Source organism: Catharus ustulatus, chromosome 15 (assembly GCF_009819885.2).
Source record: "Catharus ustulatus isolate bCatUst1 chromosome 15, bCatUst1.pri.v2, whole genome shotgun sequence".
In the NCBI taxonomy this organism is placed as follows: domain Eukaryota; kingdom Metazoa; phylum Chordata; class Aves; order Passeriformes; family Turdidae; genus Catharus; species Catharus ustulatus.
In genome coordinates, this window is record NC_046235.1 from 2,270,523 (window position 1) to 2,407,363 (window position 136,841).

Below are 136,841 nucleotides of genomic sequence, written 5' to 3' on the forward strand. Positions count from 1 at the left end.
TTCCTCTCTGCTGTGTTCTTTCATCTCTACACTCAAGGAACAAACTTCCTGCTCATTTCCAGTCGATGCCAGGCTGACACAGTGATCTTTCACCTCATCTTCTGCAAGGAAACCACAGTCTTCAGGTCCCATCGTTTCAGGGGAGAGAATTCACAGCTCTCTGAAAACCAGGCCAAATCCCTAGGTACTTTGACATTAGTGCAAACAGAATTCACTAAGCACAAACAACAAAGGACAATCTGTTCTTCAGGGATGAAACCATCATGGCCAAGCACAACAATCCTTCCTGAATGGTGAATAAATACAGAGCAACCACAGCACCCAAACACTCTTCATATGATGCCTCATTTGCAACCTGGATGATGAATGGAAATTTCTGTCTTCATGCTGCAGGCGGGCCAGTCAGAAAAACACAGCAAAAATGTCCAGCCCCAGGGGCATTACCCCCTTGAAATGCCTCTGTGTACCCAGATCCACAGGATAAAGACAACAAAGTCATTTTATCTGTGTCGTTTCCTCTGGGAAGACACTCCCGACTCCCAACATATCCACTCTGAGAAATGTTTTAGGGTCACTTTTGCATCCGTGCTTCTGGTATTTATTTGTGCTGTGTCTGGACAAAGAAGATAGAAAGGAGAGGAGGCAGTGTGCTCTGCTGATCCAGTAAAGGAATCATAGAACTTTTCAAACTGGGAGGCATCCATAAGGATCATCAAGTCCAACTCCAAATCCAGGTACACTTGGTCAATCCAAAATGAAGAATCCATGACCAAAGACATATAAAGGTACAACTATCCTTCAGACTCATACTTCGGGAACAGCAACTTACCTGAAGCATCCCGGGCTCCTTCTTCAGAAAACATTTACTTTCAAGGGAGTGAACTGGTTCTGGAGCATTTCTTTTAATGTTATCAGAGACTTGGGAGGAAGATGAATAGGGGAAAATGACCCACATTCAGCAAAAAACACTAAATCACTGTGCAGAGCACAATGCACTTCATGCACTTTTATCACATGTGAAACAGGAGAGATCCGGCAAATCTAAGGACATTCTCACAACGTCAAACTCAGTTTAGAAGACTGGAAAATCCATCCCTCATACTGATGGTCAACAGCTACGAACTCTGCAACCTGACAGATGCAAAAATTCAGCACTTTACATTTTATCTACTGTTACCAACACATTGCCAATGCAAAAGAAGAATCTTTTTGGTAAAATACGAGAAGAAAACTGGAAGATCCCATTCCACAATATCAAAATACCAAGTCTGGAGACTTGCTGATTATGGACAGAAATTTTCCCATTCCCTATCAAGACCAGAGCAGAGATGTAAACAAGGAGAGTTTTACAGAAGGCTGACAAAGCAAGACTGATATTTGGAAATGCTGCTGTTTCACCAACATTGTATTTTCAAAAGCAAGTGCTCTGAGTTGTGTTTGGTAGATATCCTCACATCTGGCAGGAAGAGTAAGAATACCAAGGATACACAGGACTGCAGAAGGACCTCAGAGGATCCCAGGCCAGCAACCTCAAGGGGCAGAGGGGAATTCTCAAGGTTTTCCAGTGGAATCCTCTATCCCAAGCTCTGGGAAATTAATCTCCAGCTCAGCAGCTGGAGCTTTCTTCCCCAGTCATTGTGCTTATGCTACACAGCATCTTCATTTCCTAGTAAAGAAACTTCTCCACTCAAATTCACTCTCCGCATGACAGAAGACCCAAGCAATACTCCATGCCACTAGGAGAATTGCAGCTACAGCAGCCAAACTGCAGCACAACAGCTTGGCTCAGCAATAAAACCCACTCTGAGTTCGATCCAGGCTTTCACACATCCCCATCTTCCCCCACAACTGGCAGAAAGAAATTAAGAAGGGATAAAAAAATCACAAATGTCCAGCAGAATGTCTCCATGAAATTCACTCTGAATGTTCCATGCTTTTTCAGCAATCTCAGATGGAACTGATGTTTTTGCACCACAGAACTACACATGAGAGATGTTAAAAACTCTATGATCAGAGTGAAAGCTCTGATCCTGGTCCAGGGTAATTTGGTCTTGAGAGAACCACACCAAATGCTGAAGCACAAGCACATTCACAATATCAGTTTTGGGGGAGAATGTGGCAGTAGAATTTCTAAGATAATATCAGAGCTCGGCTGCTCTGGAAGGTTTGCTGTGCTTGTGCAGGTATAAGCGCTGAACATGACAAGGGGACACCCCATTTCTACTGAGGCTGATCCTGCAAGGCACAGGTTGAAGAAATGTGGCACACACACATTATATCCTCCTCCCCATCACATCCTCCTGCAAATGCCACTTGAGAAGGAGAAAGGAGCCATCATCTCAAAACCAAGACATGAGGAAGCTGCTCCAGACGTGCACCCCTACACAGGAACTCCAGCGAGCTGAAGTCCTGCCCTCCAACAATGCCTTTCTCAAAAGAAGAGGAAAGTGCTTCATCAAACAATATTCAGCATTGAATTTTCTCTGACCAACACATTTTGCACAGTAATGATGCATCAGCACACATTACGTCCTTTGGAGGGAGATCTTCGTCACCTCAAAACATTTATGGCCATTTCAATACCACACAGCACCTCAAGGTCCACAAAGACTCCAACTCCAGAACCTGAGAGCCTTGCAATGGATCCCATGCAGAAGCACCCTGTGCCCCTGCTGCCTCACAGTTTTCTCCAGGTATCCCTGATTCATCACAGGTATCCTTCATGAATTCTCAAGACAAACACGTCATCACTCATTCCTGTCTTAAGACACAGCCCATGACCTTCCCAATGAATCCCACCTTCCTTAGGTAACTCATCCCTCTGCTCAATGTCACATAAAAAAAATAAATCAATGCCTTCCTCTGCCACTGCCAAAATCACTTCAATAAACATGCTACAGTTTCCTACCTTTACGGGAATAAAAAGATGCAAGGAAAAAGATTATAGTAGAAGCCAGTACTGCCTTTCCTACTTTCTTAATGAGTCTGATGATAGAACCAAAATGCAGAGTTGTTGGTCGCACAAGGAACCAAGTATTTCAAGTTCCAAGTGTAAATCTGTGTTATTTCTCTTACAAGGAAAATGAAAGAGGAGAGGTTTTAATAAAAATCCAGAACTAATACCAACATCGTCAGAAGTCAGCAAAGCCATTAAGTCAATACAAAGTGATCGGGGGACTGTTTCCAACACAACGTATTTTGTATTCCTACACTAAACTCACACTGAAACATTACACACAATGAGGAGGGTTGCCTGGAAAGCAGCAGCTCGGGGCACCTCTCACTGAAACTGGCACTGATTTCATCCTAGGGCACAACTCCTGCCCAACGCAGTTACACTCAGCTGTGCATGGTGAGTGCTCTGGGATGCCATGATACTTTATTTCTGCTTCCACATAACAACAAATTGCGAAATCCGGGAAGGACACAGCTGTACAGAGCAAAGTCCCTTTAACAGTCTTACACACCCACCGCCCACAGACTGCGGGGGCGCAGCCTTATTACGAGCAAGAAACACCCAGGGGGTGGGAGAGAATGAGCCTAGGACGAAATAGGCGGCGAAGGTGGAGAGAGATGAGCAAGGCAGTGTCACTGACCGTGTGGAGGAGAGCGGAGGGCTCCGGCTGCGTGTCCTTGGGCGCGGCGCCGGGCGGCGGCGGAGGGAAGTTGGGGCTGAAAACCATGAGGTCGCTCTTGGCCGCGCCGTCCGCCACGCACAGGCTGCGGCTGTGGCGCTGCGAGTACGACCAGCTGCCCACTTCGCTGGCGCACACGAGCGTCGTGGGCCCGGGCCCCGAGAGCACGGCCGCCCGCGGCGCCCAGCGCGACGCCCCGTACAGCACCAGCGCCAGCAGGAACAGGCTCGACACGGCGCAGATCGCCACCACCAGCCACACGTTGGTCGCCGCGCTGGCCGCAGCGCCGCCCACATCCACGCCCAACGCCGACCGCGACCCTGACCCTGACGACGACGCCGAGGATCCCGCGGCCAGCGCCGCCTCGTTGGCCTCGAGCAGCGACACGCTGAGCGTGGCCGTGGCCGAGCGCGCCGGCTCGCCGTGGTCGCGCACGACGATCAGCAGCGTGTGGCGAGCGCCGTCCGCCTCGTCCAGCGGCCGCGCCGTGCTCACCTCGCCGCTGTAGAGCCCCACGCGGAACGGGCCCTTGGCCCGCGGCTCCCACAGCTCGTAGCGCAGCCACGCGTTGTAGCCCGAGTCGGCGTCCACGGCGCGGATCTTGGCCACCACCTGGCCCGCCGGCGCCCCCCACGCCGCCCACGCCCACAGCGTGCCCGACCCCGACACCGGCCCCACAAACGACGACGACGACGATGCCGAGGCTGCCTCGGCCGCCACGGCGCCCGCCTCCGGCGCCGAGCCCGCGGGCGGCAGCAGCGCCGGCGCGTTGTCGTTCTCGTCCAGCACGAAGAGCTGCACCGTGGCGTTGCCGCACAGCGGCGGCTCCCCCGCGTCCACCGCGCGTACCTCGAACTGCAGCACCTGCAGCTCCTCGTAGTCCAAGGGCTGCAGCGCCCACACGCGCCCGCTCTCCGCGTCCACCGACACGTAGCTCGACGCCGCACGCCAGCCGCTGCCAGCCGCGGCCCCAACGCCGCCCGCCGCGCCCTCCCACACCGAGTAGCTCACGCGCCCGTTGCCCGCCTCGTCCGGGTCCCGCGCCCACAGCCGCGCCAGCTCCGCGCCCGCCGCGTTGTTCTCCCGCGCCAGCACCGTGTACACGGCCTGCGCGAACAAGGGCGCGTTGTCGTTCACGTCCGACACCGGCACCCGCAGCCCGCGCCTGGCGCCCAGCGCCGGCGCCCCGCCGTCCTCCGCACGCACCTCCACCTCGTACTCCGACACCCGCTCCCGGTCCAGCGCCTCGCGCAGCACCAGCGAGTACGAGCCCGCGAACGTCGCCTCCAGCCCGAACGGCGCCGCCGGCCACACCCAGCACCGCACGCGCCCGTTCGTCCCCGAGTCTCGGTCCGACACGCTCAGCAGGGCCACCACCGTCCCCACCGACGCGTCCTCCGGCACCGGCACCGACAGCGACGTCACCCACACCTCCGGCGCGTTGTCATTCACGTCCACAACTTCTAGCACCAGGCTGCAGTGACCCGAAAGAGGAGGCGTCCCTTTATCTCTCGCTTCCATCTCCAGGTCATACGATTGAATATGCTCGAAGTCCAGTTCTCCGACTGTCCGTATTTCCCCGAGCTTCTCATCAATTTTGAAAAGGTCCTGAATTTTAGCTGAAATCCGGTCGCTAAAAGTATAGTATATTTCTCGATTAATTCCCTCATCATTGTCTGTAGCTGTTAGCTTGAAAAATACGGTTCCCGGGACCGTATTTTCCGGCAGCTGCACTTTATACACCGACTGGTTGAACTGGGGTGCGTTGTCGTTTGCGTCCAGCACCGAGATCACCAGCTCCATGGTGCCTGTCAGAGACGGCCGGCCCCCATCAGTTGCCGTCAGCACCAACTGGTGCACGGGAATCGTCTCGCGGTCCAACGCTTTCGTTAGTACCAATAGTACGGAGATCTTATTTTCATCTTTGGATTTGACTTCCAAGCTAAAATGTTCGCTGGGGCTGAGCGTGTAGGAGAGCTGCGCGTTCGCTCCGATATCCGCATCCGACGCGCCCTCCAGAGGGAAACGAGACCCCGGCTGAGTGGCCAATTCCGCGATGCTGAGGTTTCTGCGGGCAGCGGGGAAGATGGGGGCATTGTCGTTGATGTCGGTGACCTCCAGCTGCACATGGAAGACGCGCAGCGGCCGCTCCAGCAGCACCTCCAGGCGCAGCGCGCACGGCGCGCTCTTGCCGCACAGCTCCTCCCGGTCGAGCCGCGAGCTCACCAGCAGCGCGCCGCTCGCCCCGCTCACCTCCACGCTCGCCCGCCGGCCCTGCGCCACCAGCCGCAGCCGCCGCGCCTCCGCCTCGCCCGCCTCCAGGCCCAGGTCCTGCGCCAGACGGCCCACCACCGTGCCGGCCTTGGCTTCCTCCGGCACCGAGTAGCGCACCTGACCGCCCGCCAGCGCCCAGGCCGCCTGCAGCACCAGCACCCGCAGCACCGCACAGCAACGCTCGCCCATCCCTGCCGCCGCTGCTCTCGCCTCCGCCGCTGCAGCTCTGCCGCTCTTGCTGTGCCCGCCGGCCCCGGCCCGGGCCCCGCACGGCTCCCCGCCGCCGCCCGGACGCACCGGCTCTGCTGCCCGGCCCGCGCCGCCCCCCCGCGCTCACAGCCGGGCTCTCCGCCGCACCGGGGCGGAGCCGCCCACACGCCGTTCCTGAGCCTGCAGCGACACCGTGCGCTGCTCCGCCGCTCTACACTTCTCGCAATAGCGTCCTCGCATTGGGCTCGCTATGTGCATCTCTTTCAAGCGTGTCTTTTTACCTTCATTGTCTTTCATTTTATTCTCTGTGCTTTTTTATCTTAGATCCCCTCCTTCGTCCTCCTGGGAACTCGCAAGTCTCTTCTGGCGCCCACCTGCACAGACAACAACTCGGATCCTCCAACAATACATCTATCGCATCAGCGGCGGACCGCGCAATATTGTAATGAAGACCGAGGATGTTGGGAACCAGCTCCGCCCAGTGATGAGTGTTAAGGTCAATGGGTACTTCTCACATCCTTTGCTATTGTTTTCTTCCCTCTTGTTGTCGTATTTCATCCTTAGTTGTCCCCTTGTTATTCCTTTACAGCATTTTCTTTTTCTATTTCATTCTCTTCTGTCATTCATTTTATGAGCACTTATCTTACCCTCCTCCCTTTCTATGTACACCGATAGCATGTCAGACATAGCAGTGAACTCATCCGTCCTTCTGTCCTTCCTTCCCTCCCAGTTCTTTCTCTCTCCTCTTCTCCTTTTCCTCCTTTCTGTGCACACAGCATCATACGGCAGAGAAGAGCTCTCCGACATTAGAACAGAATCCACGACAATCCAGCCCCCAGACAATTGTGCGCACCTGGATACTGCAAAGAGCCCAAGTCCTCCAAGAATACTGAAAAAGCAACCACTGCTTCCAAGTACTCTTCTTATATCTCAATTAAGAGCTTTTCTTCTGCCGCATCTTCCACTTCTACAATCAATGTCAGGCTCTTGCTTTCCCTTTCAGGCGGTCATGCACTGTCTCAGCAACACATCAAGAACCTCGGTATCCAGGGGTACGAGTCCACACCGGACGCCTCGGTTTCATCATCAGGAACAACCTGACACGCAGCCAGACTGAAGCCATGGAGAGAACACCACGATATTTTCAATAAGAACATCCCCTTGACCCCCAACACAGCAACTCCAAGAAATGGATTGTGATCCTTCCTCCATCCCAGTGGCTGCCACACGCTCAGGATGCTCCTGGGAGCATAAGGAAAAGGGCAAGTGCAGACAGTGGTGCTGTGCTCGTCCATCACAGTCAACATTTGGTCAATCCAAACTGAAAAGCAGTAAAAGTACATATATCCCTCAGGTTCATCCACTTTATGTGCGAGTGACTTACCTGTAGCAGCATTGAGTTGTTCAGAAAATGAAATATTTTGAAAGCACGAATATTGATTTTAAATAATATTTTCAGTTAACATGATCCAGTTTTTCTGGGCAAGCTGGACAGAAACAAAAGTTTCTGCTTTTTCCACAGAAAATGGACTGCACTCAGTGTCCCTTATGAACTTGTATCACAGGAGATGAACAAGCAAGCAAGGAGGAACGCTTGAAAGCTCAGAATATTCTCTCAAAGTGAGACTTAGATCAGTAGAACACAGTAGACATCCCCCACACTGGTGGGATATGGTCCAAACACCTGACACCTGACAACTCCCAAAATTCAGCACATTGCTTCTTATCCACTCTTACCAACACCATGCATAAGTGAGAGAAATGAAACAAAACACAAGGATGGGCAGGGTTGGAGAAAGGAGAGAAAGAATCCCTGAAGATCCCATTCTTCCCATTCCCCTTACAATGGCAGAGAGGTAACCAAGGGGAGGTTCAGAGGTGGTTCAGCAGCATCATCCAAATTTTAAAAAGCTCCTGTGTGCAACAACAATCCAAATCAACAGCAACTAATTGAATGCAAGCATGACAGATACACTCCAAGCAGCAATATCATGAAGAACAACAGCACCATAAGACATGCAGAACTTCTGGAAGTCCTGACAGCATGCCAGGCAAGCAGCATTGTCTGCTGGGTCCCCCCCAGAGGTTTTCTACAGATATCCTCTATCTCGTGCCATGGGAAATGGCATCTCCACATCTAAGGAAATGTTCTCGACATTTTCCCCAATGATGCACACCATGTTCTACCCAGGATCTCCATTCCCATCACTCCAGACTGTCCTCTACTCATGGTCACTCTCCCTGTGATGCATTTCCAGATGCTACTCAGTGCCACTTGCAGGATCACTGCCAGAATACTCAGATACTGCTCCACCTTAACATCATGCTCCAGCTGTTATCCCCACTCCGAGCATCACTCAGGCTTTTGTATACCCTCGTCTTCCCTCATGATCAGCACTAGGAGTACACAGAGGCCTGCACAGCCACCCACTCTCTAGCAAACACTTCCCAGCTTTTTGAACTTCACCCGGAATATTCTTGCCTTTGCAGCAACCTCGTATGAAAATACAACCGAGTTGCATAGAGAGTTCTACATTCGAGTTCATTGAGATTCTATGATTAGAGCTGTTAGCTCTGATCCCAGTCCGCATAGATTTATTATTCAAGAGAAGCACACCAAACGCCCATACACAACAGCAACAATGATATCAAAAGGGTGGGAGAATTTCCAGCATAGAACACCAGGGCCATGCTGCTGTGCAGGGTTTGACATGCACATAAAATATCTCAACACCATCCCACCCATCTTTTCAACAGGATAACACCCACCGCTAGTGTGGCCGCTGTTGCAGGTTAATTAAAGGGGAAGTTCCCTGGGACTGTTGAGTCCCAGGGCAGGAGATGGCATTTAGCAGCGTTTAATCACGTACTGTTGGATTACGGCTTCCTGGACTGTCCTGATCTCTCAATAGGCTTCTGAAACCATGTGGCACTTCATGGATATTTTGCAATAACAATAAACAGGCAAGTGGTTTTCTGACCAGTCTTACATCTCAGGCCAGCAAATTAAATCCCAATCCAGGACAACATGGGCAGCACAAAAGAAAATTGTTTCGATATAACACTTAGCACGAGGCACACTCTTTCCCCTTTGTATAACACATATCACACCACATTCCTCTGCCTGAAACGTTATGCTATTAAGCAAAGCAAGAAGATACCTCAAAAAGTGAACATAACAGAAGTACCAACTTCCTTCCCTACTTTCTTAGTGACTCCATTGAAGAAAACAAATGGGACAAAATGGAGAACTTTATCGTTGAAGTTTCAGTTGCCATCATGCATCAGATCCTCTGCAGAGGGAAAATAAAGGAGAAAGATTTCGAAAATAATCCAAAAAGTTACAAAGTCAGAAGACACAAAGGGAAATAAAGTGGTACGAGGTGCCTGAGGGACTATAAACATCACGGCCTGAGTGTCCTTCTACCCGTTCAAGAAAGATGACGTGGAAACATCACACATCAGAAAGCAAAATCGTTGCCTGCAAAAGTCGTACCTCCGGACATTTCTCATGGCAATGGGCAATGATTTCATTCAAAGGGAGAACCACACACCCGGACCGGCAAATCTCAGCTACACAACCTAACTAATCCTAGAGCCCATACTACATTAATTTCCAAACCACAGCAGGTGGAAAGCTGACATTGATATCCTTAAGCACCCGTTAGTTACTCATCACTCTCGGGTCGTGGGAACGGAGCATGGATTCCCACAGACCCTACACACCTGGAGGGACAGAAAGGTTGGATCGGGGTGAGAGGCAAGAGCAAGGCAGTGTCACTGACCGTGTGGAGGAGAGCAGAGGGCTCCGGCTGCGTGTCCTTGGACGCGGCGCCGGGCGGCGGCGGAGGGAAGTTGGGGCTGAAAACCATGAGGTCGCTCTTGGCCGCGCCGTCCGCCACGCACAGGCTGCGGCTGTGGCGCTGCGAGTACGACCAGCTGCCCACTTCGCTGGCGCACACGAGCGTCGTGGGCCCGGGCCCCGAGAGCACGGCCGCCCGCGGCGCCCAGCGCGACGCCCCGTACAGCACCAGCGCCAGCAGGAACAGGCTCGACACGGCGCAGATCGCCACCACCAGCCACACGTTGGTCGCCGCGCTGGCCGCAGCACCGCCCACATCCACGCCCAACGCCGACCGCGACCCTGACGACGCCGATGAAGATCCCGCGGCCAGCGCCGCCTCGTTGGCCTCGAGCAGCGACACGCTGAGCGTGGCCGTGGCCGAGCGCGCCGGCTCGCCGTGGTCGCGCACGACGATCAGCAGCGTGTGGCGAGCGCCGTCCGCCTCGTCCAGCGGCCGCGCCGTGCTCACCTCGCCGCTGTAGAGCCCCACGCGGAACGGGCCCTTGGCCCGCGGCTCCCACAGCTCGTAGCGCAGCCACGCGTTGTAGCCCGAGTCGGCGTCCACGGCGCGGATCTTGGCCACCACCTGGCCCGCCGGCGCCCCCCACGCCGCCCACGCCCACAGCGTGCCCGACCCCGACACCGGCCCCACAAACGACGACGACGATGAGGAGGCTGCCTCGGCCGCCACGGCGCCCGCCTCCGGCGCCGAGCCCGCGGGCGGCAGCAGCGCCGGCGCGTTGTCGTTCTCGTCCAGCACGAAGAGCTGCACCGTGGCGTTGCCGCACAGCGGCGGCTCCCCCGCGTCCACCGCGCGCACCTCGAACTGCAGCACCTGCAGCTCCTCGTAGTCCAAGGGCTGCAGCGCCCACACGCGCCCGCTCTCCGCGTCCACCGACACGTAGCTCGACGCCGCACGCCAGCCGCTGCCAGCCGCGGCCCCGACGCCGCCCGCCGCGCCCTCCCACACCGAGTAGCTCACGCGCCCGTTGCCCGCCTCGTCCGGGTCCCGCGCCCACAGCCGCGCCAGCTCCGCGCCCGCCGCGTTGTTCTCCCGCGCCAGCACCGTGTACACGGCCTGCGCGAACAAGGGCGCGTTGTCGTTCACGTCCGACACCGGCACCCGCAGCCCGCGCCTGGCGCCCAGTGCCGGCGCCCCGCCGTCCTCCGCACGCACCTCCACCTCGTACTCCGACACCCGCTCCCGGTCCAGCGCCTCGCGCAGCACCAGCGAGTACGAGCCCGCGAACGTCGCCTCCAGCCCGAACGGCGCCGCCGGCCACACCCAGCACCGCACGCGCCCGTTCGCCCCCGAGTCTCGGTCCGACACGCTCAGTAGGGCCACCACCGTCCCCACCGACGCGTCCTCCGGCACCGGCACCGACAGCGACGTCACCCACACCTCTGGCGCGTTGTCGTTCACGTCCAGCACCTCCAGCTCCACGCTGCAGTGACTGGACAGAGGAGGTGTCCCTTGGTCTCTCGCCTCAATACGAAAATCAATTGCATTGACTTCTTCGAAGTCGAGAGCGCCAGTGAGATGAATCTCGCCAGTCTTCGAATTGACGGAAATTACATCTCGTCCACCCGGTGGAATGAAGCTTGTCACGGCATAGGTCACCTCACTGTTAATTCCCTCGTCCGCATCCGTTGCGTTCACCCGCGCCACCAGTGTCCCCACATCAGCACTCTCGGGCAGCTGCACTTTATACACCGACTGGTTGAACTGGGGTGCGTTGTCGTTTGCATCCAGCACCGAGATCACCAGCTCCATGGTGCCTGTCAGAGACGGCCGGCCCCCGTCAGTCGCCGTCAGCACCAACCGGTGCACGGGAATGGTCTCTCGGTCCAAAGATTTCGTTAAAACGAGTTCGGGTATAAGATTTCGCTCATTAGATTTTTGTAAATCCAGAGAAAAGTGCTCGCTGGGACTGAGTGTGTAGGAGAGCTGCGCGTTCGCTCCGATATCCGCATCCGACGCGCCCTCCAGAGGGAAACGAGACCCCGGCTGAGTGGCCAATTCCGCGATGCTGAGGTTTTTGCGGACGGCGGGGAAGATGGGGGCATTGTCGTTGATGTCGGTGACCTCCAGCTGCACATGGAAGACGCGCAGCGGCCGCTCCAGCAGCACCTCCAGGCGCAGCGCGCACGGCGCGCTCTTGCCGCACAGCTCCTCCCGGTCGAGCCGCGAGCTCACCAGCAGCGCGCCGCTCGCCCCGCTCACCTCCACGCTCGCCCGCCGGCCCTGCGCCACCAGCCGCAGCCGCCGCGCCTCCGCCTCGCCCGCCTCCAGGCCCAGGTCCTGCGCCAGACGGCCCACCACCGTGCCGGCCTTGGCTTCCTCCGGCACCGAGTAGCGCACCTGACCGCCCGCCAGCGCCCAGGCCGCCTGCAGCACCAGCACCCGCAGCACCGCACAGCAACGCTCGCCCATCCCTGCCGCCGCTGCTCTCGCCTCCGCCGCTGCAGCTCTGCCGCTCTTGCTGTGCCCGCCGGCCCCGGCCCGGGCCCCGCACGGCTCCCCGCCGCCGCCCGGACGCACCGGCTCTGCTGCCCGGCCCGCGCCGCCCCCCCGCGCTCACAGCCGGGCTCTCCGCCGCACCGGGGCGGAGCCGCCCACACGCCGTTCCTGAGCCTGCAGCGACACCGTGCGCTGCTTTGCCGCCTCGCACGATCCGCCACATCGCCTCTGCCTCTGCTCCGTGGATGGTCATCTCTTGTGCAGTTTTCTTCCTTCTCTGATTCTCTTTCTTATTAATTTTTCCTATCACTCGCCCTTCGCTTGCAGACCTTTCTCCGTGTCTTCTAATTTCATCTTTCTTATTTCATTTTGCTTTATTAAAATTCAATTACCTCTTTTTCATGGTGTCGTTTCCCTTCCCTGTCCTTTCCGCCGTCTTTTTCTTCTTCTCTATCTTCCTTTTCCTTTTCTTTCTTCTTCGTCTTTGTCCTGTCGTTCTACATTCTTTACTCTCTTCCTCTTCTTTATCCATCCTCCACTATTTTCAGCCTCACTGGATTGGTGTCACTTGCCTTCGGCGCCGCCCCACAGACCATCAAAATCGGAGTCATCAGCGCCAGAACCCGATGCTCTGGCCATGATGGAGTCCTGTTTGGTACCGACTCCAGCTCTGTAGGCAGAGTTAGGCGCGTTGTGGTCATCTCCTGTTTTGTCACTTCTATTGTTCTCTCCTGTACTTTTCTTCCTTCATTTCCTTCTGGCTTTATTTATACTTGCACAAACTCCTTGCTTTCTCTTTCATTTTCTTATTACTTCCATGTGTTACTTCTTTTTTCCCTTCTGTTGTCTCTCTTTCCTTGTTCTTTTTTTTCCCCTGTCTTCTCCTTCCTACTCATTCCTGTCGTATTTTGCCCCCTCCTCTTCTGATTCCACCTTGTCTGTTCTTCTCCTTTCTCTCATAAAACAAAAGGTTTTACACGTTCTCACAATGAACGATGTCAATGTCATTTGGGAAAAGATTTCATTCCTCTTTTTTGACACTGATTTCTTAAACTCCATATTTAATTTTCATATTGCTTTCTTTCTACTTCCTTGCACTTTTCCTCCTGTATCTTCCTTTCACTTTGTTTTCTTTTTTAATTCTTTGCGCCTTGACATTCCCTTCCAAATTTTCTGCTTATAACTTTGTTTATTTTTACCTTCAACAAAATATATTAAAGGTATCTACAGCACCCCTGTCACATATCACGCATATACCCTTGGCCCAGAGCTCTCATTTTCTCTCCCCTACAACCTCCGATCATTTTGCATAGGGAACAAGGAACATTTCTGCTTACCTCCCACCCATGCACCTGCAAATTCCCCTCCCTTTAGAGCAAAGGCCACGCTTTTCAGGCTCCAGTCCTCTTAACAACCTGCAATAGCACAGCAACGCAGTCAGATGGCAAGGAACAGGTCCGCTACATCACAACAGGTTCCACCAACCTCTGGCAACAAAGCCAAAGAAGCTGCTGAGGCATCCAATGAAAGAGGCTCCAACGATTCCAAACAGCCCTGACGAGTCTCTCATTCGGGAACTCAAACCCATCGGAGCCCAGCACAACGCTCCTCCAACGTCACAAAAGCACAATGACATCACAATTACCGAGCAGTCCTCGTGGAGCTCTTTCTCCTGACTCATGTTCCACATGCAAATCCAACCCACAGCCACAAATGTAACACCACAGCATTGCCAATGAGAATATCTGTGCATGCCCAACAACATCTACCCCAAACAATGCATTCATGTCACTTCTCCATCTGGCCTTGCTTCCACGTGCTCATCCTGTGCCAGGCAGCAACAGGAAAGGAAAGAGAGCAGGCAGTGCTGCTCCAAATCCACAGGCAATTCAGTCGATCCCATATGAAGATACCACAGCTGCACAGGAACCAAAGTACATTTGCCTCTCACACACGCCTTCTTCAGCTACCAGCGAATCACCTGCAGCATCGCTGTGTGCTTTGTCAGAACAAGAAACTCCAGGAGTATTGGTTGTAAGGGACGGTGTCCCTTCATGTTACCAGCAACTCCATCTCCTTAGCAACACCAAGACCAGGGAAGTAATCGAGGTAATGTTCCAAGCAGGCTGGCGTGATGATACGAATTTGAAAAACCTTCTGTTTGACCAACAACATTCCACACAAAATACATGCATTACCAGGCATGTACGGCATGTAATGTCAAAAAGCAGCAATGTCACAGGGAAGGAGAGAGTACAAGAATATGCAGAACTACTGGAGATCCTGACAGGATCCCAGGGGAGCAGCTCTAGGCACATGGGATTTTCACGAGCTTTGCTACTTCTGTTCTTTATCCCATGCCATGTGAAATAGGAACTCCATAACTTCGCCCCAATTACACACATTGTGTTCTACCCAGTACCCATACTTGTCTTCAGCAACTCTTCTCCAATCAAACTCACCCTCCCCACCTCATGGGTCTAGGCCCTGTTGAGTGCCACATGCAGGATCACTGCCAAAATATCAAACATTGCTAGAACCCAGCAAGATGACCCAGCTGTAAACTCTGCCCTGTGTGTGATTTGATTCTTTGTACATCCTCACCTTCCCTCCTGATTGGGCATAGAGAGCACACTGAGAGCAGCAAAGACACCCAGCATCAGGCAGGCTCTCCCCACCTGCCTGCTCACCACCAAGGATATGCTCCTTTGCGGCAATCTCAGCTGCAAACACCACAAAGTTGCATTTAGAGTTCATGAAGATTCTGATATTAGAGCTGTGACCGCTCTGATCCAAGCCCACATATCTTTATAGCATCAAGAGAACCACAGCAAATACCAAAGCACAAAAGCACTCACAAGGGCAGTTCAGAGGGAGAATTTGTACCACGTGAAACCAGAGCTGGCCTGCAGTGCAGGTTTGTGCCTGCAAATACCAGCAGGAGCTCTGGGTGACATCAGGACAAATCATCTCTCCTGAGGCCACCTGTGCAGTGCACAAGCAGCACAAGTTGAGATTACATAAAGATTACAGCCTCATCATGTGTCCTTATAAATCCCACCTGAGGAGGAGCAAGGAACCATCGTGGCAACACCAATGGCTCTGAAAACGACTGTGAATGCCACCTGGACACCAGGACAGCAGCTTGAACATTCCCCTTCCACAACAGCATTTCTGAAAAAAGCAGCTCATCAGACAACATCCAGCACTCTCCATCTCACCAGCTCTCACCAAGGCATGGCTACACCAGGCAGGCAGCAGCACAAGGGCCTGTCTCTGATGAAAGACACTGCAAACCTCCAAGCAACATTTGTGAGCATTTCAACATCACACACTGTCTCTTGATCAGGAAGGTGTCCAACTCCACACCCCTAGGGCCTAGGAAATGATCCTTGCCAAGAGCATTCTGTGCCCATCCTGCCTCACACTTCCCTTTAGGCATCCTCCACTCACCACTCTGAGACGTGTTCTCAAGACAAACATATAATCTCATGGTCTTTTCTTACATCCTGACCCATGGCCTTCCCATGCAGCTTCCCCAACACCATGTTTTCCCATTTCTCAAGGTCACCCTCCAGATAAGGAGATGGCCAGGCCCTACCCAGGCACCACAGACCACAGGTACTTCTATCTCCAGGCTCAACATGGCTTTTGCTTCTCCTTCTCAGCAATGACAACACCATAAAAAACTGAGGGTTGACATCATCAGTGCAGTTACAGCAGAACCTCTGATGCTGGCAGTTCATGTTTTGTAATGCTGCAGCTATCTCAGATAGAAACGTGGCAGACCTGGGACCAAAACTCTTCCTAAATATGATAATGGGACAACTCTACACGGTGATGCCATTGATGTCACACTATGAGAAAAAACCCGAAGCACTGGCGAGAGCACAAGTCTAACACGTGATAGTTACTGTGCAGGAGAATGTTATTTGAGACACGGTGGGGAGGGGTGGTTCTTTGATTTTTGGGGTTGTTTCTTTGTTTTTTTCATTACAGAAGAGATTGCCAAGGTATTTCCAATGATGTCACCGTTGATGCAGATTTTGAATGAACATCAATACAAGCCAGTGTGTTTCATGCTAGGTCTCTGGTCAGAAATGCAAATCCTCCAGAATGTGTCTAGCCAGAAAACAATACCAAAATTTCCCTTTTCCAACACATACCTCAGATGACACTTTACTCCCTGAATTCTTTCTACTACTAACCAGAACAACACGATACTTGCAGAAAGATGATTGGAAGATGGTAGGAAGATCATAGGAAATCTTTGCCACAACAACCCTATCTTCTAAATGACTCTCATAGTAGAACGACAATACAGAAGTTTAGTCCTTGAATATCCACTTTTCACCTTGCACCATAGCTTCACATGACCACAATTAAAGAGGAGGAGGAGAAATTCCAATAAAAAGGCAAATGAATACCAGCACAATAAAGTGCCAGCAAAGGCAGTGAGGCGGTACAGAGCGCCGGCGAGTCTGTCAGCACCACAGACTGGCTGTCTTGAACTCCTTCACCCGACGCGGGTGGAAATGCTACACATCAGCATAAGATCCCCCTTGTCGTCTGCAAATCTCAAACCTCCGAGCACCTCTGGTGGCACAGGAAACTAATTTAATTCTAAAGCAGAACAAGTCTGATTTACAGAGCCAAACCGCATCTGCCTACAGTAACTGCACCAGGCTGCTGCCATATCAACATTCCGGACCCCCTCAGTAAGCTCTCGACGCTCGGGCAAGGACGCGAAGACACATGAAAAGGTGCCACTGTCATCCTTAAACACCCGCTAAGTACCAACGTCCTTAAACCGTGGGAACTGAACGTCCCTCACACAGCAACTACCCAGAGGGCGGATGAGAAAGAGCAGAGGAAACGAAGCAAGACGCACTGACCGTGTGGAGGAGAGCGGAGGGCTCCGGCTGCGTGTCCTTGGGCGCGGCGCCGGGCGGCGGCGGAGGGAAGTTGGGGCTGAAAACCATGAGGTCGCTCTTGGCCGCGCCGTCCGCCACGCACAGGCTGCGGCTGTGGCGCTGCGAGTACGACCAGCTGCCCACTTCGCTGGCGCACACGAGCGTCGTGGGCCCGGGCCCCGAGAGCACGGCCGCCCGCGGCGCCCAGCGCGACGCCCCGTACAGCACCAGCGCCAGCAGGAACAGGCTCGACACGGCGCAGATCGCCACCACCAGCCACACGTTGGTCGCCGCGCTGGCCGCAGCGCCGCCCACATCCACGCCCAACGCCGACCGCGACCCTGACCCTGACGACGACGCCGAGGATCCCGCGGCCAGCGCCGCCTCGTTGGCCTCGAGCAGCGACACGCTGAGCGTGGCCGTGGCCGAGCGCGCCGGCTCGCCGTGGTCGCGCACGACGATCAGCAGCGTGTGGCGAGCGCCGTCCGCCTCGTCCAGCGGCCGCGCCGTGCTCACCTCGCCGCTGTAGAGCCCCACGCGGAACGGGCCCTTGGCCCGCGGCTCCCACAGCTCGTAGCGCAGCCACGCGTTGTAGCCCGAGTCGGCGTCCACGGCGCGGATCTTGGCCACCACCTGGCCCGCCGGCGCCCCCCACGCCGCCCACGCCCACAGCGTGCCCGACCCCGACACCGGCCCCACAAACGACGACGACGACGATGCCGAGGCTGCCTCGGCCGCCACGGCGCCCGCCTCCGGCGCCGAGCCCGCGGGCGGCAGCAGCGCCGGCGCGTTGTCGTTCTCGTCCAGCACGAAGAGCTGCACCGTGGCGTTGCCGCACAGCGGCGGCTCCCCCGCGTCCACCGCGCGCACCTCGAACTGCAGCACCTGCAGCTCCTCGTAGTCCAAGGGCTGCAGCGCCCACACGCGCCCGCTCTCCGCGTCCACCGACACGTAGCTCGACGCCGCACGCCAGCCGCCGCCCGCCGCGCCCTCCCACACCGAGTAGCTCACGCGCCCGTTGCCCGCCTCGTCCGGGTCCCGCGCCCACAGCCGCGCCAGCTCCGCGCCCGCCGCGTTGTTCTCCCGCGCCAGCACCGTGTACACGGCCTGCGCGAACAAGGGCGCGTTGTCGTTCACGTCCGACACCGGCACCCGCAGCCCGCGCCTGGCGCCCAGTGCCGGCGCCCCGCCGTCCTCCGCACGCACCTCCACCTCGTACTCCGACACCCGCTCCCGGTCCAGCGCCTCGCGCAGCACCAGCGAGTACGAGCCCGCGAACGTCGCCTCCAGCCCGAACGGCGCCGCCGGCCACACCCAGCACCGCACGCGCCCGTTCGCCCCCGAGTCTCGGTCCGACACGCTCAGCAGGGCCACCACCGTCCCCACCGACGCGTCCTCCGGCACCGGTACCGACAGCGACGTCACCCACACCTCCGGCGCGTTGTCGTTCACATCCAGCACTTCCAGCACCACCTTGCAGTGACCTGAAAGCGAGGGCGTCCCCTTATCTGTCGCCTCAACTTGTATCTCATATGTACGAATATCTTCATAATCCACGCTGCCTGCCAGATTAATTTCACCCGTCCTCTCATTTAAAAGGAAAATGTTAATCCCCTTTTCTGGAAAAGTACTGCTTACACTAAATGTCACTTCACCATTACTTCCCAAATCCGGATCCGTTGCGTTCACCCGCGCCACCAGTGTCCCCACATCAGCACTCTCGGGCAGCTGCACTTTATACACCGACTGATTGAACTGGGGCGCGTTGTCGTTCGCATCCAGCACTGAGATCACCAGCTCCATGGTGCCTGTCAGAGACGGCCGGCCCCCGTCAGTCGCTGTCAGCACCAACCGGTGCACGGGAATCGTCTCGCGGTCCAGAGATTTCGTGAGTACAAGGAACAGGGATTCTCGGTATTCATCACTCCGGTGCAAATCCAGAGCGAAGTGCTCGCTGGGGCTGAGTGTGTAGGAGAGCTGCGCGTTCACTCCGATATCCGCATCCGACGCGCCCTCCAGCGGGAAACGAGACCCCGGCACAGACAATTCCGCGATGCTGAGGTTTTTGCGGACGGCGGGGAAGATGGGGGCATTGTCGTTGATGTCGGTGACCTCCAGCTGCACATGGAAGACGCGCAGCGGCCGCTCCAGCAGCACCTCCAGGCGCAGCGCGCACGGCGCGCTCTTGCCGCACAGCTCCTCCCGGTCGAGCCGCGAGCTCACCAGCAGCGCGCCGCTCGCCCCGCTCACCTCCACGCTCGCCCGCCGGCCCTGCGCCACCAGCCGCAGCCGCCGCGCCTCCGCCTCGCCCGCCTCCAGGCCCAGGTCCTGCGCCAGACGGCCCACCACCGTGCCGGCCTTGGCTTCCTCCGGCACCGAGTAGCGCACCTGACCGCCCGCCAGCGCCCAGGCCGCCTGCAGCACCAGCACCCGCAGCACCGCACAGCAACGCTCGCCCATCCCTGCCGCCGCTGCTCTCGCCTCCGCCGCTGCAGCTCTGCCGCTCTTGCTGTGCCCGCCGGCCCCGGCCCGGGCCCCGCACGGCTCCCCGCCGCCGCCCGGACGCACCGGCTCTGCTGCCCGGCCCGCGCCGCCCCCCCGCGCTCACAGCCGGGCTCTCCGCCGCACCGGGGCGGAGCCGCCCACACGCCGTTCCTGAGCCTGCAGCGACACCGTGCGCTGCTCCGCCGCTCTACACACTTGGCAATAGCGGCCGCGCATCCGACCCTCGGTGAGCGTCTCTTCCAGGCGTCTTTCTATCCTGCTTTTCTTTTATTTTGTTCTCTCTTCTTTTATTTTAGTTTCTCTCCCTTTATTTACTTTGTTCCCTTCCTTCGTCCTCCTGGGAACTCGCAAGTGGCATTGAACGCCCAGCTGCGCAGAAAACAACTCGGATCCTCCAACACATCTTCCGTAGCATCAGTAGCAGACGGCGGAGTATTCTAATGAAGACCGAGGTTGTTGGGAACCAGCTCTGCCCAGTGATGAGAGCTAAGGTCAGTGGGTACTTCTCATTTTCTTTGCTTTTGTTTTCTTCCTTCTCGTGGTCATATCTCGTCCTTACTTACTTCCTTGTGTCAGTCCTTTACAGCATTTTCTTTTTGCTTTCCTTTCTCTTCTCGCATCCCATTTTGTCCCTCTTTCTAACTCTCTTCCTATTCTGTGTACAGAGATTGCATCTGCACATGCCAATAAATTCACCTTTCCTACCTTCCCTGTTTTTCTCTTTCGTCTTCTCCTTTTCCTCCTTTCTGTGCACACAGCATCATACGGCAGAGAAGAGCTCTCCGACATTAGAACAGAATCCACGACAATCCAGCCCCCAGACACTTGTGCGCACCTGGATACTACAAAGAGCCCAAGTCCTCCAAGAATACTGAAAAAGCAACCACTGCTTCCAAGTACTCTTCTTATATCTCAATTAAGAGCTTTTCTTCTGCCGCATCTTCCACTTCTACAATCAATGTCAGGCTCTTGCTTTCCCTTTCAGGCGGTCATGCACTGTCTCAGCAACACATCAAGAACCTCGGTATCCAGGGGTACGAGTCCACACCAAACGCCTAGGCTTCATAAGCAGGAACAACCTGACACGCAGCCAGACTGAAGCCATGGAGAGAACACCACGATATTTTCAGTAAGAACATTCCCTTGACTCCCAACACAGCAACTCCACGAAATGGATTGTGGTCCTTCCTCCATCCCTGTGGCTGCCACACCTTCAGGCTGTTCCTGGGAGCAGCAGGAAAAGAGCAAGCGCAGACAGTGGTACTGTGCTCATGAATCACAGTCAACATTTGATCAATCCAAACTGAAAAGCAGTAAAAGTACATCTATCCCTCGGGATCATCTGCTTTATGTGCGAGGGACTTACCTGTAGCATCATTGATTTGCTCAGTACATGAAATCTTTTGCACGAGTATTGATTTTAAATTATATTTTCAGTTAACATGATCCAGATTTTCTGGGCAAGCTGGACAGAAACAAAAGTTTCTGCTTTTTTCACAGAATCTGGATTGTGCAAAGTGTCCCTTATGAACTTGTATCACAGGAGATGAACAAGCAAGCAAGGAGGAACGCTTGAAAGCTCAGAATATTCTCTCTAAGTGAAACTTAGCTCAGTAGAACACAGTAGACATCTCCCACACTGGCGGGATATGGCCCAAATACCTGACAACTCTCAAAATTCAGCACACTGCTTCTCATCCACTCTTACGAACACCATGCATATGTGAGAGAAATAAAACAAAACACAAAGATGGGCAGGGTTGGAGAAAGGAGACAAAGAATCCCTGAAGATCCCACTCTTCCCCTTCTTTCCATTCACTTCTGGAGCTCCTGACAGCATGCCAGGCAAGCAGCATTGTCTGCTGGGTCCCCCCCAGAGGTTTTCTACAGATATCCTCTATCTCGTGCCATGGGAAATGGCATCTCCACATCTAAGGAAATGTTCTCGACATTTTCCCCAATGATGCACACCATGTTCTACCCAGGATCTCCATTCCCATCACTCCAGACTGTCCTCTACTCATGGTCACTCTCCCTGTGATGCATTTCCAGATGCTACTCAGTGCCACTTGCAGGATCACTGCCAGAATACTCAGATACTGCTCCACCTTAACATCATGCTCCAGCTGTTATCCCCACTCCGAGCATGACCCAAGCCTTTCTATACCCTCGTCTTCCCTCATGATCAGCACTAGGAGTACACAGAGGTCTGCACAGCCACCCACTCTCTAGCAAATACACTTCCCAGTTCTTTGAACTTCACCCGGAATGTTCTTGCCTTTGCAGAAACCTCGTATGGAAATACAAGCCAATTGCACATGGAACTGTACATTCGAGTTCTTTGAGATTCTGTGATGAGAGCTTTGAGCTCTGACTCCGGTCCACATAGATTTATTATTCCAGAGACCCCCAACAAACGCCCATACACAACAGCAACAATGATATCAAAAGGGTGGGAAAATTTCCAGCATAGAACACCAGATCTGTGCTATTGTGCAGGGTTTGATGTGCATACACACATATCTCAACACCATCCCAATCATCATCTCAACATGACAACATCCCACCGTTAATGTGGCCACCGTTGCAGGTGAAAACAAGGGGAAGTTCCCTGGGGCTGTTGAGTACCAGGACAAGAGACGGAGATGGCATTTAGCAGCGTTTAATCAGGTACAGTTGGATTCGGGCTTTCTGGACTTTCCTGAACACTCCATAGGTTTGAAAACCAACGTGGCACTCTATGGCAATTTTGCAATAACATCAAACAGGCCAGTATTCGTCAAGCTAATTCTACAGGTCAGCAACACAAATTCTCAACCAGGAGAACATGGGAAGCACAAAAGGAAATTCCTCTTTTACAGCTCCTAGCTCAGGGCACACTCTTTCCCCTTTGTATAACACTTATCTCGCGGCATACTCCTCTGCCCGAAACCCTGTACAGCTAAGCAAGGCAAGAAGACACCTGAAAACATGAACATAGAAAAAATTACCGACTGCCTTCCCTACTTTCTTACTGACTCCATTGAAGAAAGCAAAATGGGACAAAACGGAAAACTTTATCGTTGAAGTTCCAGTTGCAATCTAACATCAGATCCCTTGCAGAGGGAAAAGAAACGAGAAAGATTTCGAAAATAATCCAGTCTAATACTCACAAAGTTAGCAGACAGAAAGGGAAATAAAGTGATACAGGGGCCTGAGGGACAATAACCACCACAGCCTGAGTGTCCTTGCAACCGTTTAAGCAAGGTGAGGTGGAAACACCACACATGAGAAAGCAAAATCGTCGTCTGCAAAACTCAAACCTCCGGACATTTCTCATGGCAATGGGTAATGATTTCATTCAAAGGCAGAACCAAACAACCAGACCAGCTAAACACAGTTTCGCACCCTAACTAATCCCAGAGTCCATAAAACATTAATTTCATAACCACAGAAGTTGGAAAGCTGCCGTTGATATCCTTAAGCAACCGTTAATTACACATCGCTCTCGGGCCGGGGGAACGGACTCTGGATTCCCACAGACCCTACACACCTGGAGGGACAGAAAGGTTGGGTCTGGGTGAGAGGCAAGAGCAAGGCAGTGTCACTGACCGTGTGGAGGAGAACAGAGGGCTCCGGCTGCGTGTCCTTGGGCGCGGCGCCGGGCGGCGGCGGAGGGAAGTTGGGGCTGAAAACCATGAGGTCGCTCTTGGCCGCGCCGTCCGCCACGCACAGGCTGCGGCTGTGGCGCTGCGAGTACGACCAGCTGCCCACTTCGCTGGCGCACACGAGCGTCGTGGGCCCGGGCCCCGAGAGCACGGCCGCCCGCGGCGCCCAGCGCGACGCCCCGTACAGCACCAGCGCCAGCAGGAACAGGCTCGACACGGCGCAGATCGCCACCACCAGCCACACGTTGGTCGCCGCGCTGGCCGCAGCGCCGCCCACATCCACGCCCAACGCCGACCGCGACACTGACCCTGACGACGACGCCGCCGAGGATCCCGCGGCCAGCGCCGCCTCGTTGGCCTCGAGCAGCGACACGCTGAGCGTGGCCGTGGCCGAGCGCGCCGGCTCGCCGTGGTCGCGCACGACGATCAGCAGCGTGTGGCGAGCGCCGTCCGCCTCGTCCAGCGGCCGCGCCGTGCTCACCTCGCCGCTGTAGAGCCCCACGCGGAACGGGCCCTTGGCCCGCGGCTCCCACAGCTCGTAGCGCAGCCACGCGTTGTAGCCCGAGTCGGCGTCCACGGCGCGGATCTTGGCCACCACCTGGCCCGCCGGCGCCCCCCACGCCGCCCACGCCCACAGCGTGCCCGACCCCGACACCGGCCCCACCAACGACGACGACGACGATGCCGAGGCTGCCTCGGCCGCCACGGCGCCCGCCTCCGGCGCCGAGCCCGCGGGCAGCAGCAGCGCCGGTGCGTTGTCGTTCTCGTCCAGCACGAAGAGCTGCACCGTGGCGTTGCCGCACAGCGGCGGCTCCCCCGCGTCCACCGCGCGCACCTCGAACTGCAGCACCTGCAGCTCCTCGTAGTCCAAGGGCTGCAGCGCCCACACGCGCCCGCTCTCCGCGTCCACCGACACGTAGCTCGACGCCGCACGCCAGCCGCTGCCAGCCGCGGCCCCAACGCCGCCCGCCGCGCCCTCCCACACCGAGTAGCTCACGCGCCCGTTGCCCGCCTCGTCCGGGTCCCGCGCCCACAGCCGCGCCAGCTCCGCGCCCGCCGCGTTGTTCTCCCGCGCCAGCACCGTGTACACGGCCTGCGCGAACAAGGGCGCGTTGTCGTTCACGTCCGACACCGGCACCCGCAGCCCGCGCCTGGCGCCCAGTGCCGGCGCCCCGCCGTCCTCCGCACGCACCTCCACCTCGTACTCCGACACCCGCTCCCGGTCCAGCGCCTCGCGCAGCACCAGCGAGTACGAGCCCGCGAACGTCGCCTCCAGCCCGAACGGCGCCGCCGGCCACACCCAGCACCGCACGCGCCCGTTCGTCCCCGAGTCTCGGTCCGACACGCTCAGCAGGGCCACCACCGTCCCCACCGACGCGTCCTCCGGCACCGGCACCGACAGCGACGTCACCCACACCTCCGGAGCGTTGTCGTTCACATCCAGTACTTCGAGTTCCACGCTGCAGTGACCGGACAGCGGAGGTATTCCTTTATCTCTAGCTTCGATCTCCAGGTCATATGACTGAAGATCCTCGAAATCCAGTTCCCCTGCTGTCCGTATTTCCCCCGACTTTTCGTCAATTTTGAAAAGTTCTTGAAGATAGGCAGATGCCGTGTCGCTGAAAGAATAATGTATTTCTTGATTAATTCCCTCGTCTTTGTCAGTCGCGGTTAGCTGGAAAAACACAGTTCCTGGGGCCGTGTTTTCCGGCAGTTGCACTTTATACACCGACTGATTGAACTGGGGCGCGTTGTCGTTTGCATCCAGCACTGAGATCACCAGTTCCATGGTGCCTGTCAGAGACGGCCGGCCCCCGTCAGTCGCCGTCAGCACCAACCGGTGCACGGGAATCGTCTCGCGGTCCAGAGATTTCGTGAGTACCAGAAACACGGAGCTTTTTTTTTCATCTTTGGATTTGACTTCCAAGCTAAAATGCTCGCTGGGGCTGAGTGTGTAGGAGAGCTGCGCGTTCGCTCCGGTATCCGCATCCGACGCGCCCTCCAGCGGGAAACGAGAACCCGGCAAAGACGATTCCGCGATGCTGAGGTTTTTTCGGGCGGCGGGGAAGATGGGGGCATTGTCATTGATGTCGGTGACCTCCAGCTGCACATGGAAGACGCGCAGCGGCCGCTCCAGCAGCACCTCCAGGCGCAGCGCGCACGGCGCGCTCTTGCCGCACAGCTCCTCCCGGTCGAGCCGCGAGCTCACCAGCAGCGCGCCGCTCGCGCCGCTCACCTCCACGCTCGCCCGCCGGCCCTGCGCCACCAGCCGCAGCCGCCGCGCCTCCGCCTCGCCCGCCTCCAGGCCCAGGTCCTGCGCCAGACGGCCCACCACCGTGCCGGCCTTGGCTTCCTCCGGCACCGAGTAGCGCACCTGCCCGCCCGCCAGCGCCCAGGCCGCCTGCAGCACCAGCACCCGCAGCACCGCACAGCAACGCTCGCCCATCTCTGCCGCCGCTGCTCTCGCCTCCGCCGCTGCAGCTCTGCCGCTCTTGCTGTGCCCGCCGGCCCCGGCCCGGGCCCCGCACGGCTCCCCGCCGCCGCCCGGTCGCACCGGCTCTGCTGCCCGGCCCGCGCCGCCCCCCCGCGCTCACAGCCGGGCTCTCCGCCGCACCGGGGCGGAGCCGCCCACACGCCGTTCCTGAGCCTGCAGCGACACCGTGCGCTGTTCCTCTGCCTTACCCGATCCCCGGCAGTGTCCGCGCCACCGCCCCGCGGTTGGCAATCTCTTCTGCCTTTCCGTCTTACGGTGCTCCTCTTTTACTTCTTTTTCCTAATTGCCTACTATTTCGTCGTACGTATTTATTTATTTCTTCCTCATTCTCGTCTGTGTTTTATTCCCTCTATTTATTTTCTCCTTCAATTTTCTCTCTTGGATACTTTTTTTTTTCCCTTCTCCTTTCTGCCTCTTTCCCTCTTTGTCGTCTCTCGTGTTTTATAAGTCTCTGTCTTCTTTCTTCCCTTTCCTTTCTTATTCCATCCTTCTCTCGTCTCTACCCTCCATCGCAGGTCTCCAGTCGCCTCCAGTGCCCATTCTGAGACCATCAAACCGGAGTCATCAGCAAAGGTAATTACTCAGCATCTGCTCCAGAACGTGAGGATGTTAAGGACCAGCTTCTTTCAGCGTCAGGAGTAAAAACTCGGTGCGTGCTGGTACTTTACAGTGTCTTGTGTTCTTGCTTACTTCCTTGTTTTAGATTTGCACCGACGCCTTCCGTTCTTTCTAATCTTCATTCCTATGTTATTCTCTTTACCTCTTCCCTTTTCTTTCTTTATGTTTTCTTGTTCTTCAATCCTATATCTTCTTTTTCCTGCTCTTTTTCCTTCACATCCTTTTCCATTTCCATCCTTGTCCCGCCATTATTATTTACTACCTGTACCAAAATATTTTCCAACTGTCTACTTCAGCTTGCTTGCCATGAGGAAGGCAAATGCCTTTTTGAAAGGCGTCTCATTCCGCTACTGTTCGACTGCACTATTTCCGGTTTGTTTTTTTTTTTTTCTTTTTTTTCTCCCCATCACTGTTCTACCCTCTGGAACAGAATCCTGAACCCCAGCTACGGGAATATCGAATTTAAAAGCGCACCAAATATTACAAACAACCAAAGGGAGTTTCTCATCCAGGATCGCAAAATCATCACAGCCCAGCATACCAATCAGTCATACACCCCATATATTCTTCCAATACCATCAAGGGTTATTCTTCATGACTCATGTTGCACCTGCACGGCCAACTGAAAGGCATAAGTGTGATACCACGGCATTGTCACTGAGAATATCTGCTCTGTGCCAAACACATCTCATTCGAGAAAGGAATTGGAGGTAATTTCTCCATCTCTCCCTCTTTCCACGTGTTCTCCCTGTGCAAGGAAGCAACACGAAAGGAATGAGAGCAGGCATTGGTGCTCCCAACCCACAGGCATTTCAATCCAGGTGATATTCAGTCCATCCATTATGAAGATACCACAGCTGAACAGGAACCAAGGTACACCTGTCTCTCATACACAGCCTATTCAGGTACAAGCAACTCACCTGTAGCATTTTCCAAAAAAGAAAATTTCTCAGAACAGGAGAATGGGGTTTAAGGAACATGGTCCCCTAATGATATGATATGATATGATATGATATGAGTAATTTTGCAGCATGCTGGACAGAAAAAAAAACCCCAAATGTGAATTGACCAAGAGCTTTGAAAAGTCAAGGACAGTGAGTAGTACTTCCTTTTGCACTTCCATCACGGGGAAGCAGGAGGGACACCTGAAACTTTGTGCTATTCTCTCAAAGGCAGCCTCAGCTCGAGAGAGTGGAAAAACTTTCCCCAAGACCAATGGATTACTGTCCAAACATCTGACAACTGCCTGTATTTCACCATCTGCATCTCATCCACTGTTACATATTGCCAGTGTGAGAGAAGCAGAGAAGAGAACAAAGGAACGTGTCTCACTGTGCCTCAAATGAAAGGTTTGATGACATCTTGAATACAGAGACCATTTCTTCCCCTCTCCAGTAACACCAAGATCAGAGAAATTACTCGGGCACCATTCTGAGAAGGTGGGCACAATTATAAATTTCAAAAAGCTTTTGTTTGTCCAACGATATTCCAAGCACAACACAAGGAATGAAAGACATGGACTGCAGGTACATTTACAAGCAGTAACATCACATAAATCAACAGAGATCAAGGATGCGCAGAACTGCTGGATATCCTGAGAAGATCCCAGAAGAGCAGCCCTGTGTGCTGGGCTTTTTCTCAGTGTTTTCCATTAGCATCTTCCATCCTGCACCATGGGAAATGAGAGCACTACACCTACACTCTACACATTATCCATTTCATCCACAACGGCACAGACCACGTTCCACTCAGCATCTCCTTTCCCCTGAGACAACACTCTTCCCCACTCTAACCACCCCACCCCAACATACAGGTCCAGGCCTCACTTGATGCCATTCCAAGAACCATCATCAAAACCATGTCTCAACTCCAGCAATATGTCCCATCTGAAAATCACACTCTGCAGAGGATCTAGGCCTTGGCAACACTTCACCTTCCCTCATGATCACCACAAAGAACACGTGAAACTGCTCAAAATTACACAGCCTTCAGCAGGCTCTTCCCACCTGCATGAACTTCACCATGAACACTTTGCTGCTTTATAGCAATTTCACATGGAAATAGCACAGAGCTGAATATCAGAGTTCTTAGACATTCTGTAAAGGGAACATGATTGGAATCAGGATTTGTGGATTTTTTTCTTCAAGGGAACAAAACTAAATAATGTAGCACAAGTGCTCCAACCCGTTGAACACATAGAATTTGTACAGCAGAAATCTTGAGCTGACATGCTCTGCAGGGTCTGCAGAGCAAACAACCATGTGTGACAACAGGACACACCATCTCTACTAGGTTCAATTGCACAAAATCGAGTCCACAATGACACTCACCAGGTCATTACATGCACTTGGATAGGAACCAAAACGCTCACAAGCACAACACCATAATGGATTCTATTGACTGTGTAGGAGAAATTGGTTTGGGTTTTGTTGGTAGGGGTTATCCTTTGCATTGTTTATCTACTTTCTTTTTTCACAAAGTGATCTCCACGCCTATTGAAGGGATGCTGATGTTGATATGAATTTGGATACAACATCAAAAGACTACATGGTATTTCATACTAGTTCTCTGGCCAGGAAAGTGCATTCAACCCAGGGAACAAAGAAGCAAGGGAAAGAAAATTCCACTTTCTAACCCTCACCCTTGGAGACATCTCGTCCCTCAGAAGATAATAAGTCTAAGCAGAGTAACAAGATCCTTGAGAATAGGTCATAGGAAAGGCTTACCACATCTTCTCGAAATGTCCCTAGCGTTAGAACTTAATTTGACCATTTATCCTTCCATTGGCTGACAAAACGATGAAGGCCGAATTTTCACATCACATGTTAGAGAGCAAAATCAAAGAGGAAGAAGTGAATTTGTTAGGAAACACAACCTAAAGACAGGATTGTCCACAAAGCCCTGAGAATTGTCAACACACAGCCTGCATGTCTTGACACGCATGAAATGAGGTCCAGTGCCAACACCAGGGAGCAGGTGCATATTCGGCAAAGCTAAATCCTCGGGACACCTCCTATCGCAAGCGTCAATGACTTTATTCTATGCAAAAACTCACATCCGGAACAGAAAACCACACCTACAGATACCTGCTGCAACAATACTTGCTGCTGTGTGTACTAATGCATTTATTTCCACTGCACCACCTTCATCAGCTCAGTACACGAGCAGGACCCGAGTGTCTTCGGGAGGTGATGAAGAGGTACAATTCACATCTATAAGCACTCGCAAAGCATCGATAGCACCCTGGGCAAGAAGGCGGAGAACAACTTCAAACCGCAAGTGCAAAAGGGGACGGGAGACACTGGGTAGAGAGGGGAACAAGGCGTGCATGACAGAACAAAGGAGAGCAAAGCAGTGTCACTGACCGTGTGGAGGAGAGCGGAGGGCTCCGGCTGCGTGTCCTTGGGCGCGGCGCCGGGCGGCGGCGGAGGGAAGTTGGGGCTGAAAACCATGAGGTCGCTCTTGGCCGCGCCGTCCGCCACGCACAGGCTGCGGCTGTGGCGCTGCGAGTACGACCAGCTGCCCACTTCGCTGGCGCACACGAGCGTCGTGGGCCCGGGCCCCGAGAGCACGGCCGCCCGCGGCGCCCAGCGCGACGCCCCGTACAGCACCAGCGCCAGCAGGAACAGGCTCGACACGGCGCAGATCGCCACCACCAGCCACACGTTGGTCGCCGCGCTGGCCGCAGCGCCGCCCACATCCACGCCCAACGCCGACCGCGACACTGACCCTGACGACGACGCCGCCGAGGATCCCGCGGCCAGCGCCGCCTCGTTGGCCTCGAGCAGCGACACGCTGAGCGTGGCCGTGGCCGAGCGCGCCGGCTCGCCGTGGTCGCGCACGACGATCAGCAGCGTGTGGCGAGCGCCGTCCGCCTCGTCCAGCGGCCGCGCCGTGCTCACCTCGCCGCTGTAGAGCCCCACGCGGAACGGGCCCTTGGCCCGCGGCTCCCACAGCTCGTAGCGCAGCCACGCGTTGTAGCCCGAGTCGGCGTCCACGGCGCGGATCTTGGCCACCACCTGGCCCGCCGGCGCCCCCCACGCCGCCCACGCCCACAGCGTGCCCGACCCCGACACCGGCCCCACAAACGACGACGACGACGATGCCGAGGCTGCCTCGGCCGCCACGGCGCCCGCCTCCGGCGCCGAGCCCGCGGGTAGCAGCAGCGCCGGTGCGTTGTCGTTCTCGTCCAGCACGAAGAGCTGCACCGTGGCGTTGCCGCACAGCGGCGGCTCCCCCGCGTCCACCGCGCGCACCTCGAACTGCAGCACCTGCAGCTCCTCGTAGTCCAAGGGCTGCAGCGCCCACACGCGCCCGCTCTCCGCGTCCACCGACACGTAGCTCGACGCCGCACGCCAGCCGCTGCCAGCCGCGGCCCCAACGCCGCCCGCCGCGCCCTCCCACACCGAGTAGCTCACGCGCCCGTTGCCCGCCTCGTCCGGGTCCCGCGCCCACAGCCGCGCCAGCTCCGCGCCCGCCGCGTTGTTCTCCCGCGCCAGCACCGTGTACACGGCCTGCGCGAACAAGGGCGCGTTGTCGTTCACGTCCGACACCGGCACCCGCAGCCCGCGCCTGGCGCCCAGCGCCGGCGCCCCGCCGTCCTCCGCACGCACCTCCACCTCGTACTCCGACACCCGCTCCCGGTCCAGCGCCTCGCGCAGCACCAGCGAGTACGAGCCCGCGAACGTCGCCTCCAGCCCGAACGGCGCCGCCGGCCACACCCAGCACCGCACGCGTCCGTTCGCCCCCGAGTCTCGGTCCGACACGCTCAGCAGGGCCACCACCGTCCCCACCGACGCGTCCTCCGGCACCGGCACCGACAGCGACGTCACCCACACCTCCGGCGCGTTGTCGTTCACGTCCAGCACCTCCAGCTCCACCTTGCAGTGACCCGAGAGCGAGGGTGCTCCATGGTCTCTAGCTTCAATACGAAAATCAAATACATTGACTTCTTCGAAGTCTAGAGACCCCGTGAGACGAATCTCCCCTGTCTTCGGATTGATGGAAATCACATCTCGTCCACTCGGAGGAATGAAGTTCGTCACGGCATACGTCACCTCACTGTTAGTTCCTTTGTCCGGGTCTGTGGCATTCACCCTAGTGACCAGCGTCCCCTCTGTAGCGTTCTCTGGCAGCTGGACTTTATACACCGACTGGTTGAACTGGGGCGCGTTGTCGTTTGCGTCCACCACCGTAATCACCAGCTCCATGGTGCCTGTCAGAGACGGCCGGCCCCCGTCAGTCGCCGTCAGCACCAACCGGTGCACGGGAATCGTCTCGCGGTCCAGAGATTTCGTTAATACAAGTTCAGGTTCAATATTTCTCTCACCGGACTTCTGTAAATCCAGAGAGAAGTGCTCCGTGGGGCTGAGTGTGTAGGAGAGCTGCGCGTTCGCTCCGATATCCGCATCCGACGCGCCCTCCAGAGGGAAACGAGAACCCGGCTGAGTGGCCAATTCCGCGATGCTGAGGTTTTTTCGTGCGGCGGGGAAGATGGGGGCATTGTCGTTGATGTCGGTGACCTCCAGCTGCACATGGAAGACGCGCAGCGGCCGCTCCAGCAGCACCTCCAGGCGCAGCGCGCACGGCGCGCTCTTGCCGCACAGCTCCTCCCGGTCGAGCCGCGAGCTCACCAGCAGCGCGCCGCTCGCCCCGCTCACCTCCACGCTCGCCCGCCGGCCCTGCGCCACCAGCCGCAGCCGCCGCGCCTCCGCCTCGCCCGCCTCCAGGCCCAGGTCCTGCGCCAGACGGCCCACCACCGTGCCGGCCTTGGCTTCCTCCGGCACCGAGTAGCGCACCTGACCGCCCGCCAGCGCCCAGGCCGCCTGCAGCACCAGCACCCGCAGCATCGCACAGCAACGCTCGCCCATCCCTGCCGCCGCTGCTCTCGCCTCCGCCGCTGCAGCTCTGCCGCTCTTGCTGTGCCCGCCGGCCCCGGCCCGGGCCCCGCACGGCTCCCCGCCGCCGCCCGGACGCACCGGCTCTGCTGCCCGGCCCGCGCCGCCCCCCCGCGCTCACAGCCGGGCTCTCCGCCGCACCGGGGCGGAGCCGCCCACACGCCGTTCCTGAGCCTGCAGCGACACCGTGCGCTGCTCCGCCGCTCTACACACTTGGCAATAGCGGCCGCGCATCCGACCCTCGGTGAGCATCTCTTCCGGGCGTCTTTCTATCGTGCTTTTCTTTTATTTTATTCTCTCTTCTTTTATTTTAGTCTCTCTGCCTTTTTTTACTTTGCTCCGTTCCTTCGTCCCCCTGGGAACTCGCAAGTGGCATCCGACGCCCAGCTGCACAGAAAATTACTCGGATCCTCCAACACTTCTTCTGTAGCTTCAGCAGTGGACCGCGGTTGTTGGGAGCCAGCTCTGTCCAGTGATGAGAGCTAAGGTCAGTGGGTACTTCTCATCTTCTTTGCTTTTGTTTTCTTCCTTCTCGTGGTCATATCTCATCCTTAGTTACTTCCTTGTGTCAGTCCTTTACAGCAATTTCTCTTTGCTTTCCTTTCTCTTCTCTCATCCTATTTTGTCCCACTTTCTCATTCTACTTCTATTCTGTGTACAGAGATGGCATCTGCATATGCCAATAAATTCATTTTTCCTACCTTCCCTGCTCTTTCTCTTTCCTCTTCTCTTTTTCCTCCTTTCTGTGCACACAGCATCATACAGCAGAGAAGAGCTCTCCGACATTAGAACAGAATCCACGACAATCAAGTCCCTAGAAACTACCACATGCGTGGCTACTACAAAGAGCCCAAATCCAAGAATACTGAAAAAGCAACCTCAGCTTCCAAGTTCTCTTGCTATATGTCAATAAAGAGATTTTCTTCTGCCGCATCTTCCACTTGTACAATCAATGTCAGGCTCTTGCTTTCCCTTTCAGGCAGGCAGTCATACACTGTCACAGCAACACATCAAGAACCTCGGTATCCAGGGGCACGAGTCCCCACCAAACGCCTCGGTTTCATCAGCAGGAACAACCTGACACGCAGCCAGATTGAAGCCATGGAGATAATACCACGACATTTTCACTAAGAACATCCCCTTGACTCCTAACACAGCAACTCCACGAAATGGATTGTGATCCTTCCTCCATCCCTGTGGCTGCCACACCTTCAGGCTGTTCCTGGGAGCAGCAGGAAAAGAGCAAGCGCAGACAGTGGTACTGTGCTCATGAATCACAGTCAACATTTGATCAATCCAAACTGAAAAGCAGTAAAAGTACATCTATCCCTCGGGATCATCTGCTTTATGTGCGAGGGACTTACCTGTAGCATCATTGATTTGCTCAGTACATGAAATCTTTTGCACGAGTATTGATTTTAAATTATATTTTCAGTTAACATGATCCAGATTTTCTGGGCAAGCTGGACAGAAACAAAAGTTTCTGCTTTTTCCACAGAAACTGGACTGTGCAAAGTGCCCCTTATGAACTTGTATCACAGGAGATGAACAAGCAAGCAAGGATGAACGCTTGAAAGCTCAGGATATTCTCTCAAAGGGAAACCTAGCTCAGTAGAACACAGTAGACATCTCCCACACTGGTGAAAAATGGCCCAAATACCTGACATCTGACAACTCTCAAAATTCAGGACACTGCTTCTTATCCACTCTTACCAACACCATGCATATGTGAGAGAAATGAAACAAAACACAAGGATGGGCAGGGTTGGAGAAAGGAGACAAAGAATCCCTGAAGATCTCATTCTTCCCATTCCCCTTACAATGGCAGAGAGGTAACCAAGGGGAGGTTCAGAGGTGGTTCAGCAGCATCATCCAAATTTCACAAAGCTCCTGTGTGCAACAACAATCCAAATCAACAGCAACTAATTGAAGGCAAGCCTGACACATGCGCTCCAAACAGCAATATCATGAAGAACAACAGCACCATAAGTCATGCAGAACTTCTGGAGCTCCTGACAGCATCCCAGGCAAGCAGCATTGTCTGATGGGATACCTCCGGAGATTTTCTACAGAAATCCAGAATCTCGTGCCATGGGAAATGGCATCTCCACATCTCAGGAAATGTTCTCGACATTTCCCCCAGTGATATAGACCACATTCTACCCAGGATCTCCATTCCCATCACTCCAGACTGTCCTCTATTTATGGTCACTCTCCCTGTGATGCATTTCCAGATGCTACTCAGTGCCACTTGCAGGATCACTGCCAGAATACTCGGACACTGCTCCACCTTAACATCATGCTCCAGCTGTAAACCCCACTCCGAGCATCACCCAGGCTTTTGTATACCCTCGTCTTCGCTCGTGATCAGCACTAGGAGTACACAGAGGCCTGCACAGCCACCCACTCTCTAGCAAACACTTCCCAGCTTTTTGAACTTCATCCGGAATGTTCTTGCCTTTGCAGCAACCTCGTATGGAAATACAACCGAGTTGCACAGAGAGTTCTACATTCGAATTCTTTGAGATTCTGTGATTAGAGCTGTTAGCTCTGATCCCAGTCCGCACAGATTTATTATCCGAGAGAAGCACACCAAACGCCCATACACAACAGCAACAATGATATCAAAAGGGTGGGAGAATTTCCAGCATAGAACACCAGGGCCATGCTGCTGTGCAGGGTTTGACATGCACATAAAATATCTCAACACCATCCCCCCCATCTTTTCAACAGGATAACACCCACCGCTAGTATGGCCACTGTTGCAGGTGAAAACAAGGGGAAGTTCCCAGGGGCTGTTGAGTCCCAGGGCAGGAGATGGCATTTAGCTGCGTTTAATCACGTACAGTTGGATTCGGGCTTTCTGTACTGCCCTGAACTCTCAATAGGCTTCTGAAACCATGTGGCACTTCATGGATATTTTGCAATAACATCAAACAGGTAAGTGGTTTTCTGACCAGTCTTACATCTCAGGCCAGCAACACAAATCGTCAACCAGGGCAACATGGGCAGGACAAAAGGAAATTGATCCTTTATAACACTTAGCACGAGGTGCACTTTCCCCTTTGTATAACACTTACATCACACCATATTCCTCTGCCTGAAACGTTATGCTATTAAGCAAAGCAAGAAGATACTTCAAGAAGTGAACATAGCAGAAGTACCGACTGCCTTCCCTACTTTCTTACTGACTTCATTGAAGAAACCAAAACGGGACAAAATGGAAATCTTTATCATACAAGTTGCAGTTGCCATCTAGCATCAGATCCCTTGCAGAGGGAAAATAAAGGAGAAAGATTTCGAAAATACTCCACTCTAATACTTTCAAAGTCAGAAGACAGAAATGGAAATAAAGTGGTACGTGGTGCTTGAGGGACTGTAACCAACAATGCCTGAGTGTCCTTGCAACCGCCCAAGCAAGGTGAGGTGGAAACATCACATATCAGAAAGTAAAATCGTTGTCTGCAAAAGTCGTACCTCCGGACATTTCTCATGGCAATGGGCAATGATTTCATTCAAAGGGAGAACCACACACCCAGACCGGCAAATCTAAGCTACACAACCTAACTAATCCCAGGGCCCATACTACATTAATTCCCAAACCACAGCAGATGGAAAGCTGCCGTTGATATCATTAAGCACTCCTTTATTACTGATTGCGCTCGGGCCGTGGGAACGGAGCCTGGATTCCCAGAGAGCCTACACGCCTGGAGGGACAGAAAGGTAGGCTATGGGTGAGAGGCAAGAGCAAGGCAGTGTCACTGACCGTGTGGAGGAGAGCGGAGGGCTCCGGCTGCGTGTCCTTGGGCGCGGCGCCGGGCGGCGGCGGAGGGAAGTTGGGGCTGAAAACCATGAGGTCGCTCTTGGCCGCGCCGTCCGCCACGCACAGGCTGCGGCTGTGGCGCTGCGAGTACGACCAGCTGCCCACTTCGCTGGCGCACACGAGCGTCGTGGGCCCGGGCCCCGAGAGCACGGCCGCCCGCGGCGCCCAGCGCGACGCCCCGTACAGCACCAGCGCCAGCAGGAACAGGCTCGACACGGCGCAGATCGCCACCACCAGCCACACGTTGGTCGCCGCGCTGGCCGCAGCGCCGCCCACATCCACGCCCAACGCCGACCGCGACCCTGACCCTGACGCCGATGAAGATCCCGCGGCCAGCGCCGCCTCGTTGGCCTCGAGCAGCGACACGCTGAGCGTGGCCGTGGCCGAGCGCGCCGGCTCGCCGTGGTCGCGCACGACGATCAACAGCGTGTGGCGAGCGCCGTCCGCCTCGTCCAGCGGCCGCGCCGTGCTCACCTCGCCGCTGTAGAGCCCCACGCGGAACGGGCCCTTGGCCCGCGGCTCCCACAGCTCGTAGCGCAGCCACGCGTTGTAGCCCGAGTCGGCGTCCACGGCGCGGATCTTGGCCACCACCTGGCCCGCCGGCGCCCCCCATGCCGCCCACGCCCACAGCGTGCCCGACCCCGACACCGGCCCCACCAACGACGACGACGACGATGAGGAGGCTGCCTCGGCCGCCACGGCGCCCGCCTCCGGCGCCGAGCCCGCGGGCGGCAGCAGCGCCGGCGCGTTGTCGTTCTCGTCCAGCACGAAGAGCTGCACCGTGGCGTTGCCGCACAGCGGCGGCTCCCCCGCGTCCACCGCGCGCACCTCGAACTGCAGCACCTGCAGCTCCTCGTAGTCCAAGGGCTGCAGCGCCCACACGCGCCCGCTCTCCGCGTCCACCGACACGTAGCTCGACGCCGCACGCCAGCCGCTGCCAGCCGCGGCCCCAACGCCGCCCGCCGCGCCCTCCCACACCGAGTAGCTCACGCGCCCGTTGCCCGCCTCGTCTGGGTCTCGCGCCCACAGCCGCGCCAGCTCCGCGCCCGCCGCGTTGTTCTCCCGCGCCAGCACCGTGTACACGGCCTGCGCGAACAAGGGCGCGTTGTCGTTCACGTCCGACACCGGCACCCGCAGCCCGCGCCTGGCGCCCAGCGCCGGCGCCCCGCCGTCCTCCGCACGCACCTCCACCTCGTACTCCGACACCCGCTCCCGGTCCAGCGCCTCGCGCAGCACCAGCGAGTACGAGCCCGTGAACGTCGCCTCCAGCCCGAACGGCGCCGCCGGCCACACCCAGCACCGCACGCGCCCGTTCGCCCCCGAGTCTCGGTCCGACACGCTCAGCAGGGCCACCACCGTCCCCACCGACGCGTCCTCCGGCACCGGCACCGACAGCGACGTCACCCACACCTCCGGCGCGTTGTCGTTCACATCCAGCACTTCCAGCTCCACCTTGCAGTGACCGGAGAGCGGAGGTGTTCCTGCATCTGTTACCTTAATATTTATTTCGTATAAATTAACTTCTTCAAAGTCCAGGACGCCCATCAGTCTGATCTCCCCAGTGTTGGCATTAATGCTGAATAAATCTGAGGCAGATGGAGGAACAATAGTATGGATTTCATAATTTACATCTTTGTTGCTTCCTTCGTCCAGGTCCGTGGCATTCACCCACGCAACTAGCGTGCCTTGTATTGCGTCCTCGGACAAATGTACATTATACACCGACTGGTTGAACTGGGGCGCGTTGTCGTTGGCATCCAGCACCGAGATCACGAGTTCCATGGTGCCGGTCAGAGACGGCCGGCCCCCGTCAGTCGCCGTCAGCACCAACCGGTGCACGGGAATCGTCTCGCGGTCCAGAGGTTTCGCGAGTATCAGAAACAGGGACTTACTGCGAGACTTACTGTTTTCTTCCTCGATTCTAAAATGCTCGCTGGGGCTGAGTGTGTAGGAGAGTTGCGCGTTCGCTCCGATATCCGCATCCGACGCGCCCTCCAGAGGGAAACGAGTCCCCGGCAGTGTGTTGAATTCCGCGATGCTGAGGTTTTTTCGGGCGGCGGGGAAGATGGGGGCATTGTCGTTGATGTCGGTGACCTCCAGCTGCACATGGAAGACGCGCAGCGGCCGCTCCAGCAGCACCTCCAGGCGCAGCGCGCACGGCGCGCTCTTGCCGCACAGCTCCTCCCGGTCGAGCCGCGAGCTCACCAGCAGCGCGCCGCTCGCCCCGCTCACCTCCACGCTCGCCCGCCGGCCCTGCGCCACCAGCCGCAGCCGCCGCGCCTCCGCCTCGCCCGCCTCCAGGCCCAGGTCCTGCGCCAGACGGCCCACCACCGTGCCGGCCTTGGCTTCCTCCGGCACCGAGTAGCGCACCTGCCCGCCCGCCAGCGCCCAGGCCGCCTGCAGCACCAGCACCCGCAGCACCGCACAGCAACGCTCGCCCATCCCTGCCGCCGCTGCTCTCGCCTCCGCCGCTGCAGCTCTGCCGCTCTTGCTGTGCCCGCCGGCCCCGGCCCGGGCCCCGCACGGCTCCCCGCCGCCGCCCGGACGCACCGGCTCTGCTGCCCGGCCCGCGCCGCCCCCCCGCGCTCACAGCCGGGCTCTCCGCCGCACCGGGGCGGAGCCGCCCACACGCCGTTCCTGAGCCTGCAGCGACACCGTGCGCTGCTCCGCCGCCTCACACGATCCGCCACATCGCCTCTGCCTCTGCTCCGTGAATGGTCATCTCTTGTGCAGTTTCTTCCTTCTCTGATTCTCTCTCTTATTCATTTTTCTTATCGCTCGCACCTCCCTTGCAGACCCTTCTTCATGTCTTCTTCTAACTTCGTCTTTCTTATTTCTTTTTGCTTTTTTATTCAATTCCTTATTTAATGGTTTTGTTTCCCTTCCGTGTCCTTTCCGCCGTCTTTTTCTTCATCTCTTTCTTCCTTTTCCTTCTCTTTCTTCTCCGTCTTTGTCCTGTCGTTCTACATTCTTTACTCTCTTCCTCTTCTTTATCCATCCTCCACTATTCTTTAGCATCACTGGAAGGGTGACAGTTGTCTCCAGCGCCGCGGCACAGACCATCAAAATCGGAGTCATCAGCGCCAGAACCCGATGCTCTGGTCGTGGTGGAGTCCTGTTTGGTACCGACTCCAGCTCTGTCCGCAGAGGTAGGCGCGTTGTGGTCATCTCCTGTTTTGTCACTTCTGTTGTTCTCTCCTGTACTTTTCTTCCTTCATTTCCTGCTGGTTTTATTTATACTTGCACAAACTCCTTGCTTTCTCTTTCATTTTCTTCCATTTAATTTCCATTACAGCCATTTGCTACTTCGTCTTTCCTTTCTGTTGTCTCTCTTTCCTTCTTCTTTTTTTTGCTGTCTTCTCCTTGCTACTCATTCCTGTCTTATTTTGCCCCTTGCTACTCATTCCTGTCTTATTTTGCCCTCTCCTCTTCTGATTCCACCTTGTCTATTCCTCTCCTTTCTCTCATAAGCCAAAAGGTTTTAACACGTTCTCACAATGAACAATATCAATGTCATTTGGGAAAAGATCTCATTCCTCTTTTCTTGACACGGATTTCTTAAACTCATATTTGATTTTTTATTACTTTCTTTCTGCTTTCATGCTCTCCTTCCCCTCTCTCTTCATTTCTCTTACTTTTCTTTCCTCATTTTTGCACCTTGACATTGCCTTCCAAATTTTCTGCTTACAGTAATTTCACGAATACAAGCCGCACCATTTTGACTTAGATTTTGCTCTCAAACCGGAAATGCGACTTATATTCAGGAGCAGCTAATATGTGAATAATTTTCTGACGTTTACAACCCCAGAAGTGCCAGCCAGGCTGCTGAGCCGAGTGCCTGCCAGTAAAACCCAGGATTTCGCAATTGTTACAAATCGGTTGCTGTGTTGCACGGCGGGTGGGGCCAGCTCAGCGCCGGCAGCGTGGGGGGAGGGAGGGAGGCAGGGGAGTTCCCTACTTCAGGCGGGGGAGAGGCAGAGGGCTCTGTGCTGACATCCCCACGGCTCGGGGAGGAGGCGGGGGGCTCCGCCCTCGCCCTCCGCAGCTGTGGCGGGAGCAGGGGGCGTTCCGTGCTCGCCCGCCGTGGGACCGGGGCACGTGCTCCGTGCTCGCCTGCCGCGGAACCTGGGCATGTGCTCCGTGCACGTTCGCCGCGGGAGCAGGGCGTGTGCTCCGCCCTCGCCCTCCACCACCGCGGCAGGAGCAGGAGGTGCTCCGTGCCCGCTCGCCGCGGGAGCGGGGTGTGCTCCGTGCTCGCACGCCGCCACCACGGCGGGAGCGGGGCCAGGGCGAGCGACCCCAGAGGCAGCGGCCAGCCCTGAGAGGCCCCGCCCAGCGGCCCCACCGAGATGGGCCACCTGGCCCTGTCAGCAGCCCCGAGTGGGCCGAGCCTGCACAGCCTTAGTTGAGCCAGTAAACCCCGCCATGCTGCGGTTCTGTTACTATTTGGCAACTTTGTTGCACACGGGTCCTCGCTGCGAACGACAGAGCGGCTTATATTCAGGTGCGGCTTATTTATGGACAAAGAACGAAATATTTGCCAACACCCAGAGATGCGGCTTATACTCAGTGCGGCTTGTATTCGTGAAATCACTGTATATTTTTGTTCATATTTTACCTTCAACAAAATATATTAAAGCTATCTACAACACCCCTGTCACATATCACGGATACACCCTTGGCCCAGAGCTCTCATTTCTCTTCCCTACAACCTCCAATCCTTTTGCATAGGGAACAAGGAACATTTCTGCTTACCTCCCACCCATGCACCTGCAAATTCCCCTCCCTTTAGAGCAAAGGCCACGCTTTTCAGGCTACAGTCCTCTTAACAACCTGCAATAGCACAGCAACGCAGTCAGATGGCAAGGAACAGGTCCGCTACATCACAACAGGTTCCACCAACCTCTGGCAACAAAGCCAAAGAAGCTGCTGAGGCATCCAATGAAAGAGGCTCCAACGATTCCAAACAGCCCTGATGAGTCTCTCATTCGGGAACTCAAACCCATCGGAGCCCAGCACAACGCTCCTCCAACGTCACAAAAGCACAATGACATCACAATTACCGAGCAGTCCTCGTGGAGCTCTTTCTCCTGACTCATGTTCCACATGCAAATCCAACCCACAGCCACAAATGTAACACCACAGCATTGCCAATGAGAATATCTGTGCATGCCCAACAACATCTACCCCAAACAATGCATTCATGTCACTTCTCCATCTGGCCTTGCTTCCACGTGCTCACCCCGTGCCAGGCAGCAACGGGAAAGGAAAGAGAGCAGGCAGTGCTGCTCCAAATCCACAGGCAATTCAGTCGATCCCATATGAAGACAACACAGCTGCAGAGGAACCAAAGTACATTTGCCTCTCACACACGCCTTCTTCAGCTACCAGCAACTCACCTGCAGCATCGCTGTTCGCTTTCTCAGAACAAGAAACTCTAGGAGTATTGGTTGTAAGGGACGGTGTCCCTTCATGTTACCAGAAACTTTGGCTTCCTAGCAACACCAAAACCAGGGAAGTAATCGAGGTAATGTTCCAAGCAGGCTGGCGTGATGATACAAATTTGGAAAACCTTCTGTTTGACCAACAACAATCCACACAAAATACAAGCAATTATCAGGCATGTATGGCATGTAGCGTAACAAGCAGCAATGTCACAGGGAAGGACAGAGCACAAGAATATGCAGAACTACTGGAGGTCCTGACAGGATCGCAGAGGAGCAGCCCTAGGCACATGGGTTTTTCATGAGGTTTGATACTTCTGTTCTTTATCCCATGCCATGTGAAATGAGAATTCCACAACTCCTCCCCAATGACACACATTGTGTTCTACCCAGTACCCGCATTTGTCTTCAGCAACTCTTCCCCACCCAAACTCACCCTCCCCATCTCATGGGTCTAGGCTCTGTTTAGTGCCACATGCAGGATTCACTGCCAAAATATCAAACATTGTTAGAACTCAGCAAGATGACCCACCTGTAAACTCTGCCCTGTGTGTGATTCAATTCTTTGTACATCCTCACCTTCCCTCCTGATTGGGCATAGAGAACATACTGAGGGCAGCAAAGACACCCAGCATCTGGCAGGTTCTCCTCACCTGCCTGCTCACCACCAAGGCTTTGCTCCTTTTCAGCAATCTCAGCTGCAAACAACACAAAGTTGCATTTAGAATTCATTAAGATTCTGTAATTAGAGCTATGACAGCTCTGATCCCAGTCCACATATCTTTATAGCATCAAGAGAACCACAGCAAATACCAAAGCACAAAAGCACTCACAAGGGCAGTTCAGAGGGAGAATTTTGCCACATGAAACCAGAGCTGGCCTGCAGTGCAGGTTTGTACCTGCAAATACCAGAAGGAGCTCTGGGTGACATCAGGACAAATCATCTCTCCTGAGGCCACCTGTGCAGAGCACAAGCAGGGGTAGTTAAGATTACATAAAGATTACAGCCTCATCATGTGTCCTTATAAATCCCACCTGAAGAGGAGCAAGGAACCATCGTGGCAACACCAATGGCTCTGAAAATGACTGTGAATGCCACCTGGACACCAGGTGGTGTCCCCTTCCACAACAGCATTTCTGAAACAAGCAGCTCGTCAGACAACATCCAGCACTCTCCATCTCACCAGCTCTCACCAAGGCATGGCTACACCAGGCAGGCAACAGCACAAGGGCCTGTCTCTGATGAAAGACACCGAGAACCTCCACACAACATTTGTGAGCATTTCAGTATCATACACTCTCATGATCAGGAAGCTGCACCACTCCACACCCCTAGGGTCTAGGAAATGATCCTTGCCAAGAGCATTCTATGCCCATCCTGCCTCACACTTCTCTTTAGTCATCCTCCACTCACCACTCTGAGACATGTTCTCAAGACAAACATATAATCTCATGGTCTTTTCTTGCATCCTGACCCATGGCCTTCGCATGGATTTGCAGTTTCCCCTAAACCATATTTTCATGCTTCTCAAGGTCACCCTCCAGATGCAAATTGCCAGGCCCTACTCAGTTGTCAAAGATTGTCAAAGACCATGGCTGCCTTTGCGGTCTCAAGGCTTAACATGGCTTTTTCTTCTCCTTCTCAGCAATGATAACACCATAAAAAACTGAGGGTTGACATCATCAGTGCAGTTACAGCAGAACATCTGATGCTGACAGTTCATGTTTGTAATGCTGCAGCTATCTCAGATAGAAACGTGGCAGACCTGGGAGCAAACCCCTTCCTAAACGTGATATTGGGACAACTCTACATGGTGATGCCATTGATGTCACACTCTGAGTAAAAACTCGAAGCACTGGCGAGAGCACAAATCTAACACATGACAATTACTGTGTAAGGGAATATTATATGAGACACGGTGGAGAATGGTGGTTCTTTGATTTTTTGGGTTGTTTGTTTTTCTTTACAGAAGAGATTGCCAAGGTATTTCCAATGATGTCACCGTTGATGCAGATTTTGAAAGAACACGAGAATAGGCCAGTGTGTTTCATACCAGGATTCTGTCAGAAATGTAAATTCACAAGAATGTGTCTAGCCAGAAACCAACACAAAAATTTTGCTTTTAAATCACACACACCTTAGGTCACATTTTCTCCTTGAATTCTTTCTACTACTAACCTGAACAACACGATACTTGCAGAAAGATGATTGGAAGATCGCAGGTATAGCATAGGAAATCTTTGCCACAACTACCCTATCTTCTAAATGAGTCTCATAGTAGAACGACAATAGAGAAGTTTAGTCCTTGAATATCCACTTTTCAGGTCGCATCATAGCTTCACATGACCACAATTAAAGAGGAAGAGGGGAGATTTCAATAAAAAGACAAAAAAATACCAGCATGATAAAATGCCAGCAAAGGCAGTGAGGCGATATGGAGCGTCTGCGAGTCTCTCACCACCACAGCCCGGCTGTCTGAAACACCTTCACCAATGCGGTGGAAATACCACACATCAGCATAAGACCCCCCCTTATCGTCTGCAAATCTCACACCGCCGAGCACCTCTGGTCGCACAGGACACTAATTTAATGCTAAAGCAGAACAGCACCCATTTACAGTACCAAACCAAATCTGCCTAAGGGCTCGAGGGTACTGCAACATCCACATTTTGCAGCCCACCAAAATGAGCAGGGGGCTTGGTGAAGGACGCGATGACAAACGCAAAGGTGCCATTGCCATCCTTAAACAGCCGCTAAGTAGACAACATCCCTAAGACGCGGGAACGGAGGCCCCTTCAAACAGCAAATACCAGAGAGCGGATGAGAATGAGCAGAAAAGGGAACGAAGGAAGGAGCACTGACCGTGTGGAGGAGAGCGGAGGGTTCCGGCTGCGTGTCCTTGGGCGCGGCGCCGGGCGGCGGCGGAGGGAAGTTGGGGCTGAAAACCATGAGGTCGCTCTTGGCCGCGCCGTCCGCCACGCACAGGCTGCGGCTGTGGCGCTGCGAGTACGACCAGCTGCCCACTTCGCTGGCGCACACGAGCGTCGTGGGCCCGGGCCCCGAGGGCACGGCCGCCCGCGGCGCCCAGCGCGACGCCCCGTACAGCACCAGCGCCAGCAGGAACAGGCTCGACACGGCGCAGATCGCCACCACCAGCCACACGTTGGTCGCCGCGCTGGCCGCAGCGCCGCCCACATCCGCGCCCACCGCCGACCGCGACACTGACCCTGACGATGACGCCGCCGAGGATCCCGCGGCCAGCGCCGCCTCGTTGGCCTCGAGCAGCGACACGCTGAGCGTGGCCGTGGCCGAGCGCGCCGGCTCGCCGTGGTCGCGCACGACGATCAGCAGCGTGTGGCGAGGTCCATCCGCCTCGTCCAGCGGCCGCGCCGTGCTCACCTCGCCGCTGTAGAGCCCCACGCGGAACGGGCCCTTGGCCCGCGGCTCCCACAGCTCGTAGCGCAGCCACGCGTTGTAGCCCGAGTCGGCGTCCACGGCGCGGATCTTGGCCACCACCTGGCCCGCCGGCGCCCCCCACGCCGCCCACGCCCACAGCGTGCCCGACCCCGACACCGGCCCCACAAACGACGACGACGACGATGCCGAGGCTGCCTCGGCCGCCACGGCGCCCGCCTCCGGCGCCGAGCCCGCGGGCGGCAGCAGCGCCGGCGCGTTGTCGTTCTCGTCCAGTACGAAGAGCTGCACCGTGGCGTTGCCGCACAGCGGCGGCTCCCCCGCGTCCACCGCGCGCACCTCGAACTGCAGCACCTGCAGCTCCTCGTAGTCCAAGGGCTGCAGCGCCCACACGCGCCCGCTCTCCGCGTCCACCGACACGTAGCTCGACGCCGCACGCCAGCCGCTGCCAGCCGCGGCCCCAACGCCGCCCGCCGCGCCCTCCCACACCGAGTAGCTCACGCGCCCGTTGCCCGCCTCGTCCGGGTCCCGCGCCCACAGCCGCGCCAGCTCCGCGCCCGCCGCGTTGTTCTCCCGCGCCAGCACCGTGTACACGGCCTGCGCGAACAAGGGCGCGTTGTCGTTCACGTCCGACACCGGCACCCGCAGCCCGCGCCTGGCGCCCAGCGCCGGCGCCCCGCCGTCCTCCGCACGCACCTCCACCTCGTACTCCGACACCCGCTCCCGGTCCAGCGCCTCGCGCAGCACCAGCGAGTACGAGCCCGCGAACGTCGCCTCCAGCCCGAACGGCGCCGCCGGCCACACCCAGCACCGCACGCGCCCGTTCGCCCCCGAGTCTCGGTCCGACACGCTCAGCAGGGCCACCACCGTCCCCACCGACGCGTCCTCCGACACCGGCACCGACAGCGATGTCACCCACACCTCCGGCGCGTTGTCGTTCACATCCAGTACTTCGAGTTCCACGCTGCAGTGACCGGACAGCGGAGGTATTCCTTTATCTCTAGCTTCCATCTCCAGGTCATATGACTGAAGATCCTCGAAATCCAGTTCCCCTGCTGTCCGTATTTCCCCCGACTTTTCGTCAATTTTGAAAAGTTCTTGAAGATTGGCAGATACCGTGTCGCTGAAAGAATAATGTATTTCTTGATTAATTCCCTCGTCTTTGTCAGTCGCGGTTAGCTGAAAAAACACAGTTCCTGGGGCCGTGTTTTCCGGCAGTTGCACTTTATACACCGACTGGTTGAACTGGGGCGCGTTGTCGTTTGCATCCAGCACTGAGATCACCAGTTCCATGGTGCCTGTCAGAGACGGCCGGCCCCCGTCAGTCGCCGTCAGCACCAACCGGTGCACGGGAATCGTCTCGCGGTCCAGAGATTTCGTGAGTACCAGAAACACGGAGCTTTTTTTTTCATCTTTGGATTTGACTTCCAAGCTAAAATGCTCGCTGGGGCTGAGTGTGTAGGAGAGCTGCGCGTTCACTCCGATATCTGCATCCGACGCGCTCTCCAGCGGGAAACGAGACCCCGGTAGGGAGGTGAATTCCGCGATGCTGAGGTTTTTTCGGGCGGCGGGGAAGATGGGGGCATTGTCGTTGATGTCGGTGACCTCCAGCTGCACATGGAAGACGCGCAGCGGCCGCTCCAGCAGCACCTCCAGGCGCAGCGCGCACGGCGCGCTCTTGCCGCACAGCTCCTCCCGGTCGAGCCGCGAGCTCACCAGCAGCGCGCCGCTCGCCCCGCTCACCTCCACGCTCGCCCGCCGGCCCTGCGCCACCAGCCGCAGCCGCCGCGCCTCCGCCTCGCCCGCCTCCAGGCCCAGGTCCTGCGCCAGACGGCCCACCACCGTGCCGGCCTTGGCTTCCTCCGGCACCGAGTAGCGCACCTGACCGCCCGCCAGCGCCCAGGCCGCCTGCAGCACCAGCACCCGCAGCACCGCACAGCAACGCTCGCCCATCTCTGCCGCCGCTGCTCTCGCCTCCGCCGCTGCAGCTCTGCCGCTCTTGCTGTGCCCGCCGGCCCCGGCCCGGGCCCCGCACGGCTCCCCGCCGCCGCCCGGTCGCACCGGCTCTGCTGCCCGGCCCGCGCCGCCCCCCCGCGCTCACAGCCGGGCTCTCCGCCGCACCGGGGCGGAGCCGCCCACACGCCGTTCCTGAGCCTGCAGCGACACCGTGCGCTGTTCCTCTGCCTTACCCGATCCCCGGCAGTGTCCGCGCCACCGCCCCGCGGTTGGCAATCTCTTCTGCCTTTCCGTCTTACGGTGCTCCTCTTTCTTTTACTTCTTTTTCCTAATTGCCTACTATTTCGTCGTACGTATTTATTTATTTCTTCCTCATTCTCGTCTGTGTTTTATTCCCTCTTTATTTTCTCCTTCAATTTTCTCTCTTGGATACTTTTTTCCCCTTCTCCTTTCTGCCTCTTTCCCTCTTTGTCGTCTCTCGTCTTTTATAATTCTCTGTCTTCTTTCTTCCCTTTCCTTTCTTATTCCATCCTTCTCTCGTCTCTACCCTCCATCGCAGGTCTCCAGTCGCCTACGGTGCCCATTCTGAGATCATCTAATCGGAGTCATCAGCAAAGGTAATTACTCAGCATCTGCTCCAGAACGTGAGGATGTTAAGGACCAGCTCCGTTCAGCGTCAGGCGTAAAACTCGTTGCGTGCTGGTACTTTACAGTGTCTTGTGTTCTTGCTTGCTTGCTTGTTTTAGATTTGCACGGACCCCTTCCATTCTTTCTAATCTTCATTCCTATGTTATTCTCTTTACCTCTTCCCTTTTCTTGTTCTTCAATCCTATATCTTCTTTTTCCTGCTCTTTTTCCTTCACATCCTTTTCCATTTCCATCCTTGTCCCGCCATTATTATTTACTACCTGTACCAAAAGATTTTCCAACTGTCTACTACAGCTTGCTTGCCATGAGGAATGTAAATGCCTTTTTGAAAGGCCTCTCATTCCACTAGTGTTCGACTGCACTATTTCCGGGTTTTATTTTCTTTTTTTTCTCCCCATCACTGTTCTACCCTCTGGAACAGAATCCTGAACTCCAGTTACAGGAATATCGAATTTAAAAGCGCACCAAATATTACAAACAACCAAAGGGAGTTTCTCATCCAGGATCGCAAAATCATCACAGTCCAGCACACCAATCAGTCATACACCCCATAAATACTTCCAATACCATCAAGGGTTATTCTTCATGACTCATGTTACACCTGCACGGCCAACTGAAAGGCATAAGTGTGATACCACGGCATTGTCACCGAGAATATCTGCTCTATGCCAAACACATCTCATTCGAGAAAGGAATTGGAGGTAATTTCTGTCTCTCCCTCTTTCCACGTGTTCTCCCTGTGCAAGGAAGCAACACGAAAGGAAGGAGAGCAGGCATTGGTGCTCCCAACCCACAGGCATTTCAATCCAGGTGATATTCAGTCCATCCATTATGAAGATACCACAGCTGAACAGGAACCAAGGTACACCTGTCTCTCATACACAGCCTCTTCAGGTACAAGCAACTCACCTGTAGCATTTTCCAAAAAAGAAAATTTCTCAGAACAGGAGAATGGGGTTTAAGGAACATGGTCCCCTAATGATATGATATGATATGGTATAATATATTATATGATATGAGTAATTTTGCAGCATGCTGGACAGAAAAAAAACCCCCAAATGTGAATTGACCAAGAGCTTTGAAAAACAAGGAGAGTCAGTAGTACTTCCTTTTGCACTTCCATCACGGGGAAGCAGGAGGGACACCTGAAACTTTGTGCTATTCTCTCAAAGGCAGCCTCAGCTCGAGAGAGTGGAAAAACTTTCCCCAAGACCAATGGATTACTGTCCAAACATCTGACAACTGCCTGTATTTCACCATCTGCATCTCATCCACTGTTACATATTGCCAGTGTGAGAGAAGCAGAGAAGAGAACAAAGGAACGTGTCTCACTGTGCCTCAAATGAAAGGTTTGATGACATCTTGAATACAGAGACCATTTCTTCCCCTCTCCAATAATACCAAGAACAGAGAAATTACTCGGGCACCATTCTGAGAAGGTGGGCACAATTATAAATTTCAAAAAGCTTTTGTTTGTCCAACGATATTCCAAGCACAACACAAGGAATGAAAGACATGGACTGCAGGTACATTTACAAGCAATAACATAACATAAAATAACAGAGATCAAGGATGTGCAGAACTGCTGGAGGTCCTGAGAAGATCACAGAAGAGCAGCACTTTGTGCTGGGCTTTTTCTCAGTGTTTTCCATTAGCATCTTCCATCCTGCACCATGGGAAATGAGAGCACTACACCTACACTCTACACATTGTCCGTTTCATCCACAATGACAAAGACCACGTTCCACTCAGCATCTCCTTTCCCCTGAGGCAACACTCTTCCCCACTCTAACTGCCCCACCCCAACGTACAGGTCCAGGCCTCACTTGATGCCATTCCAAGAACCATCATCAAAACCATGTCTCAACTCCAGCAATATGTCCCATCTGAAAATCACACTCTGCAGAGGATCTAGGCCTTGGCACCACTTCACCTTCCATCATGAACACCACAAAGAACACGTGAAACTGCTCAAAATTACACAGCCTTCAGCAGGCTCTTCCCACCTGCATGAGCTTCACCATGAACACTTTGCTGCTTTATAGCAATTTCACATGGAAATAGCACAGAGCTGAATATCAGAGTTCTTAGACATTCTGTAAAGAGAACATGATCGGAATCAGGATTTGTGGATTTTGTTCTTCAAGGGAACAAAACTAAATAATGTAGCACAAGTGCTCCAACCCGTTGAACACATAGAATTTGTACAGCAGAAATCTTGAGCTGACATGCTCTGTAGGGTTTGCAGAGCAAACAACCATGTGTGACAACAGGACACACCATCTCTACTAGGTTCAATTGCACAAAATCGAGTCCACAATGACACTCACCAGGTCATTACATGCACTTGGATAGGAACCAAAACGCTCACAAGCACAACACTATAATGGATTCTATTGACTGTGTAGGAGATATTGGTTTGGGTTTTGTTGAGAGGGGTTATTCTTTGCATTGTTTATCTACTTTTTTTTTTTCACAAAGTGATCTCCACGCCTGTTGAAGGGATGCTGATGTTGATATGAATTTGGATACAACATCAAAAGACTACATGGTATTTCATACTAGTTCTCTGGCCAGGAAAGTGCATTCAACCCAGGGAACAAAGGAGGAAGGGAAAGAAAATTCCACTTTCTAACCCTCACCCTTGGAGACATCTCGTCCCTCAGAAGACAATAAGTCTAAGCAGAGTAACAAGATCCTTGAGAATAGGTCATAGGAAAGGCTTACCACATCTTCTCGTAATGTCCCTAGCGTTAGAACTTAATTTGACCATTTATCCTTCCATTGACTGACAAAAAGATGAAGGCCGAATTTTCACATCACATGTTAGAGAGCAAAATCAAAGAGGAAGAAGTGAATTTGTTAGGAAACACAACCTAAAGACAGGATTGTCCACAAAGCCCTGAGAATTGTCAACACACAGCCTGCATGTCTTGACACGCATGAAATGAGGTCCAGTGCCAACACCAGGGAGCAGATGCATATTCGGCAAAGCTGAATCCTCGGGACACCTCCTATCGCAAACGACAATTACTTAATTCTACGCAAAAACTCACATCCGGAACAGAAAACCACACCTACAGATACCTGCTGCAACAATACTTGCTGCTGTGTGTACTAATGCATTTATTTCCACTGCACCACCTTCATCACCTCAGTAGACGAGCAGGACCCGAGTGTCTTCGGCAGGTGATGAAGAGGTACAATTCACATCTATAAGCACTCGCAAAGCATCGATAGCACCCTGGGCAAGAAGGCGGAGCCCGACTCCAAACCGCAAGTGCAAAAGGGGACGGGAGACACCGGGTAGAGAGGGGAACTAGGCGTGGGTGACAGAACAAAGGACAGCAAAGTAGTGTCACTGACCGTGTGGAGGAGAGCGGAGGGCTCCGGCTGCGTGTCCTTGGGCGCGGCGCCGGGCGGCGGCGGAGGGAAGTTGGGGCTGAAAACCATGAGGTCGCTCTTGGCCGCGCCGTCCGCCACGCACAGGCTGCGGCTGTGGCGCTGCGAGTACGACCAGCTGCCCACTTCGCTGGCGCACACGAGCGTCGTGGGCCCGGGCCCCGAGAGCACGGCCGCCCGCGGCGCCCAGCGCGACGCCCCGTACAGCACCAGCGCCAGCAGGAACAGGCTCGACACGGCGCAGATCGCCACCACCAGCCACACGTTGGTCGCCGCGCTGGCCGCAGCGCCGCCCACATCCACGCCCAACGCCGACCGCGACCCTGACCCTGACGACGACGCCGAGGATCCCGCGGCCAGCGCCGCCTCGTTGGCCTCGAGCAGCGACACGCTGAGCGTGGCCGTGGCCGAGCGCGCCGGCTCGCCGTGGTCGCGCACGACGATCAGCAGCGTGTGGCGAGCGCCGTCCGCCTCGTCCAGCGGCCGCGCCGTGCTCACCTCGCCGCTGTAGAGCCCCACGCGGAACGGGCCCTTGGCCCGCGGCTCCCACAGCTCGTAGCGCAGCCACGCGTTGTAGCCCGAGTCGGCGTCCACGGCGCGGATCTTGGCCACCACCTGGCCCGCCGGCGCCCCCCACGCCGCCCACGCCCACAGCGTGCCCGACCCCGACACCGGCCCCACAAACGACGACGACGATGAGGAGGCTGCCTCGGCCGCCACGGCGCCCGCCTCCGGCGCCGAGCCCGCGGGCGGCAGCAGCAGCGCCGGCGCGTTGTCGTTCTCGTCCAGCACGAAGAGCTGCACCGTGGCGTTCCCGCACAGCGGCGGCTCCCCCGCGTCCACCGCGCGCACCTCGAACTGCAGCACCTGCAGCTCCTCGTAGTCCAAGGGCTGCAGCGCCCACACGCGCCCGCTCTCCGCGTCCACCGACACGTAGCTCGACGCCGCACGCCAGCCGCTGCCAGCCGCGGCCCCAATGCCGCCCGCCGCGCCCTCCCACACCGAGTAGCTCACGCGCCCGTTGCCCGCCTCGTCCGGGTCCCGCGCCCACAGCCGCGCCAGCTCCGCGCCCGCCGCGTTGTTCTCCCGCGCCAGCACCGTGTACACGGCCTGCGCAAACAAGGGCGCGTTGTCGTTCACGTCCGACACCGGCACCCGCAGCCCGCGCCTGGCGCCCAGCGCCGGCGCCCCGCCGTCCTCCGCACGCACCTCCACCTCGTACTCCGACACCCGCTCCCGGTCCAGCGCCTCGCGCAGCACCAGCGAGTACGAGCCCGCGAACGTCGCCTCCAGCCCGAACGGCGCCGCCGGCCACACCCAGCACCGCACGCGTCCGTTCGCCCCCGAGTCTCGGTCCGACACGCTCAGCAGGGCCACCACCGTCCCCACCGACGCGTCCTCCGGCACCGGCACCGACAGCGACGTCACCCACACCTCCGGCGCGTTGTCGTTCACGTCCAGCACCGCCAGCTCCACCTTGCAGTGACCCGACAGCGAGGGTGCTCCATGGTCTCTCGCTTCAATACGAAAATCAAATACATTGACTTCTTCGAAGTCTAGACACCCCGTGAGATGAATCTCCCCTGTCTTGGGATTGATGGAAATCACATCTCGTCCACTCGGAGGAATGAAGTTCGTCACGGCATACGTCACCTCACTGTTAGTTCCTTCGTCCGGGTCTGCGGCATTAACCCGCGTCACCAGCGTCCCCTCTGTAGCGTTCTCCGGAAGCTGCACTTTATACACCGACTGGTTGAACTGGGGCGCGTTGTCGTTTGCGTCCAACACTGAGATCACCAGTTCCATGGTGCCTGTCAGAGACGGCCGGCCCCCGTCAGTCGCTGTCAGCACCAACTGGTGCACGGGAATCGTCTCCCGGTCCAGAGATTTCGTTAATACAAGTTCAGGTTCAATATTTCTCTCACCGGACTTCTGTAAATCCAGAGAGAAGTGCTCGCTGGGACTGAGTGTGTAGGAGAGCTGCGCATTCGCTCCGATATCCGCATCCGACGCGCCCTCCAGCGGGAAACGAGACCCCGGCACAGACAATTCCGCGATGCTGAGGTTTTTTCGGGCGGCGGGGAAGATGGGGGCATTGTCATTGATGTCGGTGACCTCCAGCTGCACATGGAAGACGCGCAGCGGCCGCTCCAGCAGCACCTCCAGGCGCAGCGCGCACGGCGCGCTCTTGCCGCACAGCTCCTCCCGGTCGAGCCGCGAGCTCACCAGCAGCGCGCCGCTCGCCCCGCTCACCTCCACGCTCGCCCGCCGGCCCTGCGCCACCAGCCGCAGCCGCCGCGCCTCCGCCTCGCCCGCCTCCAGGCCCAGGTCCTGCGCCAGACGGCCCACCACCGTGCCGGCCTTGGCTTCCTCCGGCACCGAGTAGCGCACCTGCCCGCCCGCCAGCGCCCAGGCCGCCTGCAGCACCAGCACCCGCAGCACCGCACAGCAACGCTCGCCCATCCCTGCCGCCGCTGCTCTCGCCTCCGCTCTTGCAGCTCTGCCGCTCTTGCTGTGCCCGCCGGCCCCGGCCCGGGCCCCGCACGGCTCCCCGCCGCCGCCCGGTCGCACCGGCTCTGCTGCCCGGCCCGCGCCGCCCCCCCGCGCTCACAGCCGGGCTCTCCGCCGCACCGGGGCGGAGCCGCCCACACGCCGTTCCTGAGCCTGCAGCGACACCGTGCGCTGCTCCGCCGCCTCACACGATCGTCATGGCCTGCTCCTCTGCTTTTTCTCTTCCAACCGTGCTCGTCTTTCAGTTTATTCCTCCGATTGCTTGCTTTTTTTTTTTTTCTCCTGTTCCCTCTTCTTTACCCCTTCTTGTAACTCGCATGAAGCCTCCGGATCCAGACAGAAGAAAAAACAAGCCGATGCACCAACTCGATTTACGTGGCATTAGTTTCACACCGCAGAATATTCTAATCCAGGCAGAGACTGTTAAGAATCAGGTTCACCCAGCCTCTACAGGGAAGCTCCTTGCGTAGCGCTTATCTCCTTTGCTGTTGTTTCCTTTGTCTTCTTCCATTCTTACTTACTTCCTTCATAGCATCTTCTGTATTTCTGTTCTATTCTCTCACTCAACTTATGTCCTCCTTTCTTGTTCTCCTTCCTTCCTTGTGTACAGTGAGAGCATCTGTGGCATATCAGTAAACTCTCCCGTCTTTACTGGAATTCTCCCTTCCTTCTCTTCACTGTCCTTATACCACACACACTCGTCTTCTCTCTTTCCTTCTTCTTTGTCTCACTAATCAATGTATCGTTACAAGTGATTACATCACCCTCCCCATGAAGCACGAACACGCCACGGGGAACAGTTCCCGTTCCTCTCTGCTGTGTTCTTTCATCTCTACACTCAAGGAACAAACTTCCTGCTCCTTTCCGGTTTATGCCAGGCTGACACAGTGATCTTTCACCTCATCTTCTGCAAGGAAACCACAGTCTTCAGGTCCCACTGTCTTCAGGGAAAGAATTCACAGCTCTCTGAAAACCAGGCCAAATCCCTAGGTACTTTTATCTTAGTGCAAACAGAATTCACTAAGCACAAACAACAAAGGACAATCTGTTCTTCAGGGATGAAACCATCACGGCCAAGCACAACAATCCTTCCTGAACAGTGAAAAAATACAGAACAACCACAGCTGCAAATACTCTTCATATGATGCCTCATTTGCAACATACATGATGAATGGAAATTTCTGTCTTCATACTGCAGGCAGGCCAGTCAGAAACACACAGCAACCATGTCCAGCATTTCCCTCTTGAAATGCCTCTGTGTAGCCTGATCCACACGGCAAAGGCAACAGAGTCGTTTTTTCTGTGTCATTTGCTCTGGGAACACACTCCCGACTCCCAACATAACCACTCTGAGAAATGTTTTAGGGTCACTTTTGCATCCGTGGTTCTGGTATTTATTTGTGCTGTGTCTGGACAAAGAAGACAGAAAGGAGAGGAGGCAGTGGTGCTCTGCTGATCCAGTAAAGGAATTACAGAACTTTTTAAACTGGGAGGCATCCATAAGGATCATCAAGTCCAACTCCAAATCCAGGTACACTTGGACAATCCAAAATGATGAATCCATGACCAAAGATACATAAAGGTACAACTGTCCTTCAGACTCATCCTTCGGGAACAGCAACTTACCTGAAGCATCCCGGGCTCCTTCTTCAGAAAACATTTACTTTCAAGGGAGTCAACTGGTTCTGAAACATTTCTTTTAATGTTATCAGAGATTTCAGAGGAAGATGAATAGGGGGAAATGACCCACATTCAGCAAAAACCACTAAATCACTGTGCAGATAACAATGCACTTCATGCACTTTTCTCACATGTAAAACAGGAGAGATCCGGCAAATGTAAGGACATTCTCACAACGTCAAACTCAGTTTAGAAGACTGGAAAATCCATCCCTCATACTGATGGTCAACAGCTGCAAACTCTGAACCTGACAGCAGCAAAAATTCACCACTTCACATTTTATCCACTGTTACCAACGCATTGACAATGCAAAAGAAGAATCTTTTTTGTAAAATACGAGAAGAAATCTAGAAGATCCCATTACACCATATCAAAATACCAGGTCTGGAGACTTGCTGATTATGGACTGAAATTTTCCCATTCCCTATCAAGACCAGCGCAGAGATGTAAACACGGAGAGTTTTACAAAAGGCTGACAAAGCAAGACTGATATTTGGAAATGCTGCTGTTTCACCAACATTGTATTTTCAAAAGCAAGCGCTCTGAGTTTTCTAGGGTAGATGTCTTCACATCTGGCAGGAAGAGTAAGGAGAATACCAAGGATACACAGGACTGCAGAAGGACCTCAGAGGATCCCAGGCCAGCAACCTCAAGGGACAGAGGGGAATTCTCAGGGTTTTCCAGTGGAATCCTCTATCCCAAGCTCTGGGAAATTAATCTCTAGCTGAGCAGCTGGAGCTTTCTTTCCCAGTGATCGGGCTAATGCTACACAGCATCAACATTTCCTCAGTAAAGAAACTTCTCCACTCAAACTCACCCTCCCCATGACAGAAGAACCAAGCAATATTCCATGCCACTTGGAGAATTCCAGCTACAGCAGCCAAACTGCCCCACCACAACTCCTTGGCCCAGCAAAAAAACTCACTCTGAGCACGGTCCAGCCTTCACACATCCCCACCTTCCATCACAATCTGCACAAAGAAGTTAAGAAAGGATGCAAAACCACAAAATGTCTGGCAGAATGTCTCCGTGACATTCACACTAAATGTTCTATGCTTTTTCAGCAATCTCACCTGGAACTGGTGTGTTCTCACCACAGAACTACACATGAGAGATGTTTAAAACTCTATGATCAGAGTGAAAGCTCTGATCCTGGTCCAGGGCAATTTGGTCTTGAGAGAACCACACCAAATGCTGAAGCACAAGCACACTCACAATATCAATTGTGAGGGAGAATGTGGCAATAGAATTTCTATGATAATATTAGAGCTGGTCTGCTCTGGAAGGTTTGCTGTGCTTGTGCAGGTATCAGCGTTGAGCATGACAAGGGGACACCCCATTTCTACTGAGGCTGATCCTGCAAGGCTCAGGTTGAAGAAATGTGGCACACACACATTATAACCTCCTCCCCATCACATCCCCCTGCCAATGCCACTTGACAAGGAGAAAGGAGCCATCATCTCAAAACCAAGACATGAGGAAGCTGCTCCAGATGTGCACCTCTACACAGGAACTCCAGCGAGCTGAAGTCCTGCCCTCCAACAATGCCCTTCTCAAAAGAAGAGGGAAGTGCTTTATCAAACAATATTCAACATTGAGTTTCCTCTGACCAACACATTTTGTACAGTAGTGATGCAGAAGTACAAATTACATCCTGTGGAGGAGATTCTCATCACCCAAAGGATTTGTTGTCATTTCAATACCACACAGTATCTCAAAGTCCACAAAGCCTCCATCTGCACAACATTGGAGCCTTGCAATGGATCCCAGCAGAAGGAATCTGCACTCCTCCTACCTCACAGTTTTCTCCAGGTCTCCTTCATTCATCATAGGTACTTTTTATGAGTTCTCAAGACAACCACACCATCACTCATTCCTCTCTAAAGACATGGCCCATGGACTTCACCAAGAATCTCAACTTCCTTCGGTAACTTTTCCCTCTGCTCAAGGTCACATAAAAAAATCCTTATTCTTATTTTGCCACTGCCTCAATCACTTTAATAAACATGCTACAGTTTCCTTCTCGCAAACAAGGGCAAAAAAGATGGAAGGAAAAAGGATGACACTAAAGGTCCATATTGCATTTCATATTTTCTTAATGAGTCTGATAGAACCTAAATGCAGAATTGTTGGTCCCACAGGGACCCAATTATTTGAAGTCCCAAGTTTAATTTTCTATCTCATCTCGTGCAAGGAAAATGAAAAGGACAGATTTCAATAAGAATCCACACCTAATACCAACATGGTCAGAAGTCAGCAAAGCCATTAAGTCAATACGAAGTGATCGAGGGACTGTTAACACAACAATGTGTTTCGTATTCCTGCACCAAGCTCACAGTGAAACAATACATACAATAAAGTTGCTAGTAAAGCTGACAACTCGGGGCACCCCTCACTGAAACTGGCACTGATTTCATTGTAGAGTACAACTCCTGCCCAGCCTAGCAACCCTCAGCTGTGCATGGTGAGTGCTCCGGGATGCCATGATACTTTATTTCTGCTTCCACATAACAACAAATTGCGAAATCCGGGAGGACACAGCGGCAGATGGAAATGTCCCTTTAATACCCTTAAACACCCACTGCCTTCAGATAGCGGGAGCGGAGTCTCATTACGAGGAAGAACTACCCAGGGGGTGGGAGAGAACGAGCAGAGGAGAACAGAGGAGGCGGAGGAAAGGGACAGATTTAAATAAGGCAGTGGCACTGACCGTGTGGAGGAGAGCGGAGGGCTCCGGCTGCGTGTCCTTGGGCGCGGCGCCGGGCGGCGGCGGAGGGAAGTTGGGGCTGAAAACCATGAGGTCGCTCTTGGCCGCGCCGTCCGCCACGCACAGGCTGCGGCTGTGGCGCTGCGAGTACGACCAGCTGCCCACTTCGCTGGCGCACACGAGCGTCGTGGGCCCGGGCCCCGAGAGCACGGCCGCCCGCGGCGCCCAGCGCGACGCCCCGTACAGCACCAGCGCCAGCAGGAACAGGCTCGACACGGCGCAGATCGCCACCACCAGCCACACGTTGGTCGCCGCGCTGACCGCACCGACGCCCACATCCACGCCCAACGCCGACCGCGACCCTGACCCTGACGACGACGCCGAGGATCCCGCGGCCAGCACCGCCTCGTTGGCCTCGAGCAGCGACACGCTGAGCGTGGCCGTGGCCGAGCGCGCCGGCTCGCCGTGGTCGCGCACGACGATCAGCAGCGTGTGGCGAGCGCCGTCCGCCTCGTCCAGCGGCCGCGCCGTGCTCACCTCGCCGCTGTAGAGCCCCACGCGGAACGGGCCCTTGGCCCGCGGCTCCCACAGCTCGTAGCGCAGCCACGCGTTGTAGCCCGAGTCGGCGTCCACGGCGCGGATCTTGGCCACCACCTGGCCCGCCGGCGCCCCCCACGCCGCCCACGCCCACAGCGTGCCCGACCCCGACACCGGCCCCACAAACGACGACGACGACGACGAGGCTGCCTCGGCCGCCACGGCGCCCGCCTCCGGCGCCGAGCCCGCGGGCGGCAGCAGCGCCGGCGCGTTGTCGTTCTCGTCCAGCACGAAGAGCTGCACCGTGGCGTTGCCGCACAGCGGCGGCTCCCCCGCGTCCACCGCGCGCACCTCGAACTGCAGCACCTGCAGCTCCTCGTAGTCCAAGGGCTGCAGCGCCCACACGCGCCCGCTCTCCGCGTCCCCCGACACGTAGCTCGACGCCGCACGCCAGCCGCTGCCAGCCGCGGCCCCAACGCCGCCCGCCGCGCCCTCCCACACCGAGTAGCTCACGCGCCCGTTGCCCGCCTCGTCCGGGTCCCGCGCCCACAGCCGCGCCAGCTCCGCGCCCGCCGCGTTGTTCTCCCGCGCCAGCACCGTGTACACGGCCTGCGCGAACAAGGGCGCGTTGTCGTTCACGTCCGACACCGGCACCCGCAGCCCGCGCCTGGCGCCCAGCGCCGGCGCCCCGCCGTCCTCCGCACGCACCTCCACCTCGTACTCCGACACCCGCTCCCGGTCCAGCGCCTCGCGCAGCACCAGCGAGTACGAGCCCGCGAACGTCGCCTCCAGCCCGAACGGCGCCGCCGGCCACACCCAGCACCGCACGCGCCCGTTCGCCCCCGAGTCTCGGTCCGACACGCTCAGCAGGGCCACCACCGTCCCCACCGACGCGTCCTCCGGCACCGGCACCGACAGCGACGTCACCCACACCTCCGGCGCGTTGTCGTTCACGTCCAGCACCTCCAGCAACACTCGGCAGTGACCCGACAGGGGCGGCGTCCCTTTATCTGTCGCCTTAACATTTACGTCGTATAAATTATCTTCCTCAAAGTCCAGGACGCCCTTCAGTCTGATCTCCCCAGTGTTCGCATCAATGCTGAACAAGTCTGAGGTAGATGGAGGAATAATTGTATCAATTTCATATTTCATATCTCTGTTAATTCCTTCGTCCAGGTCCGTGGCATTCACTCGCGCAACTAGCGTGCCTTCTATGGCGTCCTCAGACAACTGCACATTATACACCGACTGGTTGAACTGGGGCGCGTTGTCGTTGGCATCCAGCACCGAGATCACCAGTTCCATGGTGCCGGTCAGAGACGGCCGGCCCCCGTCAGTCGCCGTCAGCACCAACCGGTGCACGGGAATCGTCTCGCGGTCCAGAGATTTCGTGAGTATCAGAAACAGGGACTTACTGCGAGACTTACTGTTATCTTCCTCCATTCTAAAATGCTCGCTAGGGCTGAGTGTGTAGGAGAGCTGCGCATTCGCTCCGATATCCGCATCCGACGCGCCCTCCAGCGGGAAACGAGACCCCGGCACAGACGATTCCGCGATGCTGAAGTTTTTCCGTGCGGCGGGGAAGATGGGGGCATTGTCGTTGATGTCCGTGACCTCCAGCTGCACATGGAAGACGCGCAGCGGCCGCTCCAGCAGCACCTCCAGGCGCAGCGCGCACGGCGCGCTCTTGCCGCACAGCTCCTCCCGGTCGAGCCGCGAGCTCACCAGCAGCGCGCCGCTCGCCCCGCTCACCTCCACGCTCGCCCGCCGGCCCTGCGCCACCAGCCGCAGCCGCCGCGCCTCCGCCTCGCCCGCCTCCAGGCCCAGGTCCTGCGCCAGACGGCCCACCACCGTGCCGGCCTTGGCTTCCTCCGGCACCGAGTAGCGCACCTGCCCGCCCGCCAGCGCCCAGGCCGCCTGCAGCACCAGCACCCGCAGCACCGCACAGCAACGCTCGCCCATCCCTGCCGCCGCTGCTCTCGCCTCCGCCGCTGCAGCTCTGCCGCTCTTGCTGTGCCCGCCGGCCCCGGCCCGGGCCCCGCACGGCTCCCCGCCGCCGCCCGGACGCACCGGCTCTGCTGCCCGGCCCGCGCCGCCCCCCCCGCGCTCACAGCCGGGCTCTCCGCCGCACCGGGGCGGAGCCGCCCACACGCCGTTCCTGAGCCTGCAGCGACACCGTGCGCTGCTCCTCCGCCTCACACTATCCGCCACATCGCCTCTGCCTCTGCTCTGTGGATGGTCATCTCTTGTGCAGTTTCTTCCTTCTCTGATTCTCTTTCTTATTCATTTTTCCTATCACTCGCCCTTCGCTTGCAGACCCTTCTCCATGTCTTCTTCTAAATTCACCTTTCTTATTTCATTTTGCTTTTTTTCAAATTCAATTCCCTCTTTTTAATGATGTCGTTTCCCTTCCCTGTCCTTTCCGCCGTTTTTTTCTTCTTCTTTCTTCCTTTTCCTTCTCTTTCTTCTTCGTCATTGCCCTGTCGTTCCCCATTCCTTACTCTCTTCCTCTTCTTTTTCCATCCTCCACTATTCTTTAGCCTCACTGGAATGGTGTCAGTAATCTCCAGCGCCGCGGCACAAACCATCAAAATCGGAGTCATCAGCGCCAGAACCCGATGCTCTGGCCATGATGGAGTCCTGTTTGGTACCGACTCCAGCTCTGTCCGCAGAGGTAGGCGCGTTGTGGTCATCTCCTGTACTGTCACTTCTATTGTTCTCTCCTGTACTTTTCTTCCTTCATTTCCTTCTAGCTTTATTTTATACTTGCACAAACTCCTTGCTTTCTCTTTCATTTTCTTCTTACTTCCATTTGCTACTTCTTTGTCCCCTTCTGTTCTCTCCCTTTCTTCTCTTTTTTTCCCCTGTCTTCTCCTTCCTAGTCGTTCCTGTCATATTTTGCCCCCTCCTCTTCTGATTCCACATTGTCTGTTCTTCTCCTTTCTCTCATAAGCCAAAAGGTTTTACACGTTCTCACAATGAACTATGTCAATGCCATTTGGGAAAAGATTTCATTCCTCTTTTTTGACACTGATTTCTTAAACTCCATATTTAATTTTCATATTGCTTTCTTTCTACTTCTTGATCTTTTTCCCCTCTCTCTCCCTTTCTCTGTTTTATTTTTTCATTCTTTGCACCTTGACATTGCCTTCCAAATTTTCTGCTTATAACTTTGTTCATTTTTACCTTCCAAAAAATATATTAAAGCTATCTACAGCACCCCTGTCACATATCACGGATATACACTTGAACCAGAGCGCTCATTTCTCTCCCCTACAACCACCGATCATTTTGCATAGGGAACAAGGAACATTTCTGCTTACCTCCCGCCCATGCACATGCAAATTCCCCTCCCTTTACAGTAAAGGCCACGCTTTTCAGGCTCCAGTCCTCTTAACAACCCGCAATAGCACAGCAAGGCAGCCAGATGGCAAGGAACAGCTCTGCTACATCAGAACAGGTTCCACCAACCTCTGCCAAGAAAACCAAAGAAGCTGCTGAGGCATCCAATGAAAGAGGCTCCAACGATTCCAAACAGCCCTGACGAGTCTCTCATTCAGGAACTCAAACCCATCACAGCCCAGCACAACGCTCCTCCAATGTCACAAAAGCACAATGACATCACAAATACCCAGCAGGCCTCGTGGAGCTCTTCCTCCTGACTCATGTTCCACCTGCAAATCTAACCCAAAGCTACAAATGTAACACCACAGAACTGCCAATGAGAATATCTGGGCATGCCCAACATCTACCCCAAACAATGCATTCATGTCACTTCTCCATCTGGCCTCCTTCCACGTGCTCATCCTGTGCCAGGAAGCAACAGGAAAGGAAAGAGAGCAGGCAATGCTGCTCCAAACCCACATTGCAATTCAGTCGATCCCACATGAAGATACCACAGCTGCACAGGAACCAAAGTACATTTGCCTCTCACACACGCCTTCTTCAGCTACCAGCAACTCACCTGCAGCATCGCTGTGTGCTTTGTCAGAACGAGAAAATCCAGGAGTATTGGTTATAAGGGACGGTGTCCCTTCATGTTACCAGAAACTTTGGCTTCCTAGCAACACCAAGACCAGGGAAGTAACCGAGGTAATGTTCCAAGCAGGCTGGCGTGATGGTACAAATTTCAATAACCTTCTGTTTGACCAACAACAGTCCACAAAATACAAGCAATTATCAGGCATGAATGCCACGTAGTGTCACAAGCAGCAATGTCACAGGGAAGGAGAGAGTACAAGAATATGCAGAACTACTGGAGGTCCTGACAGGGTCCCAGGAGAGCAGTCCTAGGCACATGGGATTTTCACAAGGTTTGCTGCCTCTATGCTTTATCCCATCCCATGTGAAATGAGAACTCCATAACTCCTCCCCAAGGACACACATTGTGTTCTACCCAGTACCCACATTTGTCTTCAGCAACTCTTCCCCACCCAAACTCACCCTCCCCACCTCATGGGTCTAGGCCCTGTTGAGTGCCACATGCAGGATCACTGCCAAAATATCAAACATTGCTAGAACCCAGCAACATGACCCACCTGTAAACTCTGCCCTGTGTGTGATTCAATTCTTTGTGCATCCTCACCTTCCCTCCTGATTGGGCATAGAGAACATACTGAGGGCAGCAAAGACACCCAGCATCTGGCAGGTTCTCCTCACCTGCCTGCTCACCACCAAGGCTTTGCTCCTTTTCAGCAATCTCAGCTGCAAACAACACAAAGTTGCATTTAGAATTCATTAAGATTCTGTAATTAGAGCTATGACAGCTCTGATCCCAGTCCACATATCTTTATAGCATCAAGAGAACCACAGCAAATACCAAAGCACAAAAGCACTCACAAGGGCAGTTCAGAGGGAGAATTTTGCCACGTGAAACCAGAGCTGGCCTGCAGTGCAGGTTTGTACCTGCAAATACCAGAAGGAGCTCTGGGTGACATCAGGACAAATCATCTCTCCTGAGGCCACCTGTGCAGTGCACAAGCAGCACAAGTTGAGATTACATAAAGATTACAGCCTCATCACGTGTCCTTATAAATCCCACCTGAGGAGGAGCAAGGAACCACCGTGGCAAAACCAGTGACTCTGAAAACGACTGTGAATGCCACCAGGACACCAGGACAGCAGCTTGAAGCATTCCCCTTCCACAACAGCATTTCTGAAACAAGTAGCTCATCAGACAACATCCAGCACTCTCCATCTCACCAGCTCTCACCAAGGCATGGCTACACCAGGCAGGCAGTAGCACAAGGGCCTGTCTCTGATGAAAGACACCGAGAACCTCCACACAACATTTGTGAGCATTTCAGTATCATATATTCTCATGATCAGGAAGGTGTCCCACTCCACACCCCTAGGGCCTGGGAAATTATCCTTGCCAAGAGCATTCTATGCCCATCCTGCCTCACACTTCTCTTTAGGCATCCTCTACTCACCACTCTGAGACATGTTCTCAAGACAAACATATAATCTCGTAGTATTTTCTTACATCCTGACCCATGGCCTTCCCATGGATTTGCAGTTTCCCCCAAACCATATTTTCATGCTTCTCAAGGTCACCCTCCAGATGCAAATTGCCAGGCCCTACTCAGTTGTCAAAGATTGTCAAAGACCATGGCTGCCTCTGCCATCTCAAGGCTCAACATGGCTTTTTCTTCTCCTTCTCAGCAATGACAACACCATAAAAAACTGAGGGTTGACATCATTAGTGCAGTTACACCAGAACCTCTGATGCTGACAGTTCATGTTTTGTAATGCTGCAGCTATCTCAGATAGAAACGTGGCAGACCTAGGAGCAAAACTCTTCCTAAATGTGATATTGGGACAACTCTACACGGTGATGCCATTGATGTCACACTCTGAGAAAAAACCCGAAGCACTGGCGAGAGCACAAGTCTAACACGTGATAGTTACTGTGTAGGAGAATGCTATTTGAGACACGGTGACGAATTGTGGTTCTTTGAGTTTTGGGGTTGTTGCTTTGTTTTTTTTATTATAGAAGCGATTGCCAAGGTATTTCCAATGATGTCACCGTTGATGCAGATTTTGAAAGAACATCAATACAGGCCAGTGTGTTTCATGCAAGTCTCTGGTCAGAAACGCAAATCCTCCAGAATATGTCCAGCCAGAAAACAACACAAAAATCTGGGTTTTCAAACACATGCCACAGATGACACTTTACTTCCTGAATACTTTCTACTAATAACCAGAACAACACGATAATTGCAGAAAGATGATTGGAAGATCGTAGAAAGATCATAGGAAATCTTTGCCAAAACTACCCTATCTTCTAAATGAGTCTCATAGTAGAACGACAATAGAAAAGTTTAGTCCTTGAATATCTACTTTTCACCTCGCATCATAGCTTCACATGTCCACAATTAAAAAAGGAAGAGGGGAGATTTCAATAAAAAGACAAAAAAATACCAGCACGATAAACTGCCAGCAAAGGCAGTGAGGCGATATGGAGCGCCTGCGAGTCTGTCAGCACCACAGACTGGCTGTCTTAAACTCCTTCACCCGGCGCGGGTGGAAATCCTACATATCAGCACCAAAACACCCTTCGTGTCTGCAAATCTCACAATTATGGGCACCGCCTGTAGTACAGGACAGTGATATAATTCCAGAAGAGAACAACTGTCACTTACAGAGCCAAACCTCATCTGCCTAGAGTAACTGCTCCAGGGTGCTGCCATATCAACATTCCGCGCCTCTTCAGAAAGACTTGGACGCTCGGGCAAGGACGCAGAGACAGATGAAAAGGTGTCATTGCCATGTTAAACACCCGCTAAGTACCCAACGTCATTAAATCGTGGGAACTGAACACCGTTCAAACAGGAAATACCCAGAGAGCGGATGAGAATGAGCAAAAAGGGAACGAAGGAAGAAGCACTGACCGTGTGAAGGAGAGCGGAGGGCTCCGGCTGCGTGTCCTTGGGCGCGGCGCCGGGCGGCGGCGGAGGGAAGTTGGGGCTGAAAACCATGAGGTCGCTCTTGGCCGCGCCGTCCGCCACGCACAGGCTGCGGCTGTGGCGCTGCGAGTACGACCAGCTGCCCACTTCGCTGGCGCACACGAGCGTCGTGGGCCCGGGCCCCGAGAGCACGGCCGCCCGCGGCGCCCAGCGCGACGCCCCGTACAGCACCAGCGCCAGCAGGAACAGGCTCGACACGGCGCAGATCGCCACCACCAGCCACACGTTGGTCGCCGCGCTGGCCGCAGCACCGCCCACATCCACGCCCAACGCCGACCGCGACCCTGACGACGCCGATGAAGATCCCGCGGCCAGCGCCGCCTCGTTGGCCTCGAGCAGCGACACGCTGAGCGTGGCCGTGGCCGAGCGCGCCGGCTCGCCGTGGTCGCGCACGACGATCAGCAGCGTGTGGCGAGCGCCGTCCGCCTCGTCCAGCGGCCGCGCCGTGCTCACCTCGCCGCTGTAGAGCCCCACGCGGAACGGGCCCTTGGCCCGCGGCTCCCACAGCTCGTAGCGCAGCCACGCGTTGTAGCCCGAGTCGGCGTCCACGGCGCGGATCTTGGCCACCACCTGGCCCGCCGGCGCCCCCCACGCCGCCCACGCCCACAGCGTGCCCGACCCCGACACCGGCCCCACAAACGACGACGACGACGACGAGGCTGCCTCGGCCGCCACGGCGCCCGCCTCCGGCGCCGAGCCCGCGGGCGGCAGCAGCGCCGGCGCGTTGTCGTTCTCGTCCAGCACGAAGAGCTGCACCGTGGCGTTGCCGCACAGCGGCGGCTCCCCCGCGTCCACCGCGCGCACCTCGAACTGCAGCACCTGCAGCTCCTCGTAGTCCAAGGGCTGCAGCGCCCACACGCGCCCGCTCTCCGCGTCCACCGACACGTAGCTCGACGCCGCACGCCAGCCGCTGCCAGCCGCGGCCCCAACGCCGCCCGCCGCGCCCTCCCACACCGAGTAGCTCACGCGCCCGTTGCCCGCCTCGTCCGGGTCCCGCGCCCACAGCCGCGCCAGCTCCGCGCCCGCCGCGTTGTTCTCCCGCGCCAGCACCGTGTACACGGCCTGCGCGAACAAGGGCGCGTTGTCGTTCACGTCCGACACCGGCACCCGCAGCCCGCGCCTGGCGCCCAGCGCCGGCGCCCCGCCGTCCTCCGCACGCACCTCCACCTCGTACTCCGACACCCGCTCCCGGTCCAGCGCCTCGCGCAGCACCAGCGAGTACGAGCCCGCGAACGTCGCCTCCAGCCCGAACGGCGCCGCCGGCCACACCCAGCACCGCACGCGTCCGTTCGCCCCCGAGTCTCGGTCCGACACGCTCAGCAGGGCCACCACCGTCCCCACCGACGCGTCCTCCGGCACCGGCACCGACAGCGACGTCACCCACACCTCTGGCGCGTTGTCGTTCACGTCCAGCACCTCCAGCAACACTCGGCAGTGACCCGAGAGCGATGGTGTCCCTTGGTCTCTCGCTTCGATACGAAGATTAAATACATTAACTTCCTCGAAGTCGAGGGCGCCCGTGAGGCGGATTTCCCCTGTCTTGGGATTGATGGAAATCACATCTCTTCCACTGGGAGGAATGAAGTTTGTCACGGCATACGTCACCTCACTGTTAATTCCCTCATCCGAATCCGTGGCATTTACCCGCATCACCAGCGTATCCTTTGTAGCGTTCTCCGGCAGTTGCACTTTATACACCGACTGGTTGAACTGTGGTGCGTTGTCGTTTGCGTCCACCACCGAGATCACCAGCTCCATGGTGCCTGTCAGAGACGGCCGGCCCCCGTCAGTCGCCGTCAGCACCAACCGGTGCACGGGAATCGTCTCGCGGTCCAGAGATTTCGTTAACACCAGTTCAGGTTCCATATTTCCATCGTTCAATTTCTGTAAATCCACAGAAAAATGCTCGCTGGGACTGAGTGTGTAGGAGAGCTGCGCGTTCGCTCCGATATCCGCATCCGACGCGCCCTCCAAGGGGAAACGAGACCCCGGCAAAGACAATTCCGCGATGCTGAGGTTTTTTCGGGCGGCGGGGAAGATGGGGGCGTTGTCATTGATGTCGGTGACCTCCAGCTGCACATGGAAGACGCGCAGCGGCCGCTCCAGCAGCACCTCCAGGCGCAGCGCGCACGGCGCGCTCTTGCCGCACAGCTCCTCCCGGTCGAGCCGCGAGCTCACCAGCAGCGCGCCGCTCGCCCCGCTCACCTCCACGCTCGCCCGCCGGCCCTGCGCCACCAGCCGCAGCCGCCGCGCCTCCGCCTCGCCCGCCTCCAAGCCCAGGTCCTGCGCCAGACGGCCCACCACCGTGCCGGCCTTGGCTTCCTCCGGCACCGAGTAGCGCACCTGCCCGCCCGCCAGCGCCCAGGCCGCCTGCAGCACCAGCACCCGCAGCACCGCACAGCAACGCTCGCCCATCCCTACCGCCGCTGCTCTCGCCTCCGCCGCTGCAGCTCTGCCGCTCTTGCTGTGCCCGCCGGCCCCGGCCCGGGCCCCGCACGGCTCCCCGCCGCCGCCCGGACGCACCGGCTCTGCTGCCCGGCCCGCGCCGCCCCCCCGCGCTCACAGCCGGGCTCTCCGCTGCACCGGGGCGGAGCCGCCCACACGCCGTTCCTGAGCCTGCAGCGACACCGTGCGCTGCTCCGCCGCTCTACACTCTTCCCAATAGCGGCCGCTCCTCCGGCTGGCTATGTGCATCTCTTCCAGCCGTGTCCTCTTACCTAGATTGTCATTCATTTTATTCTCTGTGCTTTTTTATCTTTGATCCCCTCCTTTGTCCTCCTTGGAACACGCAAGTCTCTTCCGGCTCCCAGCTGCTCAGAAAACAACTCGGATGCATCAACTCTTCTTCTGTCCCATCAGTCGCGGACCGCGCAGTAGGCTAAAGAAGGCGGAGGTTGTTGGGAACCAGCTCCGCCTAGTGATGTGAGTTAAGGTCAATGGGTACTTCTCACATCCTTTGCTATTGTTTTCTTCCCTATCGTTGTCATATTTCATCCTTAGTTATCTCCTTGTGTCATACCTTTACAGCATTTTCTTTATCCTTTTCATTCTGTCATTCATTTTAATTCCCCCATTCTTACCCTCCTCCCTTTCTGTGTACAGCGATAGCGTCTCAGACATGCCAGTAAACTCATCCGTCCTTCTGTCTTTCCTTCATTCCTTCCCAGTTCTTTCTCTTTCCTCTTCTCCTTTTCCTCCTTTTTGTGCACACAGCATCATACGGAGAAGAAGAGCTCTCCGACATAAGAACAGAATCCACGACAATCAAGCCCCCAGACACTTGTGCTCACCTGCATACTGCAAAGAGCCCAAGTCCTCCAGGAATACTGAAAAAGCAACCACTGCTTCCAAGTACTCTTCCTGTATCTCAATGAAGAACTTTTCTTCTGCTTCATCTTCCACTTGTACAATCAATGTCAGGCTCTTGCTTTCCCTTTCAGGCAGGCAGTCATGCACTGTCTCAGCAACACATCAAGAACCTCGGTATCCAGAGGCACGAGTCCACACCAAACTCCTCGGCTTCATCAGCAGGAACAACCTGACACGCAGCCAGACTAAAGCCATGGAGATAATACCACGACATTTTCACTAAGAACATCCCCTTGACTACAAACACAGCAAATCCATAAAATGGATTGTGGTCCTTCCTCCATCCCTGTGGCTGCCACACGCTCAGGCTGTTCCTGGGAGCCGCAGGAAAAGAGCAAGTGCAGACAGTGGTGCTGTGCTCGTCCATCACAGTCAACATTTGGTCAATCCAAACTGAAAAGCAGTAAAAGTACATCTATCCCTCGGGATCATCTGCTTTATGTGCGAGGGACTTACCTGTAGCATCATTGATTTCTTCAGAAAATGAAATATTTTAAGAGCACAAATATTGATTTTAAATTATATTTTCAGCTAACATGATCCAGTTTTTCTGGGCAAGTTGGACAGAAACAAAATTTTCTGCTTTTACCACAGAAACTGGAATGCGCTCAGTGTCCCTTATGAACTTGTATCACAGGAGATGAACAAGTAAGCAAGGATGAACGCTTGAAAGCTCAGAATATTCTCTCTAAGTGAAACTTAGATCAGTACAACACAATAGACGTCCCCCACACTGGTGGGAAATGGTCCAAATACCTGACACCTGACAGCTCTTAAAATTCAGCACACTGCTTCTTATCCACCCTTACCAACGCCATGCATATGTGAGAGAAATAAAACAAAACACAAGGATGGGCAGGGTTGGAGAAAAGAGACAAAGAATCCCTGAAGATCTCATTCTTCCCATTCCCCTTACAATGGCAGAGAGGTAACCAAGGGGAGGTTCAGAGGTGGTTCAGCAGCAGCATCCAAATTTCAAAATGCTCCTCTGTGCAACAACAGCCAAATTCAAGACCAACTAATTGAAGGCAAGCCTGGCACATATGCTCCAAACACCAATACCGTGAAGAACAACAGCACCATAAGACATGCAGAACTTCTGGAAGTCCTGACAGCATTCCAGGCAAGCAGGATTGTCCGCTGGGACCCCTCCGGAGGTTTTCTACAGAAATCCAGAATCTCGTGCCATGGGAAATCGCATCTCCACATCACAGGAAGTGTTCTCGACATTTTCCCCAATGATGCAGACCACATTCTACCCAGGATCTCCATTCCCATCACTCCAGACTGTTCTCTATTTCTGGTCACACTTCCTGTGATGCATTTCCAGATGCTACTCAGTGCCACTTGCAGGATCACTGCCAGAATACTCGGACACTGCTCCACCTTAACATCATGCTCCAGCTGTAAACCCCACTCCGACCATGACCCAAGCCTTTGCATATCCTCGTCTTCCCTCATGATCAGCACTAGGAGTACACAGAGGCCTGCACAGCCACCCACTCTCTAGCAAACACTTCCCTGCTTTTTGAACTTCACCCGGAATGTTCTTGCCTTTGCAGCAACCTCATGTGGAAATACAACCGAGTTGCACATGGAGTTCTACATTCGAGTTGCATGATTAGAGTTGTTAGCTCTGATCCCAGTGCAGATGGATTTATTATTCAAGAGAAGCACACCAAATGCCCATACACAACAGCAACAATGATATCAAATGGGTCGGAGAATTTCCAGCATAGAGCACCAGAGCTGTTCTGCTGTGCCCTGTATGACGTGCACATACACATATCTCAACAGCATCCCACCCATCATTTCAACAGGACAACACCCACCGCTAGTGTGGCCACTGTTGCAGGTGAAAATAAGAGGAAGTTCCCTGGGACTGTTGAGTCCCAGGGCAGGAGATGGCATTTAGCCGCGTTTAATCACGTACAGTTGGATTCGGGCTTTCTGTACTGTCCTGAACTCTCAATTGGCTTCTGAAACCATGTGGCACTTCATGGATATTTTGCAATAACATCAAACAGGCCAGTGGTTTTCTGACCAGTCTTACATCTCAGGCCAGCAACACAAATCCTCAACCAGGGGAACATGGTCAGCACAAAAGGAAATTGTTTCTATATAACACTTAGCACGAGGCACACTCTTTCCCCTTCGTATAACGCTTATATCACGCCATATTCCTCTGCCTGAAACGTTATGCTATTAAGCAAAACAAGAAGATACCTCAAGAAGTGAACGTAGCAGAAGTACCGACTGCCTTCCCTACTTTCTTACTGACTCAATTGAAGAAACCAAAATGGGACAAAATGGAAAACTTTATCGTAGAAGTTGCAGTTGCCATCTAGCATCAGATCCCTTGCAGAGGGAAAATAAAGGAAAAAGATTTCGAAAATAATCCACTCCAATACTTACAAAGTCAGAAGAGAGAAATGGAAATAAAGGGGTACGAGGTGCTTGAGGGACTGTAACCATCACAGCCTGAGTGTCCTTGCACCCGTTCAAGCAACGTGACGTGGAAATACCACACATCAGAAAGCAAAATCGTTGTCTGCAAAACTCGTACATCCGGACCTTTCTCATGGCAATGGGCAATGATTTCATTCAAAGAGAGAAGCATACACCCACACCAGCAAATCTCAGCTACACAACCTAATTAATGCCAGAACCCATACTACATTAATATCCAAACCACAGCAGATGAAAAGCTGGTGCTGATATCCTTAAGCACCCGTTAATTACTGATTGCTCTCGGGCCGTGGGAACGGAGCCTGGATTCCCAGAGAGCCTACACACCTGGAGGGACAGAAACGTTGGGTATGGGTGAGAGGCAAAAGCAAGGCAGTGTCACTGACCGTGCGGAGGAGAGCGGAGGGCTCCGGCTGCGTGTCCTTGGGCGCGGCGCCGGGCGGCGGCGGAGGGAAGTTGGGGCTGAAAACCATGAGGTCGCTCTTGGCCGCGCCGTCCGCCACGCACAGGCTGCGGCTGTGGCGCTGCGAGTACGACCAGCTGCCCACTTCGCTGGCGCACACGAGCGTCGTGGGCCCGGGCCCCGAGAGCACGGCCGCCCGCGGCGCCCAGCGCGACGCCCCGTACAGCACCAGCGCCAGCAGGAACAGGCTCGACACGGCGCAGATCGCCACCACCAGCCACACGTTGGTCGCCGCGCTGGCCGCACCGACGCCCACATCCACGCCCACCGCCGACCGCGACCCTGACCCTGACGACGCCGCCGAGGATCCCGCGGCCAGTGCCGCCTCGTTGGCCTCGAGCAGCGACACGCTGAGCGTGGCCGTGGCCGAGCGCGCCGGCTCGCCGTGGTCGCGCACGACGATCAGCAGCGTGTGGCGAGCGCCGTCCGCCTCGTCCAGCGGCCGCGCCGTGCTCACCTCGCCGCTGTAGAGCCCCACGCGGAACGGGCCCTTGGCCCGCGGCTCCCACAGCTCGTAGCGCAGCCACGCGTTGTAGCCCGAGTCGGCGTCCACGGCGCGGATCTTGGCCACCACCTGGCCCGCCGGCGCCCCCCACGCCGCCCACGCCCACAGCGTGCCCGACCCCGACACCGGCCCCACAAACGACGACGACGACGACGAGGCTGCCTCGGCCGCCACGGCGCCCGCCTCCGGCGCCGAGCCCGCGGGCGGCAGCAGCGCCGGCGCGTTGTCGTTCTCGTCCAGCACGAAGAGCTGCACCGTGGCGTTGCCGCACAGCGGCGGCTCCCCCGCGTCCACCGCGCGCACCTCGAACTGCAGCACCTGCAGCTCCTCGTAGTCCAAGGGCTGCAGCGCCCACACGCGCCCGCTCTCCGCGTCCACCGACACGTAGCTCGACGCCGCACGCCAGCCGCTGCCAGCCGCGGCCCCAACGCCGCCCGCCGCGCCCTCCCACACCGAGTAGCTCACGCGCCCGTTGCCCGCCTCGTCCGGGTCCCGCGCCCACAGCCGCGCCAGCTCCGCGCCCGCCGCGTTGTTCTCCCGCGCCAGCACCGTGTACACGGCCTGCGCGAACAAGGGCGCGTTGTCGTTCACGTCCGACACCGGCACCCGCAGCCCGCGCCTGGCGCCCAGCGCCGGCGCCCCGCCGTCCTCCGCACGCACCTCCACCTCGTACTCCGACACCCGCTCCCGGTCCAGCGCCTCGCGCAGCACCAGCGAGTACGAGCCCGCGAACGTCGCCTCCAGCCCGAACGGCGCCGCCGGCCACACCCAGCACCGCACGCGTCCGTTCGCCCCCGAGTCTCGGTCCGACACGCTCAGCAGGGCCACCACCGTCCCCACCGACGCGTCCTCCGGCACCGGCACCGACAGCGACGTCACCCACACCTCCGGCGCGTTGTCGTTCACGTCCAGCACCTCCAGCACCACCCGGCAATGACCCGACAGTGGAGGTGTGCCTTGGTCTCTCGCTTCAATACGAAAATCAAATACACTGACTTCTTCGAAGTCCAGAGCTGCTGTGAGGTGAATCTCCCCTGTCTTGGGATTGATGGAAATCACATCACGTCCGCTCGGCGGAATGAACGTGATCGCGGTAAAGGTTAATTCGCTATTACTTCCTTCATCCGCATCTGTGGCATTCACCCGCGTCACCAGCGTCCCCTCTGTAGCGTTCTCCGGCAGCTGCACTTTATACACCGACTGGTTGAACTGGGGTGCGTTGTCGTTTGCATCCAGCACCGAGATCACCAGCTCCATGGTGCCTGTCAGAGACGGCCGGCCCCCATCAGTCGCCGTCAGCACCAACCGGTGCACGGGAATCGTCTCGCGGTCCAGAGATTTCGTTAAAACGAGATCGAGTACAAGATTTCCATCGTTCGATTTTTGCAAATCCACAGAAAAATGCTCGCTGGGGCTGAGTGTGTAGGAGACCTGCGCGTTCGCTCCGATATCCGCATCCGACGCGCCCTCCAGAGGGAAACGAGATCCCGGCAAAGACGATTCCGCGATGCTGAGGTTTTTTCGGGCGGCGGGGAAGATGGGGGCATTGTCGTTGATGTCGGTGACCTCCAGCTGCACATGGAAGACGCGCAGCGGCCGCTCCAGCAGCACCTCCAGGCGCAGCGCGCACGGCGCGCTCTTGCCGCACAGCTCCTCCCGGTCGAGCCGCGAGCTCACCAGCAGCGCGCCGCTCGCCCCGCTCACCTCCACGCTCGCCCGCCGGCCCTGCGCCACCAGCCGCAGCCGCCGCGCCTCCGCCTCGCCCGCCTCCAGGCCCAGGTCCTGCGCCAGACGGCCCACCACCGTGCCGGCCTTGGCTTCCTCCGGCACCGAGTAGCGCACCTGCCCGCCCGCCAGCGCCCAGGCCGCCTGCAGCACCAGCACCCGCAGCACCGCACAGCAACGCTCGCCCATCCCTGCCGCCGCTGCTCTCGCCTCCGCTCTTGCAGCTCTGCCGCTCTTGCTGTGCCCGCCGGCCCCGGCCCGGGCCCCGCACGGCTCCCCGCCGCCGCCCGGTCGCACCGGCTCTGCTGCCCGGCCCGCGCCGCCCCCCCGCGCTCACAGCCGGGCTCTCCGCCGCACCGGGGCGGAGCCGCCCACACGCCGTTCCTGAGCCTGCAGCGACACCGTGCGCTGCTCCGCCGCCTCTCCCGGTTCCCGACAGTGTCCGCCCCGCCGCCCCGCGGAAGGCAATCTCTTCTGCCTTTCCGTCTTACGGTGCTCCTCTTTCTTTTACTTCGTTTTCCTAATCGCCTACTATTTCCTTGTAGATACTTATTTCTTTCTTTCTATCTTCCTCTTTCTCGACTGAATTTCCTTCAATATATTTCTTTTTTCCTTCAATTTTCTCTATTGGATCCTTTTTGTTTTCCCTTCGCTTTTCTGCATCTTTCGCTCTTTGTACTCTGTGCTCTTTTATAACTGTCTTTCTCCTCTTCCCTTTCTTTTCTTTTTCCATTCTTCTCTCGTCTCTACCCTCCCTGGCAAGTTTCCGGTCGCCTCCGATGTCCTTTCTGAGATCATCAAACCGGAGTTATCAGTAAAGGTAATTACAGAGCATTAGCTCCAGAACGCGCTGCTCTCACCAGCAGTGAGGATGTTAAGGACCAGCTCCATTCAGCGTCTGGCGCAGAACTCGGTGGGTGCTGGTCCATTACAGTGTTTTCTCTTATTCCTTGCTTGCCTGCTTGGTTTGGTCTTGCACGGATTATTTCCATTCTTTTTAATCTTCATTCATTTATGCCATTCTCTTTACCTGTTCTCTTTTCATTCTTTCTATTATCTTTTCTTCTTCTCCTTCCCTATATCATCTCTTTTCTGCTCTTTTTTTCTTCACATCCTCTTCCATTTTCATCCTTGTCTCCATTCATATTTTCTACGTGCACCAAAAGACTTTCCAAATATCTGTAGCTTGCCCGCAATGAGGATGTAAATACCTTTTTGAAGGGGCTCTCTTCCGCTATGGTTTGATTCCTCGATTTCTTTATTTCTTTTTTTTTTTCTTTATACCCGTCACTGCCTACCACCTGGAACAGAATCCCAAACTCCAACTATTTGGATATTAAATTGATCAAATTTAAGAGCGCACCAAATATTACAAACAACCCAAGGAAGTTTCTCATTTGGGAACGCAAAGCCGTCACAGCCTAGCATACCAATCTCTCATATACCCCATATATTCTTCCAATACCATCAAGGATTATTCTTCATGACTCATATTGCAGCTGCACAGCCAACTGAAAACCAAACGTGTGACACCACGGCATTGTCACTGAGAAAATCTGCTCTATGCCAAACACATCTCATTCAAGAAAGGCATGGAGGTAATTTCTCCATCTCTCCCTCCTTCCACATGCTCTCCGTGTGCAAAGAAGCAACATGAAAGGAATGAGAGCAGGCACTGGTGCTCCAAACCTACAGGCATTTCAATCCAGGCAATTCAGTCGATCCAAAATGAAGATACCACAACTGAACAGGAACCAAGGTACACCTGTGTCTCACACACAGCCTCTTAAGGTACAAGCAACTCACCTGTAGCATCTTGCAAAAAAGAAAACTTTTCAGAACAGGAGAATGGAATTTAAGGAGTATGGTCTCCTAATGATATTATATGAGTAATTTTGCAGCATGCTGGATAGGAAAAAACCCCAAACTTAAATTCACCAAGAGCTTTGAAAAACAAGAAGAGTGAATAGTACTTCCTTTTGCACTTCCATCACTGGGGAAGGAGGAGGGACACCTGAAAGTTTGTGATAATCTCCCCAAGGCAGCCTCAGCTCGAGAGAGTGGAAAAACTTTCCCCAAGACCAAAGGATTACTGTCTAAACATCTGCCACCTGACAGTGTCCAACCATTTCAACATCTGCATCTCATTCACTGTCAAACATTTCCAATATCAGAGAAGAATGAAGGGTGAGTGTTCTCTCTTAGACAAGAGAAGAAACCAAAGAAACGTGTGTCACTGTACCTGAAATGCCAGGTTTGATCTGGAATACACAGACCACTTCTTCCCCTCCCTAGTAACACCGTGATCAGAGAAATTACCTCGGCAACATTCTGAGAGGACTAGCACAATTAAAATTTCAAAAACCTTTTGTTTCTCCAACGATATTCAAACAACATGACCAGTAATGAAAGACATGGTACTGCAGGTACCTTTACAAGCAGTAACATCACATAAAACAACAGAGATCAAGGACGTGCAGAACTGCTGGAGATCCTGAGAAGATCCCAGAAGAGTAGCCCTGTGTGCTGGGCTTTTTCTTAATGTTTTCCATTGGCATCCTCTATCCTGCGCTATGGGAAATGAGAGCTCTACACCTAAGCAGACATTCTCCATTTCATCAATGACACAGACTGCGTTCTACTCAGCATTTCCATAAGGCAACACTCTTTCCCACTCTAACTGCTCCACCCCAATGTACAGGTCCAGGCCACACTTGATGCCATTCCAAGAATCACCACAAAATATCAAACATGTCTCAACTCCAGCAATATGCCCCATCTGAAAATCACACTCTGCAGAGGATCTAGGCCTTGGCACTTCTTCATCTTCCATCATGATCACCACAAAGAACACGTGAAACTCCTCAAAATTACACAGCCTTCAGCAGGCTCTTCCTACCTGCATGAGCTTCACCATGAATACTTTGCTGCTTTATAGCAATCTCACATGGAAACAGCACAGAGCTGAACATTAGAGCTCTTCGAGATTCTGTGATCAGAAGGTCATTGGAATCAGCATGTGTGGATTTTTTTCTTCAAGACAACCACACTAAATAACGTAGCACAAGTGCTCCAACAACACGGAGGATTTGTACAGTAGAAATCCTGAGCTGAGATGCTCTGCAGGGTTTGCAGAGCAAACAAGCCATGTGTGACAACAGGACACACCATCTATACAAGATTCACAAAAAGGGGAAATCGAGTGCACAAAGATGACACTCATCACCTCATTACACGCACTCAGATCAGAACCAAGACGCCCACAAGCACAACACCATAATGGATTCTATTCCCTGTGTAGGAGAAATTGGTTTGGGTTTTGTTGGTAGGGGCTATTCTCAGGATTGTTTGTTGGCTTTTTTTTTATACAAGGTGATTTCTATGGCTTTTAAAGTGATAATGCTGTTGATATGAATTTGGGTACAACATCAAAAGATGACACGGTATTTCATACTAGTTCTCTGGCCAGGAAAGTGCATTCATCCCGCGGAACAAGGGAAAGAAAATTCCACTTTCTGACCTTCACCCTTGGAGAAAAATCCTCACTCAGAAGATAATGAGTCTAAGCAGAGTAACAAGATCCTTGGGAATAGATCATAGGAAAGGCTCACCACATCTTCCTGTAACGTCTCTAGCGTTAGAACCAAATTTAACCCATGATTCTTCTACTGACGGACAAAATGATAAAGTCCCAATTTTCACACTGCCTCACATCGGTAAAGAGCAGAATCAAAGTGAAAGAAGGCAATTTGATAGGAAACAAAACCTAAATACAGGACTGTGCACCAACGCCTGGGAACTATCAACATACAGCCTGCATGTCTTTACACGCGTGAAATGAGGTCCAGTGCCAACACCAGAGAACAGACGCATATTATGCAAAGCTGAACCCGCGGGACACCACATATCGCAAGGGACAATGATTTCATTTTACGGGAGAACTCCAAGCCATAAGAGAAAGCCACACCTAGGGATACCTGCTCTGTAATACCTGCCGAGGACTGCGCTAATGCATTTATTTACACTACACACCCTCCATCACCTCAGTATGAGAGAAGGAGCCGGGTGATTCTGGCGGCTGATGCAGAGGCAAACTGGACAGCTTTAAGCGCTCGCCAAGCATCGATCGCTCTCTAGCCAAGGGGGTGGAGCCCGGCTCCAAACCGCAACTGCAAAAGCCGGAGGTAGAGCCTAGGCAGAGAGGGGAGCAAGCGTCTGTGAAAGAACAAAGGAGAGCAAGGCAGTGTCACTGACCGTGTGGAGGAGAGTGGAGGGCTCCGGCTGCGTGTCCTTGGGCGCGGCGCCAGGCGGCGGCGGAGGGAAGTTGGGGCTGAAAACCATGAGGTCGCTCTTGGCCGCGCCGTCCGCCACGCACAGGCTGCGGCTGTGGCGCTGCGAGTACGACCAGCTGCCCACTTCGCTGGCGCACACGAGCGTCGTGGGCCCGGGCCCCGAGAGCACGGCCGCCCGCGGCGCCCAGCGCGACGCCCCGTACAGCACCAGCGCCAGCAGGAACAGGCTCGACACGGCGCAGATCGCCACCACCAGCCACACGTTGGTCGCCGCGCTGGCCGCAGCACCGCCCACATCCACGCCCAACGCCAACCGCGACCCTGACCCTGACGATGACGCCGAGGATCCCGCGGCCAGCACCGCCTCGTTGGCCTCGAGCAGCGACACGCTGAGCGTGGCCGTGGCCGAGCGCGCCGGCTCGCCGTGGTCGCGCACGACGATCAGCAGCGTGTGGCGAGCGCCGTCCGCCTCGTCCAGCGGCCGCGCCGTGCTCACCTCGCCGCTGTAGAGCCCCACGCGGAACGGGCCCTTGGCCCGCGGCTCCCACAGCTCGTAGCGCAGCCACGCGTTGTAGCCCGAGTCGGCGTCCACGGCGCGGATCTTGGCCACCACCTGGCCCGCCGGCGCCCCCCACGCCGCCCACGCCCACAGCGTGCCCGACCCCGACATCGGCCCCACAAACGACGACGACGATGACGAGGCTGCCTCGGCCGCCACGGCGCCCGCCTCCGGCGCCGAGCCCGCGGGCGGCAGCAGCGCCGGCGCGTTGTCGTTCTCGTCCAGCACGAAGAGCTGCACCGTGGCGTTGCCGCACAGCGGCGGCTCCCCCGCGTCCACCGCGCGCACCTCGAACTGCAGCACCTGCAGCTCCTCGTAGTCCAAGGGCTGCAGCGCCCACACGCGCCCGCTCTCCGCGTCCACCGACACGTAGCTCGACGCCGCACGCCAGCCGCTGCCAGCCGCGGCCCCAACGCCGCCCGCCGCGCCCTCCCACACCGAGTAGCTCACGCGCCCGTTGCCGGCCTCGTCCGGGTCCCGCGCCCACAGCCGCGCCAGCTCCGCGCCCGCCGCGTTGTTCTCCCGCGCCAGCACCGTGTACACGGCCTGCGCGAACAAGGGCGCGTTGTCGTTCACGTCCGACACCGGCACCCGCAGCCCGCGCCTGGTGCCCAGTGCCGGCGCCCCGCCGTCCTCCGCACGCACCTCCACCTCGTACTCCGACACCCGCTCCCGGTCCAGCGCCTCGCGCAGCACCAGCGAGTACGAGCCCGCGAACGTCGCCTCCAGCCCGAACGGCGCCGCCGGCCACACCCAGCACCGCACGCGCCCGTTCGCCCCCGAGTCTCGGTCCGACACGCTCAGCAGGGCCACCACCGTCCCCACCGACGCGTTCTCCGGCACCGGCACCGACAGCGACGTCACCCACACCTCCGGCGCGTTGTCGTTCACGTCCAGCACCTCCAGCACTACCTTGCAGTGACCCGACAGCGGGGCCGTCCCCTTATCTGTCGCGTCCACTTGCAGGCGATAGAGACTAACATCCTCAAAATCTAAGTCACCCGCAAGACGAATCTCACCGCTGTTTCTGTCAATTCGGAAAATGTCTCTTCCATCCTGCGGAGAAAGGATCTGGAGCGAGTAGGAGACCTTACTATTCGACCCCTCATCCAAATCCGTTGCATTTAGTTTGATGATCAATGTGCCGCGTTCTGCGTTTTCTGGCAGCTGCACTTTATACACCGATTGGTTGAACTGCGGCATATTGTCGTTCACATCCAGCACCGAGATCACCAGCTCCATGGTGCCTGTCAGAGACGGCCGGCCCCCGTCAGTCGCCGTCAGCACCAACCGGTGCACGGGAATCGTCTCGCGGTCCAGAGATTTTCTGAGCACGAGGAATAAGGACTCCCCATCCTCCTCGGTTTTTTGTAAATCCAGAGAAAAGTGCTCGCTGGGGCTGAGTGTGTAGGAGAGCTGCGCGTTCGCTCCGATATCCGCATCCGACGCGCCCTCCAGAGGGAAACGAGACCCCGGCATAGTTGTCAATTCCGCGATGCTGAGGTTTTTCCGTGCGGCGGGGAAGATGGGGGCATTGTCATTGATGTCGGTGACCTCCAGCTGCACATGGAAGACGCGCAGCGGCCGCTCCAGCAGCACCTCCAGGCGCAGCGCGCACGGCGCGCTCTTGCCGCACAGCTCCTCCCGGTCGAGCCGCGAGCTCACCAGCAGCGCGCCGCTCGCCCCGCTCACCTCCACGCTCGCCCGCCGGCCCTGCGCCACCAGCCGCAGCCGCCGCGCCTCCGCCTCGCCCGCCTCCAGGCCCAGGTCCTGCGCCAGACGGCCCACCACCGTGCCGGCCTTGGCTTCCTCCGGCACCGAGTAGCGCACCTGCCCGCCCGCCAGCGCCCAGGCCGCCTGCAGCACCAGCACCCGCAGCACCGCACAGCAACGCTCGCCCATCCCTGCCGCCGCTGCTCTCGCCTCCGCCGCTGCAGCTCTGCCGCTCTTGCTGTGCCCGCCGGCCCCGGCCCGGGCCCCGCACGGCTCCCCGCCGCCGCCCGGACGCACCGGCTCTGCTGCCCGGCCCGCGCCGCCCCCCCGCGCTCACAGCCGGGCTCTCCGCCGCACCGGGGCGGAGCCGCCCACACGCCGTTCCTGAGCCTGCAGCGACACCGTGCGCTGCTCCGCTGCCTCACACTATCCGCCACATCGCCTCTGCCTCTGCTCCGTGGATGGTCATCTCCTCTGCCATTTCTTCCTACTGTAGTCGAGTTTCCTTCTTTTTTTCTGTGTCTCATTTGTCTTTCCGTCTTCTGCGTTTTTTCTCCCTTCCTTAGCCTTCTGTTTTTTCTCAGTTATGTCTTCTAGTTTTTTTCTTTCTATTTTACTTCCCTTTCTTCTTTCTTCTCTTCTCATTTTCCTCCTTGCCTTTTCCTTCCCTATCCTTTACTTCCTTTTCCCTTCTCTTTCCATCCTTCTGTCTTCCTTACCCCTGCTTGTAGCTCGTTCGTCGCCTCCGGCGCTGCGGTGACCATCAAAGAACTGCGATCAGCCCTAATTATGGACATTCTCGCCTGATGCGGTGTTCTCAGCAAAGCGGACATTTTTAGGGACCAGCTCCGTTCTGCATCTAGAGGTAATTTCGGTGCATGTTGGTCATCTCGTCTGCCTCTCTCCGTCCTTTCTTCTTTGCTCATTTACGGGTATATATCCCTTCTTGGCTTTCTCCTTTACACCTGTATTCTTCTGCTATACATTTGGTGCACTCTTGTCATGTAATTATGGTTTCATCCTATTTTCTTCTCTTTGTAATCTTTTTTGTCTCCTTTCTTCCTTCCTTTCTCACCTTGCCTTCTTTCTGTACGCAGTGATACCATCAATGACATGACACCAAAATAGTTTAAGGTTTCTTCCGCTCTCTCTCTCTTTCCGTTTATTTCTTCATCTTTCTTTGCTTCTCTTTTATTTTTGCATTGTTTCTTCCTTCTTTCTCGTAGTCTCCTGTTCCCCTGATTCTTTCTCCTTTTTTTGCCTCTCCTTTGTCTTTTCAACCAACTAATTTTTCATGAAATTACATCACTCTCGACATGGAGTGCGGACATGTCTTTTGGCAAGAGCTCCCCTTCCTCTTTCCTGACAACTTTCATCTCTCCAGATGAGGAAGAACCTTCCTGCTTTTCTGCAATTTATGCAAGACAGACAGACTCTCCCTTCTCCATCGTTTCCCTCCCCTTTTGGAAGCCGGACGCACTCCTGAGCCCGTTATCTCAATGAAGAGAATCCACCTCACTCTGATACAATAGCCCAAGCCCCAGATATTTCGACAGCTGTCCAAAAGGCTTCGATTACACCAAACAACCCAGGGGATTGTTTGAATCTTTCCTTCGAAGCTTCAAACCCATCAGAGCCCAGCACACCAATCCTCCAAGAACGCTGAAAAAGCTCCCCAGCTCCTGTGTGCTATTCCTACAGCTCGGTGAAGAGCTGCTCTTGCAGCCTCCTTTTCCACCTGCATGATTATTTGAATGGCAAGCTCTCGCTTCTCCCTTCCGACAGACAAGCTCTGCCAGGACACAGCAAAACCTCACTGTGCAGGGATAGAGATCTCCAGCTAGCAGACATTCTGCAGTTTGTCACCAATGACACAGCCCACGTGCTACACAGCATCTCCTTTCCTCAGCGAAGACTCTTCTCTACTCAAATTCAGCCTCCCCACGACAAATTTCCAATCCCTACTCCGTGCAACTCAGAGGGAAGGTTCATTGCCACAAAACAAAACAAAAACACAAAAAAACCAAACCAAAAACCAACCAACCAAAAACCAAAAAAAACCCCAAAAACCAAAGTCTCGCTTTCTCCATCCCGACAAAGCCGATTTTGTGGCTATGGGAAGATTTTCTACCACTATTTGAAGCTTCAGGGCAAAATCCTCCATATGCCCACACAGCTTTCGCCTGCCCTCGTTCACATTCACCAGCGGCCCCGCGGCCACAGCACCTCCCTCAGCAGCACTAAAGACAAGGATAACTTCTGCTGTTACACCTGTAGCTTCTGTACACAAACCAAGGTTCAAAACATTATTAAATACGATTGTGCTACTGACCTGTTCGTGTTCCTGCTTCATTGATCTCCGCAGCTCCGCCGGTTCATATGGAAACCTGTTGCTGAAGGCAATCAGGCTTTCTGTGGATATAAATGTTGTCTTGATTCCAGATCCATCTCTGATGCCATTTTTGTCTGGGCTATGCCATCAATACAAAGATGAATTCTTCCTAGTGTGCTTTGTAACTTACCTGCATTTTCGTATCACAACCAGCAATAGGGTTTTCTCCCCGAGGAAGACATTCGGTTTATGTTTCATATCCCAAATCCTGGTGGAGTCAGGCTTTGAAGATAAAGAGTGGTCCTCCCCTCCAGCGCTTCTCTCGAGTGGAGCAGCCCACGATAAACAGCGAAACGAGCCTCTGGCAGGCACTGCTGCTGCCGAGGACTCGGGTTTATTAAACCCATAGGCACATCCTTTTCTCATTCCTAACACCCACACGGATTTTGTCCTTCTCTTCCTTGGATTAGGTTTGCAGATTCACACTCTCCTCGCCACAAACCACAGCTAAACAGACACAGGCAAATCCATTCTATCAAGTAGAACAGCATTTGTTAACTTTTCCAGGTGCAGGCAACAGAATTGATCTTTTTGATAACAGAGGGCTGGCGAGAAAATCCTGCACAGCACAATTTTTGTCAGACATATTCACGAACTCGAGAGTTGCCTGGAGTTTTCGGGCAGTTTGTTTCAATTTCCGTAGAAAAAGGAAATAATGGTTTGGGTAGAGATCACTGTCTCGGCTTGCGGATAAGAAGAGATGCTCGGGATGATCTTCTATCAACAAATCAATCAAGCTTGCTCCATGTGAGCCCAGGACGAGACGTGTTTAAGGGGACAGATTTTAGCTTTTTTTTTTTTTTCTGTTTGTTCGGTTTTATTTTTTTGTGGTGAGTTTGTTTCGGTTGATTGGTTGTTTTTAGGTTTTTGTTTGTTTGTTTGTTTGTTTTTTCTCCTCTACTTACCTGTTTGCGTAATCAATTCACTTACCTGGAATAAGTAGGTCTTCTCTGGAGAAATATTTCAATATTTCATGCCGTATTCATGGAAGTGAAAATGCAATGCCGATGTCAGCAAATTCGATCTACAAGTATCTTAAGAGCCGTACTAAGTTAGGATTACTGTATGTAAAATATAGAAGGATATTTTAAATCAGTAAAACAGCTGATAATGAGGTGACAAGCACTGACGCCGAGGACATAGGACACGATGTCCTTTTATTTATCTGTCTTTATCATTTTCAAATCCACCAAGCAGCCTCGATAAATGGTCCCCAATGTCGGATATCTGAGCTTAGCTAGAAATAAAAATGGTTCTAAACGCAAAGACAGAGCCAAAGACTCCAAGATCACCTACAGGAAGAGTTGTTTCTTGATTATTCGGATCCAGTCCATGCGGGATTCTCACACTGATGAAATCCAAGCCATTACCTGAGTAGCTGTGGGTGACATTGGCGGTGACATTGGCAGATCCTCGGGTATTGTAGCATTGCATTACTACCACGGATGGACAATTAAGTGCTTTTTATACCACCTGCACCTATAAGGGGAGCCCACAAAGGTTCATAAGAAAAAGCTGAAATGATCCTGCAGAAACGAGTTTGTGGAAGGCTTGGTTTAGTAATTTCAACTTTGATCAGCCTCAGAGCATTCCCAGTGCTTCTGACTAAGCAGCGAGACCGAGACGTGAGGAGTGGTGATCCACAGCTGGGATCTGTAAAAAAAAAATCCGTTTAAACTATTCATTTCAACATCCTGAAAGTCCATCAAGTGTCTGAGCGTTATTTTGAGCCTCCCTCATTAGGCAGGAAGGGAAGAAAGCCTGGTTAAAGTCCTGAAAAATAATAACCACATGTTTCGACATCCCAAGTTCAGAGCATCCATCAGAGCTCACTGGACTCTGAGAAAAGCAAGTACAGCCCAGTGGCAAACACAAGTCAAAATGTTCACTTCTTATTGCTCTTTAAAGGGCAGAGAGACACACAGGCTTTTCGAGGGGTGTTTGGAATGCTCTATTTAGACCCGTGCTGAAATTAGATCACTACTCCAGTTACACTAGGAGACAAGAAATGGAGAATCGGCAAGAGAAGGAAAACCGCAGCTCCAGCAGAATCGCTCCTGTCACACAGGACACTTCCAGCTCCAGCACCCCAAGATGGGAAGTCCCGCAGAACAGATCCACATCAGCCGCCTCAGGGCGACTGTGCCCATCCACCAGGATCCGGAGAGAAAAGCCCGTTCCCTCCAGAAGGGCAGAGGAGTCCCGAACTGGCAGCGTCGGATTTGTCTTTGTGTCCTTCTCAGCTCTTTAGCGCAGTTCAGCGGTTAGAGCACGGCACAGAAAAGCCGGGTCTGGTTTCAAAGCATTCTGAGGCTTAAAGCTCTTCTATCATTCAAGAGTACCCTAAGCAAGGACTGCTCACAGGGTCCTATCGGTCTTTTGCGAGGCATTCCTCCCCGGACAATGCGAGCGGGGGGTGAGGAAGGAGATGCAGTGGAGGCTCAGCGGCTGGAACCGCTTTAATCTTCGCTTCTGCACATCAGCTCCAGCAGTCACTGAAGAGAAGGGGTCAGGCTCAGAGAGCGGGGAATGCACAACAAAGCGGTCCCCTTCTCCCTCGCTGGCTTCGGGAAGCTGGCACAGCTGAAGTCCCGATCTTCTTCGGGAAGCTGCTGGCGATGCCGGCGACCGGACCCGCGGTCGGCCCGGAGTTGTCCCGCTCTCCCGGGGCTCCCAGCGCCTTGTCAGCTCCTCCATTGTCCCCTCCATGGCCCAGCTCCGGCTCGGCCGCGTTTCCACGCCTCAATTCGCGGAGGAACAGAAGAGCGACATCAGCCGGAAAGCGCGTTAATAAAATACAGAAACAAAAAGAAAATATAGAAACAAAAAGAAAATAGAATTGAATAATAATAAACCATTAACAGCCTCTGCCAAGACTCTCCCAAGGCAGTGCATCCCCCCGGGTGAGCACGGAGCTCTCCCGGTGCCGGGGCGCTCCGAGGCCGGGCGGAGCTCGCTTCTCTCCGCCTCCCGTGTCCGCCCCGCCCGCCGGAAGCTCCCGGCGCCCTTCGCTCCATCGGCGGCGGCAGCTCCGGGATCGGCGTCACCGGCGGGAGGTGGAGGTGGAACCGTCGCCCCGAGCGGGTCCCGGCTCTACCTCATCCCCCGCTGGCAGCGGCTCTTCCCTCGCTGTCTCTCTCTTGTCACTCGAGGTGTCATCCTCAAGCGCTCTTAATTTCAGCTAGAACTCCTCCGTGTGGGGTGTATGGAAGCCAGGATTTTCTCACGTGTTAGGAGTTTTAGGGATATGGTGCCTGCCTGCTGGCCGCTGCTGGATTCTCCCTCTAAGGGAAGGCACGGACTGCGGGCAGGCAGAGATGTCCTTCAACAAGAAACGTTTTGGTGGCTTGTTCTGCCATGAGAGCTCATGCGATAAGCACTCCACGCCCCCAGCCTTGCTCAGTTAACATAAGTGACATCCAGACATTGGCAGTAGCCCAGGGAGTCCCGAGCACCGGCACCAAGCCCTGGCCGCGGGCAGAAGGTGATTTGTTCTGCCGTCCCTTCGCTGCTCAGCGCGGGGAGCTGAGCTGAAAATCCTCCGAGAAAATACATGAGGACCCTTACAGGCGGAGGATAAAACGTGGAGAACAATATTTATGGACGGCGATTAGCACTGACCCGGAGGAAGAGCGGGAGAGATCGGGGTCCCCGCCCAGGGATGGGGAACACAAGGCAGCCCCTGGGAGCGGGGTTTGCCTGGAGCAGAATCCTTTGGAAAGGATCTCGACAAAGAGCTGAGTTCCCAGGCCGAGCCTATGAGTTTGAAGAGGTGATGCCCACGCTGGGCCTGGATCTCCGTTCTTTGCCTCTGGGGTGAAAGAACCTCCGTGTTGTCCCTCCCTGGAAAAGCCGTGCGGAGATCGGGCGCTCCGGGAGCCCGGCCGGCCGATCCTGCTCCTTTTCATTTGCTAAATTCATTCCCCAGACACCATTAGAGCCACTCGGGAGCAGATGGTTCCCCTCCGTCCCGAGCTTCATCCCGGACAGATTGCATACAATTTATTAATAACCCAACAGATGCTCGGGCACTTTCCAGCTCCGATTATATTTCCTGATTGCTCAAATCCCAGCGGGGGGAGGGAGCTGTTCGTTTATCTTCCACTGGTCCTCTTTGTGCCTTACCAGCACCGACCCCACAAAGGGTGAAATTCTTGTGTGTGTGACCCCTAATTCCGGGTGTAAGTGTCTGATAACTAAAGCCGTGATGCTGCTCTGGGCTACTGGGATCACCCAATTTTCCCCTGGCACCCCAAGGACGGGGCTCTCCGGTGCTGCCGGTGCCCAGCTCGCCAGTGTCCAGCAGGGAGTGACATGTCGTGACTCCCAGCAAAACATCAGGGACTTTAATTCCAAGGGTTGTGCTAATTGGGCTGTGAAGAGCCAGGTTCGCCCTCCCGGAGCTGCGGGGATTGCTGCATCCAGGTGAAATTAAAACATCATAATGAAAAAAACCATGACACGAACTCCCCCCAGCCTTGGGCAGTTCGGTCAGCAGCACAGGCAGAGCTGAGAGCCGGTAACCTCTTCTCCCTCACCAACACAGGGTCATAAGAGAGGAGTATTTGTAATTTAAGGAGGGGGATGTACAAGGAGATATGTAGGGCTTATGCCCTGTGAGACCCCTCCTGGAACAAGATAAAATGCTCTGAGCTCCAGAAAAAGCCATCACAGACCTTTCAGCAATGCTATGTTCAATTTTAATGTATAAAGTGGGCTTTTCTTTGCTCTGTAGGGAGAAGCACAAAAGCAGCAGGTTGTTTATCCTACTGGATAAACTAAATGCAGGTCTCTGAGGGATCTTATGCAAACCACTTACCTTGAAACACAACCCCACGGGAAAGTGAGCTATGGAGAGAGGCATAGTTAATGTTTTACATCTTCAAAGCAGCATCCGAGTGCCTGGCTCAGCACCAGCTACCATCAAGGTATCATGGAAGGTAGAGGCTGTGGTTAATAAGGAATGCAGGAACCACTTTTAAAACATAGGTAAAAGGATATTTGGGGCTGGAGTTTATTGGAGTCTGCAGCAGGGGTTAACTCTAAAGGCTCAAGGCTAAAATTAAATCTTGAGGCTGAAGGTTAATTGCTAAAGGAAATGCATTTATTATTAGGATGCACGCCACTGTGTAGCTTTAAAATAAAAATAGGCAATCATTTCTGCTCTGTGGTAAAAGGCACTTCACTTTCTGTGAATGCAGGTGAGAGAGGCTCTCAGCAATAACAGCAGAAGAATATTAAAGTCTGTTACATTTTTCATAGCCCTTGACATTTGCAATATAATTCCACTTCCTTGCCTTCACCAAGCCAAACAGATTTAGTGCAGGGGGGAGTTTTCTTCATTTCAGCCTCTGTAAATAAAGTCAGAGAATTATGTGGTTGCAGGAAAAATAGTTCCTTCCTCCTTGCTCTACAGCAAGAGGGAAGAGAGGCATGAAATGATAGAAAGGGAAATCAGGGTATAAAAGTTCAGGGGGTTAAGATGGCCAGAGAAGAGATGCAAACAGGGGCTGTGGCTGTCAGAGACCGAGCTCTTTGCAGTTTCAGGCAATCCTTCTAATACCTTGCACCCAGAACCCACAACAATTTCATTTCTTATCCAGAGGTCCCCCTAATACCTCAGGTTCCCTGAAATGTCACCAGAAAGGAAGTGCAGGGAAATCCCAATGCTGGTACAAGTTTCCTGGTCAGATGGCAGTTTTAAAATCCAGTTTTTAATGCTTTGTCCATCCTTCTCTCTTGTTCTATAATAACAACTACAAATATTATCCAGTGGCAGAAATTCTTGGAGTTGGTTAAATTAGACAAATCTCTACCCGTAGTTCTTTTCTTTCACTTTGCTGTACACCAGCTGTGCAGGTCCTGAAAGCCATCTCCTTTTTCTTTCACAGACCTTCCAAATACTTCCATCCTCAATGAGTTTTCCTAGGTCCCAGAAAAAAGCAGAGAATGAGAAAAACCTGCAACAGCAACAAATAATTTTCTGGATTGATCAATGTTCTTCAATCACTCAACATTTTCTGTCACTGACAAACTGTCACAACAATAAGTGAATCTTCTTAAGCCACACACACTTTTTAAGGGAATGTTGTAATGATGTGATCTGATGCTGATTTGCTTATTTCTGGTCCTGGCCTCCTCATTAATAAACTCAAGAAAAGGGAAATACAAGCACAACCAAAATAACAGTGTTGCAAAGTAGAACCCTGTGTCAAACCAAACTAAAATTATAAGGATTCACTTCCTACATTTTCCCCTTTGTTCCCTTTGTGAGTGAAAAACTCAGCTTTATTATTCAGCACTTGGAGGGAAGAAACATCCATAAAGACTAAATAGAAAGCATCCCCTGAAAGATCAGCAGAATAAACTTGCAGGAGAGAACTCAATTGGGAACTTCAGCTCCAGAGAGAGGGTGTGTGGAAATGTTTGGAGAAGAGAGAAAGAGGTGGGGAACTGGGATTTGTGCAGCAGTTACTCCAAGTGGGAAAAAAAAGTTAATTATCTGCAGACTGCTTCTTCCTGCACAGATTTCTAAACAGGCAGAGGTAGTGATGTAGGGCCAGGCTCTGCAGGCTGTCCTTGTGCATTTTGACAGGGAGACATTGAAGTTTTCTCTAAGGTACAAATCTGGTACAAACCCCTGTCTATATTCTAGACAGAAAGGATTGAATTATAAGTGATTGCAGAGACTTGGGCAGTTTGGAAAATTGCTGTGACCAGTTGGCCTTCTTCCACATCTTAAATCACACTGCAGTCTTAGCTAAAACTCCTCTCCTCTCCTCTCCTCTCCTCTCCTCTCCTCTCCTCTCCTCTCCTCTCCTCTCCTCTCCTCTCCTCTCCTCTCCTCTCCTCTCCTCTCCTCTCCTCTCCTCTCCTCTCCTCTCCTCTCCTCTCCTCTCCTCTCCTCTCCTCTCCTCTCCTCTCCTCTCCGACCCTCTCCGACCCTCTCCGACCCTCTCCGACCCTCTCCGACCCTCTCCGACCCTCTCCTCTCCGACCCTCTCCATATTCCCAAAATTTCCACTGTTTAAACTCAGATGAATGGTCCTGGCAGTGTCACAGAGACACTTCCTTTTACTCAAGCTATACCAAAATTACAAAGCTGCCCTATATTTGGGGTGGGAGGCCAAAAATTTGGGTCAGTCAGCACAGCCTGATGGGTGTGCAATTAACTGGAGGCATGATTGGTGCAGGGCACATCCAGGCTTTGGGAAATTCCAGAGAAGCCTGGCTCCAAATGAGAGAAACAAAAAAGGGTTTGCTTGATAACTCTGCAGAATGTTGCCCTGGGCTATGTGTTGTACACAAATGTGGTGCAAATATGGAGATGTCCAAATTGCCTCATTTCTTGCTGTGGTCACAGCAATGTGTTTGGCTTTTTTGGGTTAATGAAAGCAAAAATCTGCATCACAGCACCAGAATAGTTGTGTTTAGAAGAGATCTCTGGGCAGTACTTTGTGCATCATGTTGTGTCCCCTGCCACTGCTCACAGCAGGTTCCTCAGGACTGAATCCAATCACTGATTTCACTGTTTGTTTCCTTGGGATTAGCTTTCAGCATTTGAAAGCTGAAAAAAAATGGATTTATTTGAAGGGTTTTGCTTGGTTTGTTTTGATGGAGATGTGTCCATATCATTCTTGTTTCAGAGGCCTTTCTGTGTACATGAGCTTAAAAATGTTCCCTGCCTTTGTCAAGCCTGCTGCTCTCTGCTCATCTTTAAGGCAACAACCAGCTGTATGTGTGCCAAAAGATTTTACTGGCAAAAAACCCATAAAGCAGCAAGCAATCCAGTTAAGCCAATGAATGACAGCACCACAGCCCCAGCCTAGAAAGCTCTGAGAGCTGCATCCAGCCTGATGCTTAATTTGCCTCCCAAATAAATAAATAAATCAAGCCTTAAGCACCCCAGGGTTCATCAGGGAAAACAAAAGCCAGTGCAGATTAGCAGATTCCTCACTAGTAACTGGGAGGAAAAGAAAAAAAACCCAAAAAACTGGAGCCTGACTCACAGGCTCAGCCCTTGTAACAAATCCAGGCATTACTGTCCCCTATATTTTGCAAACTGCAGGATATCAGGGACTGCAAATTTCCATCAGCCACCTCAATCAGACTTGCAGCATGGAAAACTGTCCTTGGCCCCTCTTTTATTTTTTTTTTTCTTCAACATTTTGGTCTCTTTTGGACAAAAGCACACTCAGGTCTGCCCCACAGGGCAGACCTCTCTCTGTCCAGGGTTTTAGTTCCAAAGGCCTCACTAGAAAGCTGCACCTTGAGGGATTCTGCAGCTGCTTTATTTGTTCTGGAGAATATCAGACAATGCTATTTTCCCTATTTTTTTTGCTAATACAAATTTCTTGTCAGGCTTAGTCCACTGCCTCTTACCACTTCATGGCTTTTCCACTGAATCCCAGAAAGAAAGCAGACATACAATCCTAATGAAAAGCTCAGCATGTAAAGAGAGAATTTATATTTCAGTTCTTGCCTTTGCTATTGGGTTTACAAGTGATTGCTCATCAGAAACCAATTACCCCAGAAAGACTTGGGTTTGGGTCCCTACTGATGTTAGCAGGATGAATAGCCTCATTTACAGTCTCTCAACTGGAAAACAAAAAGTAATGATAACAAAAAAAAAAGTATTTTCTAATTCTCTCTGCCTCCATTGTAATTCACAAGAAAATTAAACTAATAACTCTCTCTGTGAGCGTGTTATGCAGATGCCAGGAGTCAGGGATAAATATATGAAACTATCCCAGGGAAAGTCCCCCGGGAAGGAACCTCTGAGCAGACAACTATTATGCCTTGCAACACTCAGAGCTTCTCCAGCAATGCAATCTGTGCAGAAAGGAGCCTGTTCCAATTTCCTCTCTTCTCCCTCCCCCAATTTTTGGTTGAATTCCACTTGCAGGCAGCAAAAATTTCCATGATTTTTTGCTGGGCTTATTTCCCACTCCATCTCCATTTCCCATTTGCATACAGAGGCCCCTTGATGAAAAAAAGTTCTCCATGCCCACAGAGTGGTTTTCCTTCTTAACACCTTCAGCAGCCAGGCTTGGTGGGGTGACACAAGGGTCCCCACTGTGCTGTGGCTCATCCCTGCAGCTCACATCCAAGTTTTTGGTTCATTTTTTAAAAAATGGTTTAAAGAAGGGATAGCATTTCAAAAAAGAATGTGTAATTTGCCTCTGCCCATCTCCAAGACAGAAAGAGCAGGGACAAATTTTTAGCTCCTCCCTTGCAAGACTGGGGGTGTCTTGCTGGTCCCTGTGATTCCCTGCATGGTTCCAGCCTGGATTTTGGACACCACAACCTGGGCACAGCAGGGCTCAGGGGGAAAAAGCACAGCAGAGGGGACGGTCCTGTCCCAGCTGGGTGCTGGTGGGGCTGTGCCTCATGTGGGTGACATGGAGGGGACACCATTTCACCAGGGATTGGGCAGTTTGCAGCCAAATCTTCGTGGATCTTTACGGATACACAGGAAAAGCAGAGCAAAATGGGGATACCTGGCAGTGATTGGCTCAGGTTTCTGCTCAAAGCAGGGTCAGATTTGAATGAAACACACTCAGAAGCTACAGCAGATATAAAATTTGGACCCAAAAAGAGGCAGAAAAAAGGCCAGAGGGTGGACCTGCAGTGACAGGAGGAGCCTGCTGGGGTCTGTGCAGATAGCAAAGGAGCACAACCATCAGGATGTGTGACATCTTATGGCAGTGAGGGGGTTAAATGGTTCATGTCATGCGGCACAAGGAGCAAGGGGGCTCTTGGAGAACATAGGAAAAGGATTCAGCCCCAGATGATCATCCTTTTGATGATCTCCTTACATTCTGGGGCAGCTGCCAGACTATTTTGCAGGGAGAGGTAAGAGGTGATTTAGGTAAGCAAATTAATTACAGCTTTGTATTTTCTGGAAACTGGGGAAAAACGCTTTTGTTTTAGGAAATAATTTCAGGATTACATTCCTGAAGTTTGGTCTCTTAGGGGATACTCAAAGCAAATGGCAAATCTTTTCCTCTGGTCTCTGGTAAAATGCTAATGTCAGAGCTGCTGGGCATGTCTCCTCTAAATGATGTTAAAGGAAGATCAAGAAGGAAAGTGGGGACAAGATGGAATCTTACAGGTGGGATTCAACCCCTGATTAAACTCCTTACGTTTAGATCCCTGTGTGCATATGTTCCATCTGTAGTCTGGGGAGTTTTGGAGATTTAGTCAATAGAGACTGAACAACTGTGGAGCAAGAGCAGTGATAAATTAATCCTCGAGTCCCCAGCCTTCACTCTAGGCAGTATGAAAAAAATTCCTGTTAGCTAAAATACCAAGAAATATGGGCATGGGCTTAAAAGTAAACTCATCAAACCAGTGAGGCTCCCCTGTGATGCTACAGCCTGAGCTAACCTCTGAATTTCAGATTTTCTTGAGCTGAAAAAGTCCCTGTGTAGGGATCTGCGTTATTGTCTGCACCATGCTGAACTCCAGGGCTTTTCAGAGGAACATTTGGATACAGAAATTGGGTGACTCACTGCAATAGAACAGAACAAATTCAGACAGCTCATCTTTTCTCTGGGTTCATGTAGCAGTTTAACCCCAATTTTTCTATTTCCCATGCAGCCTGCTATCAGAGAGGCTCTGCATCCTGGCCTATCAGAAATCCTACAAATGCTCATAATAATTTTCTTGATTGATTGTTGCTTTTCCTGCTTCTATTTCCTTTGTGTGATTTATTTTCTGTGCAGGCAAAATGTATGATAAGGCACTTCTGGAGCTATTTAATGATATTTTCTCTTGTAGGCATTATTGAAATGGACGGATTGGATGTGAAGACCTTAGTGAGCCCTCTGGGAATCTTCACTCTCTCTTAATTTCTTCTGATACATTTTTTTCACCTGTTGTTGCAGATATTCCTAGCAATAAATTAAAATAAATATCTCATCAGGAATGCCTGCAGATCCTCTGAATGTATTTCTGATAGTTGACTGCACAAATGTTTTATTTTTCAATCCGTTTAACATGAACTTGTTTGCCTTGCTTCCTGGAGAAGCACTCTGAATTCTGAATGCTGAAATAAAAACCCCTGCTATTGTTTAAAACATGCAAAAATGTATCATTTATTGAAATGTAAGATTTGTAAGTCATTGAATTTCATGGGAGACGAATCATTAGTCAAAGTGCAGGCTGCACTAGGGGTCATATTTAATTTATTTTCAAAGCCTTCATTCGTGCTTTTTGGTCCAGTGTGTCATAAGTTATTCAATACACAAAGGTGTCTACTTATGTCTCAAAGTAATTAAGCTGATTAAGTCATATTATCACTAACAAGAAGCATTAATTCCACTTGAGTGAATGCTGCAAAACAGAGCCAGTGACATTTCCACCACTTAAACTGAAAACACATTACAGTCTAACAGGGAAGCAAAAGCTTCCCTCAGCCCTGGCCTGTTCTTCCATCTGATCTCTGTGGAGGATCTGATGTTTTCAGAGCAGTGAAAAAGGAAAAGGTGCAAAGGAGCAGAGAAAATCAGCACGTGACAATCATGCAGAGGTTTTTCAGTGTGGCAGAGGCAAAGTTATTATGATAGAAGTTAAAGGATATTTATTTCTACAAAATATCTACCGAGATCAAAAAGAAAACAGGAGGAAGGGATCCAGCCAGGAACAGGCTGCTCTGTTGGTGGGTTCAGGGAGACATTTGAGAGGCAATTTGAAAATAAGTCTGAATGGATCTTGACCCAGTCTTGAATAAATCAGGGTGTGTTTTAACATCATCGAGGAGAGGAGAGGGTCGGAGAGGAGAGGGTCGGAGAGGAGAGGAGAGGAGAGGAGAGGGTCGGAGAGGAGAGGAGAGGAGAGGAGAGGAGAGGAGAGGAGAGGAGAGGAGAGGAGAGGAGAGGAGAGGAGAGGAGAGGAGAGGAGAGGAGAGGAGAGGAGAGGAGAGGAGAGGAGAGGAGAGGAGAGGAGAGGAGAGGAGAGGAGAGGAGAGGAGAGGAGAGGAGAGGAGAGGAGAGGAGAGGAGAGGAGAGGAGAGGAGAGGAGAGGAGAAAGAAAAAGAAATCCCTAGCATCTTCGGAGGATCTAATTAACCACTGAGTGCGACAGACTGGGCTGGATCCGAGGTCCGTGCAGAGGCTCCAACTGGTCCTCGTGGATTTTGGCTCTGTCCTGCCCTCTGGGAGCTCAGACCCTCCTGTACCAGCCTGACCCAGCTGTGTAGGGTGCTGTGTCCATGCTGAGGCTTGCTGGGGAGTTTGCTGGCTGCTTCTTGATTCTGTGCCTGGCAGACGGGAGTGGAACTGAGCATCAGCCCCTCTGGGTCTTTCCCTCTGGCCTCTTTTCTCCCTGCCTCTGGATCCGTTTTGTCTCTCTGGGATACATTTTCGAGTGGTTACAGAGATACAAGTGATGTTTCTGTCTGAGCAGTCTATTCAGCGGCAGCAGGAGCGCAGCCCCCTGTTTGTGCTGGTGCCCAGAAGCTCTGTGTGCCTGCCTCGCATGGCCTGGAGCATTCTGCAGCCAACTGCACCACATGGCAGCTTTCCCACTGTCCTAGAAGCAAATCTCAAGCTGGCTGGCAGGTCCCTGAAAGCCAAATTTGCCTCTGGATCTCTGAGAGAGCTGGAACATGTGAGAGGGGCATCCAGAGAGTTTCTGCTGAGCAGATCTCCAAAGGAGCTCTCATGCCCAGTGCATTACCAGGCTACAGAAACCAGCTAATGCTCATCGGCTGTGCAGGAGTGTTAGCACAGGGAGAGTTGTAAAAATAACTAGTTGTAGGGCAAAGACCTTGCATTTTTAATGAGATCCTGTCCCTGTGGGAGATCTTCAAAGGAGATCTCATCTATTAGATGGACGATTCTGACCAGACGTGCCCTTTGAAGAGGGATAGTAATGTGGTTGAATTAGATTTATGCAAGTCCTCTCTCCCCTAAAGCAAGTCCCCTTTTATTGTCCTTTTTATCAATATGGTGATTGAAATGAAAGATTTAAAGTGAGCTCTTGTCTGTGCAGGTTTTCCTTCAACTGGGCAAAAGCAGATACTGGGGGAATGTGGGGTCTTGTGGGCTGAGTGCTGTGTTGCTCAAATCCCTTTTGGAAGATGCCTGAAGTGAACAGGCCAACCTGGGGGTCAGCAAGAAACACAGATGTGTGTGTGTGTGTGTATGCATCTCATCCCATGGGCTGATGGTCAGGGGTAATGGAGAGAACATGGAGACAATTCAGTGGGCATCAGTGAGCCTTGGTAGTAGGGATTAAAGAATGACAAGGGAATACACTGGAGAGTGACAGGGAGGCGACAAAACTGTCCCCTTGTTTGCTCAACCCTGTGATTTTCTGGAGACAGAGATGCAAAATGTCTCTGTCAAATGGCTGTGTTTTTTGGGGTGTCAACTTTGAGACCAATTTTCCTTTGGGAAGCCACACCTGGGAATGAGACAGAAAACACCACTTTTATGTTTTCGTTCAGCTCTTGGATGCCATGAAGCACAGGGTGTGCTGGGTGCTTTTGCTGTGTGAGTGGAGCACAGGGAGCAGCTCAGTCCTCCTGCAAGGGGCTCAGCTGAGCCCCCACGAGCTCTCTGCAGAGGGGCTGCAGTCCTCTCCCAGTGCTGACCAGCACCACCTAAAAATGCAGGGAGGATGCTGCCAGAGTTAATCCATGAGGGGGAGATGCTGGCTGCCCTGCAGGGAGCCAGGTCCATTTGATGCTTTTATTACTTCTTCAGGCTGTTATTAATCTTATTGTATCACTTTACATAATTCCCTTGTTCTTATGAAGCAGTGGAACAGGCTAATGCTGTACAGAGGTCTCAGGTAGTAGCTGTTTGGGGTTCTTTTTTACCCTTAACACTCTCTGGAGACCCTTGAAGAATGCACTTGGCAGCATAAAATCCTTCCTCCTACCGTCTAATTGGGACAGGGAATATTTCATCTACCCGCAGTCAGGCAGATGTGAGCTGGGACTGAAGTCACCAGAAGCAGCCAGGTCCCTTTCATGTCCCAAGCACTGTCCTCCCGGGCCCCTGACTCCCACGAGGCCCCTTTGAGGGCTCCCTGTCCCCTGCTTCCACTCAAGAGCACATTGCCCACTTGCAGACAAGGACTTTTCTGGGTTAATCCCAAAAGCCGCATTGCAGCCTCCCCACGCCAGCCACCAAGCAAGTTCAGGGTATGAGAAGGACAAGCACAGCCTGGCCACCTCAGGGCTTCATCTGAAAGCCAAGTGCTTCCCACAACAAGCCAACAAATCCAGGCTTGCCTATGCCCAGGGAGCTGGTCCTTACACCTGGCACAGACCCAGGTTATCTCTGGCTCCTGAGGCAAACTGCTGGTTGCCTATCCAGGGAAAAGGGTAAATTAACCACAGAAAGCACCCTAACAACCACGGGTTGTTCTGCCATTAGTGCCACACCCAGCCCCTCTCCCCAGCAGCTTGTGGATGCCCACACCACGGTGCAAATTCCCCTCTGCCCGAGCTGGAGCATGGAGCAAGGAGCTGTGTGACATCTCCAGCTCCCTCTGGACATCACCCCAAAGTGCTCCTGAGTCCAGAGAAGGAGGGAAGGGGACCTTAAGCCCCCAGACTGCAGGTGAAGTGAATAAAATGAGCTCTCTGCATAAAAGCAGCTCTCTGCTCCAGAACTCAGAAGGACAGACACATTTTCTGGAGCTGGGAGTACAGCTCCAAGAGCTGTGCAGCAATCCCTGCTGTTGGGTGCAACTTGGGGACAGCCAGGAGCCAGGGTGAGCTATTAAAATACAATTTATTGGTACAAATCAGACATAGTGAAACAAACTCCGTTTAGAAAGAGCTGTCATGTTCTGCACAGATGGATTCAAAATGAACTGTCCCATGACCAGAGCAATTGGCAATGCTGACACACAGACTGGTGGACAGGTGCAGGGTGCACAAGGTAGGGGAGAGACTGTTCTGGGACTGGAGTCCTGCCCTTGGGGGCTCCTGAACGCCAGCTAAAAGTTCTCAAAGAGAAAAAGGGCACATTTGGAGATGTTTGTCCTGTGCAGGTGGGGCCCCCAGTGCACCAGTCAGTGCAGGGGTTCCTCCAGGCATTCAGGACTTGGGGAAAACAGAGATCTGAGTGAGGGCAGGGGCTGGAGGGAAGAGAGTGTCACCTGTGCTGGGGTCACTCCGATGGTTGGAAACTGTTTTTCTTTCAGATGATGTTGCCTTGGGCTAGAGAGCTGCCCAGCAGGGCCTCACCTTGTGCATCTCTCAGGTGCTTAAGCTAGCAGTTCTGGCCATCCAGCCTGTATGTGCACATGCTGTTCCTGGAACAAAGGCTGTCTCTGCCCTGGACCTGGGCTATGTCCAGCCCTGCAAATGTTGGGTCAGGGTTTGAAGAGAAGCACTCATGAGCTGGGTTTTGCACTCACTTCCCAGAGAAGACAGACACCAATTGCTGCTCTAGACATGCAACACATCCTGCTGGATCTCGGGGACAGAGATCACTGTCCCAGTGTGTAAGGTCAGGCTTGGTTGAGCCAGGCTTGGTCTGCACAGCTTTCCATGGGACAGAGATACAGGCATGCAGCTCAGTACATTCACACAGCCAGACAAGACAAAGAAGTGACAATGTTTACAGAGATGAATGGTCCCTAAGGGGACATGGGAATGGGCAAACTCAAGGCAGATTTGCTTAAATCTGGTCATATGGACCTCAAACAGCACCTGCTGCCAATACAGCTCTGCAAGATGAGATGGGAGAAATTCCCCTCTCCACCACCCCCCAATCCCTGTAATTTTCAGTCTCTTCCTCCTTAAATTCTTCCCACATGCTCTGTTGAGCCACTCTCCCAACAATGCCAAAAATCTTGAGTGGTCCATACATGGAGGTGTGTGCTGTGGGTGGACCTGGCAGCTGAAATAATGCAGAAGATTCCAAGGATAGAGCCATCCAGGCTATTTCAGGTCGTTGTTGATAACCACACTGTCATGCATGTCACAGTAAGTTGTCATCTTCTTCCTCTTGCCAAAGGTGGAGAAGCTGTTTTTGTTCTCCCGGCCTGGGAAGAGAGGCCCATCCTTGCTGGAAAGCAGAGTGGGGGTGCCTGGGATGTAAACGTTGTGCTGATAATCCAGGGCTGGGTACAAGGGGCTGTACTGGGGTGTCCAGATGCTGTTGGGACCTGCTGAAGCCTTCTGAAACTCTGGAGAAAAGATGAGCATAAGGTTGGCTCGGGTCACATCCACATCCCAGGATGCAAGTCCTGTGTCACTAACCTGCATCCTGGTGCCTGGACACCCCTTCCACCCACAAAACTTCACCACTGCTAGGGACAGGGATGTGATGCCCCCCACTGCACCTCCAAAAGTGACCAGAGGGTCTTCCCAGCCCCAGTATCCCAATACTAACCAGAGACAGGGGTCACCAGTGTGCACAGCCTCTCGTGTTCCTTCTGGAGGGCTCTACGGATTTCCCCCACATCTTCCAGGCTCTGGGAGCTAAAGAGAAGAGGCTGGATCAAAGCTGTGTGGGATATAACCTCCCCATTCCCATATCCCCTTTCCACCTGCTTCCTCTCTTCCCCCAGTGCTGGATTCTGTACCTTTTCAGGGCAGCTCTCTGTGTGCTTGGGGGCAGCCAGTCAGTGTTGGGCTGCTTGGCCTGGAAAACACAGGGAAGAACAAGGCTGGTTACTGGGACCCTCTGTCCATCAGCCCTGGGACCCTTTGTCAAAAACCCAGCCCTGCCAGCACAAGGCTGCAGCAGGCAGGGATGCAGCACCACATCTCCACTTTCCCTGGGCCCTTTACGGAGAAGCAAGCAGCAGAAAAAAATCCTGGTTTGGGGAAACTGAGAGAGCATTGAATCAGTACGTTCCCTTCTATTGGGGTGGTTTTGGGCTTGTCTTCTGCCTCTGGGAGTTTTCAGCCTGTCATTCTGGGGAGAGACAGGTGGTTTTCCTATTCCTGTTAATTTTCAAAAGCCTGTTTTGCATGTGCAGTGTTTACTTAGCCCAGGTCTGAGAGGCCAATTGATGAGAGATGCAGAAATTGGCTGCATGCTCAATGTCCCAGGAGGGTTGCAAAAACTGCAGGAAAATCTAATGAAGTGTCAGGGAAGAGAGTCCGGGGTGCAAGGAGACACGTGGAGAGACTCTCTTGGCAGAGAGAAGGGAAGGGCTGGTTTATTAAAAATCAAATGTAAGTGGATTAGACGCCTCATCACTCTCCATCCTTGTAATCGTGTTTTGGAGAGTCTTTCATTGGGAAAATTAGACATTCCTCACTTCAATACCTAACAAATGTTGACATCAAAATCCTGCCCCGAAGACCCCACTCCCTGCCTGCTGGCACAGCCTGCTGCAGAACAGCAGCCAGGCCCGGGACACTGCGGCCAGCACAGGGCAAGCAGAGCAGCAGCGATGCTCAGGCTGTCCCGGTGTGAATTCCTTACCCACGCGAAGGAGAAGCCATCCCCACCATCCCACCGCCCCAGGGCACTGGAGCATCTCTGCTGCCTCTAATGGGTACAAAAGACGGTGAGAAGGGATTTCCTCTCGCTTCAGCCGAGCCTGGCGCTCCCCCGGTAATTAGACCCGTCGGGAAGCTCGGTGGAGATCCCGCTGCCTGACGGCTCCTAATTCCCGCACTGATCAAAGGCTCCGGTTATTCCCTGCCAGAAGCCGTGCCTGGTTTCCCTCGTGGCAGAGGCTGAGGGAGGGGGCTGGGGGGACCTGCGGAGTGCTGGGCTTTATATTACCTCTTTGGAGACCTGGAGATGCTGGTCTGGCCGGGATCTCTTCCCGGGATCCTTCTCGTTGTTCCGTGGGGGACTGCAGGGTTTGAGGAACATGAAGTCGCTCTGAGCAGACTCAGGACCGAGGCAGACCTTGTAGCAATAGCCTGGGGGGCCGCCCGCAGGCACATCAAGGCAGGTGGCAGCCGCGGTCCCTGCAGGGGGCTGTGCCGTCAGGTTGGAAGTCTTCAGGCCATCAGAGGAGGGTCTGGACCCGGGACAGCAGTGGCAGCGAGGTGGCGAGCAGCTGTTCCCTTGGCGGGAGCGCCGCTCTCCGCGGCAGCGAATGGCTGTGAGGATGAGGATGGCGAGGAGGAAGGTGAAGGAGATGGAGCCCAGGGAGACGAGAAGGTAGAGGGTGAGTGGGGAAGATGAGGAGACTTCTGGAGGGAGGCTGAACTCGCTGAAGTCAGAGAGAGTCTGGGGCATGGTCTCCACCACCGAAAGCAGGAGGGACACGGTGGCAGAGAGGGCTGGCTGCCCTCCATCCCGCACCTGCACCACCAGCTGCTGCCGGCTCGCGTCCTGCTCCAGAAAGGACCGCAGGGTGCGCAGCTCACCCGTGTCGGGTGCCACGCTGAAGAGGGTGAAGTCAGTGGCCTGGAGGAGCTGGTAGGAGAGGCGAGAGTTCAGCCCCGCATCCGCGTCCACCGCCGACACCGTGCCCACGAGGTAGCCAGGCCTGGCCGATCGCGGCACCAGCTCGGTGGCGACGGAGCCGTTGCGTGGCATGGGGGAAACGATGACGGGGGCGTTGTCATTCTGGTCCAACACAAAGATGTGGACGGTGACGTTGGCACTGAGCGGGGGAAACCCCGCGTCCTGTGCTTGCACCTGGATCTGGAAGCTGCGGATCTGCTCATAGTCGAGGGAGCGCAGCGCGTACATGTGCCCGCTGTCTGAGTTGATGGACACGTAGGTGCCCACGGGCATGCCGTGGATGTGCCCATCGGCAATGGAATAGGACAGGTAGGCGTTTTGCTGGCAGTCAGGGTCTAACGCACTGACGGAGCAGATGGAGGCACCCGGTGCGTTGTTCTCCATCACATAGACGCTGTAGGAGGGCTGGAGGAAGCGCGGTGCGTTGTCGTTCACGTCAGACACGGGGATGGTGAGGGTGCTGCGGGTCAGCAGGGCAGGCGAGCCCATGTCCCGTGCCGTGATGCTGACATTGTACTCAGGCACGACCTCCCGGTCCAGCGCTTGCGTGGTGACCAGCGTGTAGTAGTTCCGGAAGGAGGAGCGGAGCTCGAATGGCACATTGGGGCTAACCTCACAGCTCACACGCCCGTTGTCCCCAGAGTCCCGGTCCAGAACGCTGATGACAGCGATCACAGTGCCTGGGGGGGCATCCTCCAGCACGGGTGTGGACACAGAGGTGAGCGTCACCTCTGGCGCATTGTCATTGACATCAAGGAGGTGCACAAGCACCCTGCAGTGCACAGCCACAGCTGAGGGCCCGCGGTCCTTGGCTTGTACATAGAGCTCGTGGGTGCTGGCCCGCTCGTAGTCCAGGCGGCCCTTCAGCAGCACCTGCCCGCTGCGGGGCTCTATGTGGAAGAGCTCTCGGACACGAGGCGGTGCGTGCCCACTGAAGGAGTACTCAATCTCCCCGTTGGGGCCCTCATCCAGGTCAGTGGCATTGAGCTGGATGACCAGAGTGCCAGCAGGAGCATCCTCAGGAAGGCTCACACCATAGGAGGGCTGGTCGAAGGCAGGCACGTTGTCGTTGGCGTCCAGCACCGTGACGAGGATGTGCGCTGTGCCCGAGCGCTCGGGGACGCCGCCGTCGAGAGCGGTGAGCAGCACCCGGTGCACGCGTTGCTGCTCACGGTCGAGGGCACGCTCCAGCACCAGCTCTGCAAATTTGCTGGCATCGCTGCGTGTCTGCACCTCGAGTGAGAAGAAGCCATTGGGGCTGAGGCGGTAGGTGTGCACAGAATTGGTCCCCACGTCAGGATCCTGGGCGCTCTCCAGTGGGAAGCGGGCGCCCAGCACTGCAGACTCGGCCACCTCCAGCACGTATTCTTGCCAAGGGAAGGTGGGTGCGTGGTCGTTGATGTCCAGCACCTCCACCTCGACACGGTAGAGCTCCAGAGGGCTCTCGACGAGGAGCTGCAGGTGGAGCAGGCAGGTCCCCCCGGCCTCGCACACCTCCTCCCGGTCAATCCGCTCGTTCACAAAGAGGATCCCGTTCTCCAGGTTCACCTCCAGGTGCTGCCTGGCCCCGGCCCGTGACACGATGCGGAACCTCCGCGCTGACAGAGTGGACACATCCAGTCCCAGGTCCTCACCCAGGTTGGCCACGAAGGCTCCGTGCTCCAGCTCCTCCGGCACGGCGTAGCGCAGCTGCCCCCGCGCCGGGGGCTCGGCCAACAGGAGGAAGAGGAGGGTGCGGAGGAAGAGCTGCCCCCGCCCGGAGCCTGCCCCGGCCCCCATGGCCCCGCGGCAATCCCGGGGACGAGGAGTCGCACCCGCGCCACCGCCTCCTCCCTCGCCTTCGCTTGCCTCTTGCACTTTCAAAGAGTTTAGGGCTCCCGGGGGCGGCGGAGGAGGGCCTTGCCCGGAGCTACGGGGCCGAACCGCGGCCACCGGCAGTCTCTTAACCCTTTCTTTGCTGGCCCCCGCAAGGGGCTGCAATCCGGGTCCCGGGGACTCAGCAGAATCTGTTTACCGGAGCCGGACGCACCTGGGGAGGAGACCACCTTTGGGCAGATCCCGTTAACGGCGGTGGGAGCTCCAGCGAGACCGATCGCTGCCCGGGGCACCGGTATTACCCCGCAGATGCTGCGTTCGTCCCCGCGGTAGATTAAGAGGAGCCCAGATCGCGGCTGCTGCCAAATCCCCCGGCCGCGTCCCCCGCCGTGCCGGTCCTAACCTTTACCAGATGGTTAAGCCCCTCCAGACTTGATTACATTTCCCTGCACACCGTTTTCCTTGTAATGCGGAGTTTTTAATTACAGGAGCAAGGGGATTACAGCCCTGGATAAAGCTGAGCCCATCAGCGCGGAGGCACAGAGAAGCCCCCCCCCCCTTCTTTCCCTGCCTCCTTCCCACCCCCGACACCCCGCTTTTGCCCACAGCTCCGCGTCCCAAATCCCGCTCCCCCACCGGGCACGCCAGTGTCAGCCCCCTCGGGCTCTCGGAGCGCGATCCTGCCCAGATACCCCGGGATCTGCCTCCCCACACCCCCAGCGGTGCCCCCACCGCGGGCACAAACTTTCGGCCCCCCGCGGAAGGCGAGGGGGAGGCGGGAGCAGAGCGAGCTGCGGGTCCCCCGCCGGCACCCGAAGCGCGACAGACGGCGGCCCCTGCGCCCCCCTTCCCCTCCCAGCCCCGGTACCGCTCACGGTCCCTCCGCTGGCCGATCCGTTCTCCCTGCAGACCCGTCTCCAGCCGCCGCCGCGCCCGGGCAGCTCCGTGAGTCGCCTCCCACCGTCGCCGTCCCCCGGGGCGCTCGGTAACGGGACGGGGCGGCCGCTGCCCCCGCCCCGCGGCTGCTCAGGGTGCGGATAATCCCCTAACGATCTAGTTAAAGGCTCGAAGGGGCTCGGAGCCGCTTTAGCCGGTCACTGATATTTCACCGCCTTTGTCTCTGCTTACCGGTCCCCGTTGGGAAGGGAACCGCCGGCCCCAACGCTCCCCCCACCTTGCTTCCCCACGGGGACCCGAGTGGGAAGCAGGATCCAGAGCCGACCGGGAGACCGGAGGAGGCAGGAGGCGGCGGAGCTGGAGGGGTTTGTCGGGCTGGGAAAAGGATTTGGTGCCTGGGAGTGCAGCGAAACCCACGCGGGACGTGCCGCGCTCGTGGGGTCGGCGGTCGGGGAGGAGGGCAGGCAGGGGCGGGCAGGTGGAAGGAGGGAGCGCCTGGGGCTCGGGCCGCTCACGGGTGGGATCGGGACAGCTCCCGGTAAGTGAAGCCCAGCCTGCATCGGCAGCGCCGGTCACTGCCAGCGAGTCCCCCGCGCCATCTCCCACGCCAAGACCACCCCTGGCGGCGTCGTTGCCACCCCCGCCCAGATATGTTTCTTTCTAATCCCCCTCCAATCCCCGATTTGCGTCCCCCTGCCCGCCCCCCTCTCCATCACCGCCCAGCCCTCCCGGGGCTGGGACTACGAAGGTGGGATGGAGCGGGTCGCGCTCCTCCGGGAGCCCCCTGGAGCGATGCTCAGGCCACAGGGGGATTGAGGGTGGGGATGAGATGGGACTCAGAAATTTTCGGGGGTCCTATTTCATTTTCTCCAGTCCTTCCCCCGTCTCCGACCAAACGCATTCTGCAAAATCATTGGAGCGGCTCTGGTCCTATTGTTTGATTTAGAGTAAAATATTCACCACCACCTCCTGCTCCCCCAGGTGCACCGGCAGGATCCGAGCCCCCCCCGACTCCCGCCCTTCTTCAGCTCTGCTTCGTAATGCAGCCCCCATCCCCGCACATCTTGATCGCTGCTTCCTTCAGGGGGGAACCGTGTCATGCTTCCCTCCCCTAAGGGAGATCACAGAATAGTCCCAACCCGTTCCTGTCCCTCATCTCCCCAGACCCTGTAGCCTCTTCTAGCTCCCCTCCCAGACTCCACGATTCCAGGGGACCAAGGTCAAACGGGGTGTGGGGGGGTGGGAGGGGTTGGGAAGAACAGACTTGTTCCAAGGATCCCTTCCCTGAAAGAAATGGTTCAGGATGGGGGTGCTGCAGAGGGGTGAGGAATCCAAAGAAAAGCCTTTCTGGGGGGGAACATAGCAGAGGAGGGTGAGCAGCAGGATGGGGGGATGTGCACCACTAACACCTCACTTCATACCCTGTAGATTTTAAGACCCTTCTTGTGGTGCAAAAGAGTGTTCAGCTGCCAGCCCTGTTCTCTCAGGGTAGGGAATCAGGATGCAGCTAGGAGCTTGTTTTTGGAAAATGCTGGAAGCTAGAAGGGGGCATGTCTCTCTGAGATGTCTTGGCACAGGCAGGCGGGTGGCCAGTTGCCGCAGGTCAGCACTGATGTGCCTTGGCAAGGCCAGCCGGAGAGATCAGGGTGGGATGCAGCAGGAGATGCCGCAGGTTGAGCTGCCTTGGAAAAGTCACGCAGAGAGCAAAGAACCGGGGTGGGGGGGACCAACACTCAGCTGCCTGTGGGCACTAAACCTTCCCCAGCCACCACTGTCAGTCCATTTTCCTGCCTGCTGCGTTCTGGGGCAGCAGAAGAGGCTGCAAGAAACGCTGTCCCTGCCAGACCACACAGCCCTTCCCCCAGCTCCCCAGGGCGCCCGTCTGCCCAGCCGTGCATGTGGCTTCACTGCTCCCTCCTCGCTCCAAGCGGGAGCAGCTACAGTTTGTGGTGCCCAAGAGGGCAAACACAGTGGAAGGAGGGGGATCTCCTGGTGGGAATGAGAGCAGCCCTGCCCCTGCAGCTGGGAAGTCACTCTGGGGTTGCTTCTCTAGGGTCAGGTGCTGGGGATTTTGGGAAGCCACAATGCTCTCTGCAGCAGGATGTCCTGATCAGTGCTCCTTCCGCTCCAAAGCTTTGGTTCCCTGCCTTCCCTTGGGAGGAAAACCCATGCCCTGAAGGGAATGGTGGCCCTGTTTATCAGGGCTGGTGGGGACTCTGCCTGCCCTTGTGTGCTGGGAAGCAAGATGCACATGCCCATCTCCTTTAAGGGAGGGATGGGATGAGAAAGTAGGGGCATGAGCTGGAGAAAGGAAATTCTTATTAAGGAAAAGATCTTTAGCATGAGGGACCAGGGACCAGACTGGGGCAGGTATTGTCATCCTGGAGATCCTCCTATGCTGCCAAATCTAGTTCTGAGTAGGGATGCCCCAGGGTCCTCCAGCTGTCCTGACAGAAAAAATCCCTTGTGAACTTGGGAAGTCCCAATCTCTGAGCAGAGGTGAGTAGGTCACCAAGGCAAGGGAAAGAGCTGCCCACAGAGCCCAGGCTTCCAGAGCACAGGTCCCAGGTTTGTCAGGAGCCACCTCTCTTCCCAGACACCATGCCCAGGGGTGGATGGAACGATGAAGGAAACCAGGACTCTATTCCCACTGGAAGTCCTTATCCATGGGCTTCACTCTGCAGGGTGTTGGAGTTGCTTACCACCCTCCTCTTCCTCTGCAGTGGTGCAGGAAGAGCTTTTCACCAGGCATGATGTGTTCATGAAGTTCCAGGGGGTTTGTAGGTGAGAAGATGTCATTGAAGTGACCAACCCAAGGCTCACTTCTGGCTCTCTTGGCCAGCCACACATAGGGACAATTCCCCCAGTCCCTTTGCCTGGGACTGATGGAAAACTGAAACAGGATCAGCTTTGAGCAGACCCTCTGTAGCTGTCACCTCCTTTTCAGCATTTTCAGGACATGGGGCCCAGTCCTGCTCAGCCTCTGAGGGAGGCAGTTCTGCCTCCCTGTAGGACACAGACTTCAATGGCAGCTCAGGAAGCCAAGGCTCTCCTCCTGCTCTGGAGGGAGGGAATTTCTTGCAAACCCAAAATGCCAAAGGCTGGTATCTTACACCACTTGAAGTAAGAGACTTGGGACTCAAAGCAAAAGAAGGGGTGTGTCCCCATTATCCTGAGCGTTGGGATTACTCATTTTGCTGTGGACATCCTATCAGAGGATCTCCCTAAAATGTCCTGAGGGAATGTCTCCTTTCTGCTGGGAAGGACAAAGGAGCAGTGAGCAGGAAAGAAAGGTGGGCAACAGTGTGATGATTGGGGCAAGAGCAGAAGCTTTGTGAAAGAGGAGGTGACACCTCTCCTCCTCAGGCACCAGTGTGACTGGTGTTGGAATATTATGCACACTTGTGCATGAAGTTCTGAAAGGTTAAAAAAAAACTGATTTAAGGCTTGGAACAATACCTGACAGGGAGAAGTGTAAGTGAAACTGCCTGAACTCTATGGAAAAAGCAACCAGAGGAGAAATGATAGTAGGGCCAGGGAGGTGTTACCAGGAGGATATGCTTTAGACAGAAAGAATGCAGAGCCATGGCTTGAGCCTGACAGCTTCATGTATTGGGCAGTGAGAGGGGATCAAGCTGTCAGGACTTTTGATGGTGTCTATGTCTTTTGGTGTCCACACATCCACGTGGAACAAAAGACACTGGGGAACTTGGGAATATTATAATGAAGTGGGAATAATGGGCCTGGGAAGTGTGGCTCTGATTGATCTCACCTCCTCCAGCAGAGAAACCATTGCAGCTCTTCCACTCATGTTGAAGCTGGGACCACAGTGAGGAGGCCAAGGGGCAGAAGCAGGAGTGGATGTTTTCTCTCCCCACAGCCCTATGCATCAACACCCAAACAAAAACTGTGTGCCTGCAGTTCCTGTTGAAGTCCCACATCCCTGGGATAGGTTCGTGGTATCAGAATGGAAAGGCATGAAAAGGATGTTCTCCTTTATCCCCATTTCCAAAATTCTAATTCTTCCAGTATTGGACAGATATGGGGGTGTTTCCTGCTTCCCTATCCCTTCTGTCACTTTATTTCTCTGTCTCCATTCCCAGGATAGGGACCACCTCTCCCCTGGCCCGTGCCAGGGACTTTGTGTCCCTGAGACACCCCCACCATCCCCATCTCCTCCGGGGAGCTCTGCAGATCCTCCAGGCCTCCCTTCTCTCCCCCACCAGCCCTACTTCTTTCCTCTCTGTCTGAGAGATCAGTCATCGAGGGTGTCAACGCACACGCACCCGACTCCCCCGGGAGGATGGGGAGCTGGAAGCTGGGGGTGGTGTTCTGCTGCGAGAAGGCAAAGCTGCCATCAGCAGCCGCTTTGATCTGGAGACAATTACAGACGAGTGTAGGACCCTGCTCAACTCAGCCAATAAATAATGGAATCTGTGTGTTGACACAGACAGATTTCCCCCAAACTGTCAGAGAAGGGGAGACAGAGTGAGTGAACGGGAGCCCGAGAGGCTGGAGGGAAGGGGAGAGAAGCAGGAAGGGGAAGGAATGAAGCGGGCCTGTGGGAAAACAGGGAGAAGGGAAAAAAAATAAAGAAGTTTGGGAAGGCAACACTGATGAGGGGAGCTGGGCAGGGAGGAGAAGGAGCCTAAGGAACACATTTGTAGAGGGGAAGGAAAATCAAGACAGGAACTGTGGGTGGAAAGGCGGGGGGGAGCGCTGCATACGCAGCTGGAAGCAGAGGGGAAAAAAAATAAATCTGAAGGTGGAAAAGAAAAAGAAGGAGGAACAAAGGCATGGCAGTGTCCCCGGGGCTCCCCGGCTGCCTGGCAGATCACACGCTCTCCGAGCAGGGACCATATTCCCGCAGCCCTCCGCAGAGCGGCCCTGACCCCCCCGAGGCGCTCGGCACTGCGGAGCTGGCGATGGGGAGGCACGCATGACTTGGTGAAATGGTGCCACTGGTGTGCAGCCAACAGCAGAGATTTGCTCTGAGATCACAAGTCCCTGAAAAACCTCCTGCGGATGCCCCTGTCCCCATGCTCCCCCTGCTCCTCCCCATCTCCCTCTCCCTGCTCTCTCTCCAGCCTGGAGCTGTTTGTTCTCTGGCTGGTGATGGTTTTGTACTTGACTTACGACAAAGCAAAACCTCCCTTGTGCTCAGGAGCCCCACATGGAGCTCAGCAGAAACCATCCAACCTGGATGTGGCAACAGACCTGTCAGGGATGGGGGAGGCACTGGGGTTGTCTCCTTCCTCCCAGTTGGGAACACTCTCTTGCCCTATTTGTTCCCTCTTGGCCCCATCTGTGGTCTGAACTGGCTCAGCCCCAGAAATTGAGTGTGTGGAGTATGGCCCAGCTTGCCAAGGTCTCCAGGCCAAGCACCACTTCACTGTGAGTGCCTCCAGTTCCCAGCTTGATCCTTTTTGCAAAAGTTGGCATCCAAGTTGGCTCCAAATACCTCCTAGCCCAGTCATTCTCCCCTCTATAAATCTTCATCTTGCCCTGTCTCTGCCTCTCACCCCTTCCTCAACCAGTGCCCAGTGGCTGCTCCATCCCTGGAAATGTCCAAGGCCAGGTTGGATGGGGCTTGGAGTGACCTGGTCTAGTGGAAGCTGTCCCTGCCCATCTGATCTTCAAGGTCCCTTCCTACCCAAACAATTCCAGGATCCTGTGATTCCTGTTCTCTTTTGCAGCAACCTCAGCCCTAATCAGTGGCTGAACCTTTGTCGTGCACAGATTCTCTCTTGAGGACACCTGGCTGTCCCCACTCAAGGAAAGCAGGACAGGATACAGATTGGGCCGAGCATTGACTGATCCAGGTGGCTCTCAGTGCACAAGGTCTCCACAGAGCTGGGAGGGGACAGGAACACTGGCTCTGGAGCTGTGTGGGATGGTGCCACAGCACTGATGGGAGACCCAGGAGCCTCCACAGAGCAGGGGTTGGTGGCACAGACTCCCAGCACCACTGTAGCAGGTAAAAGCCAGGCAGGAGCGGGGATTTCCAGGGGGATGGCCTATGGATGTTGTTTAGCTTTAACACTGGCAAATGGCAGGAATGCCTGCCTAACTGGGGCAGCAGTAGCTTGTGGCCTGAGCAGTGGGAGGACTGGAGCTCCTGCCAAGCACTTAAATCTTTCAGGATGTAAAACTGGTGTAAATGGCTGAAAAAACAGGTCTTTCTGCTAATAAAGTCACAGGGGATGATTCAACTAGCCCAGAAAGGGTAACACACAGGGTCAGGCTAGGCTGGGACCCCTTCTGCAGAATCACTTCAGGTCTCTGCTTCCAGTAATTTACTGGAATGGTGGGAATGCTGCTGCTGCTGCTCATCTAGAAGGGAAAGTGGATCAGCAGGAGAAGGCAGGGTTGAGGAAGTGCCCAGAAGCCTTCCAGGGTACCCAGGAAGGAAAGGAAGGAGAGCAGCTGGGTATTCATGCTCAGCCTCTCCATGAAGCCTCAACCCTTCATCCCAGGATGAGGCCAGGGAAGATATCTGGGAGAGAGGAAGTGGAGGTAGCAAGACAGATTTATGTTTTTTTCTGGAATCTGCTGTGATGCCTGAGCTCTCTCCAAACACTGCCATCAATGTTTAGTGGGATGGAGATGAGGGAGGCCAACTCAAGCTCACAGTCCCCTACCTTCCTCCAGGTGCTCCAAGCTACAGGTCATGAGGAACTTACATCTCTGCCCAGGCACTGGGAACAAGCACCAAGCTGGCTCCAGGCACCTCAAAGCACTTTCACATTGAGAGCAGGCAGGAACACCCCAGCCTGAATGAGCAAACCATGCACAATGTCTCTCCTTACTCCACCAGATTCCAGTTTTAACTTGTGGAAGAGCTAATGAGAACCAGTAGGGACAGAGCACCCCAGCCTTGTTCACTGGTGAAGAGAACAAAGGGGGCTGCAGAGAGGGATCTTCTCTCTCTCCAAGTAAAACCCCAAGTCCTGACCCATATGGGCACATCCAGCACCTTAAATTCAACATGGAGACAGCAAATGAGAACAAGGAGTCATGGAGCAGCACTGCTCCAGCACTGGAAGTTAACACCTCACTAAGCAGTGGTGGGAGTAAAGGGTTAACATGGCTGGTACAGGGAATGTTATCTGTCTCTTCTCTAAATATTATTTCCTCCCATGAAACCAGCTTTTCATCCTTGGCTAGAGGCAGCTCCCGCTGCTGGGAATCCAGCAGGAGCTTGTATCTGCTGCTGCACACACCACTGCTCCCAGCAAGCTGCCGAGACAAAGAGCTGCGCTCCCCCGGCGCCAGCAGCCCCAGCATGGGGAGCTGGGGCTGGGGCTTTGGCCCCCAGGGTACAGGTGGCCTCGGGATGGGCTCGGGGATGACAGGCTTTACACCAAAGAGGAATCTCATTATTGAAAGCACTGCGCTGCGGAGGGATTTCCTCCCTGTCGTGCAGGGACAGGCAGAGCTCAGTGGCAGGAGGCTGTGCAAACCTCACCACCACCCCAGAGAAGTTTCTGTGGGGCTGCTCATTTCACACCTTACCCCTTGGGTGTGCCAGGATGGACAAGAAGATCAGGATACACCGTGGGAAAACCAAGACAGCAGTCACTGCCTCCAAGGTCACAAGCTGGTAAAGATGGGGGGTGCGGGGCAGCCTCTGCCCCCTTCTCAGCAGCACCAACTGCATTGAGGGGCTGGGTGTCTGCAAAGCTGGTGGCTGGAATAAAATGGCTGCTGCTAAATCTTCTCTGAAACATCCTAAACTTTTAATGTGTATGAAAGCACGGCAGCATCCCTTTCGCATCCCGGAGGGCACAAAGGCGCGAGCGGCTCCGCTCTCCCATTCAGCCGGAGCCACGTGCTGCAGCCTGAACAGCGCTAGGAACGTGGCTGGAATGAAAGTTGCCCTCCCAGCCCGTGTGCTCAGAGAGCCAAAGTCAAAGGATTGCCAAGTTAAAAGGGTCAAACCTCCAAGGACAGCTGTATCTGACTGGCTATATATCATTTCAATAGCATCTTCAACGGGGATTATAATCTGAATTGAAGCGGAAAGACCTGAGGCAATGAAGCTGTCAGCAGGCTAAGATTAAGGAATTAAAACAGCAGCACAACATTACAGGATTTGTTCTAGATGTATTAGAAAGAGCAGGCTAAACACTGCAGCCTTCCCCAGGCTGGAAATTTCATACGAGCACGGAGAAGGGCAAGCACACGGATTTCATCAATATACATAAAAAGAGAGAGGAGAGCGAGACAGAGCTACGAAAACCCAGCCATGCAAAATATAAATCCTAACTGCAGACGGAAATGAGTCACACAAGGTTTGACTGAGGTAAATAAAAGCAGAAATGAAGTGGATTTAGGGGAAGGCAGAGGTGAAAAGACACTGACAGCCAGTAGACAGGAAAAAAATGGCCCTTAATTTACTAAGGCTGGTAAAATCTGGAACTCAGCCCAGCCTGTCTTGGATTGCCTGATGGGAATGAAGGTCCCCAGCCCTGAACTCCCTTCCCCTTCCATATTCCTACACCCATCTCCAGAATTACTTCAAAAAGCCAAGAATGATGGCAATGGCCTGCCTAGGGCAGCTGGGAGCTGAGCCAGGAGAGGAAGGCACACACCTCACCTTTGCCACCAGTAGGGTCCCCAGAAGGCCACCCCAGCAGCTCTTCTTGGTGGGAAACAGAAGATCTCAAAATGAAGAAGGCATCAAACCCCCACCAAAGGGCCCATTAGAACATTCCATTTATTTCTGGCAAATTGTACACACCTTTCTTTCATTGGCTCTACCCTAGACCAGTCATGGGGAGCAATTTCTCCCCTACCTTAATGATACTGAAATTATGGGATAAAACACAAAGAAAAGGAGGGATGTCTCCCTTGCAGATAAAACAAACAGAAAAGTTTCAGCAACCCAGACTCCATGCAGCCACCAGCTCTGCTCAGCACAAGCCATAAAGATGCACTTCTCACACTGCTTGCTGTGGCACATTTCCTTCATTATGAGCCTAAAAGCAACTGAATCCCTCCCAGCACCTCAAACACAGCTTGGGTGACAAGTAGGGCCTGGTTGACAACTAGATTAATCCTGAACCAGGCCACCTGTGCAGAATGTGCACATTATTGACAAAAAAATGTACCCAACAGAGCACTTCCCTGCACACACACGGCCACAGAGCAGCTGAGCAGCCAGATCTAGGACACACAAGGAGAAGGGAAGCTAATGAGAGGCAGAGCTTGATCTGCAGCACAGGTAGAGCATGGAATCGCTTTTCAACTCTTCCAGCCAACTTCTACTGGGAGATTTACATACAAGTCCTCAATCAAGTCTTTGAAGAGTTACCCGGAGTTCCCTGGGTAAAAACAAGCTGTTTAGAGAAAGAGGAGAGTCCAGAGCTGTTCAGTGGCTCTTTTTGGTTGAGCCAAAACCAGAGAAACCCATCACAGCTGCCATTTCATCATCCTCTTCAAAGGTCAAATCTTCTTCTGCCCGCCTCTTCTTCTCTCTCTGCTTCTCCTTCTTGTAGGCTTTGGCCTTCTCCTCCTGCAGCAAGGGACACAACAGCGAAATAATTTGCACCTCCTGAGCTGAAGGAGTTTTGGGACACCAGGTACTGCACAATTAACACCAATCCTGCCCACAGCAGCCAAGCTGTGCCTGAGGAAATAAATAAACAGCAGAAATCCTGGCCTGCAGTCTTCAGGGAGGAAGTTCACCAGTGACTCCAGACCACCCCATTTCCCAGGCCAAGAGCAGAGCCACACACACAAATCAACAAAATGAAGCGTTATCAAACTGTCTTCTGAGCAAACATCACAAGTTTTGCCTGGACTCAAGGCTGAGGCAAGAAGGAGCTGGTTGGAAAGCAGGAGGCCATTCCCTTGTCCAATGCTTCGTGGCAGTGGCTGTGATGCCTGCTGGCTCTCAGCCTGGCACAGTGACAGCTGCTCACTGCAACAGAAGCCGGAGCTCTGAGCGGCTTTGAGGGGGGTTTTGGCATCAAAGAGTTTGCGCTGCTCTAATCAAAGTGCTTTGCTCTGTGAGGATCACGAGCCCTGGAACAGAGCCAGGTTTGTACTGGGTGACACCAAAGCATGGCTTCAGCTCCCAACTTAGCAACTGCTCCCACCATTCTCATCACTGTCTGCTGTACTCCTGCAGAAAGCTACACCAGGAGTTGCTGCTGATTTCTTTCTTACCATCCATTGATTAGCAGCAGCTTTTTAACCCACAGCACTCCCTCTGCTGCTGGGGCACCTCCCTCCTATCCCCCAAACAGATGGGGCTCAGCAGCATCACAGCCTGGCCGAGAGCAGAGCACAGGGTTGCTCTGTGAGCAGCCCAAAGAGCTCCCCTGTGGTGAAGCAAAGCTCAGGTCTTGGGCAGGGAGACTCAAACAGGCAGTGATTTGTAACCTTGTGGTTGCTGATAGAGGAGAAGCACCCATAGAAGCTTCTCAGCTGTCAGAACTTTGTTAGGTCTTCAAATAATTGATTTTCATGTTTATGAACACGTAAACCCCAGTTTGAGAGGAATCTGCTGTCTTTTATCACCTCCTCACACATCTTGCACAACAGCATGCTGTTCACAAAACCCTCCTACACTGAGGGAGGCCACAAAGAAGCAAATGCCCTGTGGAAGGGAATTCCAGCAATCCTAAGAGCTGTGGAAGATAATGGATGAAAATGCAGTGCACTACCAGATCACAGAAGCTCCAACACAGCTAGAGGGAGACAAAAAATGGACTTGTGCTGTTCTCAGTGGAAATCTGAACCATCAAAAGTTATTCTCACACAGAAAGAGGGGAAAAGAGCTTCCAGGGACAGCAATACAAACTTTTCAAAAGCAGAAAAACAAATCCCACTCATTGGAGCAGATGAGAAGCCCATGCTACCAAGAACAACACTTCTGAGGAACCAGAGCAGGAACCAGGGTTGATTTCCTTCCAAAACATGTTTCTGCAGAGCTTTGCTTCATCAGTTGTTGCCCAGACTCACCTCCTCACGGAGTTCCTTCATCCTCTCCTCAAAGTCATAATCCTTCTGCTTCTCCTCCATCTTCTTCTTGTTCACCTCAAAGCGTTTCTTCACCTGGTCCAGTGTGGAACGCTCCACCCGCATGGACATGCCCAGGTTCCTCTGGTCTGGAGAACACAGTGGAATCAGCAACACTTCAGGGTTCTGCACCAAGTCTCTCCATCCATGATCCCAATTTTAACAGCACAGCACCACCTTCCTGCCTGTCATCCCCCTCAAAGCACCTTCCAGAGCAGACTAAGGATTTCTTAGGTTGGGGAGGTGGGCTTTAGGGGGATACCATAACCCACAACAATCCAAACACTACTTGTAGCAAGACCACAGACTATTCTTTAAAGGCTCCTTATTTGGATACTCCCTGTCATGTTGGTGCTATTATGCTTCAGGAAATTTAATCTTGGACCAGTGGAATAAAAAAAAAAGAGTTGGAGTGTTGAAAAAGGAGTCAGAATAAAACTGACAGGCTGGCATCTCTCAGCTGTGGGCAATGCTAAACAAGACATGAGTGGCACTCAGAGATCCTGATTACACAGGACATTCCTAGCTAAAGCAGAGAATATAAAGTCAGGCCTCTGATTCAGTGGCTCTTCAGAGCAGAGTCACAGTTTTTCACTTGTGGGTAAGCCTATGCTGATGGGGCCACCCCCAGAAATGCCTCCAACCCACATTCCTGAGTGGATCCAAACAGCCTGTTCACTCCAGCAGCCCTGCACATGTTTGTCCCAGGGATGCAGCAGCACTTGGAAGCTTAAACTACACACCAGGAATTAGTGAGAGGGCTGCCAAGAACCAGCAGGTTTGAGCCAGACTTACTGACTGGTTTAAAAGTTCCCAGACATACTCACACTAAGGTACTGTGACACCAGCCACATTCCAATCCCAGCTCAATCCTACAACTCATGCCCATCCACACAGCCATGCCAGGATTTTTGATTCCAGATTCTCTCATATGAACTTATTGCTCATCTTCCAACGTGTCAAACAAGACACAGCACCTTCCTCCCATTCACATAAAAGCCCAGGTTTTTAAAACACTGTTTTCTTTTCTGAGCTACAGAAAACCAGTCCTTGGGTTTCTTCTGAACCTGTTCTCAAACAGCCCTGTGTGCAGGTCCACACATCCCTGCCTTTTTGTAAAGGGGTGATTTTCTGACTTCCACAAGGAGCCAAAAACACCTTCATGAGTAGGAACAACATGCAAAGTGCGTCAGTGTCCTGCTGCTCCTTTACTTTCTCCACACTCCCCACTCTCTGAACAAGGAGAAGCAATACCCACAGTCAGATCAATAAGGGTATAGTCCTGATCCATACTCTGGAGCTCAGGCACCAACAGTTCTGAACTTTATACTCAACTTCTACAGAGAGGTTTCTGATCCAAAAAGGGCCAGTCCCAGACCTGTTACATATCTAAGTACTTCTTCACAGTTCCAGTGCTCTAAAAAGCCTCTCTCCAGATTTACAGAGACATCATGATTTGGGGGGTGGACTAGATGACTCTGAGGGTACTTTCAAATCCAAACTATTCTAGAATTTTCTGACCCTGGGTTTCTCACAGCACTGAGATGATAGATAGGGAAAGTATATCCAGCAAGCAGAGTACACCAGTCACTGCTTCTGCTGTTCCATGGAAGTGATGCAGCACTCTGGAAGGTGTCAGGAGATAAGGGCAGCACCTCCACAGCTCTCATGATGAGCTTCTACATCCTGATCTCCTAAGCTCCCTGATCCATGGGTAAGTGTTCATGCCTCAGACATGAGTGATGCACAAAAGGAACAGTCCCTCCAACTCAGCCACAAAGAAATGGTCCTTACGTTTTTTGCCGTTGATGTGATCCAAGAAGTTGATGGAATCTTTCACCACACAGTCACACACGTTACAGTAATACCTGTCAGGAGACAGAAAAAATGAACCCCAAAGCATGGCACAAAGCTCAACCCACAGAGCAGCTATTTGAGACAATCTGCATGTCACTGGGGATACAGGACACTTCTCCAAGACAAGAGGGTCCCAGGGAAGAGCACACCCAATGGACAGGGTTGCCATGGAGGCACCAACCTTTATACTGACACCCATCTGACATGATAAAAACCAAATTCTGAGCTGCTCTGCAAGATACCAACCACAGCAGCTTCCCCTTGCAGTCACACCCTACTGAGTGAGATGGACTTTGTGATACAGTCTGCCTTCCCCCAAGGCAGGGCTGGTGAGAAACCCAGGTTTCCATTCCACAACCTCTCACCTGGCTGCAAGGTAAGTGCTACCATCCCTATCACCTCACAGTGCAACTCCCTGAGGAGCACAGCTGTGCTTTCTGCCCATTTTAAGAACGGCTGCAAATGTCCAGCCAGGGGCTGAAGTGCCATCCCCGGATGCTGGTCAGGGCTGCACATCTCCCTGGCACTAATGCCCAGGGAGACTAAAAGGTTCACTCCTGGGGTGACATCAACTCAACACATCCTTTTCATGCTTTTGATAGTTTAGGGTGAGCTCAGAACCCTTTCAGACTTTGGTGGGACATGAGTCACACAAACAGTGGCCAAACACCATTCCTAAGAACAGCTATCTGGATGTTTCTCCCATTCCCAGTGCACAGATACCCAAATCAGCAGCAGTCCTGGCCTCAGTGCAAGCAGACCTGGTTAAAGACACTCAAGCAGGCAGCAGAGATCCTACAGGTGGACCACACTGATACCAAGGAATAATGCCCAAAGAGGCTCAGCCTGCTGGGTCTCTTCCAAATGTTACCCCAGGAGACACAGTTTAGGTGTAGAAAAATGCAGCCCCACCATCCCAGGCTCCAAACCCAGGAGAGCAGCTCCTGGTCCCCTGTGAGGGGTCCCTGCTGTGTCACAGCTTCCCAGTCTAACCAGCATGACTCTGAGACTTCAATAAGACCACAACCTACCCTCCCATCTCTGACTGAGGGGTAGTTTTGGTGATGACAATGGTTTTCCCCAGCTTGGATTCCAGGTCCACTTTGTAGTCTCGGTGCCGCAGAAGTTCCCTTTTGACAGGCTGAGCTGGTTTGCCTAAAACATAAACAAAAAGTCAAGCTTGACATGCTGGATTTCATGTTCCTCTTGGTACAGAGGGGCCTGCTGGGTATCTGGGACTACCTGATCCATGCAGAAAACGCACCTTTGTTTTTAAAGCAGTAAAGAATATGATTTCCTCCTCACTGTTTCCTGGTTCCTATTAGAACCAGGTACATCTCTGAGGTATCTTCAGCTCTGACTTGAGTCATATTCTGAGATCGTGTTTCCAGCAACTGTTCCCCTCCTTCCCCAAAGAGTCAGCCCCTGGAAAGGTTCTCAGTGATTTCTTTTGTGAAAAAAAAATGTTGCTGTATTGCTAGGAAGCAGTGAAAATACACCAACGTGGTTTTTCTTGCTAGCAGTAAGAAAGAGTGATTTATTGAAGAAAGCTATGGACTTACATAAAGGAGATTGTGACAAACGAGGTAGAAAAAACTTATTGGTTAAAGAGGGCAACACCTCTTTGAAAATATGTCATTTGCAAAATATCATGAGACACTCATGGGTTTGGTGGTTAACATTAGGTATCTGTTTGTGTAGTTCTTTCATTTTTTCCTTGTTTTGTCTCTTAGAAAAATCCCCAGCCTGGGAAAGATCCAGGCTGGAGCTAAGAAAAGTTAACAACTTGGGAAAAACACAGATTAGGTTTCTCTACGAGCCTTCAGTAGTGTCCACAAAAAATACACTCGGTGACAAACAAAGCAGAAAGGGGAGCAGCAAGCCAGCTCTTTCCCTTTGGGATTCAACTTCTCATTGCTCTCTCCCTCCCAAAATTCCAAGGGTTTGGGAGCCTCAGAGCCAATCCAGCACAGCTTGCCTGGAGCCAGCACACTACTCACCATCTTTCTTTTCCCTCTCCTCTGTGAGCCGCTTCTCTGCGAGTTTCTCATATTCGTCCTTGTCCCACTTCCGACGGAAGTCCAGGTTCTTGGTCTGGGAGGGAAACAAAGTTCATGAACATTTATTATGCAGTCTGATCACTTCTGAGGGGGTAAAGAGGTGGAATCACTAGGCTCACAGGCAGCAAATTAGGAGAATTATATTATATCCCTCTGTCCTCTGCCTTCCATCCAGGAATTAGGGATGTGGTTTAAGATAATCACTCTCAGCATGCCTCTAGCTACTACTAGAGTAATTTCAGAGCACTAAAAGAAGAAATGAGTTGATCTTAACAGCTCCTGAGACGATCATCCAGGCTTTTGCCTTGAAAATCAGACTCAAATGGGATTGAAAGTGATGGATCTCAAGACCTGGGAAATGCCCCCTGACAAACACAGCAGCAGGATTACACCTCCTTCTTCCATAAGTCAAAAGAATCCAACAAGCTGCAATGTCACACAAGGAAGATGCAAAACACAGCCCAAGCTACAGAGAGTTTGGTCACACTGCAGGAGCAGGGAAGGCTGTGCCTGTCTGCTCTCAGCAGTGTTTATGTGTTGCAGGCATCAAAGTGCCCAGCTTGCCATGGAATCACAGGCACCAGTGTGGGATTTCCAAGTGAGCACATGTACAAACAAACCAGAACAAGCTCTGAAACTCTGTCTTGGAGGTACCAGGGAAGCACCTGTACAAAATCCACAGGTTTTGCTGTCCTGCCCCTGCAGTTTCACAAAGGGAAGGGTAGAAACACCTCCAAGGCATGCTGGTCCTCTGGGAGCTCCACAGAACTATGTAGCAGTGACAGGATACTTTACAGAGTCCTTGAATGGTTTGGGTTGAAGGGACCCTAAAGATCATTTTGTTCCGTATCCCCTACCAAGGGGCACTTTCCACTTGTTCCAAGCCCCATCCAACCTGGCCTTGCACATTTTCAGGAATGGGGCAGTCACAGCTTCTCTGGGCAACCCGTGCCAGGGCCTCACCACCCTCGCAGGGAAGAATTTCCTCCCAGTACTCAATCTAACCCTGCCCCCTGGCAGTGGGAAGCCATTCCCCCTTGTCTTGCCACTCCAGTCCCTTGTTCAAAGTCCTTCTCCAGCTCTCTTGGAGCCCCCTGAGGCACTGGAAGGTGCTCCAAGGTCTCTCTGGACAGAGACTGGTGTTCAGTCTTCCCCAGGATGAACAGCCCCAGCTCTCTGTTTCCACAGCAGAGGGGCAGCAGCCCTTGGAGCATATCCATGACCTCCTCTGGGCTCACTCCAACAGGTCCATGTCCTTCCTATCCTGGGGCTCTGGAGCTGGACACAGCATGTGCATGAAGATAGGCTGAATTCAGGTGAAGCTGGCATTGAAGAATACAAAGAATACTTTTTTGGGGTGGACTTCACTCAGTCCCCAATGCTGAGGGTAGAAGTGATAGAACAAAAATTCCTATTCCACTCACATCCACTCTGACCAGCCCAGCTCAAGCTCTTCCCAGTATTTGCCCCATCTGCAGCTCAGGCCCCCACACCTGGGATCAGTCACGGTTTCACTCAGCCAGTTCCTGAATTTCCTGAGCAGATAACCCCCCTTTGGATACAGCTTTTCCCTCAGCGTGGCAGGGAGAGCCTCTCAGTTTCACATTAAAGAAAGGACAAGATGTATTTAAAAACACCTCTGGGGGAGAAGGAGCCCCCATCCCCCCCACCCCACCGCCTTCTCCGTTCAGCCAAATCAAGAATCCAATCACAATCCAAAGGACACAAATCCCATTTGGAGCTACAGCAGCAGCACAGCCATTTAAAGTTCTCTCCTCTGGCAATCCTTCAAATGGAACGAACAACTACTGATAGGGATGAAAATGCCTTGGGGAGGCGTAGAAAAATTCTCATTTATTCCCAGAGCTTCTTAAGCACTTTAAGGATGTCGTAACAGGTTTTATTAACCACCCTGAGCAAAAGAAAAGAAAATATCACTGAGTGTAAATTAACGTTTGGGGGTATTTTCCAGACTCTCCTGCATGCCAGGCATTATCACAAATTGTAGCTGGTGGGAGCCTGCAGAGGGGGAGGTTTATTAGCTGCTTTTCTCTCCTGTTGCAATAAAAGGAAAAGAGTCTTTTGCAGCTCTTTTAACAATCTGCCTCATCCAGGCGTGGGGAAAGAAATTAAACTAAACTGCGTGACAAGATCTGGGTTGGACAATATTCGAAGGGATGTTTCTGAATTGCTCTGGTGGAGGCAAGGGGGCTGCAAGCCCCCAAAATCTTTATCTCAGAGCTGTTTTGGGTGACAGACAATACTTCCCAAATTAATAACAAATACTAATAACCAGAAGTGCCCCACAATCTCCTGTTCCCTCTGGAGATGGACACCAGATGTGCTCAGTATCAGCACCAAAGCCTGTTAAAGAACACAAGAGTCTCAAGCCAGGCTCAACCCAACAGCCTCAGCTGACAATAAACCACAGGCTCCAGCCTCCTCATAGACAGACGTCCTACTCCTGACCTCCCCCACTTTATGGAAACAGTCCTGGATTGGAAGGAACCTTGAAGATCAGCCAATCCCACCCTCCTGCCAAGAGCAGGGACACCTTTCACTATCCCAGGTTGCTCCAAGCCCCATCCAACCTGGCCTTGAACATTTCAAGGGATGGGGCAGCCACAGCTTCTCTGGGTAGTGCCTCGCTTCTCAGTAAGTGACTTCAAGGAAGGAAAGATGGGGCAAAACCCCTCAAAAACACAGCCTCTATGCTGCTGGCAGCTTTGGGATGTCACTGGAGGTGTTCAAACAGCCTGGCTCTCCAGTCAGGCTACACCTGCAGCATCTACCTGACCCATCCCATTTTAACACTCACAGAATCATTCAGGTTGGAAAAAACTTCCAAAATCATCAAATCCATGCTGCAACAGATCCCCACTGAACCAGAACACTGGGTGACACATCCAGTCAGACCTTGAACACCTCCAGGGATGGTAACCACCACCTCCCTGGACAACCTTTTCTGGGAAAAAAATTGCTCTTGATTTCCAATCTAAACCTCCCCTACTGCAACATCTCAGCCTGCTCTCAGACAACCAGCGACAAGATGAGAGGAAACAGAGTCCAACCCACACCTGGCTGCACTCTCCTGTCAGGGAGTTGCAGAGGTGTTTCTCCATCAGGACAGGAAAAAGGCAACCCTTTTCCTGGAGGGAACGGAAGAAAGCACCTGCATGAGCCACGGCCCAGCCGCTGCAGAGGGGTGGGGGTCGCTCCCAGGGGGCTGCAGGTGGGTGGGGACCCCGGAGGCTGAGGCAGCTCTATCTCCTCCTGCTCCCTGGCTGGGACAGGCGGAACTCTGAACGTAGAATAGGAGGATCATAGAAATACAGCGATTGGAAAAGTCTCGGAGATCATCGAGTCCAACCTGGGACCCAACACCACCACGTGAACTAGAGCAGGGCACCGAGTGCCACGTTCAAACACCTCCAGGGACGGTGACTCCACCACTTCGCTGGCGGGAGGGATCGCGGTGGGGCCACCCCACTTCCAGCCCTGAAAGTATCGGGGCGTCTCAGAAGAACCTCAACCTTCCACCGCCCACACACGGCAAAAGAGCAGGATGAGCCCCCTCCCATCCCGCACACACCCGCGCACCGCGGCACCCCCGGCCCCGCCACATCCCTCATCCGCGGCCTGGCAGAGGCCCCGAGCGCAGCGCGGCGGGGCCCTGCCCCCGGCCCTGCCAAGCCCGGTACGAGCAGCGGGAGCGACCGAGGGCCCACCCCGAGGGTAACCCCGGCCCCGGGGGCAGCCCCGGCGGCAGCACCTACCCCGCTGCCCGACGCCATGGCGAGCTCAGGGCACACACCGGGAACTGTCGCGCGGCGCCGTAAAGCGCGGCTCCCGCGCGGTCACGTGTCCCGCCGCGGTCACGTGCTCGCGCTCCCGGTGTCCCGGTGCCGGCCATGCTGCGCCTCGGACCCTTCGCCGCCGCCGTCGCCCGATGCCAACCGGCAGGGCCCAGCCTCGGGCCGCTGTGCCTCGCTGGGAGCCGCGGCAGCTTCGCCCGGTCCTGGCTGCCGGCTGGTAACTGCGGCGCCCTGTCCCAGCAGGTGCGGGCGGCGGCGGGCGGCGAGTGGGTGCCGGTGCTGAAGACGCCCAAGGTAAAGGCGGGGAGTGGGGAGCGGGTACCGGGTGTTTCCCCGTGCCCTTGCCGTGACGGCCGCTCTCTGTCCCGGGCAGGGCACCCGCGACCACTCACCGGCGCAGGTGGCGCTCCGTGACCGGCTCCTGAGTGCTGTCGTGTCCTGCTTCAAGCGGCACGGGGCGGCCGCCATCGACACCCCCGCGCTGGAGCTGCGAGTGAGGGCGGCGGGAGCTCCGTTCCCCCGGGGGCTGTGGGCTCCCCTCTGCTCCCTCCTGTGGGATCGGGCAGCGCCCCCTTCTCCCAGGGCTGCAGGACGGGTTTGGGATCTTCCCCAGGTGGGGAGGGCAGCTGGACGTTCACTCCTGGTTCTTTTTTGGGGGGTAATGGAGAGGTGGACTCAGGGCTGAGGGGGCTGGAGTGGGGATGTGTGTAATGCCCGCTTCGTGCGGACCGAGCTCTGTGCTCCATCTCGGGGGAACCCTTCACCCCAGAGCCACCCTGATCACCAACCCCTTTGTTCTTCCCCAGGAGATGCTGGTGGGGAAGTACGGGGAGGGCTCGAAGCTCATCTACGAGCTGCAGGACCAGGGAGGAGAGCTGCTGGCCCTGCGCTATGACCTCACCGTATCCTGTGCTCCTGAGGGGATGGTGGCACCCTGAGGGCATGGTGGCACACCAAGGTAGTGGCCACCTCTGCCTTGAGGGATCACTCTTACCCTTACCTGCCTGCAGGTCCTGTTAGGGTGATGGCAGCTCCCTTGGCCATCCCAGCTGATCTGGCTGTCATTGTCATGACTCCACACCATCCCCCAGTCAGGCCAGTGCCCACAGCGAAGTCCCTTCCTGCTGTCACATGCACCAGTATGCTCCACTGTACTGGTTTTATCTCCTCCCAGTTACAGGCTACACCTTTGCTGTGCCCATCTGGAAAGGTGTTTGCTGCAGTTGTCCATCCCAGGCCTTCTCAACCTCCACATCTCAACAAAATCTCTTTCCTTCAATGTCCATATAGCTGTGCCATGCATTGAATTCCCACTGATCACACTGTGAGAGGCTGGAATGATGAGAGAGGGTCCTTGTGTGTGTGATGTTGTCACACTGTGGGTCTGGAGGAGGAAATGGAGCTGTCCCAGCATTGAAGGAGCTCAGGTGGTTCATTTTACTCTTCCTCAGTCTGGGGGATGATCTCCCCACAGGTTATAGTTACAGAATATACAAGTTGGAAGGGATCTGCAAGAATCATCAGCTCATGACCCTGCACAGGACACCCCAAAAATCTCCCCATGATTGTGACAAAAATTGGGAAGCAGCTGGCAAAGGGAACGGGCGATGGGAAGCTTTGAGGTTCAGCTTCTACAGAGCTGGGGATCTCCATGTTTTTATCCTTAACTCCTTGGGCCCAGGTGCCCTTTGCTCGCTACCTGGCCATGAACAAGATCACCAACATGAAGCGCTACCACGTGGCCAAGGTGTACAGGAGGGACAACCCTGCCACAACCCGGGGCCGCTACCGCGAGTTCTACCAGTGCGTGAGTGTTGTGGTGGCCGCAGTGCCAGGAGGGTTCTCCCAGCTGGAGTGGCTCCAGCTGCTGCAGAGCAGCAGTGTGTGCCTGGCTAAGGCCTCTTGGCTCTGCCAGGAGCTTCCATCACTTCTTCTGCCCCCAGGACTTTGACATTGCTGGGCAGTTTGACCCGATGATTCCTGATGCCGAGTGCCTGAAGATCGTGCATGAGATCCTGAGTGACCTGCAGCTTGGGGACTTTGTCATCAAGGTGAGACTGGGTGGGTTCTCTGTGCCACAGTGAGGAGAAGGTCATTGTGCTGTGGTTTTACACAGCAGTAGCTCTGCCTGCTGTAGGGCCTGACCCAGAAGTTCATCCCACCTCTCGGCCTCCTCATGGTGTATATGCAAAGGGTGGACTTCAGCTTGGACATGCCTTGAGCTGGGAATACCAGGAGTTCTCCTGGGGCTGCAGTCAGCAGAGTTCTCTCCACACTGTGTTCTCTAACCACAGTCTTCTGCAGAATTCCAGCATCTGACTAGACCCATAGAGACACAGGATGGTTTTGATACCTCTACACCTCCTCTTCCCATGGAATTTGGGTGCTGGGGAAAAGGCATGAGGAAATGCAAATAGCCGCAGCTTCACACACACTAGGAAAAAATTCATGACATCAGGGGGTGTCCTCAAGGTCAATGTGCTTCTCCCTCCATCAGGTCAACGACCGTCGGATTTTGAATGGGGTGTTTGTTGTCTGTGGTGTTCCAGAGAGCAAGTTCATTCCTGCCTGCTCCACCGTGGACAAGCTGGACAAGGTCAGCTTTGGGCTCATGGGGACACACTTCAGGTCTTGGGATGGATGTCTTAGGCTGGGTACTGTTGTGGCTGTTCTAAGATGGGGTCTGTGAAGGATTTGAGGAGTTCTTTGGCCTGGTTAAGAATAAAGCATGGTGATTTGTTAAAAAATCCTGTGAGAGAGAGAGGCATGATTAGTGAGATTGCTGACTGTTGTTCCATGCAAGTTGTGCACATCTGGGCTGATGGAGACAGAGGGTGACGAGAACATCCTGCAGCAGTTGATGACCTTCTCTCCTCTACAGATGCCGTGGGAAGAAGTGAGGAGTGAGATGGTGGGAGAGAAGGGGCTCTCTCCCGAGGCTGCTGATCGCATCGGAGAGTATGTCCAGCTCCATGGTGAGCACCACGGGGTCGTGCCCTTGGCCTTGTTCTGGGCTGGGGATGGAAGGTGCAGGGCACACACCTGGCTGCCCAGGGCCCCATGCCAGGTGCTGCTGCCCTGGCACACCTGAGGCATGGCTGGTCCCCACAGGTGGGCTGGACCTGATCGAGCGGCTTCTCCAGGACCCAAAGCTATCCCAGAACAAGCTGGCCAAGGAAGGGCTGGGGGACATGAAGCTGCTCTTTGAGTACCTGACCCTGTTTGGCATCACAGAGAAGGTGAGGAGCTGTGGGGGCAGCAGGGGGTGCTGCCCTCATGGTCCCCCTGAGCAGCTGGTGATGGGGCCACCCTTGTGCCCTGCAGATCTCCTTCGACCTGAGCCTGGCACGGGGCCTGGACTATTACACAGGGGTGATCTTTGAGGCTGTGCTGCTGCAGCAGGACAATGAGCACAAGGAGGAGCTGGTCAACGTTGGGAGCGTGGCTGGAGGCGGCCGCTACGACGGGCTGGTGGGGATGTTTGATCCCAAAGGCAGGAAGGTGCCCTGTGTGGGGGTCAGCATTGGGATCGAGCGCATCTTCTCCATCCTGGAACAGAGACTGGAGGTAGGTGATGCAGGAAGGCTCTAGGAAGCAAAATATTGTTTATTAGCAGTCTCCAGCTCCGCAGTGCTCAAGGGAAAGTAAATTCGGGGGAGAGGGTGGCTCTCTGCCTTCTGAAGACAGAGTCCTTTTCTGCAGCCCATCAGGATGCAGGTGTGGGCAGCTGAGGGCAGCATTCCCTAGGAGATGTCAAGATGTCAAATGTTAGAGACTGCCTTGAGCTCTGGGCCTGGCTGTGAGCTTTGTGCCCCAGTCACTTTGTTCTTGCGTCTTGAAGTTTTCTGTTCTGGGGATTCTGAAACAATGGATTTGGTAACAGCTGTGAGCTCACTCGAATAAACCCCAGGAGAGCTTCTGTGGAGATTCATCATTCTGTGTTTCCTAGCAAGTGAAGCTGAGGCAAAGTGTACCTGAAGAATCAAAGGAAACATTGGAAAGCTGTCATGGTCCCATCCAGGAGGTTGGCCAGGGTCCCCTAGGAACAGCAGCACACAATTAATTAGTGTGACACTATGCAGAATCTCTGAGGGGCTCATTAAAGGTGCCCAGGTTGTCAGTGACTGAGTTATGGTCTGGAGATAGATGAGGTGAGGTGGTGTGAGCTGCAGATTTCCACAGAGTTACTCCCATGGATGTCCCATGTCTGTCCCTTCAGGCTTCTGGGGAGAAACTTCGAACAACTGAGACCCAAGTGCTGGTGGCTACACCACAGAAACACCTGCTTGCTGCCAGACTGAAGCTCATCTCTGAGCTGTGGGATGCAGGGATCAAGGTAAAGGAATGTCCTGGGCTTGGCACTGTCCCAGGTGAGGGAGGGAGAGCCTGAAGGGAGCTGTAGCACAGCAAGGCCAACTCCTTTGGTTGTGTGCCTCTCCAAGATCTGTGCCTCTCTGATATCAGAGTCATTCAGGTTTAAAAAGACCTCCAAGATCATCAAGTCCAAGCTTTAGATCTAGGCAGGCGCAGAACAGCCCAGAGCAGTGAAGTGGTTGCTGCAGGGTTTGGTATTGGTGCTTTACTGCAGTATTCATTAGAGCAAAGTTGGGTTAGTTATTCACCCTTCCCACTCCCTCCTAGGCAGAGATGCTGTACAAGAAGGATCCTAAATTGCTGAAGCAGCTGCAGTACTGTGAGGACACAGGGATCCCCCTTGCTGCCATTGTGGGAGAGCAGGAGCTGGCCGATGGAGTTGTCAAGCTGCGAGATGTTGCAACAAGACAGGAGGTGAGAATGGCCTTTTACACCAGTTTTCCAAACTCTAGAGATTACTGAAGAGCTCTGGGTTTTCCCTCAGTGTTTCTTTAGGAGGATCTAGACAGCACAGAACTATGGTGTGACTCCAGAAAACCAGTCACAAACTGCATTGGTATCCTCAGCCCTTAATAATGCTCTTGTCTAATGCTGTTCTGTTTGCTTTGCAGGTTGATGTTCCCAGAGAAAAGCTTATTGATGAGATCAGGAGAAGGCTGGAGCCCTGAGATTTCTCTGGCTGGAGCAGCTTGGCTGAACTGCTGCACAGCTGGAATGCTCCTCCAGCCCCTCAGCCATTCACTGCCAGCTGCGGTCTGGGTGACATCCACCAGCATAGGGCTCATTGCCTCGGCTAAGGCAGTGAGAACAGAGGAGTAAGAGGGTTTTAAAAGCTATGGACAGTGCAGTCACCAGGTTAACCTTGTGGGTAGCTTCTCTGAAGGTCAAGTTTGGGTTCCTACAGCCCCTGTACCTGTACAGCCATCTCCATCACTGTAGGTGGCAGTGGCACAGATGGATGTGGTGCGGCTCGAGCAGGATCAGGCAGAACTCCAGATTTGGGAAGGGGAATCCGTGGTGTGTTGGGCACCTGCAGCTCAGGCCGTGGGGCGAGGGGGGCGGTGGAAGGGGGTGGAAAAGGGTGGAAGGGCACCGGGGCTGCGGGGCCGCTCCCAACCCGCAGGCGGGCGCGGAGCTGCGGGACCGCCCTGGAGGAAGCACGTGTCCCATCACCGAGGGACACCGAGCGGCTGGAGCAGCCGCGCGGGCCGGGGCGCGCGTGGAGAGGCTGTATTTTTATATATTAAATAAAACCCCCAATAATAAACCCTTTAAATAAACCCAAACCGCGGCCTCCGGCTCCTCCTTCCCGCGGTGGCGGCGCTGCGCGTGCGCGGAGGCGGTGCGCGAGTCGCGCATGCGCGGCGCGGGAGAGGTCTCGCCATGGCGGAGGAGGCGGCGGTGCGGGCCCAGGCGGAGACCGTGAGGAAGCTCAAACAGGACAAGGCCGATCCCGACGAGGTGCGGGGCTCCGGTGTCGCTCGGAATGGGGGAGCAGCAGTAGGGCTGGGAGCGGCGCGCTGGGACGGGCGGGGGATGAGGAGTGGAGCGCCGTGTTGGGATGGGGACGAGGGGCTGAGGGAGCTGAGGGCACTGGGGCTGCGCTGGGAGAGCAGCTGGGCGGTACTGGGAGTACTGGTGTAGAGGTTACTGGGCTGAGGCTGGCATTGGGAAGAGGGGTGTCGGGAAGGGCTGAGGGTGCAGGAGAGACTCGTGGTTGTGACAGCGGTGTTGGATTGAAGGGAGAGTTAGGACTGGGAGGGGGATGCTGGAAACTGCTGGTGCATGGAGATGGCAATGGGGAGATAGCTGTGAATGGAGAATGGAGGTCGTGGGAGTCAGGGAATGGTGGGGGTGTTTGCTTTCTGAAATAGGGGTGCTTGTATGAGAAGTACTGGATAGTCAGGGAATGTCCTCTGGTTGCTGAGAAACTGGGAATAGTGGGTGTGTTGAGGTTGTGGAGTCCAGGTGCACTGGGAATGCTGAAGGTACTGGGGAAGGCAGTGAGTGGTCTCATCCCCAGCTCCCTCCTTGCTCCGTCCCCAGATTGCAAAGGAAGTGACAAAGCTGCTGGAGATGAAGGCACAGCTGGGGGGAGATGAGGGGAAACAGAAATTCGTGCTCAAGACCCCAAAGGTAACTCCCCACAGCACACTCCTGTGCCCCTCTGTGTGCATTTCCTCCCCCCATCACACACCCAGCACCCCCCTCACATCTGTGGGCAAAAGTCCAGCATGGCCACACCTGTCATTGTTCGCATTTCTGTTTCCACTTTCGGTTTTAACCAGCAAGGGGGAGAGGAATGAAAACATCCTGCAGCATTTAACCCAGAGACCCACCACCTTAGAGACTTCTGGGTGTTTCTGTGACATTCCAACCGCTGCTGTAGTGGTCAGGAAATTCCCTTCTTATCAAGCTTTATTGTTACTGCCCACTGTGAGAGGGCTCATATCTGCCCTTAGTCTGAGGGGCTGAATAATCCAGTTTACTGAACAGGTCTGGCCAACTGCTGCAATTTCTGTGTCCTCTTGTGGAAGGACCTTCCTTTAAAAGTAGTTTTTTAGTCTCCCAGCCACTGAGAATAGTGTCCATAATGCGATTTCTCCTGAAATACTTTGTAACCTGGATGTTTCATCACTGGCAGCTGATCAGAAACCACCTGCTTCCATGCTATGGTGTGGACAGTTATGAGTATGTTCACAAACAAACCAGGCTGTGGTGATGCCACTGGCATAGGAAATCATAGAAACATGAAATGGTTTAGGCTGAAAGGACCTTAAAGCTTATCTAATTCCACCCCCTGCCGTGGGCAGGGACACCTTCCAGTAGCCCAGGTTGCTCCAAGCCCCGTCCAGCCTGGTCTTAGACACTTCCAGGGATGGAGCAGCCACAGCTTCTCTGGGCAACCTCACAGGGAAAAATTTATTCCCAATATTTAAATGTCTCTTTGTCCATTTACTTTATGTTTTGTTGAATGTAGTGGCAGTGTGATGCCTGGAAAGTGGAAGGGTATTTCACTGTTTAAAAGTGTGGAGAAGGGGATTTTGCAGCCCTGTTGAGTACCAGAGAAACTCAGTTGAGTTTCTAGCCCATCTCAGCCTTCTCATTGACAGCTGAAGGCCACCCGAGTGATCTGTGGGTGGGGGTGCTTCCTCCTGCCTAACTGGTTTTATAAAGTGGAAGTTGGATGTCTTAACTAATTAACAATGATTTATACATTACTGAGAGCATAAAGGTGGTCACTGAAATAATTCAGTGATCCTTGACACCAGAGAAATGGAAAGAGTGCATGGCCCTGTGAATTGTAGACAGACATTTCACAGGTGTTGCATTTTGAAAGATGTTTTTTCTCTTTGTTTGGAAATTGCAGAGCTGATGGTTATTCCACAGTTTCAGAGCATGTCTGTCCTCTGTTTCCACCTTCGGGCTCATTGGGCAGGGGTCTGTCTAATAGGTCTGAATAAGAGCTGAGGACAAGTCCTGTTTGCGCTGTCAGACTCTGACTGCTGGATCTGTTTTATCTTCTTTGTTTCCTGTACTGTGAATCTCCTAACTTATGTTTTGCTCTGCAGACCATGGCAGACACTGTCTGAGCTTTTGTTTTCCAACGTTTCTAGTGCTGTTTAGCAGTATCTGGTGTCTGGACCTGGTCTGTCTGGCTTTGTTAGCAGTGTGGCAGCTTCTTCGTATTGCTTCTGGCATCTTTCTCATTTCATGCCTCTAACCCAAAGTGTCCTTTGCTCCTTTTCTTCCCTCATGCCAGGGCACACGGGATTTTGGCCCCAAGGAAATGGCCATCCGTGAGAGAGCCTTCAAAGCCATCATCTCGTGCTTCAAGCGCCACGGAGCCGAAGTCATCGACACGCCAGTGTTCGAGCTGAAGGTGAGTGAGGACACAGCAGGTTGGCTGAGCTGGGGAGGAATTTCCTTCTCCTGTTCCTAGGCATTGTCCCTTTCTCTCCTTGTTTTCTCTGTGCTCCAGGGCTGATCTCCTGTCGCTGAAGGTGCTGTTTGTTTGTGTGTTGTTTTGTTGTAGGAGACACTGATGGGGAAATACGGTGAAGACTCGAAGCTCATCTATGATCTAAAAGATCAGGGAGGAGAGCTGTTGTCCCTGCGCTATGACCTGACAGTATCCTGCCACAGCTGGTGCTGAGGGGCCTTGTCTGTTCTCCTTTTGGGCAGTGCTGTCCTGAGGGGGAGGGAGGACCCCAAACTGACAAGGAGAGCATGAGCAGGCAGTGTGGTTCAGTGGGTGCAGAACCCTTGCTCGGTTATTTACTCGGCATTGCTTCTGTTCAGTGAAGGAATGTCTAGAATCATGGAATACCCTAAGTTGGAAGTGACCCCAAGGATCTTTGAGTCCAGCTCCTTATCCTGCACAGGACACTCCAGCCAAGTACCTGAGAGGGTTTTCCAAATGCTCCTTGAGCTATGTCAGGCCACAGCCACTTCCTTGGGGAGCCCATGCTCGTGCCCAAGACCCTCTGGGGGAAGAACCTTTTCCTGATACCCAGCCTGACCCTCCCTGACACAGCTTCATGCCCCATGTGTGTGGAAGTACAGAAGGTCTGTACTGTGTGGTTTCTCCCAAGAAGGGTTCTCAGAGCAGGCTGCTGCCCGCATGAGACAGATCCAGCCTGATGTGCTGCTGGGAGAAGCCTGAAGCCTTGCAGGCAGCATGTGTCCCACCCTGGGGAGCTGTGATAAGTCCAGCTGTCCTTGGCAGTTCATTGCCCCAGGGAGACAGTGAGGACCCAGCACTGCCTGTGACTGATAACTGGGGGGGATGATCCCTTCTTGTTGCCATCCTTAACTCTCTGTCTCAGGTGCCCTTTGCTCGCTACCTGGCCATGAACAAGATCACCAACATCAAGCGCTACCACATTGCCAAGGTGTACAGGAGGGACAACCCGGCCATGACCAGGGGCCGCTACCGCGAGTTCTACCAGTGTGTGAGTCTGGCTGTGGGCAGGGACACTGCTGGGACAGGCTGGGGGCTGGGCAGCACTGGCAAAATAACAGCTGTGTGACCCTTCTCTGTGGGTGTGGAAAGCTCTGAAGGATCCACTCATCTCCTTGGTGTGTCCTTATGGGTGTGAAGAACAACTGGAGAGTGGGGGTGACAGCTGTGACAAGGTGCTGGCTGGTGTGGAACTTTGTCATAGAGCCCCCAGGTATCACCTCTTCTGCTCTGTATGGGAGGGCAGCTTCTTGCTCCATGCCACAGTGCTTGCTGGATGGGTGGTGGTGAAGAATTTCCTTCTGATCCCAAATCTGGCAACAGTTCAGCTCTGGGTGTGTTAGCAGGACGTACAAACCAGGCAAGGCAGTAGCATAGGCTACTTCCCTTCCATGTTTAGTCAATTTTAACTTCAAAGGAAGGGAAAACCCAGAGGCCAAATTGTAGAACACGTAACAAGTAATTTCCTTCCTGGCTTTCTTGTAGTAGCCCCAAGGAACAGCTTTGCTCTGCTCTGCTGGTACACTCCCCAGGGACTCATATTGCAAACAATTTTTTTGTTTGAGAATATTCCTACTTTGTTATACAACCCCTGGGAATACCTTCCAGCTTTGGTTTGGTGGTTCCTATTTCAGATGATGTGGGGTCATTGCCTCCTGTCTCATCTCCTACTCCAAGATCTCACTCCTAAGATAGCTGCAAATGGTCTTCTAATATCCAGGCTAAACTTACGTGTATCTGATTGTTTCCTTTCTCTCATTTAAAGAGTTCAACTATTAAACAGCAGGTATGATCCCTTGGTATTTATTCTTCCCCTTTCCCAGGTAAACATTCGGGAAATGTTTAGAGAAATCTTCCTCTCTTTAAACCATGTAAATCAAGCTCTGCTATGTTTTTCACCTTCTCTCCTTGGAAATGTTTTCATTCTTTTCACAGCCTAGCACCTTTTCCTGCAGCTTTTCCTCAATACAATTCACCAACATTTGTTTTTATTTTCAGTGAGATTTAATCTGTGCCATTTACAGCGTTATCATCACTTTCCTGACTTCCTGTACACTTCCTGTACTTCCTCACCTAACTTTCCCAGGGATTGCATCAGCCCTTTTTGCACTCAGCTAATCAGGAATAAACTATATGATCCCATCTCCTCCCCCAATGCCCCAGTTTATTTTGAGAGCTTAGTGAAACCCCATTGAAATATATCCACATAATGAAAATTATTCTTGTCCCTAAAATCTCAATTGAAGACTTTGCATTTGGGAGTAGAACAAGGGCTCTCGTGTTGCTTCTGTGTTTTATTTCTCTCTGAACACTGATGTTGTTTCCAATTGTGGGAGACCAGCCTATTAAAGCATCTTGTTGTTGGGCTTTGGTTTTTCTGTGTGCTAGTTCTGGTGATTTCTGGTGGGGACCATTCAGGGTTCCTCATTCCTTTTTCTGTCTTAGCACTTGAAACTCTGGTTTTCCTTCTCTTGTCCTCCCTAATCATTAACTTGAATGTCATGTGTTTTAAAAAAAGCACTCTAAGAATCAAGGCAAAACATTTGGCATTTAGTAAATATGTTAGTAAATTTAGCAAATGAGAAGCAGTTTTTTCCCTCCCTTTCTAATTCCTTTGTTCTGTGTATTTACTGCTGCTCCCCCTTTCTGTTGTTTTTTGAGGATCTCTGTTTCAGAGACCCAACTGCTGGGTCAGGGGAGCAGATCAGAGTGTACAAACTTTAAAATGCAGTGGACAAGAGAGCACTGGTGCCTTCCATGGTAGAGGTCCTTACCCACATCCTGTCCCTTCTGGATTGCATCTGTAAGGGATAGTGCTCCCTCACATCCCAGTTCTCTTGGGTTTATTTACAAACTGCTGTTACCACTTGTATATTGAAGCTATTTTTCTGCACCATGCTGTGGTGCTGAACTGCTCACTGCCTTTTCCTCTGCCCCCAGGACTTTGACATTGCTGGGCAGTTTGACCCAATGATTCCTGATGCTGAGTGCCTGAAGATTGTGCATGAGATCCTGAGTGACCTGCAGCTTGGGGACTTTGTCATCAAGGTGAGACTGGGTGGGTTCTCTGTGCCATGGTGGGAAGCAGTGGTCACTGTGCTGTGGTTTTACACAGGAGTAGCACCTGTTCCCACTCTAAGGCTTACCCAGAAGTTCATCCCTCCTCTCTTCCTGGAGGCAAATGTGCTCCCCCTTGTGCTAAAGATTGGATCTCCACTTGAGCTGGGAATGACAGGAGTTTTCCTCAGGCTGCAGCTGATAGTGTTCTCTCCAGAACTAGCCTAGAACTAACTAGAATGATCTGGGTTGGCAGGGACCTTAAATACAATCCAGTTCCATTACCCTGCCATGGGCAGGGACACCTTCCACTAGACCAGGCTGCTCCAAGCCCTGTCCAGCCTGGTCCTGAATACTTGTAGGAATTGGGCACTACCAGCTTCTCTGGACAACCTGTACCAAGGCCTCACTGCCCCAATAATAAAATATATCTTCCTAATATCTATCTAAGCAGTGATTGTCATATTCACTACCTGCAGTAAAACAGGTTCTGTTCCAGGATTGCTGCCCTTATCCCAGCTCCTGATATCTCCTTAGCAGGCATCTGGCTCAGTGTGTGTGGTGTTCACTGCAGAATCCTGCCTTTCCACCAAGTCTGTTTTGGAACTGAAGCATTTCCTAGACCAGGAGTTGTGCCCTACTGTAGGCTGAGCTTGCTGTTTGCTTCCAGATACCTCTGTTCCCTTGGGATGGCAGCAAATGGTGCTCAGATCTATAGGTGAGGCAGGATGGGAAGGGTGCACAGGAGCAGGAGAGCAATGGGTAGGAGTGCTGGATGCACAGAAAGGCAGTGGGATCTGTGAGGGACCTGGAGCTGGGCCATTCCTGGGCACTGCAGGCTGGATGCTGTGTTCCTGTTGCAGCCCCATGGGACAGGGGTCAGGTACTTCCCCTTGAACCTGTCTGGGGTGAGATGAAGGAACTGGGTGTTTGGGCAGTGGTAAAAGTGGGGCTTTGAGGATGAAGACCCTCTTGCAGTAGGGAGCAACAGAATAACCTGCTTGTGGTTATTCTTGTCTCCCACAAGGCACTTTCATGGTGATGCTGGATTCCAAATTCCTGTACAGTTTCTTTGTTTCTGACTAATTGTAGATATTCTCATTACCCATGGAAATGTTGAATCCAGCTGAGTCTTTGGCCTCAATTACATACTCTTACAGAGCATAATTAAGCTACAGAATTCACTATACTATCATTAAAAAAAAATCCTCTTTGAGGATTTAACATAATCAGATGTCCCTTTATCTTATGCTGATAATGTAGGGTAATACTCTCAATTTATCTCATTGGCTGTGGCCTGTTCCTGAGCTGTTTTTACATGTCCACATGAGGGGACTCATAGGCCCTGATGAGGTTTTTTTTCTCTATTGAGTGGGGGTGTCTGTGGATCTAGAATGAAATTTGATGGCTCTGCCCAGGCTTGGTAGATGTCAGTTGTGCTGTTTGGTCTGCTCTCGGAAGCTCGGCTCCCCAGGAATGGGAAACAGAAATTACAAAAAAAACCCCAAAAAAACCTTGACAGACATCTGCTATGTTCTCTTCCATGCTTAAAACTACAGGGAGTGAAGCAGGACCCTGCTGAAGCATCTTCTTGAGTTGATAATTCCTGATAATTCCTCCCTTTCTCCCAGGTCAATGACCGGCGCATCCTTGACGGGATGTTCGCAGTTTGTGGGGTCCCAGACAGCAAATTCCGAACCATCTGCTCCAGTGTGGACAAACTGGATAAGGTATGGGCTGGAGCCCCAGGCTGCATCAGCTGCTGGAGTCTCAGGGAATGAGCCATGGTCCATGAGAATTGGCTGGAAAATGCTGATAAGCATGGAGTTGTTCCCACCTTTCCCTGGAGGGGATACATTAGGGCACAGCATTCACACATGAAATTTGTTTTGTTATCCACTATCCCATGAGATACTGATAAAAGGAAAGGTGGAAAGAGAAAAATGCTCTTCACATAGGAGGTTCAGTGTCCCAAACCTTCACCTGCTCAAGGTGCTGCTGCTTATGGACCAGGCTCATGAAAACCTGCACCAAATTAGATTAGGGCATGTTAAAAACAGCAGCTTGTGGTCATGGTTCTTTGTTGAAAGGTGAACTGCCTTTTCCTGTGGAGGAATCATCAGATGGTTAAATGAAGGACACTAAACGAGGTCTCACCTCTTAGCATAGAAACATTCCACACACATGACCAAAGTTTTCCTTTGGGGCTGTGTATGTGTGGAAAAGCAATGGGAAGGGAGCATTGGGCTTCCTTCTGATGGGATCACCTCCTTGTGATTTATCTCAGTGCAGCTAGATGTGATCAAGACTCTGGTTCTCTTTGACCCCTGGTCAGTGGCAAGATGGCAGCATATTATGCTTACATTGGGGTTTTTCCATTACCTAAGCAATATCTCACATCTTTCCAGGTGATTCCATGAGCAGCAACACTTTCCTGGGTGGTGTTTATGACTAAGTACCTAACCAGGGAAACCACAGCAGCAAGATGGCT

General features: G+C 53.9%; 16 protein-coding genes across 17 annotated transcripts in view; 2 read left to right on the plus strand and 14 right to left on the minus strand.

Annotated features, from left to right (window-relative positions):
- Positions 1-3,500: 3,500 nt before the first annotated feature.
- LOC122149436 (protocadherin alpha-3-like) lies at positions 3,501-6,183 on the minus strand. Its single transcript, XM_042779758.1, has 2 exons — positions 4,314-6,183; positions 3,501-4,247 (listed from the first exon to the last, which is right to left on the minus strand). Exons 1-2 carry the CDS (start codon positions 6,096-6,098, stop codon positions 3,501-3,503), a joined length of 2,532 nt encoding a protein of 843 aa, XP_042635692.1. The 5' UTR covers positions 6,099-6,183.
- Positions 6,184-9,403: 3,220 nt separating this feature from the next.
- On the minus strand, positions 9,404-12,482 carry LOC117003510 (protocadherin alpha-8-like). Its single transcript, XM_033073479.1, has 2 exons — positions 9,905-12,482; positions 9,404-9,412 (listed from the first exon to the last, which is right to left on the minus strand). Exons 1-2 carry the CDS (start codon positions 12,395-12,397, stop codon positions 9,404-9,406), a joined length of 2,502 nt encoding a protein of 833 aa, XP_032929370.1. The 5' UTR covers positions 12,398-12,482.
- Positions 12,483-17,265: 4,783 nt separating this feature from the next.
- On the minus strand, positions 17,266-19,882 carry LOC117003512 (protocadherin alpha-2-like). The gene has a single exon (XM_033073480.1). It carries the CDS (start codon positions 19,795-19,797, stop codon positions 17,266-17,268), a length of 2,532 nt encoding a protein of 843 aa, XP_032929371.1. The 5' UTR covers positions 19,798-19,882.
- Positions 19,883-23,316: 3,434 nt separating this feature from the next.
- Positions 23,317-25,961, minus strand: LOC117003513 (protocadherin alpha-2-like). Its single transcript, XM_033073481.1, has one exon. It carries the CDS (start codon positions 25,933-25,935, stop codon positions 23,317-23,319), a length of 2,619 nt encoding a protein of 872 aa, XP_032929372.1. The 5' UTR covers positions 25,936-25,961.
- Positions 25,962-29,754: 3,793 nt separating this feature from the next.
- On the minus strand, positions 29,755-32,556 carry LOC117003514 (protocadherin alpha-13-like). The gene is made up of 2 exons (XM_033073482.1): positions 29,940-32,556; positions 29,755-29,844 (listed from the first exon to the last, which is right to left on the minus strand). Exons 1-2 carry the CDS (start codon positions 32,469-32,471, stop codon positions 29,755-29,757), a joined length of 2,622 nt encoding a protein of 873 aa, XP_032929373.1. The 5' UTR covers positions 32,472-32,556.
- Positions 32,557-36,147: 3,591 nt separating this feature from the next.
- Positions 36,148-38,848, minus strand: LOC117003515 (protocadherin alpha-13-like). Its single transcript, XM_033073483.1, has one exon. The coding sequence runs from the start codon at positions 38,761-38,763 to the stop codon at positions 36,148-36,150; it is 2,616 nt and encodes an 871-aa protein (XP_032929374.1). The 5' UTR covers positions 38,764-38,848.
- Positions 38,849-44,508: 5,660 nt separating this feature from the next.
- Positions 44,509-47,148, minus strand: LOC117003516 (protocadherin alpha-2-like). Its single transcript, XM_033073484.1, has one exon. The coding sequence runs from the start codon at positions 47,131-47,133 to the stop codon at positions 44,509-44,511; it is 2,625 nt and encodes an 874-aa protein (XP_032929375.1). The 5' UTR covers positions 47,134-47,148.
- A 3,790-nt stretch (positions 47,149-50,938) lies between these two features.
- On the minus strand, positions 50,939-53,727 carry LOC117003517 (protocadherin alpha-6-like). The gene is made up of 2 exons (XM_033073485.2): positions 51,151-53,727; positions 50,939-51,028 (listed from the first exon to the last, which is right to left on the minus strand). Exons 1-2 carry the CDS (start codon positions 53,647-53,649, stop codon positions 50,939-50,941), a joined length of 2,589 nt encoding a protein of 862 aa, XP_032929376.1. The 5' UTR covers positions 53,650-53,727.
- A 4,261-nt stretch (positions 53,728-57,988) lies between these two features.
- LOC117003520 (protocadherin alpha-6-like) lies at positions 57,989-60,668 on the minus strand. Its single transcript, XM_033073486.1, has one exon. The coding sequence runs from the start codon at positions 60,581-60,583 to the stop codon at positions 57,989-57,991; it is 2,595 nt and encodes an 864-aa protein (XP_032929377.1). The 5' UTR covers positions 60,584-60,668.
- A 4,726-nt stretch (positions 60,669-65,394) lies between these two features.
- LOC117003521 (protocadherin alpha-6-like) lies at positions 65,395-68,082 on the minus strand. Its single transcript, XM_033073487.2, has one exon. It carries the CDS (start codon positions 68,002-68,004, stop codon positions 65,395-65,397), a length of 2,610 nt encoding a protein of 869 aa, XP_032929378.1. The 5' UTR covers positions 68,005-68,082.
- A 66-nt stretch (positions 68,083-68,148) lies between these two features.
- On the minus strand, positions 68,149-74,383 carry LOC117003522 (protocadherin alpha-6-like). The gene is made up of 3 exons (XM_033073488.2): positions 71,755-74,383; positions 68,880-69,022; positions 68,149-68,306 (listed from the first exon to the last, which is right to left on the minus strand). The coding sequence occupies exons 1-3, from the start codon at positions 74,307-74,309 to the stop codon at positions 68,149-68,151; spliced, it is 2,856 nt and encodes a 951-aa protein (XP_032929379.1). The 5' UTR covers positions 74,310-74,383.
- A 3,928-nt stretch (positions 74,384-78,311) lies between these two features.
- LOC117003523 (protocadherin alpha-6-like) lies at positions 78,312-80,958 on the minus strand. Its single transcript, XM_033073490.1, has one exon. It carries the CDS (start codon positions 80,871-80,873, stop codon positions 78,312-78,314), a length of 2,562 nt encoding a protein of 853 aa, XP_032929381.1. The 5' UTR covers positions 80,874-80,958.
- Positions 80,959-97,950: 16,992 nt separating this feature from the next.
- Positions 97,951-103,429, minus strand: LOC117003199 (protocadherin-10-like). Its single transcript, XM_033072923.1, has 4 exons — positions 100,788-103,429; positions 99,631-99,689; positions 99,438-99,526; positions 97,951-99,231 (listed from the first exon to the last, which is right to left on the minus strand). Exons 1-4 carry the CDS (start codon positions 103,260-103,262, stop codon positions 98,984-98,986), a joined length of 2,871 nt encoding a protein of 956 aa, XP_032928814.1. The 5' UTR covers positions 103,263-103,429; the 3' UTR covers positions 97,951-98,983.
- A 9,467-nt stretch (positions 103,430-112,896) lies between these two features.
- LOC117003202 (zinc finger matrin-type protein 2) lies at positions 112,897-123,019 on the minus strand. Its single transcript, XM_033072928.2, has 6 exons — positions 122,917-123,019; positions 119,081-119,174; positions 118,112-118,235; positions 117,018-117,091; positions 115,167-115,312; positions 112,897-113,712 (listed from the first exon to the last, which is right to left on the minus strand). The coding sequence occupies exons 1-6, from the start codon at positions 122,932-122,934 to the stop codon at positions 113,569-113,571; spliced, it is 600 nt and encodes a 199-aa protein (XP_032928819.1). The 5' UTR covers positions 122,935-123,019; the 3' UTR covers positions 112,897-113,568.
- A 17-nt stretch (positions 123,020-123,036) lies between these two features.
- Positions 123,037-128,587, plus strand: LOC117003201 (histidine--tRNA ligase, cytoplasmic-like). 2 transcript variants are annotated; one of them, XM_033072926.1, is made up of 12 exons: positions 123,037-123,249; positions 123,329-123,448; positions 123,762-123,857; positions 124,637-124,762; positions 124,899-125,006; positions 125,453-125,551; positions 125,837-125,930; positions 126,067-126,194; positions 126,280-126,522; positions 127,175-127,291; positions 127,597-127,743; positions 127,941-128,587. In XM_033072926.1, the coding sequence occupies exons 1-12, from the start codon at positions 123,052-123,054 to the stop codon at positions 127,995-127,997; spliced, it is 1,533 nt and encodes a 510-aa protein (XP_032928817.1). In that variant the 5' UTR covers positions 123,037-123,051; the 3' UTR covers positions 127,998-128,587. The 2 variants fall into 2 exon arrangements, with proteins under 2 accessions (XP_032928817.1, XP_032928816.1); XM_033072925.2 differs by lacking the exons at positions 123,037-123,249; positions 123,329-123,448; positions 123,762-123,857 and having other exon boundaries at positions 124,462-124,758; positions 127,941-128,584.
- An 83-nt stretch (positions 128,588-128,670) lies between these two features.
- Positions 128,671-136,841, plus strand: part of LOC117003200 (histidine--tRNA ligase, cytoplasmic-like) — a 12,453-nt gene continuing 4,282 nt past the window's right edge. The window contains exons 1-7 of the mRNA XM_033072924.1: positions 128,671-128,790; positions 129,376-129,465; positions 131,093-131,212; positions 131,366-131,461; positions 132,159-132,284; positions 134,234-134,341; positions 135,982-136,080. Coding sequence (XP_032928815.1) covers positions 128,713-128,790; positions 129,376-129,465; positions 131,093-131,212; positions 131,366-131,461; positions 132,159-132,284; positions 134,234-134,341; positions 135,982-136,080 — 717 coding nt within the window. The 5' untranslated portion in view covers positions 128,671-128,712. The remainder of the gene's footprint in view (positions 128,791-129,375; positions 129,466-131,092; positions 131,213-131,365; positions 131,462-132,158; positions 132,285-134,233; positions 134,342-135,981; positions 136,081-136,841) is intronic.

Bases quoted from the DNA above. Each gene is read 5' to 3' on its own strand.
- LOC117003520 (XM_033073486.1), bottom strand. From the start codon at position 60,583: ATGGGCGAGCGTTGCTGTGCGGTGCTGCGGGTGCTGGTGCTGCAGGCG.
- LOC117003516 (XM_033073484.1), bottom strand. From the start codon at position 47,133: ATGGGCGAGCGTTGCTGTGCGGTGCTGCGGGTGCTGGTGCTGCAGGCG.
- LOC122149436 (XM_042779758.1), bottom strand. From the start codon at position 6,098: ATGGGCGAGCGTTGCTGTGCGGTGCTGCGGGTGCTGGTGCTGCAGGCG. The intron at 4,248-4,313 runs GTGGGGCCGGTG...CCGGCGGGCCAG, and splicing joins CATCGTCGTCGTCGTCGTTT to GTGGTGGCCAAGATCCGCGC.
- LOC117003521 (XM_033073487.2), bottom strand. From the start codon at position 68,004: ATGGGCGAGCGTTGCTGTGCGGTGCTGCGGGTGCTGGTGCTGCAGGCG.
- LOC117003514 (XM_033073482.1), bottom strand. From the start codon at position 32,471: ATGGGCGAGCGTTGCTGTGCGATGCTGCGGGTGCTGGTGCTGCAGGCG. The intron at 29,845-29,939 runs GTTCTGTCATGC...CTTCTTGCCCAG, and splicing joins ACACTGCTTTGCTCTCCTTT to GGTGCTATCGATGCTTTGCG.
- LOC117003517 (XM_033073485.2), bottom strand. From the start codon at position 53,649: ATGGGCGAGCGTTGCTGTGCGGTGCTGCGGGTGCTGGTGCTGCAGGCG. The intron at 51,029-51,150 runs GTCAGTGACACT...CTTCTTGCCCAG, and splicing joins CCTCCGCTCTCCTCCACACG to GGTGCTATCGATGCTTTGCG.
- LOC117003202 (XM_033072928.2), bottom strand. The intron at 117,092-118,111 runs GTAGGTTGTGGT...GTCTCCTGACAG, and splicing joins CCTCAGTCAGAGATGGGAGG to GTATTACTGTAACGTGTGTG. The intron at 115,313-117,017 runs GTAAGGACCATT...TGTGTTCTCCAG, and splicing joins TCACATCAACGGCAAAAAAC to ACCAGAGGAACCTGGGCATG.
- LOC117003523 (XM_033073490.1), bottom strand. From the start codon at position 80,873: ATGGGCGAGCGTTGCTGTGCGGTGCTGCGGGTGCTGGTGCTGCAGGCG.
- LOC117003513 (XM_033073481.1), bottom strand. From the start codon at position 25,935: ATGGGCGAGCGTTGCTGTGCGGTGCTGCGGGTGCTGGTGCTGCAGGCG.
- LOC117003512 (XM_033073480.1), bottom strand. From the start codon at position 19,797: ATGGGCGAGCGTTGCTGTGCGGTGCTGCGGGTGCTGGTGCTGCAGGCG.
- LOC117003510 (XM_033073479.1), bottom strand. From the start codon at position 12,397: ATGGGCGAGCGTTGCTGTGCGGTGCTGCGGGTGCTGGTGCTGCAGGCG.
- LOC117003522 (XM_033073488.2), bottom strand. From the start codon at position 74,309: ATGGGCGAGCGTTGCTGTGCGGTGCTGCGGGTGCTGGTGCTGCAGGCG. The intron at 69,023-71,754 runs GTGTGTAGGCTC...CCTGCCTGAAAG, and splicing joins CAACGTTTCTGTCCCTCCAG to GGAAAGCAAGAGCCTGACAT. The intron at 68,307-68,879 runs GTGAGCACAAGT...ATGACAATCTAG, and splicing joins GGGCTCTTTGCAGTATGCAG to GTAAGAGGACACGGCTGGAA.
- LOC117003515 (XM_033073483.1), bottom strand. From the start codon at position 38,763: ATGGGCGAGCGTTGCTGTGCGGTGCTGCGGGTGCTGGTGCTGCAGGCG.
- LOC117003201 (XM_033072926.1), top strand. From the start codon at position 123,052: ATGCTGCGCCTCGGACCCTTCGCCGCCGCCGTCGCCCGATGCCAACCG. The intron at 125,007-125,452 runs GTGAGACTGGGT...TCCCTCCATCAG, and splicing joins TTGGGGACTTTGTCATCAAG to GTCAACGACCGTCGGATTTT. The intron at 126,523-127,174 runs GTAGGTGATGCA...CTGTCCCTTCAG, and splicing joins TCCTGGAACAGAGACTGGAG to GCTTCTGGGGAGAAACTTCG.
- LOC117003199 (XM_033072923.1), bottom strand. From the start codon at position 103,262: ATGGGGGCCGGGGCAGGCTCCGGGCGGGGGCAGCTCTTCCTCCGCACC. The intron at 99,690-100,787 runs GTAATATAAAGC...TGTGTTTTCCAG, and splicing joins ATCTCCAGGTCTCCAAAGAG to GCCAAGCAGCCCAACACTGA. The intron at 99,527-99,630 runs GTACAGAATCCA...TCTTCTCTTTAG, and splicing joins CAGAGAGCTGCCCTGAAAAG to CTCCCAGAGCCTGGAAGATG.